General features: G+C 44.8%; 4 protein-coding genes and 1 long non-coding RNA gene across 7 annotated transcripts; 2 read left to right on the forward strand and 3 right to left on the reverse strand.

Annotated features, from left to right (window-relative positions):
* Window positions 1-13,263: 13,263 nt before the first annotated feature.
* On the reverse strand, window positions 13,264-16,909 carry SNAI1 (snail family transcriptional repressor 1). The gene is made up of 3 exons (XM_059733156.1): window positions 16,792-16,909; window positions 16,238-16,705; window positions 13,264-14,617 (listed from the first exon to the last, which is right to left on the reverse strand). Exons 1-3 carry the CDS (start codon window positions 16,868-16,870, stop codon window positions 14,436-14,438), a joined length of 729 nt encoding a protein of 242 aa, XP_059589139.1. The 5' UTR covers window positions 16,871-16,909; the 3' UTR covers window positions 13,264-14,435.
* A 3,602-nt stretch (window positions 16,910-20,511) lies between these two features.
* RNF114 (ring finger protein 114) lies at window positions 20,512-29,580 on the reverse strand. 2 transcript variants are annotated; one of them, XM_006267416.4, is made up of 6 exons: window positions 29,333-29,520; window positions 28,547-28,697; window positions 26,380-26,486; window positions 25,522-25,636; window positions 24,246-24,353; window positions 20,512-23,998 (listed from the first exon to the last, which is right to left on the reverse strand). In XM_006267416.4, the coding sequence occupies exons 1-6, from the start codon at window positions 29,494-29,496 to the stop codon at window positions 23,933-23,935; spliced, it is 711 nt and encodes a 236-aa protein (XP_006267478.2). In that variant the 5' UTR covers window positions 29,497-29,520; the 3' UTR covers window positions 20,512-23,932. The 2 variants fall into 2 exon arrangements, with proteins under 2 accessions (XP_006267478.2, XP_059589140.1); XM_059733157.1 differs by lacking the exon at window positions 28,547-28,697 and having other exon boundaries at window positions 29,333-29,580.
* A 6,700-nt stretch (window positions 29,581-36,280) lies between these two features.
* On the forward strand, window positions 36,281-46,889 carry SPATA2 (spermatogenesis associated 2). Its single transcript, XM_006267417.4, has 3 exons — window positions 36,281-36,515; window positions 39,396-39,818; window positions 43,158-46,889. Exons 2-3 carry the CDS (start codon window positions 39,504-39,506, stop codon window positions 44,412-44,414), a joined length of 1,572 nt encoding a protein of 523 aa, XP_006267479.1. The 5' UTR covers window positions 36,281-36,515; window positions 39,396-39,503; the 3' UTR covers window positions 44,415-46,889.
* Window positions 46,890-50,332: 3,443 nt separating this feature from the next.
* Window positions 50,333-77,285, reverse strand: LOC132252423 (uncharacterized). Of its 2 annotated transcripts, none has more exons than XR_009464316.1 (3): window positions 77,101-77,285; window positions 75,529-75,684; window positions 50,333-54,017 (listed from the first exon to the last, which is right to left on the reverse strand). It is a non-coding gene; the product is annotated as an uncharacterized LOC132252423 (long non-coding RNA). The 2 variants fall into 2 exon arrangements; XR_009464317.1 differs by lacking the exon at window positions 50,333-54,017 and adding an exon at window positions 68,009-73,469.
* Window positions 77,286-77,428: 143 nt separating this feature from the next.
* On the forward strand, window positions 77,429-120,688 carry LOC102567150 (opsin-5-like). The gene is made up of 6 exons (XM_059733158.1): window positions 77,429-77,511; window positions 93,739-93,826; window positions 100,761-100,923; window positions 102,014-102,141; window positions 109,029-109,357; window positions 114,381-120,688. The coding sequence occupies exons 2-6, from the start codon at window positions 93,739-93,741 to the stop codon at window positions 114,966-114,968; spliced, it is 1,296 nt and encodes a 431-aa protein (XP_059589141.1). The 5' UTR covers window positions 77,429-77,511; the 3' UTR covers window positions 114,969-120,688.
* The last annotated feature ends 8,031 nt before the right edge of the window (window positions 120,689-128,719 follow it).

Consider the following 128,719-nt stretch of genomic DNA (forward strand, 5'->3'; position numbering starts at 1 on the left):
CAAATGGAAACAGTGAAGGGGGAATTAGCCCATTTCACTGCTAACCTCAAGAACTGCACAAGAGGAGGGGCTAACGATTCCCAGTTTCTGGGCCTGAGCTGGAATGCTCCAACCTTTTTAAGATAGAGCAGATGTGCCCAGCTGTGCCTGGACTCAGAAGTGCAGAGGTGAAGCCTTCTGGGTTGGACTCTCACAAGCTCTCTCAAGTATGATGAAGATGGAGGGTGGCCCCAAGGGCTACCCCAAAGCTGCTTCCTTGCTGCATTCTAAGATTAGCACTTGGAAGGGGTGGGAGAGACAGATTCAGGACCAGCTCTCCCTGAGAGGGCAGGGGACATGGTGAGTCCTACTCATAAACCATAGCACCAGTGTGCTCGGTACTGTGCAAACACAGAGCAAAGAGGCTGCCCTCCCAAACAGCTTTGTGTGAAACAGAAGGTATCAGCCAGACAAAACCATGCAAGGAAATTATGACACCTCATTAGCCAGCGTGACAGGTGCGCAGCAGGACTCATCTGCAGCCTCAGCATTGTCCAGATTGTTATGGGCACCACAGCAGAGAGGAGGTTTCAGGCAGGACTGGACACAGGATGAGGAAGTCACCCTGTAGACATTTCCAGGGAGCTCTGCCCAGGTCTGAGGGCAGCATGGGAGGGAGCACAAAGGTGCTGATTTGAAAATCAGCACATGGGTGATGGAGGCAGAGGTCATGGAGTGATCGAGGCTGAGAAATGACCTTCTGGTACTGAAGTGATGGGGTGGGAAAGGCGAGGGGGGAAGGTGATGGGACTGTGAAGGGCTTTGGAAGTGGAGATGAGCATCTTAGGGTGGATGCACTGGACTACAAAAGCAGGAGACAGCTGGAGAAGCCGAGAGAAGGCTGCTACGACAGCTGGTTAGGAAAGCAGCATTTGCAGCTGTATTCTGAATGGAGAGAACCAGGGTATTTGTCAGGACCAGAGGAGAAATGACGTTCCTGGAAGCAGTAATGGAGATGATGGGAGTCTGGAGGCATCTGGGTTTTAGCTGTGTGGATGGATGTGTGGATCACAGCAGCAACCCTCCCCCGGCCCCAGTCTGGCACAGACTCCAAGGAGCCTGCTGTTCTGGAGGAAGGGATGGCCTGCAGGTTGGCATGCAGTGCTTTGGCCAGTTCGGAGCTGCAGGCTGCGCTACAGGCATCTGCAGTCACCGCGGGGCATGCTTCAGAGAGCAGCTGTTGTGCAAAGCTCTGTGGGCTGGGCTGCACATGTTGTTTGGCCTGCACTTTAACCAGCTCAGAATCAAAGCAAGCAACCTTATTTATAGATGCCTAATTGCTGTGTTTCATTTCCTGTCTGTCTAATCTATCAATCACCAGAAGGAAAGGGGAGTTCCCCATGTGATATGTTCACCATTTGAGTCCTTCCACCTATAAAGATGACATCCTTTCTTGACACGCATTGGTTTCCTGCTTGCAACTATAGTGCCCCTCTGCCTTCTTTCTATCTGTGCTTAATTTCCACCTAGCATTGCACTTCACAGAGAAATGGGTGCTTAGCTTTATGGCCTTTGCTTCCCCTTGGAGTGCTCCAAGAGCTGCCTAGAGCTGTTTGGCAGTGTAAAACTCCTGTTGTAGGAACACACAATGATCCAGGCAGTTTTCTGTGAAGGAAGACCTGCTTCAGCTGGGTTCTTTCTAAAGGTTTTGGGTGAAACTCAAACTTCCTGCATTAATTTAGCATTCAGTTTGAGTGTGCTGGACAGGAAGCTTTTTGCATAGTACACCTAGAGTTATCTCTAGTATCTGCTGTGTTTCAGGTCTCATGTGTCTTGACCCATACGGTCATAAAAAAAAATCAGAAAAAGACTTGCAGATAATTCCGGTTTGAAATTGTAGCAGCTACAGAAATTAGTCTCCTCACATGACAGGCTGTGCATGTTCCTAGAGAGTTAATGCCTCAGCTAAGGCACTTTTTGTAAGCATTTATCCTCCTTGTTCAGCTCATCAAACATTGTATCTTGAGTTGTGGTTTGTGTGCTTAAACACCTAAAGTGGCTGACTTATTTAGATAATAAAATACACATTCAGCTGCCTGACATCGGGCATCTGAGTCTATAGCTTTTGTGCCTATCATATTAAAGCTATAGGTCATATTTTCCTTGCAATCTGGGGCTTTCTCTGGGTTTGATCTGGGATGATGGAACAACTTATTTTCTGCCTAAATGGTTTAGGAAGTGTCCAAAAACAAAATTTCAGTATATTCAATAAAGCAAAGGAAGGTGATCAATGGCTATGGATCCTCTTTGGAAAGTGGATTATAGCCTGTGAATAGAACCTGTCTCTTTAATGAAGTGCTACTACCAACAGGCTAATTGAGTAATGACATAATGCAGGCCCTGGAAGCTCTTTATAACTCTATCCTGCTCCACACCACTGCTTCCTTGCCTTGCCCCGTTGTGCCTCCAGCACATTGTCAACAAGTGAGACTAATGTTCAACACCGTGGTCTTTATAGAAGCAACAGACAAAGTGTCGCCAGCATAACCCTGCGTGGAAAATCCGGAGGTGGAGGGGAACCCATATTAATTAGCTCAGGAGACGCCAATCTCTTCACATGTGAAATGTGAGCTTTTTTATTGAGAAAAGTAGAACAGGCCTCACATTGCTTTCAGTGAGCCCAGTAAAACAGAAGGTGATCCATAAATATGTATGTTATGCTGGATTTAAAATACTTTCTGATGATTTTCTAGGCAGATCTCCAATAAGTTACAGCACAGCATTGCTATTGTAAAGCTATAGTATCAGGCCGAGGAAACTTGTACTCATTATTGTATAGAGGATAATATTTTTTTAAGGCCAACTAGTTATTTCTTAAGTGAAGAAGTGGGTTTTATTTTTAATTGACCTGTTAAAAGGGCACTGAAAAAAGTTTTCAAGACACTGGTAAGACTATTTCTGCAGATACATTTTGGGCACGTCTACACGTTGTCGTATGGCAATGTTGCTATGGCTCAGTGCTTTAGTACTTCCCTTTGGAAGTACTAAAGCATGATGCAGTAACCACCCATACTGCGCTTGCATGCAGCGCACAATTAGATTTCACCACTACATCGCCACGGCAGCACACTAAAACGGGGGAGGGTGCTGCTATGGTGACATAGCTGCCAATCACGTGTAGACCTACGTGAACACTATGTTGCTGTAACGTGCCATGGTGACATAGGGCAATGTGTAGACGTGCCCTTCATGGCTGTCCCTTTATGTTCCTGTAGATTTACACATCTGTTTGTTGTCCACTGCAAACATTCACAGGCAAACAACAGCTCCCTAACATGCCCTGTCCGAGCCAACTCCAGCAGGAACAACAGACTGAACAACGGATAGACACAGATAGACACAGCACCGAATGCCATGACAATCACAGGGACCCACTGAAAATGAAACAAAAGTGACCAATTAAATGCTTAACAATATTGTGCTTGTTCTCTTCTCTGCAGTCTTTTAAAGTCTGCAAGTGCAACAAACTCAGGAAACCCCCCACACCTGAGCAGGTGACCTGCAAAGCAATATTTGCACAGGACGAATGGATGGTTGGAAGATTAGGTAGTTCTAGAAGGGTGTTTCTCAATCCTGACTCACCTATTTAGAGAGGCTTTGATCTCTTTGAGCAAAGGAATAATTCCAGTCCAGGGACAAGGATGACTTTTCTTTGTTGCTTATCACTGAAAAAACTGGAACGCCATTATGAAGCTTCAGTACCTGATGTTTATACAAATAAGGTGTATGCAATTGCACATCTAATGCCTGCATGAGGCTTTTGTGATTGCACACCTTCGTGTTCATTTGTGTAGGCAGTTATTTGATTTTCATGAGTAATCATGCTAACTGCACATGCCAACCATGCATGGCTTTTGCCTGCACGATCACACACCTCACATCTGGTGCAGCGAAGATAAAAATGACTGAGATGGCCTTTGAGTGAGAGTCAGAGACAGGGAGTAGATTGGCTTAGAATTTTCTTGGAGGCTGGAGGATGAGTACATAGAGGGCAATGGTATTGTCAAGACAAAGCCTGCCTGGAAATCAAAGAATAATTTTGACACTGGAATCAAAAGTGAATGTATCTATCTAATGAATCCATCCAGTTCCTTTTTAATTCTTCATCCCCTTCTCATTCCTTGTCTCTCTCATATACATACTCCATATATTTGTGAAGTTCTTTGTTCCAGTGAAAAGAATTGCACCTCCCAGCCCAAAATGACCCAATATTCCACTTTATCATCTGATTAACGATTAATTTAAGATTATTGTTCGTTTCAATAGCACAGAGTTAGAAAAACAATAGCTACACCTGCAGCATGTTTGTGAACTTGACTCTGTATGGCCAACTGTTAATGGATTGAGTCTCTCGCTATAAATGCATGTTGACACATAACTTACAATTATAAACCTAAACTAGTACCCGCACCTGCTGCCCATCTCAAAAAACAGAGAATAAATGCACAAATCTTTCAAGCCCTCCTATAATCACCATGTCAATGAAAAGGGAAACCTTTGGGTTGGTTTTGCTGTGGCTCACTGTTTAAGCCTGTCTGGCTTATTTTGCAAAACTCATGTCATTCCATTCCCCAAATCAAAGGCATTTGCCCACAGACTTGTTTTATTAATAGGTCTTTGCTTGGATCTTGCCCTGAGTCTCTTTGTTTTTTCAGGTTTTTCTCAGTAAGGTGAGAGCCAAGGGAAGATTAGGCAAATGCACTTTGTATTCTGGGTTGAGTCAGCTCTTCCATAGACAGGTTGTAGCCCAAAGGCCAAATCCTCAACTGGAGTGAACCCTTGTAGTTCAGATGCCCTGTGCTGCTTTATACCAGCAGAGGAGCTGACCCATTGTTACTGCCTGTTCTTTGTTTCACTATTCCCGGGGAACATATTGCTGCGAAAAAGTGCTCGGAGAAAGCCCTCAAATCTCCTCTTTGTACACCGAACTAGCACCACATAGCCAGTGCCCAAGCAAACTTCCCTCATGCTCTCCCACAACGTGCCTGAAGTCTAATTGTGGAAGGCTCAAGAGCTTACCGCCAGGGCTGACAGGCTTGCTGACCCGTAACTCCATGAGGCCCATTGCTACAGGGCCAGCCTCGGGTCCAAGTCCTTCCCAATCTGACTGTTCAGTGTGGAGGGGAAAGAAGAAGGAAATGATGAGGGGATGAGGCAGGGGATTAACAGTATGGTAGGAAGGATGCCAGACACCCACCATCCCAGCAGAAAACTTGATGTAGCTCCAGGGAAGAAAGGCTGAAAGTATCTTTGAAATCGCGCTCTCATGACTCAGCCAGCACCTCCACTGCCCCCTGTTCTCCTCTTGGGACCTGGCACGATCATGGAAGAAACAGATACATGGTGTAGGAGGCACAGCCCTCCATGGGAAGGAGTGGATGGCAGCATGGCTTCCATGCCCAGCCACCAGCAGAAACACCAGGAGTCATGTTCAGGGTCAGAGAGGAAAGGAGATGGGTTGAGCCACACATTTTGCGAAGGCTCAGGCTAGACAATAGAGTTGGGGTCCATTTGAAGGATGTTGTGGTGCTGAAGCAAGGGGAGCTCAGTCCCTCTTACTTATTCAACCCTCCACTTCAGGTGCAATAACCAAAACAGAGCCATTTAGCTGGTGAAACTAATGCAGTGGATGCACAGGCACTACCCAGACTGCCTGGGGCGCTTCACAAGGTCTCTATCTTCTCCTCCCTTTTTAAGGAGCCAGTTAGAAATGTTTCATCAACCTGTTTGTTGAGTAAAAAATACCATTTTTGGTCAAAACAAAAATGTTTTAAAAAGTCATTACATTTGTGGGAGGAGGGGAAGCCGGCGACCCTGAAATGATGTCTTGGTCCATCGTTTTTGGAGCTAAGAGTTTTGATTTTTTTTTTTTTTTTTTGCATCAAACTGAGTCAGAATTCATTGCTTTTCAAAGCTTCTGAAGGTCAAAATGAAAAAGAAAAGGGAATGTTTGGATTTTATTGAAATGTTTACATCAGCCTGGAACGACTTGAAGATTTTGAGCTGCAGAAAAATTTTAATTTTTTTTTTTTCCTTTTTGTTCCATTTTTAGACCAGGACATGTTTCAAAGCTGTAAATGCTTCAGAATGGTTGGAAGTGGAAATCCCATTCCTGCCCAGTCCTGCTTACCTACCTCTCCAGGCAGTGGGGAGACAGACAGCATTTTGAATGGCCATGCTGGAGGTCTTTCTCTCACAGTGCCCAGCCCTGGGGAAAGGAACAGTAGGCACTTTTCAACTTCTTGTTTGCATCTCACTTCTTTTACCTGGCATCCACTGCTAAAGCTAATCTGGATCCCTCCAGTTTAATAAACCCCCTTAGCATCTGTGCTTGAGAAGAGAAAATGCTCTGAATTTCCAAACTGCAGCATAAAGGGCCTTCATAAACTTTTCAAATGGGCTGTAAATTCTAATGAACTGTAATTCAAATGCAGTCCTGGCTCCTACTCCATGAGATGAACTCCACAAGGAACCCTGACGCTCAGCTAAGCATGAAAAGGCCTTGCCATGCTTCCGGTCTCCTTGGGTTTAAACACATTCCAGCTCTTCTGGTGTTTTTCTTTCCTTTTTATGTATCTAAAACTCCCATTGTGAGAACAAAGTCCTCAAGAATGAATGTATGAGGTCCCAAGCTGCGTTTTTCTGCACCTCAGTGCATCATAATGCCCTTGCTCTGCTGTTGGGAACCTGCTCCTCCAGCTTCGGCCCTCTACCCCACTGCACGGGCATCTACAGAAGTGAGGAGGTGGGGAATCATCTGCAAGTCCTGCGAGGATGAGGATAGTTCAAATGAAGATCCACCTTGTAAAACATTTGCTGCAACCTGTCCACCTCCCTTGTTATCTCATTGATAGCATGCAACAACAGGCCCAAAAGAAATTAGTTAGTTGCTTTCCTCAGGAGGCAGCGAGCTTCTCCGAACGTCACGCTAAAGAGATGTTCAAGAATATAACCTCAGATGTCTCCATGGCATCTTTCTTTATCATCTGAAATCAGCTATCATTATTTGTCATTATCATAGTTATCCGGTGCCTATGGATGGGTATGAGAGTGCCATCTTGGGCAAGTGACCATTCACCAACTGTAAAATGGGTATAATAGCCTTTGAATGTCTCATTTTTAGCCTTAGTTGTAAGCTTTTTGAGAATAGGACTGCCTCCCATTGTGGGTAAAATCCTGACACCATTGAAGCCAATAATGAAACTCCCATTGTCTTCACAGGATCCCTTGTGTCTGCACAGGCTAGCAAAGCAGGGTCTCAGTTGAGGAGGGTTGGAGTGGGGGGCTCTAGGTTTTTTTTTGATAGATTCAGAGATTGTAAGGCTGGAAGGGACCTCGGAAGATCATCAAGTCCAGCCCTCTGCATCAGGCAGGAAAGACAACTTCAAGGTGACCGTCCAGTCTCCTCTTGAAGACTTCCAGGGTAGGTGATTGCACCACCCATGGAGGGAGCTTATTCCACAGTCTGGACACCCTGACTGTGAAGAAGTTTTTTCCTAATGTTGAGCCTGAAACAATCTTCCAGGAGTTTATGGCCATTACTCCTGGTTTTCCCCAAGGGCGCCCTGGTGAACAGTTGTTCACTGAGCCCTTGATGTATGCCCCTGATGTAGCGGTAAGCCGCTACCAAGTCCCCTCTCTGCCTTCTCTTTTTCAGGCTGAAGAGTCCCAGGTCCCTCAGCCTTTCCTCATATGGCTTGCCATGCAAGTCTCTGATCATATGGGTGGTCCTTCATTGGACTCTCTCGAGCTTTACAGGTGCTAACCAAGAGAAGGCAGTAACCAAAAAAAATGGAACCAGAGAGATATATTTGGTCCAATAAACCCATCTCATAGTATTGATGCTTTTAAGAGTAACCAACCCTAATAATTCCCATGTAAATAACTTCAGGTCAGATGCTGACGGTCAGTTTTTATTCACTCCTTTCTCAGGCAATGCTCCCAGTGAAGGCACTGGAGGAGCTTGAATAAAAACTGATCAAGCCCTCAGGATTTTGGCTCCTTATCAGGTAAGGACCCCTCACTCTGCTGCTATGTAGCTGAATGTGATTCGTTAAGGAAACACGACCACCGCACCACTGGGCCCTGAATGCCCAACATGTTCACATGCAGGGAGTGGTGGTGGTGGGGTGCGGGCGTTAATTGGCTTCCCTGGGAGTTTTGCTTGAGTCAGGATGAATAAAAATAGGCTGTGATCCCTGAGGATTCATCCTAGCAGTCAGTACAGCAAGAAGCAGGGGGGATGCTTCCATAGGCAACTTTTCTTTGATGTGAAGGGGAATCCTAAAGCTTTTGTTTTGCTTAAAACTCTCCCATCTTGGACCCTGTATGGGGCATTATAATCTCGAGTAGCTTGGGGGCCCAGATGCTCCATGCCTGTTTCCAGTCACTGGGGTTAGCGCATCCTCCTCTTGTGACACAGAGACCTTCGTTGGACCTGCTTTCAAATAGCCCTTAATGCAGTGCTGGGCAGGTCAATGGGAGGGGAGGGGATCATCTCTGGGAAGAAAATGCACTTTGGGGCTTTCCCTTGAACTTTTGAATGGGCTCCAAGAGGCAAGAGGACGTACATGTTTGTTTAAAAGGTCCTTCGGAGTCCGTGGAAATTAAAAAGGGGAGTTCAAACACTTACTCTGTCAGCATAATATGAAGCAAAACAGCTCCGAGCTGAGGAGAATGCCGATGCTGAACCAGCCAGCCCCGCTCACTGGGGTTCGTGGTCTTCAACAATTGCAGCCCCCGGAGTGCAGGGGCCCCTTGCGGTACCTGGAGTTCAGTTGATTGAATCCCAGCTTTTATTAGCGCTGACAGTGTAATCTGTTGCAGATGGTCACACAAGGTGGTCGCCAAATGGCTCCTCCTGTTAATCACAGGTCCCCCCCTCGCTACCCCCTCACTTCAGCCACTGCAGCCTGCTCTACCTGGATAAAACGCGTGGGCTCAAGGGAGCAGCTTTACAGTGTGTTTATTTCCTGAAATCATAAAGCACGAGAATCACATACTTCAGCAGGAACCTCTGCCTTAGTCATCAAGTGTGTGTTTTACAGGCTCAGGCAGTGAGACAGCGATGAACACTTCATGCATGATGTGCTCTGGGGCTACTAAGGGTTTTGGACTGAGCTTCGCTTGTGAAGGCATCTTCTGGCCCTGGAGTTCATTCAGTAGTGCTTTTTGCTAGCTAGTGCTTTTCACTAGCAGATCTCCAAGTGCTTTACAGAGCAGTGTCTCCTCATCCCTGCTGTGCATGTAAGGAAACTGAGGCATGAGGAAGTGTTCAAGTGCATCTCACAGGACCTGGGAAGAGAACCTAGGGAGTGAGTCTCCTGGGCTAAGGACAGATAATCAAAAAGCCCGAGGCTGAATCAATTCAGTCTTTGCAGGTTAATCTAAACTGCAGAGATTAAATTGAGAAACAACTGGACACACGTTTATCTTTGATGCAGGAACTGCAGCCACATGCCTGCAGTGTCTCAGGCCAGAAGCCAGGGGCCACTAGAGCATGGCTCTCTGGCATGTAGCCAGCATGGGCTGTGTGTTTGTTTCCTCTTCCTGCTGCCCCAGAGGTGTCTGGGATTTGCAGTCCAGAATCACAACAACAGGACTCTGCAGGGTTGCTCCTCATGTCCTCTTCCTGCTTCCAGGTGCCTCTGGGATTTGTTGTCCACAGTTGCAGCCAGCAGTAAGTTTTTAGCAGGGCAAGGCAGCTCTGTACTCGAAGGAAGAGAAGTTTAACGCCCTGCCCTGGCCCCAAACACCAGCTGGGGTTTGCCTGGGATGGCAGTCCCTGTCTTACCCTCCTCCACCCCACTAGCCCTTCTCTGCTGGAGCAGAAAGCCCATCCCAGGGCTGGAAAGCATGCTGAGATGCTGGGACTGTGATTTAACTTGAACCAGGAAGGGGGCTGGGACAGAAGTTTCATAAACCAATTTGACCCAGATCAGTTAAGTCTGATACTACATTCAACCAGATTAATCTTAAACCAATTTCAGCTATTTTGAAACTGGTTTATGGGCACTGAGCTTCTGTTGTTACAGGTGTAAAACAGTTTCTGATAAGTTACACGTAAACTGGTTTAAGTAATGTCTGTAGCCCTAAGCCTTGGTACAGGGCTTTAGCTAGTCAGCTGCTCTGCCTCCCAACGAGGCAATTTATTAAATTCACTAGTTTAGTGAGTTATTGCCAGTGTGGGACATGGTACAAATAATGCCATATAAAATCTAAGAGGACTTGATCACACCTACAACTTGCCTGCCTGGCGGGGGGGGGGGGGGGGGGGGGGGGGGGGGGGCAAAGAGACTTGTTTGGAGGTTAGAAATGGCACCTGAAGAGTGGGGCACCTTAAGGAGGCCAACTGAGCTACATTCAGCATATTAGCCCAGGAAATGAAGGGAGGTGACTCTAAACAACTTCACACTGCTCAGGGTAAAGCATGGTCTAGTCCAGATCCACATGTAAAACTAAAAACAACCCAAGGGCTGCCTAAATAACCTCTAAATAACAGTAACAGTCTCATGGGGACACTGCCATTTCCTGGCAGCACTGTGCTGCAAGGTGCTTTGGTCACACTCTGGCCTGCCCCCCCGCCCCCACCCAGCAGACTGGACCCATGTCACCTGTTCCCAACATAAGGGGCAATGACCTGGCCTACTTGGATGCCAAACAGTCTGTACCTCTCCTTTCTACTTGTTTAATGTGGTGCTTGTTTAACATGAATTGGATTGATCTGTTGGAGCCTAGGCAGTCCCCTGTCCATTTTAAACCTTCACTGCAAAAGCCTTGTAGCCCCTGCTACCCTCCAGATAAACTAGAATGCAGCTTACCATGGCATTTTTGGGACATCAGGACTTGGTGGGTTTTCATACAAGGAACAAAGCCTTCTTGCCGCTATTACTATATTTTTTAATCCCACTAAACGGGGCACGCATAATTTAGCCCTGATGGACAGAAATGCAGGGAAGAACCATGAATCCCAATGGAATCCAGCAGGATTGCTAGGGACTAGCTCTGCCAAATCTCACTTTGACTCAGACCGTGTGCTAGATGCACCCCCCAGGGAAAACTTTTCCGGACAGCCTAAAACCAAGTGGTTGGGGCAGCCTAGCAGCCTCGTCTGCAGGATCAATACAAGCGGTTGCAAGAATGGCCCTTAAGATTTAATTAAGAGTCATAAGCCAGAAGCAATCTATATAACAGAGTAATCTTGTGCCAAAGGACAGAACAACTAGAAACCTTTAGTACCTTCCAAATGTGGCATTTTAAATGCATACAATACATACCTGTAAGTAAGCATGTCTATAGATAGTTACTCTCTCTATACATCAGCTCCTGGTACTGTACACCCGCTCCTGGCCTGAAGGTGGTCCATACCTGAAATCCTTCCTTTTAACAATTTAGTTACTTCTGAAAAATCCAGAATTTTATGGATGAAAAGCTGAAAGTAATTAGTGGAATGTACCTTTCCCCCCCTTTTTCCTCACCATTTCCTGTTGGGAAAAGGAGAAAAAAAACCCCCAAACCTTCCTGCCTTGTTCAGTCATAAAGACCGTAATGAGCTAAGCTCAGATGGGAAAGTTGGTTTGTACCAGGCAAGCGCTTAATTAAAGAATGAGCATGCAGCAGATCTGTTCCATTTTACAACCACACATCTTCCTGTTTTATAAAAATGCCTTTTGAAACCCAAAGGAAGTGGTGCAGTAGGTAGGAGAATGGGACCTGCTGGCCTGATGTTATCCATTTCCACCTTTAAAAGGTGACACAGAGCCACAGATTGCTGGGAGTGGAATGGCTGGCTTTTGTTCCTGACATTTAAAAACAATACCTACCTTTCTCTGCCCAAAGATCAGGATAATGAAAACCAGGGGAAGAGGGAAGAAATGAGACAAAAATGAAAGCTTTGCCTGTAGGGAAGTCATGGTAAATTTAGATGTGCCGTCTTAAGAAGCCAACACTGTACTTAAATATCCAACATCTTCACCCCTTTAGAAAAGCTTGTGTGTGAAGTGCAGGACTGGGCCCCTAAAATGGCTCTGTGAATGAATTTAACATAGAAGCCAGTCCAGAGGTAATCATGCTATCAGAGCCCCTCATTAACTACTTTACTTTGCAGAGTATTTCTAGACCCTATATGCTCAGCAAGGGAAAGGAATTGTTTAACAGTAGGACTTGGCCATTCTAGAGCAACCAAGGACTTCAAATGTTTTTCAAATACTCCAGAAGCCAAGTTCCATCTCCAGGATTGGGAGTATTATTATCCATTTTGTAGATCACGTAGCCGTCACAAAGTACCTTGCCTGCACCAGGGGCGTTAGAGGTAACTCCCACTGGTGCAACTCCAACAGAATTAGCAATTGTGGAACAAGCAGTGTAGACAAGACTTAAGCATTTTTCACCACCGTGGCATCTAGGGAAACTGAATTAATGGGTTTGTCCACAGAATTATTCAAGTAGCTATTGTGCCTTAAGAGTCTCATCCTACTTTATGCAAAGAAACTTTCAAGCTTCTAGCTAACAGTTTCAATGGTAAAAACACCCATAGGTCCCAGCTCACCTGCACCACAGTTCTATATTTGGCTTGTGACCAGCCACTACTTTCTGGTAGTACAAGATGTGGTATCAAAGAAACTGAGTTCTGGCATCAACCTGCTGCCTGAATAACATCCCAAAGGAAGCAGGGGGGTAGCAGGCTGCATCTAGAAGAGAGCATGAGAAAAGTATTCCGCAAGGAACAATGTTGCCTCAGTTGGGGGAAGGAATGGGATTTAAGGAACTAACAGGTGTTTTCCATTCCTCTGCTCTGTCACTCAGCTGGAAGAGTCTGGAGGGACTTAGCTGATTTCCATGACTCAGTCGTCCTGAACTTCCCCCAAAAAATATGCATAACTTTACCCCAACAAAGGCTCCTTGCATCTGCACCACAACTTTGTTTCACTTCCACTAACCCAGCAAACAGAACCTGGAGCATCAAGGATTCTCCTTCCAGCACCCCATTTAAAACCGATTACACCTATTAGTCCCAGATTTAACTCCACCGGCCAAGGACAGTCTTTTGGTCATTTAAAAGGCTGTCACTTTAAGCAGCTACTCACACACAATGCCAGAATGAGGCAACAGAGGGATTAAGTCACAATCTGGTCCCTTTTTCATGCTGCCAAGATCCAGCTGTGCATGCATTTAACTTAAAAAAACAAAACAAAACAAAAACAAAAAAACAACCATGAGAGCATATTATAAATTAACCATTTTATTGAATATCAATAAACTGTATATAATTATATAAAAAGTTTCATCAGTACAAAATGTGGCACAAAAATATAAATACCAGTGTACCTTTGAAATGTAAACATACTCTTTGTTATGAATCTGTGAAAACAATGTACAAAGAAAGATGCATTCAGTAGGCACCTGTCAATAACCATAAATAGTTCTTTTGGCACACACCTGTCAATGGCCAGGCCTTTGCATAGGGCACCATTGTATCATCTGACAAGTGCCTGCTATTAGTCACAGTTCTCTTGAAAAGCAGTTGTTAAGAGTCATATTAACAGGTGCTTGAGTGCATAGCTGCTCTGTAAACAGGATTCTTGTTTGAAATGGCTACCAATGCCTTTTACGGACATTGTTAATCTGGAAGGCATTGCAAATTGTCATTGTGCTGGGGAAGAAGCAGCTGCTTCAGAACTAATGTGATACTGTATTATTGCATAGTAACACCTTCTACAGGCGGCATATGTACAATCCAGGGAGAAGGGGGGGTGACAGTAACACTTTGCTTTTGTCCTTCATTTAAGGAAAAAAAAAAGTTGAAAAAACAAAACAAAACAAAACCATGCGCAGGAAAAAAAATAAAGTCTTAGTTCATAATCAGTTACCAAGTGGTTATGGTAAAAAACAAAAACCACACAACTGCCAAATACATTTCAGACCAGCTGTATGGTCATAATTCAAGGCCAGATCCTACATGGTGCTGAGTGCCTTCAGCAACTGACAGGCACCTGTTAAGGCTCTGGCAAGGCTCATATCGAATCCGGGGGCCCAATCCTGCACCCATAGACCTTGGCTAGTTCAGGTGATCCACTGGCTTTCCTTGAGACAGCCACAGTCAAGCATAGCAGAGTCCGATCCTGCACCCACAGGGCACTTACAGTTTTGCCACCGACTCCCGTGGAAGAAGGATCAGGTCTTCGGACTGTGCAAGAGGCACAAAACGGAAGGGGGTGGGGGGGGGAAAAAGGAGTCTTTTAAGGCCTGAAGCAGCTGGATATACAGGGCTTGATACACACTGTCATGGCAACATGAAGGAAACTATCTCCTACAGAAACTAAATTACAAAATATATGTATTTGCATGTAAAGAGTCCGGGGGGGGGGGGGGGGGGGAAGGAAGGGGTTTAGTGTCTTTCAGCGAGTTCCAGAGCAGCCCGTTTCCTCGTGCTTGTGAAGAAGTGACATTCTGGAGAAAGTCCGGGAGCAGGTTTTGCACTGATACTTCTTTACATCTGAATGGGTTTGCAGGTGGGCACGGAGATTAGAGCGGTCAGCAAAGGCCCTATTGCAGTGCGTACAGGAAAAAGGCTTTTCACCTAGAAGACAAAAGAGAATGCTTCACCATTAGCTCCCGGGGGTGGGGAAGGGGGCAGGAAATATCAAAGCATGTCCCATTTGTTAGTCCAAAACTCAGTTTAATCAAAAAAACCAAATAAACAAAAAAAGAGGCTGTGCATGCAAAAAAGGGCTGGGTGTTATACAGAGATCACCACACAGATCTTTTCCTATTGATCTTTTTTTTTTTTTTTTTAATGCAAGAGGCATGCACGTGATTCGCACACAGAAAATGCTCTGCTTAGGAATTTAGCATAAAAAGAAGAAAAAAAACTCCAGTTACTATATGAAACTACAAGAGTTTCCCCACTGGGGAAAGGTTAAAAAAAAATAAATAAATCAAGACAGTTTCACTAAGAAATTAGAAAGCAGAAGCATGTCAAGGTCTGGCTGCAAGCAACTGAAATGGTTTGCAGAGCTGCCACCCAGTGAAGCATCATGCTTCACGGTTATGAAGTGAACCGCGGCCAGGCTTCCTTGAAGGCAGCCAGCCCTAAACCTGGGAGTGGAGCGATTTCCTTTTCAGAGGCTCCCCTTCCCCCAGGCCCTGCTTAAAAGCCTGCAGCCAAGCAAATTCCTGCCCAAGAGGCTCTTTTGGAGGAAACAAATGTGTACGCTCAATTTGGAAAGCACAATTAAGTCTTTCCAGCTTCCTTCAGACCTCGGCTTTGGGCCTTGGAGAGGGTGTGAAATCAGCGCCAAGTGACAATGAAACGAGCCCCGTGGCCAGCACAAAGGCAGTGGAGGGGACGCATTGTAAATGGGATACTTCTTGGATTAAAAGCCAAAAGCTCAGCAAGGCTGGCAGCTGCAAGTCCGGTGCTGCCCCAGGCATTACAGTAACAGGTGCACCATGCTAGCAGCACTGGCACATTAAAGCACCTGCCGGCGCTGCCCAGGAGCCTCCAGGGGTGCCTCAATAGCAGCATTAGCCAAACAATGAGTCATCAGCAAGGCTGGCCAGGATGCATCTCAACTGCACCTTTTGTGCTGGCACTCAGCTCATCCCCCCTGGGATCAGAAGGGTTTCAAATGCTCGGGGTATAGGAGGCACCCACTGCCCTCAGCCCCAGGCTGGGGTGAAAGCAGAGAATGCCCCAGGCAGAGCCCAGCCCCTGGATACGGCACACAGGGACAATTTTCAGGGGCAAGGTTAGGAGATGCTGGAGGGGGTGGAGAAAGCCACCTGCTCTGCCCCTAGCACCATACCTAAACTCCTGGAGGCCCCAGGGAAACTTTTAGTATCAGGCCCCCCTTCGCCACAGATAATAACAATAATCATTATTTTTACTATTTTTGGACCCCGGACAGTTGCCTGGTCCATTCATGCCAGGGGCACATCCACTAGCTCTGCTGGGTCCCAGCGGGGCCAAAAGAGCAGGGGCATAATCCATGCAGCCCGCCGTCCCTTGGACAGTCCTGCCTTGCGCTAGGGCTAGTTTAGGGCACCCCATACCCCTACAACCTCTCGGCCAAGTGCTCGACCACCCGCCCGCTGCCAGGGGCAGCCCCACCGGGTCTCCTTAGGGCCACGTCCCCCCTGCCCAACCACGCAGGGTCCAGGCCCACTTCCCCACAACCCGCCCGGCGGGGCCACGTACCCGTGTGCGTGCGGATGTGGCCCTGCAGCAGCCAGGGCCGGGAGAAGGCCTTGCCACACATCTTGCAGACGCAGGGCAGCGTGTGGCTTCGGATGTGCATCTTGAGCGCGCCCAGGCTGACGTACTCCTTCTCGCAGTACTTGCAGCTGAAGGCCTTCCTGGGCTGCGCGTCGCAGTGCAGCTGGCGGTGCTTGGCCAGGCCGGCGAAGGTGGAGTAGGGCTTGCGGCACTGCCCGCACTGGAACTTCTCGGCCTCGGGGGCGGCGGGCGAGGCCGGGCTGGGCGGGTCCGACGTCTTGCTGCCCTCGTCCTCCTCGCTCGACAGCGACGTGAGGTCCAGCGGCTTGGGCTCGGCGCCGCCCGCGCCGCCCGCCGGCTCCTCGGGGAAGAAGGAGGACAGCAGCCCCGCGCCCCACGCCAGCGGCGGGCAGCAGCCGGGCAGCAGCGGGTACTTGTCGTACAGCAGCCCTGCGGGAGGGACACAGCGGCGTCAGCTCGGCCCGCGCCCAGCCCAGCCCAGCCCAGCCCGCCCCGCACACCCGCCCGCCACGCACCGGCCTGGCTCTCCAGCTCGCTGTAGTTGGGTTTCTTGCTGGCCGAGAAGTGCTTCTTCACCAGGAAGGAGCGCGGCATCTTGCCTCGCCCGCTCCAGCGCCCGCACCCGCGGCGCCCGCGCGCCGCTCATATGGGCCCGCGGGCGGGGCGGGGCGGGGCGCCCGGCCACGCCCCCGTGTCACCGCGCCGGCCAATGGGGCGGCGGGGGCGGGGCCGCGGGCGCGGCAGGTGCTCGGCGCTGCGCTTGGGGGGGCGCCCACGTGTCCGCGCGCGCACCTGCGCCTCCGCCGGCAGGTGCGGGCGAGGATGCCGGCCCGGCGGGGGGGCTCCCCGGGCCCGTCGTGGAAGCGGGAGCGCTCTGCCCCCCCGGAAAAGGCCTGGAAACAGACTTGTGAAGGTCACCTGGTTTATTAACCCGCTGCAGATGCTGGGCGGGCACGTGCCAGCTGCCCCCTCCCGTGGTCCTTCCCTTGTCCCAAGTTACCTTCTCCCCCGGAGGTCAGATCTGCCAGCCACCTGCCGGGAAGTCCTCGGTCCCTGTCGGGCAGCTGCTGGCCTTTGCCTTTTTGTGGGTGAGGAAGGCAGGGAAAGGGGGGCACCAGCCTCCCTCCCCTTCCCTAGAGAGGGTTTGCCAGGCAGAGCCGAGGAGCAGGGTGGCAGCGGTGGTCCTTCCCGTCATCCAGGTGCTTCTGCAAGCTCCAGCACTGAAAGCACCTCGCGTGTGGCAAGCGATCCGTCTCTTGGGGAGGGATGCAAAAGTAGGGAAGACTTCATTGCAGCTTTGGGATTTTGCTGGGCTTTGGGTGTCAGCACAGTCTTTCCTCACAACGCAAAGACCCAGAGAGATGCTTATTTGTGCCAGTGAGAGAGCTGGTGAGCAAGTGACCTGTGTTGCAAAATCATTCAAGTGATCCTTAATAATAGCAAAACTGCTGCTGACTTGAGGTGGTATCAGGCCTCAGGAATGGCTCCTAAGTGCCTGGATTCACTTTCCTGAAGTCAAACCGTTTTTGGATGGGACAGCTGTGGAGGAGCTGAGAGCAAGGAGGTTGGGCAGGCAGCACCCATTGCCTGCACTCAGCAGTGCACAGGTGTAAATGTTCTCTCATGGGGTGTAAAGGCAAAGCTGTTTTGGCATTTTTTAGAGCCCAAGACTTGTGCCAAAGGCTGGCCCAGTTACCCAGCTGCAAACTGGTACCTTATTACCCATATGGCTGGATATGATGCTAACCACAGCGCTCTCATGGCCTACAGAAACTGGTGTGCTGGGACTACCCTTTGCAGGCAGGTCTGCTGGACCTTTCTGGTGTATCCACTGGTGTTGGGCTTTTGCTGCTGTGTTCACCTCCAGCTGCCTACAGTTATTCCCTCATAGCTCAGTGTGACTGCAGTCTCCAGGGCATTGTAGCAAGGTGCACACTTAGAGAGCTTCCTTTTGCAGGGCAAGGGCCTCCTCTCCACCAGTTCTGAATGGATAACTAGGAGAGCACGGGGGGGAATCCTGCACTAGCAAGGGAATAAGCAAGATGATTTACTGGGGGTTTCCTGTTTCATCTTCCCTACATTTGACCATATGAGGGTATTTTAAACTTTCTGCTGTACAGGAAACAATCTCTCAGTAGAGGGGAGGGCAAAGCCATCAGTACAATTTTCCAGCAACACTTGTTTCAGCAGAGCAGCCTTCCTGTAATGATGATCCCTTTCCCTTGTCCTTCACAAGAATCATCTCTGCTCTATGAAATGCAGTCTAAACAAGGGCTGCTGAGGGGAGATGACAGTGAGGAGTTCCAGAAGTCAGGATGTGTAGGTGGCATGCAGACAGGCCAAACAGCTCTACTACACCTATTCTCTCTAAAATACATGTGCTCCCTCTGCCGGCCAAAGACCGTTATCGTTCCCTGTAATATGATTTTTCGATGTAACAAAAAAGGGCATTGTGAAGGAATGCAGAGACCCTCCATTCAAAGCATGGGGATTTAAGCATGAAATTGCAATTCATGTTAATTGGATTCACGGGGCTCAGACTCCAGACATGACCAGCTCTGTACAACATAAGCACTGTGGCAAAGAGGGGGCCTTTTTCCACACACACAAATCTTTGCAACAGTAAAATGTGGGAAAAAGAAGTAGGCATGCAGTGTGCTCAGTGCTAAGTGTTGAGGAGAGGGTAGCCATTCTATTACTTTGTACAGCAGAACTGGTTCATTTATAAAACCTAACTGTAACATATTAAATAGGAATGAATGGAATTGTTGTAAGTAGATAACCCTGTCAATAGGAAGGTTTTACAGCCTGTTAGCCAAGTGCTTTACCTCCAACTAGCTGCAAAGCGGTAGCCCCACCTATCTAGCTAAAGCCACATTTTTCTCCCTACCACCTCTGCATGACCAAGATATCTATAAACTCCATCTGCCAAAATGAAGGGTGCAGTCTGAACTGTCTACACCAGTGTGTAAGCAGTACCTTTATCTGAAAATAGGCAACATGCTTACAGGTCTATGGAACAGGAGACTACACCCAGACTTTAGGGGCTGGTACTTGCCCTTGGGATGTTGCTACAGTTCACTAACAATGTTTTTGCAGCTTCCTGCAGCTGGCTTTACTAGAACAGCTGGCTTCCAGCTGTTTATAAAACCAGAGGTGGCAGAATGGTTGAGGCAGGGGTGTCAACTCACCATGCTCCAAGCCAGATTCTGGCACAGCCCTTACCTTGCAGTCACAGATGGCTATGTCCAACAGGGCCCTGGATTTTACAGCAGGCCACCCCCATCGACCCCATTCCCCAAATTTCCCAGCTTGCTGCCAGATGGAGCAGCTCTGCAAGCCCTCCATTTGACTTCCCTGGTTCAGGAGTAGGTACAATGGCTACAGCTGAATTGGAGGAAAATGATCCAACTGCAAGGTGAAGATGATAGATTATGTTTGTCACCACTTCTAATACAAACAAGGTGTGCTCTACAGGGCTTTTGTGCCTTGGTAGAGATTGTTAAAATCCCAGCAATGCAACAGTTGGGGTGCAGTGTAAAAATGTCTTTGCAGCCACTACCTCCATCTGGAAGAGCCGTTCCCTTTATCACTCCCTCCCTGGAGTATGAAACATGCAATACAAAATGATACATGTAGGAGAGAGAGTGTGAGAGCACGTGCACATGTGTGCATGCAAGCACTACCGCCCCCGGTGTGATGCTGTTCCTTGCTGCTTTTTGCCACTGGACAGCTTTTGTACTGAAACTGAGCAGCTTGACCATCAGTCAATTTACCACTTCACATGTCAAACATCAGGACACATTTTCTTGGTGTTGTATTCTTTATTTTAAAAAGTTACCAATGGAATTCATTATTTTGATTCCAGGAGCAAAGTTGACTGTGTTTAGATGAGGACAGCTAGCATCCCCTCTCATCACTATTTTTTAAGGTAGAGCATGGTAAGGATCCCCAAACCTCATAAGGTTGATCTTTGACTTAAAAGGAGAGGAAGGGAGGGGAGGATAAGAGAGTTTAATTGTATGTTCCCTTGCTTCATGCTAACTCTCCTTTTAATCCCATTTCAGTGCAAGACCCTGGCATTTCACAGTTCCAGGGCAGGCCAGATTAAATTAACACCAAGAATGGGCATTTGACCACAAGGTCAACAACTGACAATGACTGAAAGGTGCCCTGGCAGAGTACTCAACCCTGCTGCAGAGATACTGGCCTTGATTTAGTAATGAAACTAAAGATGGTTGAACAATGAGGCTATATTTAATCCAAAGTTTCTCAACACAAAACCACCAGATGAACAAAGGTTACACAGAAAACCAACCCACTTGACAGTTAAGTACATACATAAGGGGTTGCATATTTTTATGAGCAGTCATAAGACACAAACATCACAATCTATTTTTTATATACTTTCTCTTTGTTCATCTGCTAAAGTAGCAGCCAAGGGCATGTTAAACACTTTTCTACAGTAAAATATCTATAAAGAACTGGAATTTGAGTTTTACAAACTCTCTCATACCGTTGCTCAATTTGTCACTATCTTTGAACAGTTGTATGAATACGTATCACACCAGGGAATGTATAACCTACAGTTGTCAGGTTAACAGGTGCAAAGATACAGTTGCATGCCCTCTTTACATGCTGAGAAGCCAAACTGAAGGAATGCTGCTCAATTTTTTTCCCCATAAGGATAGCTCAAACATTGTGGTTCTCAATTTATTTCTCACCTACAGCTAAATTTGCAACCCACACCCAAACCCTCAACAATACACTGATGAATTATTCAACCACTTAATCTCCTTTCAATTGAGGGATGATCTAATCAGAGCCACCATCTATATGGCTACTGTTAAATGTAAATGATTAAACTCAACTAGACATCAGAATTTGGTTCCTTTTTCTCCCTCCCCCTTTTTATCGTAAAGGGAAAATTCAAGCTTCTGTCCATCTACCTCTAGACTCAAAGCAGTGCAGCAGGGGTATGAACATTGTCCATGGCAGTCAAAAAAAGGCACAAATTCTGAAAGATAGGGAATCCAACAGAAGCCCATGGGAAAGTCAAATCTGATCAGCTGGGCTGGGGCTGCCCTAAGCATTTGGTCCATCATTTTAGCATCACCAGTTATGTGGTTTTAAACAGCAGTTGGAGATGTTTCCTCCAGCTTCTCTAAACTGATGATGGTACATGCCAAGGAATGTAATGAGCAGGGATAAAGCATTCCAGATACAGCCAGTTTAGTGCTCTCCTGGAGCATCCACTCCTGCAACTGTTGGAGAAGGGCTACTGAGCATTGGTTTGACCCAGTATAGCATTGTTTTGTGTGGTGGTGGATGCCAACCCCCTTTACAATTTAATTAAGATTTCATTCTAGCTAGGTTTGAATTATGCTCATCTCAAATGATGAGCTGCCTGGTCTACACTAGCACTTGAGCCACTTGGTTCTAATACTTGAGTGGTTCTAATGCTACAAGACTGCACACAAAAATACTTTAACATTGACTGAGCTGTAGCCTCAATTAGGCTTAGAGATGCATGATGGAGCCAGCCAGAGCCTCCCTTCAGGAAAGATGTGTAAGGAGAAAACAGGAAGGACTGCAGAGCATGATAAATCACAAAAGTTTCCATGAAGAGAAGGTTTTATAAATTATATGAAATTTATTGATATCTTGTCTTCAAAAAGTCAGAACAAGACAATTTAATTGCTTAGCTCTCAGAAACACTGTCAAGATGACATGGAAGTGCACTTAGAATACTAGAAGAAATGTGGAATAGTCAGGTGGTGACTTGGGCTCTAGCCAGAATTCACAAATTCCACAGCTTCTACCCAAACACTTCGAGAACATAATGCCAAAAAGCACATGGTACATGTTCAGAGCATTGCATAAAAAAAGTTTTCAGGATTTGACACACAATTCTCAAGTAGACTGCACCTTCTGATGGATCTAAACTGGTCCATACCAAATGAGTGAAAGCACGTTAAAAAAAACAACAAAAAAAGAAAACTAAGCCCAATATGAAATGGTTTATACTTAATTTGCCCAGCCAGTGTGGGCAAGCTCAAGCTTCAAACAAACCACTTTAAGCTGGAACTTTTTACTGTTCTAAAAAGCAATTTGAAGGTCTGGTCAAATTACAGAGCCCAGCACAGTGTGAAGATAATAGAGCTTCTTAGCAAGCTGTTTTAGCCTGCCTCGAGAACTCAAGCTAGCTCTGTATGCTACACTACACTGTAGTCTGCAGGCCCGCTGGATACAGAAGCCTTAGCTAGGACCTCACGAACCTGAAGTTCCTTGCTGTTAATTTGTGAATAAAAATATTCAGCCTCAATACCCAAAGTGATTTCTAGAAGGTAATACCAGCCTATCGTATTCATACACGTAGAAAGTACATTATCTTTGCATATCATTTTGAGTTATGTCTCTGCTTTCCTGTCTACTCTTCGGGTGTTCCTTTCAAAAACAATACCTATATAATAAACATTAAATGAACACTATATTCTAAATACAGAATCATCCACTTAAATATTTCACAATATAGCTGAATAATTTAAATGAAGCTCAGGGGTTCAAAATATTTTGCAGAATTTGTAAAAACACAAATAGTGCTTAGGAAATGCTAAAGATCATTAATCCATTTTACTATCAGACGATCTTGAGGGACAGAAGACTTGGAAGCTAATAACCACATTTTAGTTTAAAAAACAAATCGGATTCCTAGATGTTTTAGTGTTGAATCCCTCTATCAAGCGAAGGCTTGCATGTTATGCTTAGTAGCTTAAGTTCTAGAAAAGATCTTAAATTGTCAGTTCAGGACATGAGATAATTATTACAAGTGACAAGTACATCGTGGATTTTTAAACTAATTTTTGGATGCAGAATTTTACTTTCTAGACTAGAAATGTTTTAACCAAAGTATGATTATTTAAGCTGGTACATAACATGCGGGTACTGAACCAGGTATTATGAACAAGTTTCTTATGCAGATGAACAGAACTACAATGAAAATACAAGTTTTAAAGATTCATCATTGAGGCAATGTACTAGGTTTAGTTAAAAGACCAACTACCAGCATTAGAAACGCTGCTAAAGAATGTGTAAATCACAGACATTCCAGGCAGTCTCAAATGCAAACCAGTTTCTGACAGTTGCATCTAACAGACTAACAGCTTCCATAGACCAAAAATGCCAGGGTATCTGATCAACATTTAGGAAGCATAAAGATAAGATTTTTTATTTTTTTTTTTTTATAATCTTCACTTGCCAGTGTAGGCCGTTCCCTCTCAATAGCAGTTCCTCTGGTAGCACTTATGTTCTCATCAAGTAAGAATGGACATAATGAGCAGACAGACACAAGGGTGGGGAAAATGAAAAGAGGCAACAGAAATACAGAGGAGACAACTGGCTAAACTTAGCATGAAAGGAGCAGGAGTACTAGCCTCACATGGCTGAGCAGCCAAAAAAACCTGTCTTGATAGTGTTAAGCAATGACATGTAGAGTAAGATCAGGAGCTGAGGCCAGGAGACTGGGACTCTTCAAAAATCTTCCTTATTTATTTTTGGATGCCTGAGTTCATCTTGGACTGTGTAGGGAGAAGTGTGAGGGATGCTGGGAACTCCCCCTAATGGAAGCTTGGTATTACAGTTTTTCTCCTACTTAGTTCATTTATCCCTCAAGGACCGTAACAAAACCTGTGCCATCATATCATCTTCATCAGCATCATAATCCTAAGGACAGAAAAGGCAGAAGTCATTAGACTCTTCACTTGATTTCACTGTTTACCCATTACAAACATTTAACAAGTTTAGGAAGCATCAGACTTTCAACAGAAAGCAAGCAGAATTTTATCCAACTCCAGAAAGGGATACATTGCCCCTAATAGGATGGTATCTACATGAATGGCTAAATTACACTTTCATACAAACTCAGCAATCATTCTGCTATATTCTAAGAGTTTTATAAGGAATTACATACCACAAAAGTATCATAGGAAAACCGATGCCGCCTCTGAAGATGATCCATGAAATTGGCACTCCTGTAGTTGGGATCTCCCCATGGCATTGAGGCACAAATTGGGCAAACCTTTCAAAAAAGCCACAAAAGCCAATGTTGAATTCCCTTCATGTTCAGCTGGGAAGCACACCCTCAGAACTAGAGACCTCTTTAGAGGCCTTTCTTATTTCATGGCAATTTTTAGCACGCATATTTCCCTCCTGAAGTCCAGGGTCTTTGCCTCTAAGTAACCAATTTAAAAAACATTGAGAGAGGAAAGTGCCAAAGAAACAGAAAAAATGCTTCTATACGATTGTGAAGCTTATGAACACAGTTCATATAACCAGAATTTCACTTTGTATGCAAAATGAATTGAGAGTGTTTTGTCAAGCCACAGAACACTACATAAACCAATTGGTTCCTCAGATACTGAATTAACATAATTCAGAAGTTTGTGACTTTGAAGTAAGACTGGTAGTTTGAGCCTCCCTCTCGTGGAGGGCAAAATACTGAACTAAGTTTGCTTTCTAAAATACTTTTAGAAACCTTCATTTCTACAGATTATAAAATATCTGCACACCAACACTCCTGTAGAACATATTGATGTCTTCATAGAAAAAGAGACTGTGATTTTGTAAATTAAAACTAGAGAAGTTTTTCAAAACTACACCCCAATTATTAATTGTTAGAGCCAAATTCAAGTTTTGCTGTTTTTATTCTACTTACTGCCATATCTGTAGGTAAAGATCTGTGTAAATGCTTGTAACAATATTAAAAAGTTTACACATCAGACAGTGTTATATACTTTTGCTCAGGATTTAGGGAATGGTACATAAAAGGCTTGGATGTCAAAATTTCATTCCAACATTACTTGTAGCTTCAAGAGGTTAAGATGGCTAGTTTAGTGCACGTTTTTTTAAATGCGAGCATAGGCACTTAAAAGATGCTTTGATATCTTTCTGAAAACTTGTCTACCTCCCCACAGACTCCTCGAGAAGCGTGTTTTGAATTTGCCCAGATCTTCAAAACAAGAGTAATATCCAAACATTAACATTTTTGTATACACACAATTTTATTCACAAGGATAGTCCTATTTAACTCAAAAGGAATACCTGCAGTTTAAAATCAGGCATACACTTAAGTGTCTAAGGTCCCCGAGCAGAAATCACCGAGGGACCTAATGCTAAAACTAGCTTCAGGCTGCTGGCATATTTCTGCAACACCAGCATTATACTGAATCTGATACTGTAAGCATTACCACTTGTTTTGCATCCATGATGTGGTACTTTTTGCAATGTTCAACTAGTCCTTCCTGATCAAGGTTTCTCTCACTGCAGTAAGGACAAGGAAAGGTAAAGCGATTTGGAACATTCCTGGGGGAAAAAAAAAAAAAAAAGATTGTGTTTACATTTTAGAAAGTTAATACCTAATGAGAGACTGGCTACTCATGGTAATTTGAGAGAGAATATTTAAATAAAGAGCACTTAGGGTCACCACTTATTGTGTGATATATGAGCAAGCTGAATTTAAGAACTTGTTTTTTCTATCAGTGAAGAAATGACATCTCAAAGGGCAAAGTTAATACATCTGGCAATTACAGTTATTCCCTTACAAAAATATCAAGTTCAGCTTGCTTTCCTGGTCTGCACCATTTTTGTGAAGAATATGAAAGTTTGCCAGACAGTCTACAATATGGGTGACCAGTTCAATGTAGTCATTTCTCATTTCATTTCAGTAATTAATCAGAGACAGAATAACAAGTTTAAAACTAAAATAAAACGTAGATAGCCTTACCCAGGACCCTGATCTTGTAATAGTTTGTGCATGGGCAATTTAAGTCAGTAGAGCAGTGCACCTGGGCGATATCATTTCTGTATTAGAGCCTAGTTTAATTGTAATACAGCATTAAAAGAACTACTCCCCCTAGACTAAATGAAGATCTAACAGTCTTTGCTTGTACTTTCACATGCTGCACAAGAAAGTGCCTGCAACACACCAAATGCACCAAAACGTATAAAAACAAATCAGGAAAGCAAGTTTTGGCATTAACTAAAACTTCCACCATCAAAAATCTTTACCCAACCACCTCCCTGTAAATGACTGGAAACAGAAATACCTGGTGTTACAAGGTGGTTCTTTAGTTACAGCTTTCACACCTTCCATTATATAGTTCTGGTATTTTGAACAAGAAGCTGCATGACTGCGTAACTTTGAAAGGTACATCTACGCAAACAAGAGACAGAATGTGAAGGTTATTAAGGTTAAGTACAGGAACTACAAATCACAGGAATCAGAAAACATTCTGTTCAGAGAACATTAAAATAAGGAAAACTGAATGTTGTGGCACAAGGCAGTCTGTTCTGAACAGAAGCTACTCACTAGGTTAACATGCTACTTGTGATACATTATGATATAATATAATGTTTAGACTCCCTGTTCACCCGAGTACCATAATTCTTGCTTTTTTTCCCCTCTACATCAAAAGGAAAATAAACTAATTTCTACTTTGTACTAAACCAAGCCAACGTTCCAGCTCTGCCTGCCATTCTTCCCTGTTATGGGCTCAAATAGAGACAAGCTACTGAATCATTAGCCAATATATTGTATAAAAGTAAACACAACAGAGTATTAGGCCAGATGTAAATTAAGCGTGCTAGAAAAATACTTATGATCACAAGCTTACATTGTAACCATTTCTTCCTCTCATAGGGTACAATGATTCCTTGTTAAACAAAATGTTAGTATTGATATGTCCTACTAATCAGGGGTGCACCAATAAAGATTTTTGGGGGTGATACTGATGGCCAATTATTAATGAGCCATATTGGGCCAATGTTGATCCGACTGCTAATATGAAGCCCACCAACATGGAGAGCAGCGTCTGGCTGGTAAGTCTGCTCGGGGTGGGGGGGGGGAAGCAGGGAGGAAGGAAGGGGTGTGGTGGGGAGACAGTTGAGGTCTCTGCAGTAAGGGAGCCAATGCATCAGTGTACCTCTACTGCTAATGTTATTCTGATTAATTGCAAAGAGTATATAAGAAGATTTTATTAAATTTAGCAACTCGTTTCTCTATTCATTCTGATAAGACAAGTGTCAAACTGAGAAAGAAACCTAGTAAGAGGTCTATAACTAAATAAGAATTGAAGGTATTTGAATACTGATGCTTTCCAGAACTCTGACAAATGTGTGTGGCAGACTCTGGTAGAAAACAGTGGTAAATCTGGAGGGTTTATATTTTATTCAGACAGTAAAATATGGAGGCTACAGTTTTTTCTTTTATGACAAATCAACCTTTTTACAAATTTGAATACTTGCATTTTTTCTAGTACCCAAGAGTCAGAAAACAAAACTGCCTAGAAACGAAAGTGAAACTGGCTAGACCCAAGTTACAGGAAATGCAGCATGAAAGGCAAGCCATACAATTAAAAAAAAAAAAGTTTTAGTTGGTAGGAATTTGTATAAGGTATATCTAGAAGGAACCCTATCACGTTAAGGATTTTTAACTAATTAGCTTTAGCTTTATCTGGTGGAAGCTAGTTCTATGTTAGCTATTAAGCTATGCTGACTATCAAAAAGTCAATTGGTCACGTAGCAGAGTAATCAGGAGATAATCAATGTTTGTTATTTTTACAGCACTGCCATCGTAACAGCAGTGCTCTATAATTTCTACGCTGCAACGTCTGAAGTCTGGGCTCTGTATTAATAATATCATGGAAGGATAACATTTATGTCTACATTTTACATATTTCCACAGCATTAGACTCTTATCTGTACAGCAGAAGCTGGAGAAGACATGACTTTTACCAGATACCAGGCAGCACCACCATAGCAAACTACCCCAAATATACTGAATACAATTTCAAATAACTCTATCAGAAAGGTGCTTCTGTCAGTAATCAGTCCAACAGACTCTCCAGACAGGTTTCACTTGATTTCTCCCGGGACAAACGTTGCATTTATAAAACAGCATTCTCCCTGCAGAAATGTGCGCGCACAAGTTCCCATGACATCTTTACATTGCATGTTTGCTGCATACTTCAAATAAAGGGGCAAGTAATCAGCTAACAAACTGAAGTTCACCTCTCAAAGGAAGAAACAGAAGACACGGCTGGGGTGGGGAGGAGGAGAGGACATTGGTGTGCTACCAAGCATTATTTCTCTGCATTATTTAACAACATTAAAATCTTGATGGCTGACTCTCCAGAAGGCTGAAAAGAAAAATGTTATTTTCCAGGTGTGGCTAAATAGGGAATTGCGTACTGAAGTTTTTAAATGCTTTCATACTTTTTTATTGCAGCCACTGCAAGCAGTTTCTGTCATTTCAATTTGTTTTTCCAGATCCAGAGCTGTGCTGCCAGGAGACAGGGTACTACGGCAGACTCCACACACTGGCTTTTTCGGCTTAAGACATTCCTGCAGGCATGGAGCGCAAAAACTAATAGGGAAGAAATACAAGGTTTCTAAAAACGCATGCTGTAGAAAACGCCTGCACCGTTCCCAACGAGACCCTCACGGATATACCTTAAATTTGGCCAATAACGAAAGGGAAGTCACAAGGGACAACGCACATCAAAAACCTTCACCCTACCTATGTCACACTCAAAAGGGACAAACTGGTATCGAGGGCTACGTTTCAAGAACAAAACAGCTATCGTGAATGTTAGGTGCGGCCCCGTCCCTTGGTGCTCCGGCCAATTTATGGCCAAAGTGTTTCCTGCTGGAAGGTTTGGGGCTTCAGAAACATCCCACGCGAGCAACAAAAGCCGAGGACGGCAAAGGGCAGGGCGCGCTGCCGTGCAAACACAGGGGCTCTCTCATGACAGGAACCCGAAACTTAACTGGCAACAAAACCCACCCCTTCCTGCACCGGCACACCCCGCCGGGCTCGGGCAGGTCCTGCGGGGCAGGGGGGGGTACACCGCGGGGTAAACGGGCCCGGGGTGGGGGGGACACCCCTGGGCGACGGGTTTCACTGGACGAGAGGGCGCGACCGGCTCGCACAGGGCTGCCCGGCCCCCGCCCCGGTGGATCGCTCCCCCCGCCCGCTCGTACAGCGCCCGCCCCGCTCACACGTGTCCGCAGGGCGCCCGCACGGGGCTCTCGTAGACCTCCAGGCACACGGGGCAGAGAAAACGCGATAGCGGGTCTTGCGGCGCCGCCGCGGCCGGGTAGCGGGAGCCGTTGTCCGCCCCCGCCATGTTCCGCCGCCTGACTTCCGCGAAGCACTTCCGCATGCCACTCCCACCGCCGACGGTGGCCCGCAGGCGCCGGCGCGGCTACGCCCCCGTACAGGGCCACGCGCATGCGCGAAGTGTAGCTCCTCCCCACGCCTCTGGGCCTCGCGGGGGGGGGGAAGCAAAATAGTTGGCTCCGCCCAGCGCCGCTGGAGGGGGCGGGGCTTCCGTGTTGGAGGGCGGTGTGGAGCTGGCTGGGTTCAGCGACTGCTGCAGCCCCAGCCTCCTATCCTGTCTCTTTTGGGGGGGCTGAGATGGGCTGTTGGTGTTAAGTGGATGGTTTGTCATGAGTTTTATGCTTTTATGCACCGCCAATTGCTCCATAATTTCAACCCCCAGGTCCTTTTCTGTAGAGCCACTGCTTAGCCAGTCAGTCCCAAGCCTGTAGCGATGCATGGGATTGTTGTGTCCTATGTTACCTGTCAGCTCTGTGTTCCTGAGGGAGCCCTTGCACCCAGCTTGCTGGACTTACAAAGGACTTTTTGTATTCCCCCCCCCCACCCCTCATCTAACCAAAACTAAGCAGAAGAAAAGTTGAATAGGCATCTCTGGCCGTACATTCCCAGGTCCCAGTATGGGAGGTCTATTTAAACTTAATTGACTAAAACTTGGTTGCCGGGTTAGGGAATGCTGAGGCAAGAAACCGAGTCAGAGAGGGTACAGGCAACATTTGAACAATGGTTAAGGGTTCCTCACAGGGTCCAGCCCACTGGAGCCCTGAGCACAAATGCTGTCATACTTTTCCTGAGATGACTGGTGCAAGTCCTCCCCACAAAGTTTATAAACTCTCCAAGTAATCCCCTTAAGTACGTTAAAAGACTACAGTAAGATCTGAAAGTCATGTGAAGCTGAGGCTTATTCACAACAGGTAAAATACAAAACACTGATGCTGACTTCACAGTACAAGCATAGCTAGGCCATTTGAGAAGAAACAATGTGGTATCCCTTCCAGTATATCTTCTATATTCATAATAATTTCAAGCTGGCTCCTACGTGTCTGGTTACTCCTTAAAACTTTATGTTTTTCCTGGTTGTTAATCAGTTTCTGGAGATGTTCCAAACCAGATAATCCCTTGTCACTGAAAAAGGTAATTCATCTAAACTGAAACTGCTTATATAACAGGATTTTCCCTGTCAATGATGGCTTGGGACCCTCTTGATTTACACAATTAAACAAATGCTTTGAAGAAGCTGGACTATAAGGGTACAAGAAAGCTGTAAAGCAGCAGTGTGCTTCAAGAGAGAATAATCTCTCTGACACCATCCGCTATTGCTCTTGAGAAGCTGGGAGAAACAGATCATCTCTCGGTCGCCTGTTTAACTTTCAACTATTGTGCTAGGAACTTTGCCTGTCAACAAACCGCCCAAGTGCCTTGGAACGGTGAGATCCCAGCTCGCGCTCGCTCTCTCTTTCTTTTTCTCTCTAGGCATAGCTTTCTGAACCTGAATTTTATTAGTCAAGCTTGAGCTAGGTTTCCCCAAATACTCAATTAAAACAGGGTAATATTGTAATCATTTTTGTTCATTTTTCCTTGTATGTCTATTACTACTAGTACCGTCATAAATTTCATATACTTAGCAATAAATAACTTTTATAGTCAAACTAGTGGTAACTGGATGTATTTTTTCTTCTCTGCTTCCCCTTCCCCACTTGCTCTGCAGCAACACTGCTCATCAAGAGGCTATCAGTGCTAGGAAAGTAAGGGCAAAAGATTGGGATGTGCTGAGTTTAAGACACATAAGGGGATCAGCTTGTATAGGCTGATTGACCCAGTTTGGCTCAGATGTGCCCTAATGAACTGAATGCTGGCCCATGAGGGTGTCAGCTGGCCACCCAGCCGGATTCAGAGGTATTCTGTTCACCTGTGTGCTTGTGTCTGCCTGCACTTTATTGTTACCTTAATGAACTGATTCCTGGTATATGAGGGTGTCAGCTTGTACATGCTGATCAACCTGGCCGGGTCAGGCGTGTCACGTTAGTGTGTGTATTTGATGAATTTGGTGGCTGGAGGAACCCTTGAAACTGAGTCCTACAAGATAGCTCCATTGGGGGTGAGGACCTGCAGAAGGGAAAGATACAGCTCTGTATAGAAACACAAGTAACAGAAGCAGCATATTAATTAAATTACAAAGACCCTAGAAACGTATCCCTAATAAATGCGCACACCCCAAAGTGATGGGCAAATCTGGTAACACCGAAGTGCAGGACTTTGCATTTGTCCCTGTTGAACCTCATGAGATTTCTTTTGGCCCAGTCTTTCAATGTGTCTAGGTCACTCTAAATCCTAGACCTACCCTATTACTACCCCCAGCTTGGTGTCAGCTGTGAACTTGCTGAGGGTGTAATCCATTCCATCTTCCAGATCGTTAATGAAGATACTGAACAAGACTAGACCCAGGACCGACCCCTGGGGCACTCCACTTGATACTGACTTCTAACTAGACATTGAATCATTGATCACTACCTGTTAAGCCTGACGATCAAGCCAGCTTTCTATCTACCTTACAGTGCATTTATCCAGCTCATACTTCCTTAGCTTGCTTGCAAGAATGCTGTGTGAGATGGTATCAAAAGCCTTGCTGAAGTCAAGTTATATCATGCCAACTGCTTTCCCTGCATCCACAAATCATTGATAACTACTCTTTGAGAGCTCCTTTTCACCTAGCTGTGCATGTGTCTTACCACTAATAAATTGCTTTATTTTTCAGCAACAGGGACTGAAACTCTATCTTGATTTTACAAGCCAGAAAATATCTGTGGTGCTGCTAAAATATGAATCTCCAAATCTCATACCTCCTGGCTTAGTTGCCTAATTTCCCCATGCTGAATACTGACTGAGGTTTCATTTTCCCCTGAAATACTAGATATTGGCTACTATTCACAGCAAGTCACCTTATGCTTTAGGATTTGATTTTGTAAGTCCTTTTGCACTGTTCAGCAGGAAGCATAAGGTGCTGCACTCCAGGTGTGAGCAGAAGCTATATGTGGGTGCTAGTGCTAAGTATAGAAAGCTGACCTGAAAGCTAGTCTAAAGAGTCCCATTGTCTTCAATGAGATTTGAATCAGGTCCAAAGTAGTTCTGTTTCAAGGGCGAGAATAAGAGGCAAATCCTTTGCATACCTGCATCCTTATACAGTACAGGATAAAAAAAAAAAAAGAGGTAGTGGCACAGGGAACAATGAGTGTCCAAGGAGCTACACTGTGGCTGCCTTCATCCTACCAGGCAAGAGTCGGTCATGCAACAGCCCTGTTAATACTTTGAATGCCTTCAAGAGACATTTGAACGTTTATCTTGCTGGGATCCTATGATCCCTGCTGATTTCCTACTCCTGGGGCAAGGGGCTGGACTCGATGATCCTCCGGGGTCCCTTCCAGCCCTAGTGTCTATGAAATCTATGAATACAGAATCAGGTTCCCTTGTACTCCTGCCCATCAGTTATACACACACCATTTCAGCTCTGCCATGCAGGACTGACCAAAGTAATTCAGAAAACTTTGTGTACTGAAGAGAACTTTTTAGACTGAATGAATAGAAAAATTATATACCTTTCATCTAAGAAAGAAGCCTCTCTTCTTCCAAGAGTCACTGCAATACATGTTTTGCATTACAGAGCTATTTTCCCAGTTCTCTATTCCACTCTATGAGTTTTAACTTAACCTTTTTTTAACATTTGGTTGGGACGAAGTTAGAGAGAAGGGGGGTGGTGTGGAATGTAAATTAGGAAAAATAAAAGAAGAAAACATTCTGTATATGTGAAGCCAACTGCTTCCATTACTGTGCCAAGTGACAGTTGTCATGAAACTAGCTGTATTAGAAAATCAAAGCCATAAACGCACTGCCAATGACAGAAGAATTATTTTCTTTTATCACAATTGTGCTTGTCATACCCCTATTACACGTGTACACCCAAGGGGAGAGATGGTCTCCCATTTCAATTTGTAAACCAGCTGCAACAAGACTAAGTTGCAAAAGTTTAATATTTCCAATTCAGTATGAGCTTTTATCATGTCAAACATGGTTCCTGATACCTGGATCATGTAAGTTAGATTTCATTTCTGCATTGCTGCTGATGAAAATGATGCAGGCTTCCAGAATACCATGCTCGCTAAATGCTCTATCAGATGGGAGTCTCTTGCTGTATATGAAACAGTGCACTGAAGCTGCAGAGAGAACAACTGTGTTTCTGAGAAACACTCAGCATTGTTCTGGCAAAACACTCAGCTTTGATTCAGCCATAAAGCACACTCACCCACAGCTAAGAACTTAAAAAGTGATTGATTGCTGTAGAAGAACAAACCTATTATGGTTCATATAGTGGAAAAAGTGCAGACTTCTAGGTTAAAAATCAACTCCCTTCAGGCAGAATGTAAAGGAAATTGGAGTTGGTTAGACCCAGGCTGATTTTAAGAGGACCAAGAGGTAAATGTTCCCATGTTACTGAAAGCAAACAAATGCTTTTAAAAATAGCTAAAGCAGCAGAGTGTAAGTAATTGGTGTCGGCAAACAGAATCTATTTGGTTTCTGACATTAGCCCCAGGACTGAAGATTGTCCACATTTTATTCATTATGTTATTACTCACATATGTTTTGAGTGTCTTGTAGTAGCAAAATGTGATTCTATTTTCCCCTTCATTTACCTTCAAGACTGCTCTGGCTCTGGAATAAATATTGACCTTTTAGAAAGGGGTAATGCAGCTCTTATTCTGTGGTTTTCAAGATAAGTAGATATTAAATCAGTTTATAAAATAATTGTATAATGATTCAATAATTGCTTTCTGTTGTGACTGAGTAGCTACATCCTGCATTATTTAAAAGAGCACTTAATTTTTTGTCTTGCTTATGCTGGAATAAATTTCTTTTACCTTAGGAAGTAAATCATTAGCTCTAATCACAGATAAACCACAGGGCTAGATTCACAATAGATATTTAGGCAATTAAGTCTTGCATAGGTATCTAGCTCTCTCTGATTTGAATGGGAGCCTAAATATTTCTGTGGATTTGGGCTGATGTATTCACCACAACCCCTTCCTCCTAATCCAGTTTGATCTGGAACTCAACAGGGATTTAGATTTCTATGTGCTGAATTGACTCTCAGTGGAATTTGATGATCTTGCCAGACTGGACCAAAGTCTACATCTTGCCAAACTGGACCAAACTCAGCTGCTATGGAATTTAAACTTGCAGAAACACAGAAAATGCCCCACATGTTGCCAAACATGATCACTAATGGGCACACATTTAATTACCATCCGACAACATAAGTATCTCATTAATATGTTGCACCTTTACCCTTTTAATGTGCTATGGTATGGTTACCTCTCACTGTTCAAATAGGGTTGTGTTAGTACTTGAACAGAAGCCATGCAAGAACACCTAGCAGAGAGCAGGGTGTGATGCAATTTGTTATTTCTCATGAGTCAGCCCTGAACCAGGTGGAGAGAATGGAGGAAATTATGCAGCTGGAAGTGGCCTAATCTCTTTCAGATGAGAGTACAAAGACCTGACTATTTAGAGTCATTAAAAATCCCAGAGCGCTGAGAGTTCAAACCGGATTAGTAACCTAATGGCCCTAGTTAAACTTTTCTTTCCTACCACTCACGTGCAACATCCTTTGTCACCCCACAGGCAGATGCACTGAGGATCACTGCTGTACTGCATACACTGAAGTGCTATGGATGCCCCAAAAACAAATATCACCCCCCACTGTCAATTCTTGAGAGTTTTTTGACAACTCCCACATAATTTAATGTTTCTCCCAAAGCCTCAGCTGCCAGTCCTATAATGCCATGAGACTCACAGTTTCCATTAAAATACTTCCAACTTTTGTGGCTGCAGAACACATCAGGAATGAGACCAACGGGAACCTCCAAGGACTCAGAAGACAAATGAAAACAGAAGCTTCTTTAAAGGCATCGTGACTTTAGAACCATTAAGTATTTCCCACATTTCTGGGCTTCACTAGTCGCTCCCCCACCCCCTTCTGCTTCATGTGTCAGAGGGGTTTAAGACTTGGGCATTGGGTGTTGGCTACAGCCGAGCTTGGGGGGACTTTGGGGGGTGCATATGCTCCTGTTGGGACCAAAGCCAGAGGCTCTTGGCTAGAGGGTTTTTTGACCCTTTGCTCAGGGTCAGACTGATACTCAGGGTCAGGAAAAAATGTTACCCCATGGTCAGACTGGTACAGCCTGGGGGGTTTGCCTTCCTGTGTAGCAGGGGTGCGGCCCTCAGCCTAGGATCTCGAGCGTGTATCAATGACATCCTATAGAAGCAGGACACCGGCTGCCTGGTTCCCCTGCCTTACCCATGGCAGGTTGGGGTGTGAGGCTTGTGCTGTGTTGATAGTGACAGTAGCCTTATGCCAAGTTTAGTGGAGGTTTAGATAGGGTGGTTAGGACAGGGGTGATGCTACCTCAGGAGGGGCTGGGCAACACAACCTCTAGAGGCCTCTCTCAGCCCCACTCCCCTGACTGCAGGGAGCCTTGGCTCTGCCCCATGCAGGGGGATGCTGTCTCTTGCATGTGAAGGCACCTTTCCATGTCACAGAGACCACCATAGCAGGACAACACATCTTGCTACAGAGGTGGCAACCCCAAAACCCCTCCACAGGGGCAGAGCTCAAGTACTAGCCCAGACTGAAGAGAGCCAACAAAACCCTTCTCATAGGTGCCTACTCCTCTCGCCCTTTAAATCCTCTCGATGACATCACCCTCGGCGTGACGTCATCAAGGCGCATGCGCATAAAAAGAAGGCACGCTCCTTATGTCATCCCCCAACCATCTACTTCCGGGTTGTAGCTGTCACTCCCCTGTTTCCGGGCGGGGGCTCAACCCGGTGGGGGAAGGGGTTGCGGGATTTTTTTCTCTCTGGATTCGGAGAGAGAAGCGCGCATGCGCGAGCCGCTCTGCCGGGGTTCGCCGCTGGCGCAGCGCAGGGGTCACTTCCGGCTGTGGGGGGCGCTCGGGGTCTGCATCCGGGTCGCGGGTGACTTCCGGCTGGCGGTGGCTGCGGCTCCGCTCCGTGAGTGCGGGCGGCCGGGCGGGGCCCGGGGTGGGAGCCAGCGGGGGACGGAGCTCCCTGCGGAGCCGGGGGAGCGGGACTAGGGGCTGCGGGAGGGAGCAGGAGGCGACATCCCTGTCCGGCTCCGGCCGCGGTCCTTCTGGGCTCAAGCCGCCTGCGCTGGTGCGGGACTCGGGCTACTTCCCCCCCCCCCCGCGGGGCCGGGCCCGTTGCTGCGTCGGGACGAGCCGCGCGCGCCGGTTGGGGAGGACTGCGGGGCTGCCGGGCAGCGCTGGGTTTCCGTCTGGGCTTCCTCTGAAAAATGCCTCCTTAAAACAGCCCCAGAGCTGCCTGCGCCGGGGGCAGAAATGGCTGCAGGGAGGCTTTTCTGTGGAGTGGGGGATTTTTTTGCTGCCCGGCTGCTTTAGAGACGTTGTGTGCAAAATCAGACCTTGCAGACACATCCGAAACGGCAGCTTTTGTTGTGGGACAGAAGTGATTGCCTTCCTTAGACGCCGGCTTTCAGCGGCTGGCCTGCTGTAGCGAGAGCAGCTGAAGGAGGGATGCCACCGCTCTTGCCGAGGCAGAAAGCCATGAAGGTGGCACTCCTTGTAAGAAAAACAATCCGCACCCAAATACCCGCCAGCAAGGCTTCTTCAGATGTGTTTGGAACTGGGTTTTAATACTTTAGAGGAAATGGTTGTCGTTGAATAAGGGTTGCACGTGCATGTTTCTTGCTTTTTTTTTTTTTTTTTTCTTAGTCATTTTTCATCTGGGATTTCTTAACATTCCCAACCATTTTTTGTGGCTGAGTGTTTTCCTATGTTCAGTGCAATTCTGTAGCTGTTTTTAGTGTATGGCAAAATCTTTAGAGATGAAAATCCTTTTTATCTCGCATAAAGATGATGGCCTAAGTAGCCACACTGTACGTTTTCCTCATGTTGCTATGACCGTATGTTCGCTCCTGTCTTACCTTGGGGATAACTGAATCTCTCTGGCACATCTACCCTTTGACTTCCCTGCCACGACTTTTATTGAAGGGACCAGATTTAGATGTTTTTTCTTTATGTCCGTCCGCTAGACACTGGGCTAAGATCACCACCATTCACTAGGTCAGAGATCAGCCATAAGACATTAAAATCTTGTAAGTCACTTGCAGTGAAAGGGCTTTGTATTTTGATGAATTCTCTTGAGCTACCACTGTTCTTCCAGCTGTATTAATCAAGGGCAAGTTGTGTACAGTACTTACCAAGTACTCTAATCGGAGATGTCAAAAGTAAACTGTTTCCACCTAGCACCTATGGAAACCCACCCCATGATTAGTGAACTGGTTGAGATTAGAGTCTGAACTCCCAGAAATTGTAAATGTTAACAGGCAAAACAGATGCTCTCGAAAGCTGTCATCTGTTGTCGTCGTCTTTCATATTTTGATTTGCAGCCATGTTTTTAGTGAACCCTGGCACATCCACAAGTGGCAAGTTGTAATTGGAGCTGGAGGTGGCTATGAAAGTCGCAGTGCCTGAGGTCTTTATGAAGGATCCCCCTCACCCCCTTTTTTTTTTTTTCCTTCAGAGGATGTTTTGTCTTGCCAAACAAAGCTGCTTCTTCATACATCTCTCAAAAAAACAGAAGAGTTAAAGCATTCAGCTCCCTACCAGTTTCAGCTTGTTCCCCATCATAATCTAGTTTGCCCTGAATGACCTAAATGATTTTCCTTTGGAGTTGTGTCCTGTAGTCTAATTGTCATTGTTTTTAATCGAGTGACAGAATGCTGCTGCTTTTATTTCTGTAAAGATCAAGGTAGTTACTGTTGGCAGTAACTTTTAATATGTAGTGGAGAAGTTCACCTTTCTGAATTTTTCAGGCTGACTGCAAACCCAGGAAGACAACACTGTTAGTTTACATGTGCCACAGTTGGGAGATTGTGCTTGTAAAAGTAAAGATTAGACCTGTACATCAATTAAAAATGAAAGCTTATATTATGTCGGATCTGATGTCCAGACCACAAATACAGCAGGTGGTCCATGTCCACTTGGACATCTGTGCTTCAGGGATTTAGTTAAATAGCACTTTGTAAGTCGGGGAAAAGAGCTCTTTTGTGCAGGAGACCTTAATTCAGTGAAGCCAAAGTGCAAATGTCAATTCCTAGGTAAAAACCATAAATGACTGGTTTGCGCTATGTTAACATAATCTTTCAAAGAAAGCAGCGGCACCAACTTTTTGGCCTTTGGATATAAGTGCCAGTTGCAGACTAAAACCTTGGCTGTACCTATCAATGCCTGCTCTGTGTATTGAGCTGTATATGCACTGTTCCAGCATTGTGAGAGATGTTTAGGGTAGCTACAGCCTGGTGGCAGATTAGACTCTGTAGCTGGATGAGTTTGTATGAAAGGCATGGATAGAAGGGGTAAGGCAGATTGATGGTCTCTCCAGTGCATGGATCAGTGTCCTACAGCTAGAGAGAAACACGGGAGTGATCTGTAGTTAAGCAGAGAGACCCCCTCTGCATTCTGTCTTGCAACATTTCCTCTGATGCAGCCAAAGTAAAATGATTTTTCTCTTCATGCGACTTTACTAAGACTCAAGTCTCCAGTGTGTTCATGGTACCTAGGCCCTTTAGTCAGTAAACTGTTGTGTTCTGATGAGTAGGACTCTGAAGGCATCCCAGCTGCCTCTACAGGCTGAGGCTGCATCCATTTGGCTTGGGCACAATGGGGAACATCTGTATAATAGTTGGAAGGGTACTTCAGGGAGAACGAGGCTTGTGTCCACATTCACAGAAAGTTGAAGGGCCTGTGGTTGGACTCCTCTGCTATGTGAACTATTTCCTAGACTTTAAGGGTATGCTAAACTAGTATAGATGGTGTGACTTCTCTCTTGTGTTTTTGTTTTTTATTTCAGAAGAATTGCTGTTACTGAGGACTCCAAATGCCAGATAACCAGCCTGCTCCAGAGTAACCATGAAAGAGGCAAGGTAGCTGCCCAAGAGTGAACCACATTCCTATTTCGATGGATACAAAATACAAAGACGATTTATTTAGGAAATATGTACAGTTCCACGAATCCAAACTGAATGCCTCTGATAAGCAGCGTCCTATTAATGATGAATATCTGCGAGTGGCAGCGTCAGCCTTGCTATGCCTTCCCAAAATCGATCCCTATTATAGATTCCGGTTGATTAAATTTTATGAGATGGCTGAAAACTCCCTCAGATCTCTGAAATCTTCAAGTTTACATTCTCTCCATAGTGCATTCAGTATGCTGGAGACAGTTGGGATTAATCTCTTTCTTTATCCCTGGAAAAAGGAATTCAAAACTATTAAGGTAAGAACCTTCCTGGAGAGTAGCAATAGAAGAGAATGATTTGCCTTGTGAATAGCTAGACCTCTGATTTCACTCTCAAATAGGTGTATAAATAAATAATAAACAGAGGCATTAGAAAACTGTAGATTGAATGGAGTAGATTTTAATGACTTCCATGTAAGTAGGATAAGAGACGTTCTTAAAGAAATCCTTCTGTGGAAGCATGCCAGTTAGTATGAAACAAGTTCCTGGGGAACCAGGAGAGGAACAGCAGCAAGAGCTCTCCTTAATAACACAAAGCACACTTTACCATTAAAACTACATTGTGCCAGGTTAACAGCAAATGCAAACACCAAGTGCACGTACAAATCAACAACTCCCTCATCCTGGAGGAGGGTCTTCCAGGTCAAAGCCAGAACACATTGATAGGGCAGTGTGAGAACAGTGTCACAACAATTATGCCCATGTTGTAGCTGCAGTTTGGACACAGAGGCCTTCAGGCTCCATTGCTCCTCAACTTGCATTGTACAACATAGCCATTTAGTGTACTGTTGGAATACCAATGGAGACAAGCAATAGGACCTCCCATTTACATTCTTAGGAGAAGCTTGTCCAAAATAGTAAAGCATTCCATAGATCTTCTTCCACATTGTACTTCAATTATAACTTGTGAGCTCTTGGCTATTCCAATCCCAGGAATCTCTTTGAGATGTTATCTATAGTGATCCTTGTACGCAATGGGCACATCTACATGTGCAGCTAATGTGAAGCAACAAATTCTGGCACACATCACACCAGAACTTATTGCTCCCAGGCCCTGGAACTGCAGCACATTGAGCTGGTTCAGAGCAGCTCCAGCTGGCAGGGGACCTCGGGAGTCAGCCTGCCAGCCCAGGGCTGCTCTGACCTGGCTCACTGTGCTGTGGAGGGGCTGGCTGGGACATAAGGGTACTCCAGTGTGGGGCTTGCTGGCAGGCAGTTCCTACACTGAAGCACCCCTGTGCCCCACCCAGCCCCATCAGTATCTACATGCGTGTTGCAGCATAGTAAATAATGCTGCCAGAGGAAAGTACTTGTATTTACAAGTACTAACCTATGGGAGAGTTAATTAGTTTACAGTGGCCTGATAGGGCTGCAAATGTAGGTGCAGAGACTTTACTGCGGAGCTAGCTAGCTAGCTCCGCAGCAAACATCTTGTGTAGATGTACCCATAAGTACTGATTTATTCCTAGTTGTGCTCCAAGATAAGATTTTGAATGCTGGTCAGAATACACCTCTCAACTGTACTCGACTGCAAGGGACATTACTTACTGGAACCATATGTTCACTCATCCCACACAGACTTTGTGTTATCTCTGCTTTTTTCTACTGTAAATTTTTGACAGAAAAGATAACTGAGATTAAAGAGAATCTGGAAGCTGCTTGCCAAATCAAATGCTAAACTGAAGTTGAGGCTGCTATTGACAGTACTGAAAGTTGCTATTTGTTCTGCTCTGGTGGCCAGACTGTTAACCTACTATTACATCTTGGCTCAGAATGTATTTTTGGGTTTTGAAGGGTAGCTTTTGAAATGATCTAATTATGACTTCCTTAGCTCTGTGATGTGGTCTGATTTTTCAAACTATAGGCAAGCTTAAAGTTCTTGTGACTATTTTAGTTCCTGGCATTAAGCAGGAAGGCCAGTTGTCCCAAGCTAAGAGTTTTTGGAGCCAGTGTCTTACAGATCACGTTGACAATGGGTTGCCATGTCTTTTTATTCCTTAATTGTGGCACTACTGAAAGTAGACTAGGCAAAAAATGTGTTGAGTTTCTCAGACTGGGGAGTCCAATAGCCTTCCCTTCTCATCTGAGACCCATTATACCTGGGACAGCCAAGGTGTTGAATTATTGTTAGAGCTGCAACATGCACTCTTTCCTATAGAATTGCTCTCCAAATGTAAACGTTTATTTTATTTATTTCTTTTTAAATTCAGCAGCCTATAGTTGTGAAGAAAACTTTGGAAATGTAAGTGGCATAAGCCAGTTAAGGGTTCTCATCTTAAATCTCCAAACAGGGTGGAATACTAGCTGACAAGTTTTTTGGGTAGATGTGTGATATATTTTATTAAACTAACTAAATAGTTAGAAAAATTATTGTTTGCAAGCTTTTGGGAACAGGGAGAATCCGCTGGTGTGTTCTGGTGTAGAATAGAGGCCAATATGCAAAATTCAGATCTGTGAAAATGCAAATACATGACAGTGAGGATCAGAGGGAATGGGAGACAATAGGTATGAGACAGGTGGGTGGGGAAGGGGGAATGTTGAACTGGTGACAGAAAGTAGCTGGTAAAATGCAGACCGGTTACCTGGGGTTATTAGATGGGAGGCAGGTTATGTTGTGCCATAAATCCAATGTCTATGTTTAGTCCAGACCAGGTTCTTTGGGTAAATTCAATATCTTTTATTAGACCAACTATTTATACTTGGCCCATGATTTTTTATTTGTTTTGTACCCAGTAGATTTATTAAATGAAGTTTGTAGGCTCGTCTGAGAGAGGTGTTTTGTAAATTCCCTTTGAGGATTAGAAAGTGCACTGGATGAGATGCCTCTAATCCTCACTGCCACACACTTGCGTTTTCACAGACCTGCATTTTGCATATTGGCTTCTATTCTACCCAAGAGAGCAAACGAAACACCAGCAGATTTTCCCTATGCCTGAAGAAGGGTGTTTGTGCCAGAAAGCTTGCAAAGAACTATTTTTTCAACTATTTAGTTGGTCTAATAAAAGAGATCACATCTATCCAAAGAACCCTGTCTGTCTGTGTCCTTAGATCAACACGGCTATAATCAACAACCCTAAGCATGTAACACTGGCTGAAATATGTGTCAGCTCCATTAAGTTCGCTATCCTTCGATTTGAATTGTGATAAGAATTCAAATCATTTCATGGCTGATACCTTTAGCAGAAACCTTCAGTTAACTCCCAATCTTGTGTTCCCAGTTTTTGCACAGTGTCCTGAGTGCCAAATTTCTCAGCCATTTCCTACCCAGCTTTTGAAACCTCCATCTTTTCCCCTGATAACTTTTTACAGTGTAGTCCTTTGTTAACGCATGCACCACTTCTGCTCTGATAAAAATTGGAAACTTGGTGCTAGTTTAACTTAAACTGAAAGGGGAAGACACTGTATGGATGAAATTTCATCAAATCCCTCCCATTTTTGCTTTTTGGATTTGCCTGGTGTAAAGTATCATGTTTTATTATTGCTAGTGTTGATACAGCTTCCATCACTGGAGCATCTGCACATCTAGTTTACCATTGAATTGTTAACCTAATGTTTCTCCTTCTTCTTTTTTCTTCTTTTCTTTTTCCCCTTTGTCAGACCTACACAGGACCCTTTGTTTATTATGTAAAGTCAACATTAATTGAAGAGGATGTAAGACAGATTCTGAACTACATGGGGTATGTCCAAGAACTGGGAACAGCATATAAGCTCAGAGAGCAGGTTGATGCCATCCAGGTGAAAATGGTTTCATTTGAACTCTTTTTAGCTAAAGTAGAATGCGAACAGCTGCTCGAAATTCACTTGCAGGTGAAGGATAAAGGTTATTTGGAGCTTGACATCGTAAACGAGCGAAAAAATAGCAATGAAGATGTTAGAAGCTGCTCTGAAGCAATGAAACGGCGTGCAGAATGCAAAGAGAACTTGAATACTTCCATGGCGCGAATGGTACTTCAGAAATCGGCTAGTGAAAGGGCCTCCCCTAAAGATTATTTTAAGCCAAAAGTGACCAAGCCTTCTAAATCAGTGGACACATATGACAGTTACTGGGAAAGTAAGAAGCCACCTCTGATGAGTTCACTTAGTCTCAGAAAAGAACCAATTTTGGTGGATGCTGAAGATGACATTAAAGATGAAATAATTCGGCCATCTCCCTCTCTTCTTGCAATGTCAAGCTCACTGCATGGGTGTTCAGATGATTTCTTGACAACTTCATCTCATCCTAATGGCATGTTAAGAACAAACGTTGCATACAGCTCCTATTTTTCTCCTCAAGATGACTTGGATTTATATACTGATCCTGATGCCAGAAGCGTGTTAAATTTTAAAAGACAGGAAGCACCTAAACCTGATGTATGGGTAATAAGAAATGATGTCAACCCCATTTACCACAAACGTACCCATCTAGCCAAAGAGACAGCGCCCTTCAAGTGCCAAAATTGTGGCTTATCTTGCGGCAGTTCTGTGTGTCAAAAATGTGACAATCTGTTTAACACTAGGCAGGAATATCCAGCAGTGAAACAAAGCAGCTACTCGATCAAAGCAGTGCCAAGTGATGGCTTGTCTCCTGCATCTGCTTTAAGAGAGAAAACTCAGTACACACCACAGACTCAGAGTCAAGAGAGAGCTGCTCAACTAAGTTCAAAATCCAAATCTTCAGGCACCTTGCGCTGTGGTTTTTGTAACCGATTGGGAGCTGCAAACACATGCACATTCTGTTCAAAAGTCTCATGTGACGCTTGCCTCAATGCTTATTTTTATGATCCATGCTGTAGAAAAAGTGAGCTCCACAAATTCATGCCTAATAATCAGTTAACCTATAAATCAGCCCAGATGCCCCATCTTGTTTATAGATAGACTTGAACAACCTGTGTCTGGGGGGGAGGGGCAAAAGGGCTAACAATTAATTTTTCTGACTCTACAGTAAGAAACATTATACTGACCTCTCTCTTTAAAAAAATGTGCCCCAGTATCTGGAAATACATTTCAGTGATTATTGGTGCCAGGTTTTGTTTTTGTGGCTTCAGTGCTACAAAACCATTAGAGTTCATGCTGCTATCATTTATGTGACTCTTAACTAATTACTGCTTTACATCTTACATGGGGGAGAAGAGCACATTTTTCCTTTTAAATCTTGGCAGCTGTTGCACTTTAACAAAGTGACATTACACCTTTTGTATTACATTTGTAGTTGTCATTTTGCCCACATACAGTTGCATAAGGATAGACAAAAGGACTAAGGAATTAAGATCTGCATTTTAAATGGATTATGAATCTACTGCCTGTTTTGAGTACAAATTCAAAATGTTCCAGAAATATTTGCAAATGGCTTTGTATGCCAAAAGGGACTCTCATTTTTGGCTGCATTTCCTTAGCTCAAAAATGTAAACACCAGGACATCTCCTTTTGTCTTATTTCTTTCTTCTCCCCTCCTTCCCCAAGATGTTTATCTCAAGCTTATACAATCTGAATTTGAACAGTATGTGCTTTATTTTCTAGTGTTGCCAATACCATCCTGCTGGTTTTTACTGTGTGGTATTTTAAAAAGGTGAATCTGTATATGTGTCACTTAAATTATGCCTGGAGTGTTGTCTTTCTGGATGCAAACTGAGTTTATTCACTTTGTCACACATGTATTAAATCCTGTTCTTTGCACTGTACATAGGTGATTTGAAAACAGTTTATTTTTTAATAAATATATTCAATATGTTGAGTTCTTAAGTGGTAAAATCATTATATAACTATGAAGTCTCTGGGTTATTTGTTCAGGTGACTTTTTTACTTGTACTGTACTTCACCGCTTATTACAGTCACTGTGGCAGACTGCTGTTATTGACTCGGAAAGAGTTCACTGTTTTGTTTGCCTCTCTTTTTTTAGACCCGTAGTTCTTACTTGGGCAAGACTCCCACTAAGTTAACTGCAGTCTTGTCTAAGGGCTGAAGGATTTTGGCTCAGAGTACATATTCTCTTCCATTTATGCTTATGGGAGTTGAGTGGGTTAGAAAATACTTATACCTACCTCCAATGCAAAGTCTGTAGCCTGGCTCAGGAGGTGAGGGCGGTGACCCATTAAAAAAACAAAACAGAAGTAGCTTGGGTGATTTCCGTAAAAGTAAATCTGCACATGAATTGAATAGCTGAACTTATTTGAAGCACCAAAACTGCTCTAGTCTTGGATTGCACTTTCGTGTGTTAAGTATGGTTCAATATGACCCAAAGCCCATTTAAACTACACCTTTTCATGAACTGAATTTAGCCTAATGTTCAAAGGAAAGCTGCCAGATCCACTTAACTTATTCTTTTCCATAAAGACAAACTGATTAAGGCAAAACATTTGAGCTTTGTAGTTAAAAGTTGGAAATCCTCTAACGACAGTAAATTTAAATAATCCACTGTGCACTGAAATCATACACTTCATTTTTATTTTTTTGGACATTGTTAGAATCTGTGCTTTTACATTTGAATGTCCATGACCCCTTTATGTGATGGAAACATGCATGAATGATTGGTTGCAATTTTTAAAATATTGTTGTTATTGCTGTTAATTCTTTTTTACTGGCTGAGAGTGGGGGGTAGGGAGAGGGGCAAAGAATGTAAGAGCTAAAATACTTTAGCCATAACTGAGTGTCAAAAGCATGATGGAAATGAGGTAAACCCTGGGTTTCATGAAAAGCTGAGAACAAGCTACTGTATAGCCTGTGTTTAATTTAAAGAGAATGAATGGCACGTGATTAACTATCAGGAGACTTGTAGAAATTGAATGACTGCAACTAAACAATGCTACAGGCAAGTACTATCTTGCTGATTCTGAAGGTTAGGGTAAATACTGCTTAGGAGAATGATTTCAAGATTTTTTCAAAATCTTGTATGGTTTTTTTAATAAATATATAAATATATATATATGTGTATATATACTAGAACACATGTAGATATAGTATGTATATAATGCAAAATTTAAAATGGTTTTACTATTAAAATACCTTCTGTAAGGGTGGTGCCCATTTCAATAGTTATTTTGTTTCTAGACATCTTTCTGACCTGTCATGCCTGTTTGGCTGCTATCCGGTGTATCTCCTAACCCACTAGTTCTGTTTCCATATTGCTATTCGCACTACAGTAAATAACTAAAACTGTGATGCCACGTAACTTATACAGTGAACATAGCAGGGACTATATTTGCTTTGAAAAAGGAAAAGTCCTGTGTATATATGTCATGGAATACTGTAGTACAAAATTGTATTGAATTCAAATGATACCATGCTCTATTTTTTGTGTATCTTACTGTATGAGGTTGCTGTGATTGAGACAGTAAAATATATGCTAATTTAAAATGCAGGTGTTTTGCATCTGATTTCCGCTTTTAAAAAAGTCTTTGCTTCAGAGGAATTTAAAAATAGAGGCCTTTATGAAGACTCAGCCTTTTCTTAAAATTGAGCATATTTAAAATATCTTTCCCATCCAAAGTATCTTGTGGGCAAAATATGTGAGTGCATGTCAACGTTGAACTGCAACTTCATGGAATTCAGTGCCTTTCTCATGAAATATAGATTCCTCCATTTATTTATTTATTTATTTTTTTGTGCAAGTCCTAGCAGCACGACTTGATCCATGATGTGAGGTGGTTGTGTTAAGTTGCGGCAAAAAGTATGCAGTTATCAAAGTGATGTGGGACTCGCAGAGCAGATTTTGGTATGTACCGTAGAGGACTCTAACTGAAAAAACTTACCACCTTCACTCAAATTTCCCTCCAAAGGATTTAATACGCAGCTCTTTTAAATGAGCTACATGGTATAAGCATGTGTTACATCTCATTTGTAGAAGACATGCGGTACTATTAGTGTGCTTCTTGGCAGGCTCATTGAGCCTACTGGCTGTATCCTAGCTTCAGAGCAATGATTACTTGCCAAATTCCAGATGACTGACATTAGGCTTGCACACGTTTTAAAACTGTTAGAGGAATATTTAAACTATTGGAGGATCAAACCTGCAAGCCCTCTGTTCTCCAGATCCATTGGAGGTGGCTTGCTGTACCAGATATGGGCCTGGGAAAGGCAGGCCAAAGAAGCAGAGCTGCGATGATGCATTCCTGCTGAAGGGGAGGAAGGGACAGGGTCATCCTATCCTTTGCATTTTCAGTACCAATTTATTTCCAGTACAAATCTGTCACTAATTTATTATCTACACTTCTGGTTGTATTTCTCATGGTCACTGCTTCCTCCAGTGCCTGAATAAGTTTAAAGGGACGTGGCAGTTTGAATCAAATGTACTCTGAACTTCTAAGTTCTGTGGGAGATTGTTTTTGGATTTTAAGCACCTGCACTATTCATCAGTACCTCTTGAGAAGAGCAGACGGAGCTTTTCAGGAACTTTTTTTTCTTAAAAGGTACTGATCTGATCTCTGGTGCTCCTACTGTTGACAGTACGTTGAGCCTGCGTGGGTAAGACAGATGAGTGGGAGTGAAAAGAAATCAAGTCAACGTGCAAAATGTGATTCAGTTCTCCTTGATATCAGAAAGAGTTGGAGTAGGCCTTTAATATGTCCATTACTGCGGTAGCTAAGCTGCAAGAGAATCAGGCTAAGAATGCTCCAAGCCATTTTTGACAGTCCTTACTCGGTTCTGAAAGGTGGGATTTTGTTATCTTTCTTGCAAAGGTCACCTCAAGCTTAAAGTGAGGGTGAGGTTTAATTTTTAGAGAGATTTAAGTTGAACACATTGCTCATCTCTTCCTTGTTGCATACTGTCCATCTCCAGCTGGGCTGTAGCTAACCTGAAAACATTCTTTTCCTGCCAGTCTCTTCTATTTGAAAATATAGGAGGCAGAGGCAATTAATTTCTTATGCATCTGTGCTTCAGCATCATGGCAGCACATGTCCTGTTCTGAGCCAGCAGAGTAGTCTGATGCAGTACATGGGGACAAGAGGTCAAAAGGGTAAAATGGAAAACCTGGATGAGGCTTTGCAGATTGGTGAGGAGGAGACTAGTAAAAATAAGGAGTAGTTGCTTCGTTGGTTAGGCTTAAAACAGGTTTCCAAGCACACTCATGGAAAGCAATAGCAACATAATGTCTCCATGTTTTGTGCATGCACTGTGCCCAGCTCTGGGATCCTAATCCAGGTCGTCGGGGTTTGGATGCTGCTGTATTTACGCTCTTCTGTGAAGCATCTAAGGTAGGGGCAGGCAATTCTTTTGGGTGGATGGCCACTTACTGAGTTTTGGCAAGCCATCAAGGGCTGCATGACAGGCAGTCTAGGGCAGATTAATATTCATTTTCTAAATTTTTTAGGGGCTCTACAGGCTGGATAGAATGGCCTGGCAGGCCACATTTTGCCCACCCCTGATCTAAGGGTAACATATGGAGGTGCTGTGGAGCAACCAGGTAGCCTATGTACTAAAAGTCAGGGAAGCAACAAAAACAAAAAGGCCATCCATGAACAGCCACAGGAAGAAATCAAGTCTTGATGTGGAACGGTGGGCATGACACTCCTGTTCTCATCTTCCCAGCCTGCTTTCTAGTGATTTATATAAATTATTTTAGTTTCAGGAGGTTATATAACCTAGCAGAGGCATCTACTTGTGCACTTTCCTTTCTTGAAGTCTGTCTTATGCAAGGCAGGGAGGCTGATGTAAAGATGAAACAATCTACTTCAGTGCTGCTCTCATTTTTACCATAACAAAGGGCTTTGTTTTTGCATTTCACATGTTCAGAATCTGGAAGATGCCGAAGCCCACATCAGAGTTGGTTCAAGGTATGTAAGAGTATTACTGTATCTAGTCCAATGCTCCTTGGTTACTAACAGGGGCCTTTCCTGGCTGCAGAGAGTCCTAGTTTCATACTGGTGCCACTCTCGCAATCTCTACCTATAAAATGAATGTTTTCCATAGCTGGACTATCAATCAAAGCAAGTCTTGCTTTAAGATGGGGAGATGTCTTCTGAGTTAGGCTACTGTTCAGTTAAAAAAAAAAAAAAAAAAAAAAAAAAAATCATTGCATCCGGTTCTTGGTTGGTGTCATGCTTGAAGGCAGTGTCAAAATCCCCTTAGTTTCAGTGCTGAAGATCAAGCCTGTAGTAGGTGGTGTAACAGCTTGAGTGTTGCAGCTGCTGCTGCTCTTGTGAACGGTGGGAGCTGATCTGTTCAGTGCTTTAGAAATCAAAGTGTGACAGTTGTTCTAACCAGAGGAGTCTCTTTCCTTTAAAGAATCCTCTCCTTTCCTTTCCCCCAGCTCAGGATGAAACATTACCCTCCCCTCTGCTATCTTGTTCACATTCCTTTATATGCAGCAAGCATCAATTCAACTACTCTACCCAAGATTTCCATTATAACACCAACATTATTTTGTTGAGTAATTCCCGAGGTGCTACCTTTCCGAGCAGGGACGAGATTGCACGTTTTACCATTGTTCCACATGACACAAATGCTACCTTCTGGTTTACTTTCAAATTAAGCAAAACTATGAGCTTCAGTAGTGACCTAAGTGTGAATTATTGCCAATGGTATGTGTAAACCAAAGCTCTCTAATTAACTGTTAATCAAAACAGTTGCTACCAAGCAGCATGTCTAAAAGTGACAGTCTGTTTGCATGACTCACTGTAATTACAGTAACATGTAGTCAGGGTGATTGTTCAGTGTAAATGTGTGACAGGAGAGAATCGACCTCCATTAAAACTCTCTGCTCCCTACTCATGCGGTCTGACACTAATGTATCTTCCAGCCCCTCCCAAGAGTGGTGCTATCGGCTCACCTCTGGAAGAGAGCACGCTCCATGTAGGATGCCGTGTTATGAAAAAACATTCATTCTAACAAATAAAATGAAGATTAGTATAAGTTTTCAGAGCATGTAATAGGAAAAGTACATGCCAAAGGTAGGGTAGACTATATACAGCAAGCACAACTTTTTGTGGGTTAAAGCTCACTTTATCAGAGGCACAATTGTACATACCAGCATTTAGGTTTAGTCCACATTCAAAGATACCAGTGTGTTATCTGGCTGCCCCAGGAGGAAGCAGCAGCCTTAGAGCCAGAAATCCTTCAATATTTGACTGCTAAAATGTATGGAAAATCTCCAACTCCCATGTATGTTGTGTGTGCGTAAGGGTCTGTACACACACAATATAGATGCTGCTGAAGGGAAAGGGAGCATAAGGAACTGCGGGCTACTATAAACTTTATGCTTCATGAGACTTTTATGACCTATCTAAAACCACTCCTATAATCAGCTGTTAAATGAATACTTGTTTAAAACAGGATGCAGCACTCTTCAGGAGTAGTGATGTACATGAAATGCAGAAAGTGAGAGAGCTTTCCCTAATATACCCCTGCTCTGCTATTGGCAATGTGTGCTCTCCTCCCCAGCACTAAGGGGACAGCTGTATCATCACCATGGCTACAGAGCCAGGACCAGCCAGTTGCCCCCTAATAGAGATCCAGTGAACACTACTGTGAATTCTGTGCAATTTTGCCAAACACTCAGTTTCACCACTTCCTCTTGGAAACCTGCCATCGCAGCAGCCTGGGAATGTTGCCCACATGCTTGTGTTGCTCATTCAATCCAGCACTCGACATTGAGATTTGCTATCAAAAGGAAAGTGCCACTTCCAGTTCTTTTTATGCTATAGGTTCCATCAAAAGACAAGATACTGTTGGAATATCTTTTTTACTACACTGTACAAGAAGAAATGGGGCTCTGTGGCCTCAGGCATTTGGCCCAAAGGCCTTGGCTGCCTTTCAGCCATCTTGGCAGAAAGCAGGGAAATGAAAGGACTATGGAGATCGATTTAACCTCTGGTTTTTAGAGGGCTGCTGCAGATCAGGTTTGAAGCATCTTTGCTCTTACCTGCTCTGAATTATAAGGATCTACCGGGTGCTGTGAATATGACATCTTATATCAGGACTCTATTCACTTGCTTTCTTTTTTCTCCACTGGTTTCCAAGCCTGGGCTGGCAGCCACACCACGCATGCAAGCTTCTGCATATGTATTTCCTCCTCTGCTCTCTTGTGAAGTCATGTGAAGTAGCTATAGATGGCACTCTGGTATCAGCTATTATTTGTGTTCAGCACTTTTCCCGCTGAAGCTATACAACACTGATCTGGGGGAGTAGATTTAATTTTGGCCAGTTTCTGAAAGATCCATTTACCTACAGCTTCTGAAGTGAAGTCAGTGTCACATGGACCATGCCTTAAGGCTGGGAAGCAGAGAAATGGATAAAAATGATAGCACAGGCAAACAAATTAAAGGGGAGGGAAAGGAAAAACACCTTTTAAAGTCTGTATCTAATTACACAGAGGGATTTTTTTTTCACTCAGGAGGATTCTGAGATACCCAAGACACTGGTTCTATAGGTTGATGCTAGAGGGATCCTCATCTCCTGTCCTCAGTGCTTAAGGTTCCAGTCCATCCCTGGGGTACTTCTGGGCAGATTTAGGAAGCAATAGTAACCCGACCCACTGGGTTCAGTAACTGGGGTCCTTCTGCTCCCCAACCCTTCTAAGATCCCCACTGAGGATTTCCAGCCTACATTTGCAAAAGGTATTAGTGTAACTTAGGCAGCTAAACAATAGAATAGCCTCCAAGTCTGTGGTGTTTAATATGAAGATTTCTCTAATTTAAAGACTATTTCATTTTATTAACACAGAGAGCATGACAAATTCACTGAGGTGTGTTGTACAGTGAGCATTCTGGGCTGTTAATTAAGACACTGGTGTCCCCTATTAACTAACTTTGCTTGTAAGGGGGAGAGGGAGATTGCAGATGCCCTGATACAAGTACTTGGGCTCTAACATCTTTGCAGTAAGTTTGTTCCCAGTGTAATTCTATTGTCTCAACCAGGTGAAATTCCCTCTTGGAGCCATAGAAAAGTAGGGCTGGAAGGAACCTTTGGGGGTCATGTAGTCCAATCCCCTGCCTGAGGTAGGATCATCCCTATTGAAACCACTCTTTGTCTAACTGATTACAAAACTAGACAGTCAAACAACACAAGCACAAGCCCTAGCACACTAATCTGCCACAGGTCACACAGTGGGACAGGGTCCTGCTGCTGCAAGAATTGTCAAAATACACTCAAGAGATCCAAAGAGAGCCATTACCCCTGCCAGAAAGGAAGGCAAACCCCCCAGAGATGCTACTAGTCTTAACTGTGGGGCAAAATTCCTACCTTACCCCAAATGTGGTAATCAGTCTGACCCTGAGTGGAGAGGGAAAACCGTTTTGTAGCTATTGTGTAAAGGATAAGCATCTACAGTAGCCTACCTATCCTTGTAGTCTCGTTTGTTGGTGTGTGTCTGTCCCCCCCGCAACCCGGTGAATCCAACAAGCAACGGTGTGTCCATCACTGCATCCTGACAACAACATCGCTCCACGCACAGAACTACTGTATGTAAATGGTAGCAAAAGAGCACATTTACTCACCCTGTCCAGCAGTTCTCCTCTCAGGTACCTTTTTAAGTCAAGTGACCCATTCTTCCACAGACTTGCTAGACTACCTTGGGCAAATCACTTTAACTATGCGCTTCAGTTTCCCCATCTATACATCAAGCCTCATATACTGTATCTGTAGCAATCTGAAATCCTTGAATTAAAATATTGTAATACAGGACAATTTTCACCTCCATTGACCAGGTGGGCGCTCTTCACAGCAGAGTGGGAGTTTAATAGTGATGCTGTAGGAGGTGTCATGTAGATTTGAGTGTTTCTTTGCACGTTCAGTAAGGCTATGTTCCGCAGGTGCTTGGCTTAAATGTGAAAAATGGAGATTCTTCTTCTATTATATATTATACTGAAGCAGCCAACCAACACAGTAGCCCCTGCCTTGTGTGTATTATAATGATATTCAATTTTATTTGATGCTGCCTCTCCCATTTTTAGCTTTCAGCATGCTACAAATTTTAGAAAGAGTAGAAGGCAGTTCAGGATTGTGGGTAGCCCCATAACCCCATTTTCTGGCAGGTTCTGCAAAAATCATTAATGATGAAATACTTCATGCTGATGCCTCAGATGATTATGGTTATTTACATTTCAGAGCTATTGTTGCAGGCTATCTGTGAGCCCAGAGACCACTGTTGACAGTAGTTTCCAAGGCTTCTCAGACAACTGAGGGCTAGAGATGTGCTTTTTAAAGTAATAAATGGAGATTCTGGTACACATCTTTTCAGCTGCAGAATGCACGTGGTCGTAACCACGACTTAATGACAACTTGAATTATTATATATAAGCAAAACTCAATGACATTTGCTACAGTAAATGAGCACTGTGCATCTCTTGTTGCAGTGTGCCTTTTGCACTCTGCCTGAAGGTCTGGTCTGGACTCTGAGGATCTCTGCAGAGGTACAGGTTTCTACCGCCTCAGGCCTGAAATAACTTTCACAGCAGATGTGTATCGTGTCCAGGAGTTTTAGGAAGGAGAAGGCTGCAGACTGTCTGACTCCTACTTGTGGTTCCATGGAGGCCTGGCCCTCCAGACCTGCGGAAGAGGGAACAGGTTTTAGGGTCTCTTTGCTAGTTCAGAAAACACAGCAATTCCTAGAGTGATTGAAAAGGCAGCAATTCCTAGAGTGATTTACTGTCCAGGCATCCCATGTATAGTTTGAGACTTTGCATTAAGTTTGATGCCAAAGGAACTCTTCCCTTTACCACTTCTAAACTTAGCCTTTTTTATTGTGGACACACACATGCTCCCTCAGCCTGGTCTTCCAGTTTTCACTATGAAAGAAAGGCTTTTGCAAAGAGGCATGATTTAGAGTCATGCTCTAAAAACAGCATGACCGTGGTTTCTTCTAATGTCTTGCAGGAAGATGTTTCACTGAGAGGGTTCCCAGCATAGAAAACCCCTGTTCCAGAAGGCCCTGAACTGACCCTGGCTCCTCCAGCTTCAGCTGTCCCGGTGAGGACAGTGGCCTGAGTGGTTCTAGTGCCTCATTAAAAAGTACATGTGACCTCTGCCTCGTTTTGCTATCCGTCTGTGGCCTGGGAAGCAAGAAAGAATCTGGCCATATAAACTCTCCCTCAGCAGGCTATCTTGGCAATGTGTGTCTCTGTCTTTTAGGCACAACCTTTCTGAGAGAAGGGAGAGACCCTTTGGGTCCCAGTCTCTCCTTAGTCTGCTGACACTTCGCCAGTTAGCTTTGGTGATGGCTTTTGTGATGGGAGATATTTGTCCCCCTGGAACTGGGCTGAAACACACCAAAATAATGACTTGCCACTGAGCAAATAAAGATAAATATAAATATAAATAAAAGGTAAATAAAAATATTTAAGAGATATTCCCATTGGGGATATTCCCACTGGGAATATCTTTTAAAAGCACCGATGTGAAGCCCAGAGGGCTGATCTTGCTCCCTGTATACTCACAGGTCCTACAGAAATAATTCTGGTACTCGCCAGCATATCTCTACTAATTGCAGTAGAGATTGCAGTAGAGATGCTCTTATTTTACGCTGAGGTGTGTGAGAGCACATTAACACTAGACTAGGCATGAAAGGATCATTTAAAAAAAATATCAAGCTGCAGTTCAGAAAACATGAGAAAAAAATATCATTTAGCTTTTGCCTTCAGGGAAGAATTCATGTTATATAACACCAAGGCCATGTAGTACTACGAATACGGAGATAAAATGAGGAAGGTATTGGCCTGGCAGTTTTTCAAAGGGAAGGAGGAGAAATTGATTTAAAAAACTGAGCAAGATAATGAAGTGATATCTAATGAGGCCACACGCATAAGTGAATCTTTCCTGAAATACAATAGTTGTAGGTTCTAATTTGGAGGAGCACAGTATGCACAAAGGGAGTTGACAGATTTCCGAGGGAATATGAATTAGAAACAAATAGAACAGACAAGCAAATATCTATTTAAACCAGTGTATGTCCAAAGGGAATTAACTGCAGACATACATTTTCTAAAAATTAGAGACTGTGCCAAGACTGGTTATGTTCAGGGTAAAGAATATGGGGTGTAGGTTGTAGCCGTGTTGGTCTAAGGACATAGGCAGACAAGGTTATATTCATTCAAAGGTGCTCACCAGCTTTGGTTTGAAATGTTCAGTGAACTTCAGTGTTGCTGGGCAGTTAAGGGGGCCATGGGGACAGGACTCACTCTCCTCCTTAGTTTGCATAATAGTGTCCAGAGTGCTGTATGCAAGTGGTGTTTGACCTTTCAACCTGTGGGCTAGATGAGGGGTGCAGGGCTGGTCGACAGACTAGACTGGACCCCCATGCCAGGCTCAGGCCCCATGCTGCGTTCACCTGGCATGGCCTTACCTGGCCCCTGAATGCACAGATCAGACCCTGAAGCTCTGTATCACATCAGCTTGCCCCCCATGCATTGGGATTGGGCCCTGGGGCTCTGTGCCACCTGTGCCTAGCCCCCACATCCTGGGATTGGGCCCTAGAGCTCTGTGTCCAGCCCTGCACACCAGAATTGGCACGCACGCTGCCCTGCAGAGGCACATGAGGCTTCCTGTGGGTCCAGAAATTTGACAGCAGGGAAGTGATGCCACCATTCCCCCACTGCCAAGTTTTTATGGGGACACCCCCAGGTCGGATGACATAGTGCAGGGGGATGAGTCTGGCCCATGGGCCAGGAGTTGAGTATCTCTGCTTTTTTCTCATTCTTAGATGGGGAAACAGGCTGGGAGGGGCTAGTGCAAGATCTCTTCTTTTTTTTTTTTTTTTTTTTGCATGTTTTTGCCATCCAGACCCTCATACTTTCCCATCATTGGTGACTGAGGAAGCGGCAGCTGTCAGAGCCAGGGAGAAGAGCACCATCTTCTTTGGAAGGTCCTGGAGGGGGCTGAGATAGGGAGCTGGGTCCTGTGATTCTGGGTCCTATTTCAAACTAAGAGGATAAAGTATCTATGTGTGTCAGTGGTAGATCTGGACAAATCAGGTCATGGTAGCAAGTGGCACCCAAGGCCTGACCCATTTCACTGGAAGACTGCTCGTCCAAGAAGGGGAAAAGCAGGAGGAAGTCCAAAGGGGCTGTGGCTATAACCTACTAGATGGTTTCCCAGCCTCCCCAGCCCAAGATTCTTGCTTTAAGATCCCCATCTGGCTTGTTTGTCCCCCTCTCAGCCACACCTGGAAATCCCTTAGGAAATACCAGAGAAGCAGTCCAAGAGAGGAGGATGTACAGGCTTTGTGCTCTGTAGCTTTGATGAACCAAAGAGCTAACTTCTGCTCAAGTGGGGTATGCCAGATATGTCCACAGTTTGCTATGTCACAATAAGGCATCTGCTGATCTGCAAACAGCTTCCTAATCACCTGGACCCACACTCACCAGGTGAGACCCTGCCAGACTGTGAGAGTGTCACAAGCGTTGAGAGAGCCAACAAATAGAGACCAGACAGCCCTGGGAGCTGGACAGGGAGAATAGAATAGAAAGTTATTGTAGAATAACTTAGTAAATTAACAGACTGAAACATTTTGAAATCCTACTTCTTCCCTCTGTAGAGCTAAAGCAAAGTGCCTCTACAACCCATGCATGCTTCTGCATACAGGACTCTATACTTGTCTGTACAAATAGGTCCTTGACTATGTAGTTCAGGAAATTAGACATGCCTCTATGTACCCAGCCTGGTTGCACAGATTCCTGTTTGCAGTGCAATGGCAAGATGTTGTGAACTTTAACGGCTGCACCAAGGGGCAGTTGCAGAGGCCTTGAACCAGCTTTAAGTTCTAGTGAGGAGAATTTTTCAGTAATTTCCCCTGTTAGAAACCATTCCAGGAGAGGGAACAGCACAGCCATTCAGCCTGCATCTGCCCCCTCTCCCCTGCTCTCTGCTGGTGATCAGTCTGGGGAAGGCATGGGGAGCAGATAGCTCCACTCCTCCCAGTCCTGGGGGACTGGAGTAGTGGAGAAAAGCCTCCCCCTTTCCCAGACTGGGGAAGGGCACAGGCTTTGAAGGTGGTGTAAGTGAGGTGCTTCCTATGTGGGGCACTAGGACATGGATTGTGGGTGTGGGGCTCTTAAAGGTGCTGTGCAGGAGGGAAGTTCATGCCCATGCCCACACTCCCCCCAGGGCAGGGAGAACAGCAGGACAAAGCCCCCCACCTCTTCCCCTAACGGCGCACTGTCCAGTTTGGGGAAGAGGCAGGAACAATGGTTGCTGCTCCCCTCCCCTCCCAGCCAGGAGGTGACCGTACAAGCATTTACCCTTGCATGAGAGTTTCTCTGACAAGGGAGATCCTTCAGGTTGACAGAGTTTCTGCTGAAAATGAAGCAGGAAATTAAGCTTTGACTGCCCAAATACCTTTAATAAAGCACAGAATGGGACAACCGTTCCACAGTTCTGCCTGGAAAAGCATGCTGGGGTGGCTAACAAGGAGACATCCCAGACAGAGGACACAAGGACTCGCTGTGTCAGTGAATGATGTTTCATCACAGCAGGTCTGCTCCCTTTGAGATAACTCCATAAAAAAAAAAAACTATGAAAGCAACACCCAGACCTTTTACTCCATCCCCCAGCTCAGTCCATCTCTGCTATAAATTAGGAGAGTGTTGAAAGTAATTACATGTAAATCAGACAGCCAGACCCCCCCTCCCCGCCTTTGTGCTTCACAGTGCACCTGAATTTCTGCATCACCCAGAGCCCTCTACATGCTGATAAGCATGGAGTGAGGGACGTTGCCCTTTGTTGACTGGGCCACAGTGAGGAAAAAAGGTTTTGTTACCTTTTAAAGCTCAGGAAATTGTCCTTTTACCTCAAGGACAAACATTTTACATCCAGCTTCATCTGTGCATGATGATTTTTCAATAGAGCTGCTTGAAAAAGTTCTGATAGAACATTTTCCATCCAAAACTTTCCATGCAAATGTGTTGGTTTTATTGAAATTTCACTTTGAAAAATATGTGGAAAGTCAGAGACACTGGTTTTGGTAAGATGTTTGACACAGTGAAGCAAACTGAACTAATATATAAGATGAGTAGGCACTGAATGTGCCTGTGAGACACAGAGAGAAATTAAGGGTTTCAATGAGATTAAAACATTCCACTGCTGCTTTGTTTGAAAGGAACATTTCAATGAATTGTTTTGAAAAAGGAGTCGTGTTTTAAAATTTATAACAAATGACAAATAACATAAAATTAAAAGTTGACATTTCAATCTACTCAAGCTGATTGTTTTTCCTCCAAAAAATAATTTTGTGGGAAATTTGTTTTCCTTCCAATGGGATATGGGGAACTAGAAACATATTTCAAAACCACTGCATGCGTTTTATCCCATACCCTAACCCAGCATGTGCACCCAGGTTCAGCACATGCAGAAGCACGTCTGGTGAATGGAGGGTAGGAAGAGGTCGGAGGTTGGTTGTGCAATGCACAGCTGTACCCTGCACTGTTACCCATGCATCATTCCTCTCCAACCTCTTCCCACTTCACACCACAAAGATGTCTGGCTGCCTCTTCAGCATTGGTAAGCTCAGGAAATTATAGACCAGCATGTCTGACCTCAGTGATAGCTAGGATCCTAGTGACAGTAATAAGGGATGAGATCACAAAAACATTAGGAGAAATCCAAGTTGATAAAGACCAGCTAGCAGGCTTCACTACACCTAAATCTTGTGCAGCAGATGTGGTGGGAATCTTTTTATAACGCAATAATACACTGAGCAGAGAGGCAAGTTGGAAGCGACAGACACTGATTTCTGTCAGACATTTGACACAGTGAAGCACAGTAAACTAATATACAAGATGAGTAGGTACAGAATGTGCCTGGGAGACAGTGAGAAATATATTACTTTGCTGGGTTGTAAAACTAATTCTGCCAAGATCTAAGAGCAATGCACAAACATTTAATTATGGGAACCTCATATAACCTTGAGTAGTAATTAAATGTGACTGTCCTCATTTACAGAAGGGGAAACTGAGTCACAGGGAGGCTGTGATTTGTCAAAGGCTACACAGCAGAACTTGAAATAAATCTTCCAGGATCATTCCATTCCGGGATTTTGCAGAACATACCAAAAATCAGCTAGTTTTTCAGAACAATCCCTTGTAAAACAGGGATGCCAGGCATCAACAGAAGGCCTTGCTACATGTAGTCTTCCAATTTCTTTTTCTTAGGAAATGAGCAAATATCCAGTCTTCGGTTAGTCAAGATTCTAGCTAGAGGGGCCTGCATAAGCAACAGCAGTTACTTCTTTTCTTTGGTTTCTGATTAATATCAAAACATGTCCTGAGAACTGGATATTAGTATTGGATTTGGTTTTCTTAAAGAGGGGATTCCCTGAGTGCTATTTGGGGCCACCTCTATTCCAGGATTTGTACATTTATATCAATAGAACAAGTTATAGTTAGGATAGACTTAGACTCCTCTGGTGTGTACAGAAATGCTCCGTGCACATTTTATACCGCTGTAACTTAGAACACTTTTTATAGCACTATAAATGTACAGTACTCTTAAACATGACAGGGGAAACTGTAATTTTTCCCCTGAAGTGCAGTTTTTTTTGGGGGGGGGAGGCAGCGGGGGGCTCTGATCCTCACTGCACTCTCCAGGCTAGGAGGCAGGGGGCACTCCACAGAGAAGTGGCTTTGGGCAGGCTCCAGTATACAGAAGTTATTTAAAGTGCTGTAAAATACACCACTTCAAATTTAATATCTCAGTTAACAAGGGTTAATTTAAAGTGCTATAGCCATTTTAAAGTGCTGTAAAGCCATGCATCTCTGTTAAGTCACTGCAATAAAGCCCCTTAAATGGTGAAAAAGTAACTCCTGTACACACCCATCATTGCTGAATTCTTTTCCATGGGGAGTTCTGGTTCACCTGAAGGTGCAGACAGAAGTGACAATTTTTGCCCAATCTGGCCCTTGAAAGCACTCTACCACTGTGACCAAACACAAGTGCATGGATGCAGAGTGCTTTAAAAAGGCACAATCGCATGACAATCTGAACACTCATTACATGAGGATTCAGATGAAGGTGCTCCAAAGCGAAGCACCTTCATTAACCTGTGTCTGCAGGCAATGGGAGCAGGGCAGGGCTGATGTAGTCCAACACTGCTCCCAGTGCTGTTTTCAGAATGGGAGTGGGGGGAAGGTAGCAGAGGGAGCTCATTCTGGGGGTTGCCCAGCCAGCACTGGGGGGTGGGGTTGGTGGATTGGAGTCCCCCTGAGGTGGGGGACTCCAATCCACCTGTACCCCAACTCCAGTGCAGCTGGGGAAACCCCAGAATTGACCTACCTCCCCTGTCTTGTCCCTGCAGAGGCTACAGAGACTCTTCCTGGGTCGCTTCCAAATTGAAGCTCAGTCCCCCACCCTGCCAACCCAACAGCTAACATCTGTTATGTCAGAAGGATCTGTCTAACTCATGACAATTTCTGTGAAGTGCCATGAGTTAAGCCAGGGAGCTGCACTTCTATCTGCATCTTTAAATGTTTGCAACTCTAATGAATACAAATGGAGCTATGGCAATTTATACCGTCTTAGGATCTGTTCCCAGTACTCCTGATTCACAGGTTACTTCTTGAACCTCTAGAAAAAAATCCTCCCCAGAGTCAGAAATGGAAAATTGGGGATTTCTAGGTTCTATCGTCTCATCCTCCCGGCTCGATTCTCCGTTACTTTGCACGTTGTATTATCATTAAGGGCATGTCTAGTTAAAAAAAAAAAAAAGGTTGGTTGCTTTGATTGAGATAGCTAATTTACTTGAATTAAAAACCTATTTAATTTTAGATTACATTGGTATTAAGTGAGGTTTTAATTTGAGTTACACTTATCTAATCAAGCTTTTTGCACTGAAACCCTCCCCTCTCTGCTAGTCTGGAAAAACCTTGTGGAGCATACAGCAAAATACAGCAAAATAACTATTTTGAATGGGTAGCATTTTACATCTGTTTTGTACTCTCTTTTAGCTGATTCAAAACCATGGGGAGTAAAGCCTACTTCCTCCCACAAACAGGCCAGGAGGTGACAGAGGGTAGATAGAGGCAAGAGACCAAGAAGGAAACAGACTACAAACAGTCCAGTGCCATTGCAATTATTATGGGCTAGTTTATTAACAAATCACACATGTACACACACTCACAAAGTATTTGGATCCTGAAGAGCAAACATTAAAACATGCAATAAATTCAATCAAATGAAACAGCTGGCAAAATGTTTCCCTTTATAAAGATGAGGTTCATTCCCCACTCAAGTTATTGGGAGTTTATCTTCAGCAGAGACAACTAAATCACTGTATTTGCCTGACTATTGATGATTAGCTGTTACCAGTATAAAGATGCAGCAACTGCTCTGTATTTCTCTGCTCTGCTCAAATTATGTTACACACAGAGAAGAGCTGGAGCTTCGTAGCACAGTTCCAACCCCAGACCTTCAGAGGCCTGAGATTTGTTTAGATCCAAGGTTTTGGTTTGAACCTTGTCTGTGGGAACAGTTGAGATTTTCCCATCCCTAAGAATCCAACCTCTCTCATCAGAGAGGACTTAGAGTTCAATTTTGCCAATGAAATAAATATTAAAGGAGCAAGCCCTTAAATGCCACCTAGTTTATCTTTAGCTGTATAAAACTACTGACCCTTGAAGACCACTGAAACTCTTGTTCTCCACTCTTCACACGCTGTCTAAAAGGAAATGGTTCAGTGATCTGAATGTTAGTTAAATATGCCCTGATCTGACACAAACTCTGTTAACTTCTAGCCAGTCTCTGCCAAATTCTCCAAATGGAGAAGGGGACCCTCCCCCAGAGCATAGTCAGTGTTTGTGGTATTCCTTGAAGATGGGAAATACTTTAAAAAAGCAGTGTGGTAAGGGTGACCACAATCTGGAATGAGCTCCCAAGGGAGGTGGTGCTCTTCCCTACCTTGGAGATCTTTAAGAGGAGACTGGACAAGCACCTAGCAAAGGTCATCTGACCCCAGCACTCTTTCCTGCCCAGGGCAAGGGATCAGACCCGATGATCTACTGAGGTCCCTTCTGACCCTAAAACTCTATGAAATCTATGAAATCTACCATCTTTCTTCCAGCTGTAAAGACACACATAAAACAGCCACCTAACTACCTGGCAAACCCCTGCACCCTACCTTCAATTCCAAGCTTTTTTTTTTTAATTTAATGAACCAATTCTCTATTTTCCATTGTATTTACTGCTATTGTGTATTTGCACGTTTTATTTTTATTTTTAAATGCTTACCAGCTTGGCACCCTGGGGCTTTTTTTTCTTCACTAATTATCCTTTTCATCCATGACTGCTTACTTTTTATAGATCATTCCTCATAAAAGACTCGATATTTTTAAAAGCCATCAGCCCATGGCTTACTCTGATCTACACCTCACTGCAGAACCACACTGGCTACCGAAGCTTTTTCCATTGATTAATCTGAATGAATGTCAGTGGGACAACAGCCAGTATTTCTTTAATATTTAACACTGGCTTGTGGCAGACCCAATTCAAAAATCACAGGGCTGTGGGTGGGGGAGGTCCAAGACATGCTAACAGTCAGAGAAAGCAGAGGAGTCTACATATGACCCGATTCAAATGTATTAGCTAATTGGGATTGGGTCAGTTGGATAGAGTGGGTTAGCCTTATAGCCCTTGCAGGAGGTAGCAAAGTGCTATCACTATTTTACAATTAGAGAAACCAAGGCAGAAAGAGGTTAAGTCACTTGCCAGAAGTCACAGAGAAATTTAAGGGCAAAGCTTGAGCCAGAACCCAGCAGTCCTAATTCACAATCCTCCTGCTCAAGCCACTATTGTTGTATATAAAGATCTCTGTAGCCTGCTGCATAGTATCAGCACAACACAGGTATTTGCAGAAGGCTCTCTTTCAAAGGGCAGGAAGAAATGACTTTGTCAAATGAAAATGAATGATCAGCACAGGCTGAGGTGCACAAGGAAAAAGGATTCATCAAATAGTTCTACAGATGCGATAAACATTAGAGGGAAGCCTAATGGAGTGGAACTTTTAAGTGAAAAACTATGAAAGAGAGAAACCAATTTCAAGGTAATGCTTTTTATATTTACATAGCTCCTGAAATGAAACCTCCATTTTAGTTTTGGTTGATGGGTATTGTTGCCCACCTCGACTACTCTCTGTGGACTTTTGTGCTTGGAAAAATAAGAAGGATATTTTGATGTTCAGAAAGGGAGCATGTTTGCTGGAGGGAAACTGTGTTGTCTAGAGGTTACAGAAGGAGACTGGTAGCTAGAAACACCTGCTGCCTCTCCCAAAAGTCAAGATGTGAGACAGTGGCACAGTCATTAACCTATTTGCTGCCTAGATTTTCAGTGCACAGAGTTGCATGTATAATTTGTGCAGCAATTTATTGACTTTACATGCAAAAATTGCTAGTGAATGACTGCATATTCGGTTGCACTCATAACATGTGCAATCACATAGATATTTTTGCACATGTAAAACACTAGCAAAGTGTGTGCAGTGTCTTCTAGCACCTGTTCCACCTTAGGATAATGGTTTACTACTGCTCTCAACTAAAAGTTTTACTCCATTAACTTAAATAGCAAAGAGTTGTGCTACAATGCTGAAGGTTTTGCTTTCAAAACTGTGCTGATGACCCTTGCAGATTATACTGAAAATCCTTAAAATGGGGTAAGTAGCCCTTATCAATCTCTTGAGATTTTATTTATTAAAGTTGATACAGTATAGTGACGCACTATGTACGTGCTAAGCTTTATTACTACTGATCAGGCAGGTAAGTGTTTATCTATCCATCTACGGTTTTATATCACACCCATTGCTTTTTTGTCCGTGCCCCCAACATTCAATTATTCCAATGAGCAGTCTAAATATAGGCTGGCTCTTTAGTAAGCTCCCCTGCCCCAGTACGCCAACATCGGCCTGCAGGGAGGAGATAGTGTGCTGCATCTGGTACCGAGCCTTTTGCTGCCTGCAGATATCCCCAGTATCAGACAGAGCTGTTTGGACAGCACTCTGAGCCATTAATCCTGGCTAGTATGGAAATAGTTCCCTTCTGATTGTCTCCGTGTTCCCTTGTACAATGAATACACCCATTAACTAATTTTTCATTTGACTGAAGGACAAACCTCCTTTCAGCTCACTGACAATACAGGCCAGGTAGCATACAGCTCTGAACACACAGCACTGCTGACTGGTGTTCTTCATGACTCCCCATTGCTGCTCTTGGCAGCTTTCAGGACGTGCTGCTATTTCTAGTTGCTTTTCAGATTCATGACCGTGTTCTCTTTTGTGTAGCAGGAGCTGAATTTCCATCTCCTACTGACGTAACATAATGGCCTCTGCTGCATCATATGTTTCCTCGCACATGCCTTCTATCTCCCTGAGTCTCTTGATTCGCAGGAGAGTGATTGTATGGAATAATAGCTCTAATTCTTTCCCTCCACCCTGGGCTGCCCACTGCTGAAGGAACTCCGGTCTGGAGTGCTGGGAAGGGTAAGACCAGCCCTCAGAGTCTCCATATTCCTCTCCCACCGACACAGAACAATTAGACAGATTCATCTTTAAATGAGCAGCTTGAAGATCACATTCTTTTGAGTGGAAAATCCCCAGACCAATTTTACACAGGAGACCTGGGTCCCTCCACTTTGTCACATTATTTTGCTTCTCCCATTTTGATTATTGATGAGAACAATTTGCTGTACGTGATGGTTTATTCAGCAGGAACAAACTAGGTGTACACAAGAGAGAGGAGTAAGTATCCCTGTCCTCTTCACGTGAGATTGGGTAATACATTTCCTAGTCTCTGTACACATGTCCTGTCATTGATTCATGTTTCTGTGAACAACTCTCTCATTTGCATATAAACAAATTTGGTTCTTTCAGGCTTCACTACCTCCTCAGCTTGCAATTTGGTTTCCTGCTCATGTCTGGAACATGTTCCCAATCTGTATCTGTCAATGATACTTAATGTAAAACCTAAACATTGCTTCTCTAGTAGGGTCTCCTGATGGCTCATTTTGAATGTGCCACTAGGTATTTTTTATGTAGTATGATAAAATAAATAATAATAGCAGCTTTCTACCTAGGGATCTTCACACACTTTACAAGCAGTAAATTAAGCTTCACAACTCCTCTGTCATACAGGTTTTCCTTGTCACAAATGATGATAATGAGGCACTCAAGGCAAATCCCCTTACATCTCCTCCTGCATTTTCTGTCAATGCAGGGTTGTTCTTTACAGGACATTAGCTAGTGGTCTGTCCAGTTTAGTTTTAAGCATCTATTCCTTTTACAATCCTAGCTGTGCTTTTATGCAGCATACTGGGGGCTCTGCTAATTTACAGTGGCCCACCCCAAGCTGCCAATAGGCTGATCTGCATCCCACAGTCTCCACTGGATGACCACATCCTTTCCATCCCCAACATGTCCTGGCATCTCTCTGCCTCTGGACCACTCTACAAATTGATACAAACCACTGTGTATGCAGACTTCATTAGGATCAGTGTAGGCACTGCTCCAGGACCAAGGGGTTTCTTCACCTACTTTCTGTGGCTCATTTTTATTCTCTCTGTGCCAGAGAGACTAAAAACAAAAACCAGATTTATTCCCTTGTACCTTTAATCTTTCTTCATTGCTGAGTTCTTCCAGTCCCCAGTGCATTTTTAGGTTAACTTGCTCAAAGGTTCACTATGAATCAGAAGCAAAGTCAGGAATAGACACCAGAGCTCTGGCTTCTGTGCTAACTACTCAACTTCACGTTCTCAAAATAAAAAACTGCCAGCACAATTATTTTCACTAGAGTACCACCTAAATTATCCACTGTCATAATATTTGAGAGGTAAATTGATAATATTTATGGTAAAGTGTCTCTTTTTAAAAATCCTTCTTACTGAGCCTTTAATATTTGAAACACCATTGGGATATTTTTGTATATTATTACAAGTTTATAGCAGGTGTGAATTTGCATAAGAGAAATCCCATGCTTTCTGTAATCAGATTCCTGCAGCTAGCTGAGAGATTCCTTTTGATAGATAAGTTCTTAATAAAAAAAAATTCTTCCAGAGTCCCCCAACTCCGATCTGCATTGTTTTCCCTGGAACTCAGATTTTTGATCAACACTCCTGGTGCAGCAGTATTTTGTGCTGAGTAGGGATTAGCACTTAGCCTTGATTAATCAGGCAGACTTTTTCTCTTTATTCAAGTTTCGTAGTACACTATTGTGTACTATACTTCTTGTTGCCATTCTCTTCATATACTTGTCCTCAGCACTCAATGTGTTTAAGAGGAGGCTCTTGCTTAGATGCCAAGAGTAACATGAAGAATTTTCAGCCCTGAGAGTTTATTTAGAAGGCAACAACTTCACATTTTTTAATCTCTCTGCAATGACTAATCCTCCAAACTTCCCCCGAAGTAGAGAAGTATCATACTCATTTTAGAGTGGCGAAGTGAGGTAGAGGCTTAGTATTTTATCCATGGACATGAGTCCGTGGTACAGGCAGAATTAGACCCCAGGGGTTCCCAGTTCCCAGATGCATGTTTACTCCCGTAGCTGCTTTCCATTTTTTGTAGGTGCTAAAGTATTGTTTAATGTTTTACAGTGAGCATTTCACTCCTAAAATCATAGAGACAGTGGAGATAGGGGAATAGATTATGTACACACAGGTGCACTCAAATCTTTGGATTGCCTGGAAGGCACCAGGCAGGCTAAGAGTTAAATTTCAAGATATGTCACATATGAAAAAACATGTTTTCTTTTGACAATTTTTTCTAATGGAAATAAATTACTTTCCTTTTTTGAACTAAGACATCTGATCAGATGAGTCTAGTTATGCCAAGATCTGAGCTTCATTCATTCATTCATTCATTCATTCATTCACTCACTCTTCATTTGCAGAACTGTACAGGTATTCTTGGATCTTTGGATCCAAGTTACCTTGTAGCGTGCAAAACTTAATTGACGTGACCAGCAAAGCTGTGTTCTGACAGCCACACTCTGAGCACATCCACACTCACAGCTCCTCTGCAGCAGCAGAGCCCTCCTCTCTGCCAGTCTCTGTCTCTGCCAAGTAGAATAAGGCTTCTGCACCAAACTCAAACTACGTGCTCACACTCCTTCTGGCTGCTGCAGGGCCCTTCCTCTGTTAGCACAGCCCCTGCATGGAGCTACCAGAAGCACATGGGTAGTTTGGCAGGGGTGCCTGCTACTTACTGCCAAGACTTCTGCAGGGTAAGTACAGACATAGGCCAACACTGGATGTTTTTATCATCATCAATTTGTTACAAAGAAATTATTCAAATACACATGGCTTATCCTAAACTGTAAGTACCTCAGGGCCTGGGCTACATCTTTCATTTTTCTCTCTAATGTACTGTACAGATTTACTGCACTGTATAACTTGCAATGGCAGTCTATAAGGAATGCTGTCAGGAAAGACACAGGATTTCTTTGCATCTTTGCTTTAATTTTTGTTTTATATGTATTGAGAATCTCAGCTAACATTTGGAGATCACATCAGCATGTGTATGCAGGTGCAAAGTATATCCATGATTTCATACATTAAGACCATGTAAAACTGCAAGTTAATTCTTATGACAGGAAATAGGGATTCAAAATTTGTGGGGGGGTTTTCCTACCCTTCATTAATCCTTTGTTCCTGACTTTCTCCAGTACCAAAATTTGAAGGACAGTGAAGATTAGTTTGTTGTTTGTGTAGGTGCTAGATATTGCCATTCATGTAACTCAACCATCCTTATCACATCTATGTAGCTTTCTACAAACTTCAATCAATCATCTCTCCTATACATAGCATTGTCCTCTTGCTATAGACCAAGGAAACTGCTTCTAGGACTGTGGTAGGGCGTGGGAAAGAATGCCACAAACAGCAGAACAGTAAAGCAAAAAAGTTTCTTTTCTGTACACATTTACCTAGCTATTGTATCAGAAAATACGTTAAAAAAGGTGAGTGTACAGGACTATTTACAGGATAAAATACAAGCAGCCACTTTTACAACATTATATTTTCCTAAATTTAACACAAAGTGCTTACCATATGGGATAACATTTTTAAAAATTTTACATTTTTACTTAAAATTTAAAGTAAGTAAAACTTGAGACATTGTGTAAACCAGGATATTCCCTTCATGTTCACACTGCAACACATTGCCACAAGTAAATAAACAGATGTAGTTTAGAAAATATAATGGCAATTTGGGCTGTGTGTAGGCTATATTAACACCTTTGGCTAATTGAGATATTCTGATAAAGCCCAATTAAATTCACAGCACTAACAAGCATACTAACAAGCCCTCAACAGTCAAAGAAGGGGGCCAAATACATCAGTAGTGATTAATCAAATACCATTACCAATCACTAACAAGCCAAGACACAGGAGATCTATAGATTTCAATCTAATCTCAGCCTAACAGATCAGCCATAATGTACAACCTTTTCTGACTTGAAGTGAATCAATGCTTTTAAGAATGACTAAAGTACTCACAGAGGAGTACTAGCTAACCTCATCTAATTTAGAAATAAAACATGTGTACAACTAAACCACTGAAATCCAATAAATTCACAAATTACCTTTTAGCTATAACACTATAAAATCCCTTAATGCAATTCTGGACTCCTTCACCTTTTCCCTTCTTAAAATAAAATTCTAAATCCAGTAATAAACTGAGGGAGGCAAGAGATGTATGTAATAGAGCTGGAACTAGCCATCTCAAAGAGGGGTCATAGCACACAGAACCTAACAGCATTTTTATACAGCTGGAGTGACTTGTGGTTGTGTGTGGTGCATTCACAGATCTCTCAGTTCAAGATAAAGAAGCCAGAAACATTGCTTCAGTCACTTAAGCAGCCCTGGTGGATTGAAATGGTTGGTTAATTCACTCACTGAATGACAAAACTCATGAAGAGCTAGTTAGGGCTGTAATTCACGCTATACCCTGTTGTCACAAGGCTGCTAACATGATTGTTTTATGAGGAAATAAAGCTTGCAAGAAAGGGTCAGCCCCAGAAATCTAGATCTTGACTCTACCCATTAGAAAATGTTTCATCGGAGAGACTGGCTGGGTCCAAGAAATTGATAATGGCTTATGGACCACCAGTACAAGTCAGTCTGGCTCAGACATCATCCTCTGTTGGTGCTCTGTATACACATATCACAAAATATATCTTTATAAATGGCAATAGGTGGCCATTTAAACAGAAAGACTGAGATCGCTTTCTCCCCAGGATAGTTCCCTTTGGAGAACAGGCAGGGACACTTGTACTGCTGCTGTGGTGGGAATGAATAGGGGCCTTCGATCTCCAGGCCTGTCAAGCCAGTTTTTTCAGATGTCTGGCTTTGATCTCTAGGACCTTTTAACAGCATCAAGTATCATTGGCCAAAGTCATTGGTTTCTGGAGATGCAATTTTACTTCAGGCAAAGCAGCTGCATCATTTGTACCTGGTCTGCATTTGGCCAGAGTTTAAAGGAACACTATGGGGAATGATCTGTGAAAGTGAATTAATCAAGTAAACCTCAACCACTTCACAGGGGAGACCAGGATTTCAGCTAGTAGAGGTCAGTACAACTGCATATCTTTAGGGGAGCTATGCCAAATGCACCAGCAAAGAATCTAGCCCATAGTATCCCTGCTGTGCATGCTTAGGAAAAAAATATTTTTTGCCACTTTAGCATTGTCATTGTCATGTAGGATCAGAGATGGATGTAGAAGGTAAAGCACAGGAACCGGGGCTTAAAGCCTGGCATATGCTTCCGACTCAGGAGCTTTCACCTGTGCCTTTACTGACAAAGCCAGGGCTGTAGCTGTCACCCATGTATTTATGAGCACTGCACTTCATTGCAAACGCCTCACTCTCGGTTTGTTTAGTGGACACGTTCCTTGGCTTTACTTATACCCAGAAGCTGGTCAAACGTCGACACTCCAAGTGATTTGACTGCACAATTGTGAGGAACGTATTCTGCAGGCATGTCCCATGACAAATAACATGAAGTCAGGCTTTGATCCCTTCCCTCCCTGTGCTGGGCAGCACACTACACTACTCCAATACTTCGCAAGAGCCCCCACTTATTTCAGGAGGAACATTTACAAAGTTTGGTACTATTCAACATGACAAAGTGACAGAAACAGTCCTACTGGGGCAAGAAAGGCAACTGGAAATATTCTCCCTTCAGTGATCTTTGTGCAGATGGACTTTGAGGGCAGACATCGGTGTGAAGCATCAAAAGAGAAGCCAGCCAGCCAGCTGTAGCATGCGAGTCAGGCAAATATTTACTAATATCTATTTATAAAATTATTTTAGAAGTATCTGCTCCTGTTTCAGTATCTCTAATATTAAAAACGATCCCTCACTGTCTCAGTAGAAGCTGCCCTTATATGGATGCTCCTCAGAAACAGGTCCAGCTTGATAATGCAAAACAGGACTCCAAAAACAGCTCTGATTTGAACGCCTGGGAAAGGCCAGGGATATTGCAAGTTCTTGGGAGGCTAAGTCTATTTTAAAAACCAAGAAGCCCATGTACATTCTTGGTTAAAGGGAAACTGTCAGTTTAAAAGCCCTTAGCCAGATCCTGAGGTGGTGTGAATTAGCACCCTTCCAATTAACTTCATAGAATTATGCCAATTTATATCCAGTCAGATCCCATAGCTTGTTAATGTCCATATTTCTCTGTGAAAGGACACATAATACTTTTTATTTTTAAGCACCCAAGAATTTTAAACATCCAGGTCACTTGTAAGGAATATACTTCTTGCATTTGTTTTCAGCTACCTAAGTTAGGTTGCTGAACACCCAACTCACTTTTTAATAGTCATTTTTATTGTCAGGTCACAGTGCTTTAAAGACACAAGCTTATTTGTTCTTAAAAAGATGATTTCATTGGAATTTTCTAAAGAAATAAGAAAATATTCCTATTGGTCTTCAAATTTATAAAATGTATTTTTTTACCATATGTTTTAGTGTGAATCCAATTTAAGTTGACATTGTCCCTTTATGATAACATTTAGCAAATTAGGGGATCTTTACAACTTTAAAAGCTTCTCTGTTTTTTTTCTTTTTGTACACGGCATCGCTAGTCCATGTAGATGGATGGCTGCTCTCTGTTTGATTGTCAATTATCTGTTTATATTCTATCAGATGCACAGTTTTGCTCATAGCAATTTACTCTTCTTCCTAATTAGATGTAGCAATTAGGATATCTTGTCTATTACACTGGAGTTTTCCTTTAATGAGTCTGCCTGCACTTGAATTGTCTCTCAGACACCTGTTTCACCATAGAGCTAAAATCTGAATTAACTCCCTGTCACACCAATTAGAGCTCTGCTTCTGTCATCTTTTTCCTGAATTGTCTTCTGCCATTGGGGAGCTCCCCATGTTTGACAGAGGGCATCCTGCCCCTAATCAATATTCATTATTTTCTCAACTGTCAGCTGGTAGCAAGTCCTGTATGAATCTCTGGGACTTGTTAACAGCCAGCTTGCCATCCCTCTGTGAGTAGCAAGAATCTGTATACCTCTCAACAGGCAACTCTGGCCATTCAGAGCATTCCCTGCCTTTATTCAGAGCATCTCAGTGACCTGAGCTGTGGCCATTCAATACTTTGTTTTTATACAAGCCTTACATGACCTTCTTAGTAATAGTATCAGAGCATCTCAAAATCACTTAGGGGGTTTTACTCACAATGCTCTTGTAATATAGGGGAAAAGGCTCTTCTTTTTCCAGGTGGGGAACTGATGGTGAAGAGCAAACCAGGGTAGCACAAGGAATGAATGGCAGAGCCAGGAACCGAGCCCTGATTTCCTGAAGCCAGTCAATATTCTAGCCAGCCGATCACCTTTCCTACATGCCCAAATGTGTACTTGCTATTCTCTTTCTAGCTACCTTTGTTTGCAAATAGTTGCTGTCTGATTCTGCAAATGTTGTCTGTATCTAAAGAAATGGAGAATCCAGAAAGAAACCTATTAACACCTATACAAGTGCCACTCAGGCCGATCAATTCCTTTCAGTCTCATCTTTGTCTTTCACTAAATTCCATTATTCTAGCCTGGAGTCCCTTGGTCAGAGCCAACATGCTGTAGCTACAAGTAATCCAAGATGCATTTAAAAATAGCCAAAGAGTATTTGACTAAGTCAGTTTAATACACACTTCAAACGTGGGGGAATTTGACAACATAAGGGGAGACCCAGTATTTTATCTCTTTTCTGCTAGTTACCTTTGTGCATATTACTAGTTTGATCTTAGCGTCATTCTCAGATCTGTCTTTCACCCAATTAATACTTGGTCTCCACTTCACAGGCATGCACTAACAAGACTGAAGTCTGAGCAGCTCCTTTCTCTGGCTCTCCCCAAGTTTCAGCTCTTCAAAAGGTATCCTGTACATCTGCTGCCTTCTCGGTGCCCCCATTATCAGACAGTTTTATTGGCTTAGCAGGTGTTTCAGGATTGAGATCAAAACTGACACCCATCCATACAACAGTGTCACAGAAAAACGCAACAGAAAAACCAAAAACAGATCTCAGGAATCTTAATTCCTAGGCTCTGATCTAAATGGTAATAATAATGATTAGTATGCCTAATTTGCCCTCAAAATTACTGCATAGATCAGTTAACTGGGAACAAAGATCCTTATAATTAATTTTTTGTAAACAGAGTTACCTAGTTTCCTTGGATATTTATATTAGTTGTGCATACAATTTAGGTACACAGTTATATAGGCATTTAACATACACAGTTGTCCATTTACTTTGTTTAAAATTCTTGCCCTCTTTGTCTTGCAGCATAACTAAAAGGAGGTAAGTCCTTGATACTCAACAAAGACAAAATCCCGGGAACACCGTGTACCTTTCTATCCCCAAAATCTCCCATGGCTGCCAGTCTATCAGTGATGTGCTGCCAACATTTTAACAAGAGCCTTCTCAAAAACATCATGTGTCAGGTCCCTTCTGGTACTGAGTTGGGAGTCCTCTTTGTTCTTGAGCTAAACAGGCTTCCCAGAAGCACTGGCTTCTCCCAGAGCAAAGGTGATCGGTTAGCTGGGGATAAAATTAACGCCTTTTACTGGGGATTAGGGGAAAATGAAGACCAATACTCCTAGAACTAGGGCTTCAAACTCTGAGCAATGCAAGGCTGTAAAATTACAGGGGTGTTTTTTTTATTAATATATTTCATGTTCCAGGTCAAAAAAGCCCCATCAGTTCCAAATCATATCGACTGAGCAGAATTCGATCATTCCAAAAACCACATCAATTGAGCAGGCAGACTTCACTCATTCTAAACACCAGGTATGGTGCTACAACTGGCAAGCATCCTCTGTCTCAGGCTCTCACCAGGGGCTTCAGATACTCCCAAATCCATTGGCAGGCATCCTACGCACAGGCCCAAGCCCAGAGGTCTTGGGATTCAGATGCCTCCACTTGATAGTGGCTCATTTGATCTGAGTTGCTGCTGGAGATATAAAGATGAGAGTCTATGTACTTCTAGCAGTGCTGGTGGTGGATGCAGGGTGTGTTCCCCTTGCAAACACTCCTGTTTCACACTAGTTTCCTCAGGTCACCTAAGCAGAGGGCCACCTAAGCAGAGGGCTACAAAATGTAACAAACAGTCCCAAATGTAGCAATTTGTGGATGGCCCTGGAAAACAGCACAACATCCCTGCCCCCCACTCATCTTGCATGAAACAGACCTAAGGGTTTCTGGAGAGGTGTGCAAGATGATTTGGTGGGATGCACTATACTTTAAATGACTTCTTCAGGCAGCTACTAGGTGGGGTGGGCACATAAGAGTGATCAAAGTTCCCTGCAAAAGCAGAGTCTGGATGCTTATTCCTTTTAACCCCCACAATTGCTATTCAGCTGTTTATTCTGTGCGGCTTTTCAAGATATTTGCTAGGAAGAGGATTATGAACTTATTTTTTTTTAAAGATGCGAGATAGGATGCCTGCTTATAAATCCCTGAGGCTGGCTCTGTTAATGAGCCCTTGAACAGAAGAGTTTCTGTGCTATCAGTAGATCATCATCACCACAGTTTACTGCAATTATGCTGCCAGTTCCCCATTCATCTGTTTAGGCTAAAAACACAAAGTCTTCTTAATCACATGGTGATAAATGCTTGTCTGAGCTGATTAATGGAAACTTACAAAATATGGAGAGAGAATATTTTCTAGCAGGAAAGAGTTATTTCATTTTGACAGAAGAATATGAATAATTAGGAATAGGGAGCCAAATCCTGGCTCCTCTTTTGGAAATGCTTAGCTGGAATAAGGTAGACAAGGTTATTTGGGCAAATACAATATCTTTTATTAGACCAACTAAAATAGTTGGAAAAATTATTCTTTGCAAGCTTTCAGGTGCAAGCACCTTTCTTTAGGCTGAGGAAGCTTGTAGTTGGTCTGTGCTTGTCCAGGATGGATGCAAAGAAGAATTTTTCCAACTATTTTAGTTGGTTTAATAAAATATACTTGATTTACCCAAAGAACCTTGTCTGCCTATGTCCTTAGACCAACATGGCTATGACCTATACCCCTGACATAGCTGGAATAAAAATGCTTTAGCTGGTTCTGTTTGCTGGGGGGGTATTAGAAATCTGGCAGGATTGCCTTGTACTGAGGTGAACCTGGGCAATTACAATGCCATCTACAGGGCTATTCCAGTTGACTCTGGGACTATTCAAGCTTGTGCTCAGGAGCAAAATTAACCTTAGACTTCTTCCTAGGCTTGGGCAACATTAAGATAGTGAAAAGCCTTTTACACCACAGCTGAGCTGCACTTGCAAAGTGTGCTCGGGTGCACTTGGGGTCTAGCTAGAAAGCAATGTCTGCAGGATATGGGAATGGTATAAAACTTCACACATGGGGAAAAACAAGCCTAACTTTTTGTAAAATATTTAAAATTTGATCCTGCTTCAGTAGACTTGACAAAGATTTTGCTGCTAACTTCAAAAAGTTAGCATTGCTTAATAGGGGTAAGGTTAGCAACTGTATTGAAGGGGGAAAAGGGGTCTTTGTATTATGTTCCCAGTCTTAGGCTATAACCTGTACCACAAGTTTCTTCAAGTTTAAACTCTCCCTGTTGGCACCCATAAACACACAGTTTACCTGGTGTTGATTTGACGTGCTGTGTTTTGTGCAGTCTCTTCTAGTATTATTTCTATAACATTTCCAGGATCCTACGATAGTTTTCTGTCAACAGGGTATTGTCTCTTCTGGGATTTGGAGTTGCAAACATCAAATCATCTTTTGTTGTCTTCGAGTCTGAAGAAGGAGAAAAAAATACTTTAGTGCATGAGCCAACATAAGCAATACCTGAATCTCTGCAATGTCTCTCTTTGGTGGGGCTTTGGATCTGGTGCTCGACTAATCTCCTAAATAAAAGTCATCATAAAAAGTTCCAAATATTTTTCTTGTTCTCTCTCACAAAAGCAATTTTGATTAAAGTCTTCTTTGATCTAAACAGGTCAAAAATATTCAAATAAAGCAGTGTATCACTACCTGCCTACATTTTTTGCCAAAAAACAAATATGCGATTTTCTGCGTACACACAGTCACATATTGAAAGGAAACAGTTCTTGAAAAAATCCTCTCTATACTTTAGAATCAGTACCTTAGTAAGGCCATGTGGATAATGCACTAAACTGGGACTTGTGTTTCCACCTCTGCTCTAAACTTTCCTTGCAGCCCCTAATCTCTCTGCACCTCAGTTCTTCTCCTGTAAAATGGGGATAACATTTCTTTTTGTCCTATGTTTTCTCTTGTTAGTTTGCAGGCTCTGTGGTTTACTCTGCCTAAAGTGATCAGCAAAATGGGGCCCCAAACTTGACTGGAAATTTAGAAATACTGTATTTATTTACTTGATTCTAGGATGAGGGGAACCCCCCCCCTCATTTTAGAATGGAGTATGGGGGTGGTGGGGGTAGCTCCAGCCTCTAGTCAAGGGTCAGAGCCATAGCCCCAGCTGCTGCTTGTCCCCCTCACCCCACCATCTCCCCCCTGCAGCCTCTTCCCCCATCTCTCCCTTGCATGCAGCCTCTGCTGCCCTGCCTGCCCCTCTCCCTCCCTTCCCATTACCCTTGCTCTGCACTGTCTCTGCTCTTGCCTGGGGTGCTGAGCACCCCAGCCCAGCCCTGTAGCAGCAGTGTGCAGCCCACTGCTCAGTGCCCCAGGCTAGAAGTGGGGCTGAACCTGCTGGCCCCGAGCAGGGGCTGGCAGAGGAAGTGGGTAGGAGGCAGAGGTGGCATGCACAACTGAGCTACTTGCCCTCCCCACAGCACCAGCCTTCTCCCCTGCAGCAGTGGGGGGAAAAGGGCTGAATTCAAGGTGACCGGCCAATAATTAGGTTCTAGACCTGGAAAACCATCGTGCCTATAAATATTCCAGGCCTAGAATCTAATGATGGGGGACGGTGGTCATCTTAAATTCAGGGTCGTCTTAGATTTGGTACGTTCGGCTGCTTTTGCCCGTGCGCAGCTGTTTCTGGTCATGTTGTGGATGGATGCCTTCTCCGGAGAGAGGGGATCCCCTGCGCCTCTGCTGATTCCCGGGTTTCTGGGGGAGCCCAGGCTGGGAAGGGAGGTGGCCATGGCGGGGCTGCTCCCACCAAGCTGCAGGTTTCTGTTTTCTGGCTTGCAATAGTTGCCGTTTCCTTCGCGCTGCGCACACGTGTGTGCCCACCCCGTGCTCGCACGGTGCCACACGCGGCCCTGCCTAAGCGGGGCAGGGGCAGCTAGAGCTAGGCAAGCCCCCGGGCTTGGAGAACATGAGGCCCAGACTCCCCCTGCCTCAGTTTCCCGCCAGCACCAAAGGGACAGCTCCGGGCTTTGGGCTCCGCTGGCCGCCGCCTCCCAGGAGCCCCCCGGCCCGCGCCGCCCCCTCGCTTCTCTCCTCCCCTCTCTCCTCCCCCTGCCGAGCCGCCCGAGCCGCACTGGCCGGGGCTCCCCGGCGGCGGCGGAGCAGAGGCTCGCGGGCGCCGCGCGGAGCCGCCGGGCGCTGCGCGCTGCCATGGGCGCCGCGGGGCCGGGCGCGACTTGGCGGCTGCGGAGCACGGGGCGGCCCGGCTGAGGGCGCGGAGGGCGCGCGGGAAAGGTACGGGGCGGCGCGGGGCTGCGCCACAGGTGCGCACACACGGCGGCACGCGCACAGGCACCCACCTGCACCGGTGCACACGCACCTGCCTGCACATGTGCACACGCACCCACCCGCACACGCGTGCACCCACCCGCACAAATGCACATGCACCTGCGTTCACATATGCATGCACATGCATATATGCACACGCATGCACACCCGCCCTCACATACAGGCGTATGCGCGCACACGCATGACTCAAGGGCCCTGTGGGTGCCACCCCAGCACTTCTCTGCCCCAGGATGCGAGGCAGCCCCCAGCCCCAGCTCAGGCTGTCCGGGGCGGGGAGTGGGGGCGAGTGTTCAGCCGTGGCCTGTGTCTGTGCGAGCCCCCCAGCAATGAGGCTGCAAGCGTGTGAGGGCCCCCTCATGTGAAGCTGTGTGTGCCAGAGATGAGTGCCCCCCCCCCCGACACGCACAGAGCCTGGGTGTGTAAGGGCAGGGAAGCCCCCTGCAGGCGAGGGTGCCTGGGGCAGGGGCAGGGGCTGTGTGTGTTTGGGACCCCTGGGCAGGGAGGTGGGGGCGGAGGCTGCAGGGGTCCTGTAGCTTTGGAGACCAGCCTGGCCCTATTCCTTTGTGGGGGAGCCCCAAGATAGGAAACCAGTCTTGTCTGAAGAGCTCACAGTGGTGGGGACCCCCCGCCCCCTTACCACCCCGGTTCTCTTCACTAAATGCTCATTCGTCCCCCAGCTGGAGGGGGGGGGTGGCATTTGGGAAGATATCGTCCTTCTCTGCATTTCTCTGATTTGCCGTATTTATTAAGCATGTGGACAGGTTTCCTGGCGCTTTGGCTCCTGTGCTATCTGGTTGCTTTCCCATGCGCTGGGAACCGCGCAGATCAGTTGCTGCTGTTTGGTGGGGCAGGTTGAACTGGAGGTCTGTAGGGGCTCGGATCCAGCGGGTTCCCGACCCCCAGCAGGAGAAGCTGTGGGCCAGCTGGAACGGGGAAGAGACTGGGAAAGTGCAGAGAGGACTAGCTCAGACCTGACAGTAATTCACAATTAAACCAGGGGTATGGGAATGGACAAAGAGGGTGCCGCAGGGCAAGCTCTGAATTCCAGTCCAGCCGTTGTCTGTGTTTCTGTCTTGGATATGATTTGGGGTCAGTGAGTTGTTGCTCTTCTGAAGGCAATGAAAGGGTCTGTAATGTGGGACGCAGGGGTTTCTGGTACTGCTGCTGCAGCTGCTAGGAAAACTTCATCTCATTTTGAAATCTGATTAAACTGAGCAGAAAGGAGCTTTTACAGCCCTCCTCTTATCAGAAGAGACCTTGAGCAATGGAGCTTAAATCGAATTCAGCCGCAGCTTTGGGCCCCTGAAGAGTATGGCTAAGCAGTCAGCTAGGACAGGTGGAGGGGATTCTCCTTCCCCTCCCTTACAGGACATTTATGGTTGCTCAAGTAGAGTTTATCATTTTTTTTTTTTTCATTTTGAGGAGGGACAAAACTGCAGCAGTCACTGCTGTCAAAAAAAAAAAGTGCATTTAGCATTTGTGATGGACACTCCCGCAGCTTGAAGTCTTTTTCTCTACTACAGAGCAAAAGGTGTGTAAGCTTCCCTTTTACCGCCTTGCTCCCATATTTTCAGCCCTTACCTGGTGGAGTACCTCTAGGGAGAGATGCTTGCTGTGTTCATCTTTTCCTTAGATTTCCAGCAATGTAACTGGTGCTGGGGTTGATTTTTTTTTTTTCATGTTAACATATGCATAGGAAGGGGATGGAAACCCACTACCTCCTTTCACACAGTCACAAGACAGTAATGACTTTTGTTCAGTACATCCTCAGGCCAGATTTGGACCCCTAGATGAGAGGAAAAGGTCTGTAGAACCCGGGATAAATCCCTCTACAGCCGTCTGATCCCATCTACTTAATGAGATAAAACAAATTAACTCCTTTCTGATTTATCTGTTATGGGGAGAGATTTCCTGAACCCAGAAAGAAAACAGCGTATGAAAGATATGGATTTTTTTTTATGATGATATCCTCACTGATTCTAATTTACTTTGCCCAGGCTCACCAGCAAGGTAAGTAGACAGGATTTAGTGTCGTCTTGACTATCTTGAGACGCAAACCTGACAAATCTCCACATTTCTCCACAATGATTTGCAGTCAGCCTAGCTTAGTGTCAATGATCTCAGCACATCTATCAATGTAATACATATACATTCCTCATTGTAATAGAGGAATTGATAAAAGTATGTTTACAAATGGCTCAAGCACTCCAATAAAAACAGGCTGTATTCTACCTAATATATTAGAAATAGAAGCACATCTCATGGATTATTTTCTTGACATCCTGATTTCATATGATGACACCTGCACCTTAATGTATTAGAGGATGGATCACTGACAGGTTTCTGCTTATAACTGAAGGAAATAATGAAGTCTTGCAAACTTTGCCAAGTTCTTATTCCTTGTGCATGCTAAGAAAACAGCTCACTTCCACAGCTGATCTGACCTTTTTTTGCTGTTTTACCAGGTTTTGTTTCTGTTTCAGAGCTATAATGAAGTTCCCTCCTTTTTCACTTCATATTTCAATAGGCTCCATAATGCCTACTTCAATAAGCTCTTCACTGGAATTTTCTTAATTCTTGTGCACCCCATAGGAGAGTTTCAGCCATGCAGTTACGTGCTGGAGACGGCATGTCTCCCATTCCAGCACTCCCAAGGAAGAATGAAATATGGCCTCAAAGGAGAATCGTGCATAATTAGAGGCTCAGAAATGACTTGCATAGCACTAAATAAAGGTGGTTTCCAATTAGGTTAATGAAGCTACATAAGGGCTCTATGGGACAGATTCACTGGAGCTGGTACAAGGAGGTATAAATTATACTCCCTGTGCTGCTGAAGCTCCTCAATCTCCAGAGGCATTCACTCCAGGGGGGGTTCTGAATTCCCCGGAGCGCTCCAGTGCCATGCCTTCATCCTCACCTTGGGACAAGGGAGGCTGCAGGTGCCAAGTACTGTAGCAACCTCCTTGTCTGCTAGATTCATTGTCGCCTGCACCAAACTTCATCCTGTGGCATTAGCTCAGTCCACCATGGTTCAGTCTTATGCAGCGGGGATTTGGAAATGCGTCAACAGCATCCTGTTTTTTCTCATCAAACTTCCTAGTTGGCCTGGTGAAACAGTAGTGGTCCAACTGGCTCTTCCCTAGCAGTATGCTACTCTGGTATCTTTTTTGCTAGGGCTCACCAAAAGTTGTGTGTTTTTTTCAGATTCTGGAAAGAACATACGTTTATTGGGTGCTTGAAGGTTGCTTTGGTCGGGAGTTAAGCCATGCTAACTGAAGGCTATAAACAAGACCAGATGTTCCCAACTGTACATGCACAATTGCACCAACGAAACAGAATATGCATTTGTCTGAACAAGTGGTGTAATGTAATGAGTGGCCAATTACACGTCTAACTGCTTATTTATGTAGTCATTCACCCCAGTGCATAAATGCACCAGTTTCAATTTTGGGTTTAGATGTTCTAGACGTTTTCTGTTATGTTCTTGAGGAAGGGGGGGCATGTACCCCACATCAGATTCTCAAAAAATTCTGAAGAGAAATTTAAAATAAGATTTAAAACGATTAATATGTAATTAGTCAAAATAATACAGCTTCCCCCCCCTCCGCCCCATCATTACTTTTCTTATTTCTCCACACTGGCACTTTGGATCTAATAACTTGGTGGTTGTCTAATAACTTTAACCTTAGCATTAGTTAAAATGCTTAAATGCAAAAGAGTAGTAAGAGGTGAGCTCTTGGGGACATTCATCATACAAAATTGGATTTTTGTTAGCTGTGAAATTAAACACTGTGAAGCAGCTTTTTTGCTCTGGCAATGATGAAAGCACCTTCCCATCCTGCTTCTTGTGCTCCTTTCTATGTGCTCAGGTAAGGAGGAGAGCCCAGTTGTGCTGTAGAGAAACTCCTGCATTGCAGAAACTCATTAAATGTGAGCAGAAAAGGGAGGGTGTCTGCCCTTTTATGATGGGGAAAGTTTTTTTGTTTTGTTTTTTTTTTGTGGAGAAGCCTTTTGCATCCTTTTTCCCCCAAGGAAAAAATAGATAATATTTTTTAAAAAGCTTTTTTCCCCTCTATCACAAAGAAACAAATTGAGTGCAAACCCTATTGGTTTAACAGTTCTTTACACAGATCTGTTGTGCATGTTTGGGATCTACACAGAGCAGAGGGGAAAAAACTTGGGAAACATTTCCCTTCCTCAGCAGAGGGGGCTGTCCTATATTCATCCTCATGGTTTCATTGCTTCTTTATGGAAACTCCGTGAAAAACAAACCAAGAGGACACTCAATAAAAGGCAAAATTCAGCTGAAATTGAATCTCTTAAGTGAAGGAAACGGTGCAAAAGCAGTTGCTGTGTTTGCAAGTAGCTCACGTCTCAAAGTCAATACCATGTCTGTGTTAAAATGAAATTTCATTTTTAAAAACAACAGAGCTGTGAATGCAGGTTAAATACAATGAGCTATATTCCCTTGTGTTGGGCTGCTGCCACTCCATTCATGGAGGAGTACACAGGTATAGCTAAGAGGAGGATTGGCCTCGTGGTGCTAAACAAGTTTTGCCAACTCTCCTAGGCCCTTTCCAGTGGCCAACAAAGGGCACATGGTAAAGTGAAGGGGGCATGGCTGAGGTATGGGTCCCTGTGGCAACTGGCTGCCTGAGTGGTTTTTAGTTGCTTTAACTTATGCTGGAAGCCAGGTCTACTTCAGCTTGGCCCAGCCCGGTCCAGGATCATGGGTGCATAAGCCCAGTTTAAAGCCACCATTGTACCCAGTCTCTTTCTCTATGCTGTGTGCTTTTTCACTAGAACTCATGCTGGGGGATATAGGCTTCAAATAAATATTTCCACCCATTCGATTCTCAGGAGGTTTTAAACCCTGCAAAGGGCTAAAAAGCCTTTAGGGTTAGAAAGCCACAGGGCATTCTCATCTTTCTGGAGTGGGGAAGCTTGCTAGGATCCATCAAGTATTCAGAGGGCTCAGAGAGGGGACAGTCAACCTCAGTATACATCTGAGAGCCAAAGGCTTCGAGCTGGGCAAACTAGGTTCTCCAAGACGCACTTAGCATGGTGTGCATGTGGAAAGTGGGCAGCACATTAGTTTCCTCAGTGATTTAGTGTGTGTTAATAGATTCATAGATGCTAGGGGCTGGAAGGGACCTCACGAGATCACTGGGTCCAGCCTCCCTGCACTTGAGAAGGAAAGACTGCTGGGGTCAGATGACCGCTGCAAGGTGTGCATCCAGTCATTTTTTAAAGATCTCCAGGGCAGGTGATTGTACCACCCCTGGGGGAGCCTGTTCCAGACTGTAGGCACTTGAATCCTAAAGAAGTTTCTCCTTATGTCCAATCTGAAATGATCTTCAAGCAGTTTGTGTCCATTGTTTCTTGTCTTCCCCTGGGGGGCCTTGGTGAACAGATGCTCCCTGTTGTACGCCCCTAATATACTTACAGGCTGCCACCAAGTCCCTGCTAAATCTTCTTTTCTCCAGGCTGAACAGTCCCAAGTCTTTCAGCCTCTCCTCGTATGACCTGGTGTCTAGACCTCTTAATCATGTGTGTGGCCCTCCTTTGGACTCCCTCAAGCTCCTCCACATCCTTCCTGAAGTGCAGTGCCCTGAACTGGACACAGTACTCCAACTGTGGCCTCACCAAGACCGAGCAGAGCAGGAGGATGACATCCTTAGTCTTGCTCGAGATGCACTGGTAGATGCATACCAGTGTTTGATTAGCTCTGCCAGCTACGGCATCGCATTGGTGGCTCATGTTCATTGTGGTCTATCACGATGACCCCCGGGTCTCTTTCAGTTGTGGTGCTGGCAAGTGTAGCACAGCCGAGCCTGTAAGTGTGTTGCAGATTATTTCTCCCCAGAGGGAACACTTTGGATTTCTCTGTTTTAAAAAACGTCACATTTTGATCTGCTCACCTTGCAAGTCTGTCCAGGTCAGCCTGTATTGCCAGCCTGTCCTCCAGCATGACCACACTCCCCCATAATTTGGTGTCATCCACAAACTTTGCCAGTACGCTAATCCAAATAATTGAACATGCTGAAAAGCACTGGTCTGAGTACTGAATCATGAAGGATGCTACTGGTCCTGTCTCGGAGCCAGTTACCTAGCCACCGGATCGTAAAAGTAGTTGAGGCTGCAGTTTCCCAATTTTACCATGAGGACATTGTGGGAGACTAAGTCAAAAGCCTTTTTGAAATCCAAGTATATGACTTCAACTTCATTTCCCTTATCTAGGTGGCAAGTTACCTGATCGTAGAAGGAAATGGGGTTGGTCAGGCATGCCCTGTCCACAATGAAGCCGTGTTGGCTGTCCTTTAGAATACTGCCTCCAGTTAGCCTAGCAATAATAGATTCTTTGATTTTTTTTTCCCCCAGGATTTTTCCAGGGGTTGAGGTCAAACTGATTGGCCTGTAATTCCCTGGATCTTCCTTTCTTGAAGATAGGCACCACACTGGCCCTCTTCCAGTCTTCTGGGACCTCTCCTGAGTGCCATGAATCCTCAAATAGATTTGCCAAGGTAAAGATGAATGTGAAGTCCCATGAAGTTGACATAGGAAATTATCACATCTCAATCCTGTTCTTCAATTTAGTGAATTTAGCTCTTGGCAGGTTTTTGCACCTTGTTCCACAAGTTGGACTCTTACTTTACCCTGGTAATTATATTACATTAAAATTACCAAAGGAGAGCTGAGGAGTTCCCTTTCTTCCTGCAAAGCTATAAAGCTGAAGTGAGTGGGCGGAGGCTGCATAGACTTACAATAACCTTCTTATGAATGTATTCTGCTGTTGTTGAGACAGTGGTGACAGACACATTTTCTTCTGCATTACAAACAGTTAGAAAAGCCCCAGCAAAGCAGGTGGGGGGGGGGGCGGGGGTCTGAAAATGGGATAAAACAAACATTTGAAAATTACAACTGGTCTAAAAATCAATGCAGCTAAATCACCCTGTAAATTAGGCTATTCAAATATAGGAGGCTGGAGCAAGACTTAATATAATGCCAAAATAACCACTGCAAAGCAAACTGAACAACACCTATAAAACAGAAAGAGACAAGAAAAACTGGATAATATTAGCTATGAGCCCATGAAACTGAAAAGCAATTTCCTTATCAGTAAGTAAAAACTAATGGGTATTTGGGTTGCTTCTCTGATATCAGCTCTGTGTTCTTTATAGTGGAAAATCTCCAAGGTGCAGATTTTAACTTCAGTTTTTTTCCTGTATATTTTTAGTACTGTCGGATATACTACTGTATATTTTTACTACACAGACTGAGATTTTAAGCCTGAGTGTCAAAACTGCATATGTAAATGGAGGTCAAAAAGTGTACATGGTCACGTGTATGCTTTGTATATGCAATTAGTGACAAAATAGGGTTATTTTTCACATGCAGATGGGTAAGTAGGTGTTTAGCTAGCAATCTGCATGTATAATCACATTAATTTGTGTCTTTTCCTATGCACAGCTGTATATTCATGGTCCTAAAAATCAATGCCTAGTTGACTGTAGTTAGAACAGTAGTCTTGGATAATACTAGCAGAAGCCTAAAGTTTCTCTCTAAAATGCAGTGGATGTTACAATGGTCCATTGCTTCTGTCTCAGGCTTCCTCTTAATTATCTACACTTTGTTATGTGCACACTGGTGTTTCTATCTTAAAGCAACCATGAACCTTTATTGTACATACAAACAGATAGTCACCTCAAACTGTTCAGCCAGGCAGCATTTTTGCCTGCTTGACAAATGTAGGTTTTTGGGTGCAGAAAATCAAAGCCTAGCTTAAGGATGGATTAAAAGCTTGTCTCAACATAAACCAGACATGCATCAGCTAGCTGCAGCGTTTGTGTGACTCTGAACTTAGCCAGGATCACTTTATTTAACAGATCTTTGGTGCCAGCAGACATGGCCCTGATCTGGAAAGCAGGAGACCCACACTGATGTTGGCTTCTGGCTGCCTCTTTCCATTACAGCATTAAAACAGCCTCACCCTCCTGTAGTGATTTATTTTTCCTTTTACAATGGAAATCTTGTTCCACTGAAGCTTTTTAAAAATAATTCTCCGAGACAATCAGATGGTATTTTGCAGAAATAGAGTAATCTGACTGGAGAGCTCTTTTGTACTGGGAAACATGAACAAATAAGCTAAGACCCGTATCTTACAGATGATCACAAGTGGCCCAAGAACAACTTTTAATCAGACACACCATACCACTCAAGCCCATTCAGGAAGATGCAACAGTCCTTAATACAACACACAATTCTCTTCCTTTCTCCCTATCAAGGAGGTCAAGGAGGGGGAATGAAGGAAAGTGCGTGTGACAGGATTACAAGACTCTCAGTAGGATGAACATCAAGGAGTTTCGACTTAAGATCACATTCACACCTGAGCTGCCGATCCAAAAGCGGGGATGAAGTAGGTCCTGAGGAACTGAAGGCTTGCCAATAGCACAAGAGTTGTCTTGTGTGTGCAGAAGCAGCCAAAATCTGGCTTGTTGTTGCTCCCTATGTTTTAGATTGTGTTGTACATGTTCTTTGGAACATGACCAAGTATGATGGCCAAAATTGTGTGGCTCAGTTCGACTGTTCCCTGCTCTTCTTTGTTCATTAGAAATCGTTAACCTTAAGCAGTATTCTGTGCAGAAATGGCAGCTCCATAGGGGATTTGGGTTGGAAATGCTTTGGATGAAAGGTAAGAGGAAAGAATTTTTGCTTCTTTTATTAACATTTACAGTTGAAGCAGGAATATGGCAGGAAGCAGAGCTCCACTCGGTACAGGACCTGGTGTGGAGGTAGAAAGGTCTTTACCTTACTCTGTAGGCTACCTTGGGGCCAAGCAGTCCCAGGGTAACTTGCAGCACCTTAAGATTATGTTCTGGTTTCGTCACCACTGACATGGGTGCTCTGCATCTTGGAGGGGGACAGGTGGCTTACAGATGGCTACACTAGTTCATGCAACCCAGGGATTCCCTCTGCAGTTTTCCCCTTGGCACTGCTGAAGGTGTTTTCCTCCTCTGTGACCAGGGAGCAGACAACTGCTAGGGTCTGTTGCACAAGAAGGAGGAGGAGGGAACCTGGCAAAGCTGCACCCTATGGAGTCCAGTTTTATAGGGAATCCTGAGATGCAGGGAATGGGGATTGCATGCTTTAGATACCTATGGGTATTTTGCCAGTTAATCTGGTGAGGCCTCTCTGCCTGTGGTCTACCTATAAATGCAACCCAGCATCAAAACCAACATGGTGAGTATTCAGCAAAAAGGAACGGAGGGGTAAAATTTCCCTTTATCCATCACTGCTTTTGACCTTCTATGAGTCAAAGCACAGCCTGTAAGCAAATTTGAATCTTCAAATTTGAATTTGAAAGCTGGATCTCAGTGCAAGATTTAAGCCATGGCACCCTGGTGAGCCTTGAGATCCTTTCAAGGGTGGCGTAGGGTGCACTGTTATGTGGGACAACATGATTCAGAAGATAAACCCAGAGATTTCAAATAGAAATCCATAGTATCCAAAATATTTTGATATATGGTCTTTCTTGAGTTCTTTGCAACAGAAGAATTGCTGGCATTTTTGAGGGGTTCCTCACATCTGAAAAGGTTGAGAACCACTACTCTAAGCCTTAATCTCAGCCTAATGTAGAGCTAGAAACTGTCTTCATGATTCAGCGACTTAATGCACATTGGTGCCCTTCAAATACCATATGGCCCCCACGTAATTCCTGCAGTGTGGTCAATTTATCTGCCACGGAGGGATGAAAGGCTCCAAGATATGAACCCATGTTTCCTTAGAGAGTCCAGCTGCTTGGTAGATGGGATCTAGATTCCTAAACCAGCAGTGTAGAAGGGCACTCACAACAACTAACTTGATGCTTCTCCCGTCTAATCTCTTGAGGCTGCGCTCTGATGCTTGGACAGCAAACCATTGGGAGCAGTATGATCACTGAAGCACTTATATAGCTTGGCTCCCCCTTAATCCTCACTTCCACCAGCAATACCTTTGAAATGTTCCTACAGGATGCCCCTCAATCACTGGTAGGTAAAGCTACCCAAAACCAACACCCAGTGACTTGTGCAGAGAACCACCCAGTGTCTTGAGAGTGTCATGAACCAGGCCAACCTGGTCCAGGGAACAGCGGTGCTCAGGAGGAAGTAATTGGGGAATTAAGATCTATTGGCAGGCTGTATTGGCAGTTTAACACCAATTAGTGTCTTAAAATACATTTACACTCAAAGCCAATTTAGTTGCTACTTGAAGTAATTAGCTCCATCTGTCTGAGTGCTGTTTTTGGAGGCCTGTCTGGCATTTTTACCTATGTATAGATACTAGTTTGTGGTTGCTCCATTTGTGAGAGCCAGTCATCAGTATTCATGGAAAGAAATACTATATCCCCCAAAGCTATTAGCTCATTAGATATCCACTAAGTAGTCTCATGTCTTGATTGAGATGCTGCAGTTAAAGGTCTGTTAGTAATTCAATAACATTTTGCGATTAACTGTGTGGTCTAGTGGGCTAAGCACAGGCCTGGGAGCCAGGAACCTGAGAACTTGAACTCCAGGCTGACACTGACTCCTTCAGTAATCCTGGGCAAATCACTTCACTGCTCAGGTTCTCCATCTGCAAAAAGGAGGTGGGAATAACACTTCCCTCGCTCAGTAATTCACAGAAATTGGAGGTGGTAAAAATTCAGCTAAGGTCTCTGAGAGCAGGGTAGGATATTTCTCCACAGCATGTTAATGATCCCTTTGTGCATTTTAGCTTTAAAATTCTAAATACTGGGGCTTCCACCCTTGTTGATGAGAGACAGTCTTGCACTTGATACACTCTGTCAACTTCTTGATATCCTACCCACATCTTTCCCTTCTCACAACCATCATGTTCCTTCTGGTTATACCCCCTCAGGGCCTGTTAAATCATTCAAGATCCAAAGAGAGAAGGAGCCAAATTGTTATCACTTGGCCCCTAACTAAAGCATTCAGATCCTGCACATGCCTCAAGCTCTGTATTCAAACACTGTATTTGGTGGCTCATGTCTTGGAAAAGACCTTCCTGCTAGTGGGCAAGGCAAACTGTTCCCAAACTGGTGGGAACTGCAGAGAAGGTAGTGCTAGCCTACCTCTGCTCCTCTCACTTCCTCTGTGCATGGCTAGGTCTGTATAGTTAATCCCTTTCATGACTGTATCCAAATTAGGGACAAACTGTTCCTGCATCTAGAGTAGCAGCATCTGTCAAAATGGCTCACTCACCTGCTTTCTCAGCTCTTAGATTATGATTGTAGCTGTTCCCTGGGTCTAGCAATCTTCAACAACTTACTATCCTGAATGGCTCCTACAACCACTTACCAAGCAGATCCTCAGAGCAGGTACTGAGCACACCCTACCTGTCTTCCCACTTCATCACTGAGTGGGATCTGTCCTCTCCATTGACATCTGTCCTGTTGGTCTCGGTCTTCCTTAGAGCATGGTGACAATTCTTACACAGTGCCTTCACCTGTGTTCCTTTTGCAATGCCTGCTGTTTTATTATTCAGTGCCCTGCATCTTACTTATTAAATTGCCCACATGATGCTCAGGTGGAAGAAAAAGAAGAGAAATAATGCAGGCATTAAATATCCCAGAAGCAGGCTAACAGCTATTAAAACATATAATTATCCCATTATTTTCTCTCCCCCTCTTTGTTTTTAAATGGAGCAAAATATTTTTCCATTTATTTGTTATCAGTTGAAGAAGTGAATATTCTGAAAGCCCTCAAATGTTCCACTCCACTACCCCCTATTAACTTTCTAAGCACCCAGGAACCTTTGGCCCAGCTTCATGAAATAGCAAGGAAACTAATTAGACCAATAAAGCACAGTGATTTAGTCGGGCACCCTGAGAAAGTGAACATAACTTTTTAAATTCTTTTTTAATATACAGACATTAGCAAGCTAGTTTCTTGCTATCTACCCTGGCAGAAAATTTAATGAGGAATTACTGGAGTAAACAAACAAACAAATTACCTATGAGAAACAGCAATGCAATGTTGGAAGGGGATGACAATTCGCTATTCTTTTCAGCGATGGCATCTCCTGGGTGTCCCCTCCAGAATGGGATTCAGCAGTTTCTCAAAAAACGGTGTGTCTGTATCTTTGTTCTTCTTGTGCCGTTTCATATTTTACCTGGCAATGGAAATCAGAAGAGCTCTCAAGGGTTATGCAGATGAGTTTCAGGAGCTTCACATTGTAGCACAGAATGAAGAACTGAGTTCAGGTTTTCAGATGATGGCAACTTGGTGTCACACTGACTCCAGTGCAGCAACAGTGAGGATCTTGCCCCTGGTTTATAAGGAGAAAAGACATCACAAGACTTCGAAAATGGTGTCCAATAACATAAAGTAGACCATTCCAGTCAATGAATACACTGTGGTTATAAAATCCAAGTCCCGCTACATATAGCAGGAGTGGCTGTGATACTTTTTGTGTAGCCATTTCACAACTCCCCCTTTCATACACATCTACAGCTGGAATTTAGGTGACAAAGAGAAAATCTAGCAGTCTGCCGTAGCCTGGGAATTTGCTGTTACTGCAGTATAACAATGGGATGACTTGCATAGGAAAGGACATCATTATAAAAGAAAACACCATGAGACAGATGCACCAGTGTTGGCACTTAGTGTATCTTTGAGATGCAGCCATACACTGTTGGTTCCAGCAGGTTTTTTAATGGCATAAAGCATCACATGCCTCCAAAAATGTTTTGTGGAAACACTGTGCTGGCTCTCTAGCCTCTTTGAACTTCAGGGCCTGCATGTCGTACAAGAAATACTACATGACAGAGTGCCTATGGGTTGTGTACACCCCTTGTGTCGACGGTGAGATTTGAAGCCACGTGGGTAGTTTCTTTAGCAGCTTGAATCAGATAGCTTGGCTACAAACTTGGTGGTGTGACCAACCTGGTGAGAGCAGTTTTTAGCAAATGCTTCCTGCTTTTAAAACCTTTACAGGGTCTAACTGGCCGTTATCTATCCCACTTTTGAGTCCAGTGTCCCTGCTTCAGGGAGGCAAGGAGGAGTCTTGCCCTTACAGCCCCAGCAGTGGGAGGCAGAATGTCCCATCAAACTTCATAGCATGCATGAATGTCTCAGCGCTTGCACATTTTGAAGGGCTGCTTAGTACCAGCCCCAGCCTGCTGGTTGTACTGTGAGGGCTGGGGAGGAAGGGGAAGGTGGGACTACATGGATGCTTTGTAAGGGAGGGAGGAGGGTATGCTCCTGGAGTTCCTCTCAATCACGGCACTGCAGTTATGCCTGGGTAATGCGCTATGAAATGTGTGGGGGGGACCCCTTACATCTTCTTCCTGCCTCATAATGTATCTCTGGAAAAGGACAGGCACAGTCTGGCCCTGCTTGTTGTTGAACCCGTGTGTTGGTTTTTTTGTCCAACACTTGGAAGACAAACATAGAGCCCCATATGTGCTAAGTTAGGGGCACGCCTATATGCAGTTGGGCAGGCATGTAGCAGGAGTGCTTCCCTTCATCTGCACTGATCATTGAGAATCCGGCTCACCGTGATTGCAGCACTGCAGCTGCAAATGCTCAGGGGTCTGCAGCCGGGTGTTCAGTGGTGATGATGAGCACCCACAGCTGCTAGCCGTGGTAGCTGCACCTTTGGGAGTTCACTCATTCTGTACCTCACAGCCTGTCCCCACTTCTCTTTCCTACTCACCGGGGTGACCAGAGGCCAATCAGTTTCTTTAAAAAACAAACAAACCAGGGAGAATTGTGTGAGATTAAAACAGCATCATTTATTTAGTAATACAGCAGGTAATTTGGGGACAGAAACAGATGGAAGCAGGACAGGAGGGCAATGCCAGAGGGTTAACTTAATAAAGTGAGTTTTTAAGAGGGGCTTAAGAGGAGAAAATGGTTGTGAGCCACGGGGAGGGATTGTGGAAGGGTGGGGGTGAATGAAGATGCAAAAGGTTTACATAACTTATTGGCATGTTACTGTCCCAAATGAACGCAAAAATAAGAGCTGTTTGCTGGAGAGAGAATGAACCCAGCTTGTCCTCTGGAGTAAAAATATTTGGAGGAGAGGTTGGTTCTGGCTGGTGTGAAATAGCCTACTTTCATGGATATGCATGAAGCTAAACAGATTGAGAGGGAGCTGGGGAGCTGGCCCAGCTTAAAAATAAGCTGAGTTCACGAACAAGCAGCAGCATGGATGGGACAGAAAGTTGTTTTCCAGGTTGGTTCTTGTAGTGAGCTCACCGTGGAAGTACTTGAGAAGACATTCACCAAACAATATCATCAACAGAAGACGTTTTATATAGTAGTGATCACTTGGACTCAAGACCAGCTGCTGTTCATTTGCCTTCAGCCTGTTGGCTTTTTGGCCTTTTGATCCAGGAGGTACTCTCACATTGAATAAGGAATTGATTGGTTGGTTGAAGGGCATGTCTGGGTAAGGAGAAACACCATGTAAATTGTCTTTTTTCCCCCGCTTCCTTCCAGCAGGCCAACAAACTTGGACCTGTTAGTTTACTTAATTAAAGAGAACAACCCTTCTGCTCATCTATGCCTCTGAAAGGGTGCGATCCATATCCCATTGGAGATGGAGTCTCAGTGGAAGGACTCCATATGGATCAAAACTTAAACCAACTTCTTCCTCTGAGTAGTCCCCTTAAGCATCTTGGGTGAAAGCTTTTGATCCCAGTGAAGTCATTTATTCAAGTCACCAATCCTTGGTTTCAATGTAGATCGTGAACTCCTTGGGCAGGGATGGTTTTTGGTTTGGGGGAGAATTTCAGGTCACAGTCCTCTTTGCAGGCATGATTTTGTCCTTGTAAAATGTGTGGGCTTAACATTTGCACCAGTTGCATAACTAGGGGTGGGTGAGTGAGGCACTAGCCCAGGGAGCTGATGTAGAGGGGCCTGCAAGATTGGCAGCAGCTGCTGGCAGCCCCACCACCGCTGCTGCCCAGGATGCAAACGCTGCCTGTCATGCATCTGATTTATGCCAATCTATGAGTCTAGCTTTAGTGAGCCTGCAGTTGGCTGCCTGCAACTTTTATTTGTTTTTGCAGGTGGAAGTCATGTCAACCCAAAGGGCAGCTGGGCTCACAGATAGTCTTGAGAGGGAAGGCACAGAATTTTAGGTTTGCTGCTCTTTCTGAAAGAGTTTTATATGGAAAACTGCTGCCTTTTCAGCTTATCTTTCTCAGAAAGGATGGAGAGCTGTAAAATCAACTGAAAAATTTATTTAAATAGCAAATAAACTGCTCAAGTGCATAGCTTGATTTCTTATGGAATTCCTGAAATATAAATGGACAGGAGAGTGAAGAGCCAAAGGAGGCAGAGCAGAGTTTTCTTCTACCCAGGTTTGAGGTGATATATTTCTCCTCCCCTTTCAAAGACATGCATTGGTATTTGTATTTATTACAACAAGCAATCATTGACTGGTCTGACTTTTGCCAGCAAATCAGGGACACGTTTTCAGCCTGCCCGCTTCTGTGAGTGGAACCGACTGGCCCAGGAGAGGTGCTTACAATTGTTTTTTGTACACAAATGGTTATTGATGAGCACAAATCAGGCAGAAGGATGGAAATGCAAACTGAATGCGGATGCCTTGAGCTTGACTGAAAACCCAGTCCCCAGAAATTAGGTTTAACTGGTGTGAGCCCACCCTCTCCGTGAGCGTGCATCTTCCACAGGCAGAAGGGAATGGTCAGCAAAATCCTCCATGCAGCCCCCACCTTTAACTCAAATGGGGCTAGGATGTCATTCATAGTGAGAAACATGGGACAGCTGGATCGGCAAGTGGCCTTTTACTCATGTAAAGTACACAAGCTGGAAGGTTTAAAAAGCATTACCATGCAGCTAATCAGTGTAATCTGTAATTAAATACACCATACTGTAATTGAGTGAGATTACCAGCAGCTATGCAGTCCAGCCTGATCCTATTATCAGCCCAGCGCACAATCTGTTAGCTCATTGCCACATTCTGTATTAACTGTGTCGCTTCCTTTATTCACAGCGCCAATGATGTGTGTGCGGTTCTGGCAGCTGGCTTTGTTCTAGCCGCAGCCTGAGGGAGGCATTGGGCCAAAAATGCGTCTTCCAAGAGCAGTCCTCCCTTGGGAAGTTGAACATTCTTTAATTAACCAAAAATCAGTCTCACTTATATTTGCATCCTGTGTTGCAGATGGGAAATGCCTCCAACTCCTCAGCATTCATTTCCACCTTAACAGAGCAAGAAGACCTCATTTTTGGAACCCTTTATTCACTCTTTGGTAAGGAAAGACTGCCTGTTGTACAGTCACATGCCCACCTTCATCAAGGACAGCACAGACTACTGAAATGCCTGTTGCAGTTTTTTGGATTCCTTGCATTCACTCTCACTACCATTTAAAAGTGATGGCATTATATTTGCATTCACGTTGCAATACCACATTGAAGTTATTAGATGAGATTTAGCTACAAAATATTTGCAACATCACAAAAGGAACTTATATCAACATTTAATTACTAAACAAAGACTTACACCATTAGGAAACATGACTTAGCTAGAACTAACCAACTGTAGGACATTTTCTAACCGTAAATGGTTTTCTTAAACTTTAAAGAATGAAGATTTTTAGAGTGCTCATGGAAGATGTTATTTGTAAAAGGAAAAAATCTAGCACCTTTTGAGTAGGTTTAAATTACAGGCTTGTTCTTGTACAGGAAGGGAGCAAAGGAGAACTTACTTTCAGAGCTTACTTTGAGGTCCGAGAACATGCTCTCCATTCCTATTAGTTCCTAAATAAAGCATTCTTTAAGACATTTAAGCCTCTTTTTAAAACCTAAATATGTTTTGAAGTCTGTTGCTTAGGATAAAACCATGCCTAGTCCATGTGATATCTTATGCCAGACTGCTGTGTCCTGGTTTTTGATAAAAACAATCCTTTTGAATTAAGGCTCCTTAGATTTGTAGTCTACCATTTATAGCATTAAAAACTTCCAATTAAAAACTTCTGTTGAACATTTTAAACAAGACACAGATCACACTATCAAAAGCTTATATACATCTTTCAAAACGCAACTTAAAGAAAAATTTCATAGAAAGGTTTTAAAGCAAAATCAAAATTACATGTTCAGACTTTCAAAGTTGTTTTATGGCTTGGTGTGGGGTATTAGTGTAGACACACAGCTCACCAAGTACATCTACACCAGGGGTGGGCAAAATGCGGCCTGGGGGCCGGATGTGGCCTGCTGGGCCATCCTATCTGGCCTGGGGGACCCCTAAAACATTTAGAAAATTGATATTAATCTGCCCTGGGCTGCCTGTCATGTGGACCTCGATGGCTTGCTGAAACTCAGTAAGCGGCCCTCTGTCCAAAATAATTGCCCGCCCCTGGTCTACACGTTGCCATATAGCGATAATGCTACGGTGCCGTGCTTTTATACTTCCTTTTGGAAGTACTAAAAGCATGGTGCAGTATGGGTGGTTACTGTGCTGCGCGCACGGATACATTTTGCCGCTACATTGCTGTAACGGCGCACTATACCTGAGGAGTGCGCCACTATGGCGATGTAGCTGATCATGTGTAGACACAATTGATATGTTGCCATAGGGTGATGTATAGACTCACCCACTGTGTCTGGGGCCAGGGACCTCAGGGTTTTCAGGACCTGTGGCTTCAGTGAACTGGCCCACAGCCAGGACTTTGTTCTTTTCAATAAGGAATTTTGAATGTCTTTTTTTCCCCCAATTGAAACCAAATGAAGTTGTAAACATTTCAGATTTTGGAGATGGTCAGCCTTTTTCTGCTCAGCTCCAATAAAAAGTGTGAGCTGAGAGAGGAGTCCTATGGTAGACACTAAGGTATATAGAGAGATGAGTAAGTCCGAGGAAAAAAAAAAGCGAAGGACTCTTTACAAAGAGCACCAGGGCTACCCAGTATTCACAGGGTCACATCCTGCTCTGTGACACTGGTGTAAATCTAGAGCAACTTGTTTGCAGTCATAATACTTACTGGTTTAACCGAGCACAGACTTTTGGTGCACAGTCCCATGCAGCTGTCTGTCTAACATGTGACTTGTCTCCTGTGGGTTTCAATAGGGAGCAAAGGAAATTAATCCGTGTCAGTTCTGTCAACTAAAAGGCAGGGTAGATATTGCCAGAAGATGCTTAAAGTTGCTTGGAACAGAAGGATGTCTCCTGGCAGACACAGAAGGCAATCACTTGATTGTCTCTGGAAAAAAGTTGCTTGTTGAATAAAGGGATCACCCGAGTCATCTGATCAGGCCTGGGCTCCTGAACTAGATACAACTCACCCAATATCTCTAAGACCATCTCCAAAACCTGCAAACCAGGGAGCCTGCCCTGTCCTCTGAACTCACCTTCATAGCTGAAAGCCAGGCTGGTCACATCCTTAGAGTTTCATTCTATGCTCTTCTAGTAAACTGGGACTGTGCGCGACAGGTCACTGTAATGTTGAAAGGTTCGCAGTAGCTGTGCTGGCAGCTCTTATGATTTTATTATGAATCTTATGTTTCTCGTGAAACCACAACTCCTGCAGACACATAAATAAAGGAGCATCTCAGCATTCAATGACTGAAGTCTTTACCTCTTACACTTCTGAGCTTTTACTCCACAGATATAACCTAACAGCTTCTTAAAGACTCTAGGGCCATGAGACAAAAGTAGAGAACCCAGGCTGTTATAATTAAATATCATGATTTTCAAAATCAGCATTGTGATTTTCAAGGGGTCTGATTGCTAATGATCTGCATTTTGCATACTTACTTTCCTCTTATCCAAGTCTGATGAGCTTTCTCTTCTGGAGGTAAGTCAGCCCAGGAACAGCACACCCAGCAGCACCCATCACAAACCCAGGAGCACAGAAAATCTTGTTCCTGTACTTGTCTTGTTCTGATTCTTGGTTGGAGACTCCCTTCTGTGCGGGATGAAGGGATCCATCTGCCAGCCTGACCTGTTGTCCCAGGAGGTCTGCTACGTACCTGGAGCACAGATTGGAGATGTCACAAGGATTACTGAGACTTATCCAACCATCTGACTACTACCCCATGTTGCTCATACATGTGGGCACCGATGATACTTCCAGGGGTAACCCTGAGCAGATCAAGAGTGACTACAGGGCTCTGGCTGCAAGGGTGAAGGGGACAGGGGCACAGGTCGTGTTCTTCTCAATCCTTCTGGTCAAGGGGAAGGGCCCTGGCAGGAGTGGATGGATCCTGCAGATCAATACATAGCTGCGCAGGTGGGGTTGCCAGCAGGGATTCGGCATCTTTGACCATGGGATGTTCCAAGAAGAAGGCTTACTAGGAAGAGGTAGGTTCCATGTGACAAAGAGAAGGAAGAGCATTTTTGCAGACAGGCTCACTAACCTAGTGAAGAGGAGGGCTTTAACTAGGTTTGCCAGGGGATGGAGAACAAAGCCCTGAGGTAAGTGGGGGATCTGGAGGAAGCAGAAGCAGGAGAAGGCAGCAGGGGAGGCCTCATTCCTGAGAAAGCAGGGCAATTGACTGGTTACTTTAGGTGCCTGCACACAAATACACGGAGCCTGGGAAACAAGCAGGAAGAACTGGAAGTCTGCACAGTCAAAGAACTATGACATGATTGGAATAACAGAGTCTTGGTGGGAGCTCACATGACTGGAGCACTGTCGTGGATGGGCACAAACTGTTCAGGAAGGACAGGGAGGGGAAAAGAGACGGAGGACTTGCACCTTATGTATGATTGCTCAGAGCTCCAGTATGGCAGCCAGTATCAAGTGGAGTGCCCCAGGGGTCGGTCCTGGGCCCGGCTTTGTTCGATATCTTCATTAATGATCTGGAAGATGGGATGGATTGCACCATCAGCAAGTTTTCTGATGACACCAAGCTGGATGGAGTAGTAGATACACTGGAGAGTAGGGCTAGGATTCAGAGTGACCTAGACAAATTGGAGGATTAGACCAAAAGAAATCTCATGAGGTTCAATAAGGACAAGTGCAAAGCCCTGCACTTAGGACAGAACAATCCCATGCACCAGTACAGGCTGGGGACTGACTGGCTAAGCAGCAGCTCTGCAGAAAAGGACCTGGGGATTATGGGGGACAATAAGATTGATATGAGTCAGCAGCATGCCCTTGTTGCCAAGAAGAACAGCATACTGGGCTGCATTAGTAGGAGCATTGCTATCAGATTCAGGGAAGTAATTATTCTGCTCTATTCTGTACTGGTGAGGCCACATCTGGAATAGCGTGTCCAGTTTTGGGCCCCCCACTACAGAAAGGATGTGGACAAGTTGGGGAGAGTCCAGTGGAGAGAAACAAAAATGGCTAGGGGACTGGAGCACATGACTTATGAAGAGAGGTGGAGGGATCTGGATTTATTTAGCTTGCAGAAGAGAAAACTATGGGAGGGATTCAATAGCAGTCTTTAACTATCTGAAGGGTGGTTCCAAAGAGGATGGAGCTAGACCGTTTTCAGTGGTGGCAGATGACAGAACAAGGAGCAATGGTCTCAAGTTGTAGCAAGGGAAGTTTAGGTTAGATATTAGGAAAAACCTTCTCACTAGGAGGGTGGTATAGCACTGGGATGGGTTACCTAGAGAGGTGTTGGAATTTCCATCCTTGGAGGTTAAGGCCTGGCTTGACAAATGATCTGGAATTGTGACCTGACTTGACAAATGATCATTCCCTGGCTGGAATGATTTAGCTGGGGATGGTCTTGGTTTGAGGAGGGGGTTGGACTACATGACCTCCTGAGGTCTCTTATAACCCTAATTTTCTATGATTCTATGACACTTAAGACAAGGATATTACATTGTTTTATACAGCTTGAGCTCGTATGTTAATTAGGAACGTTGGTCCACTTTTATGTCCCACATAAGGGTCTTTGCAACCTGGAAGGTGTGCAAGTACTACAAATGCTGGGTTGCACATCCAGCCAATCTATGAATGCATGTCCACACAGTCCCAGAAATGCACACAAAGAATACACACTTGCTTGCAAAAACATACAGAACTGGATTTGTTGGCAGAAATTTGAGTGGCTGGTGGGTTGGCAGCAGTGGCTGCTAAGTGTGTACACATCCATGGTTCCACTGCATCTGTGCTGCTGGAGCACAAAGTGCACCCTTGAAAGTGCATGGGAGTGTCTACTTACACCTTCCTGCTGCTGTGCATCAACAGAAGCCTACTTTAGCTCAGGAGAGTGGATGTAACTGCTGGCAGAAAGGGAAGCATGTGTGCTGCTACAGAGGAACCTGAGGTAGACACACTCAAAGATCTGCTGGAAGAATGTAGTACAGAGTAGACCACAGACCTGGGTACATATGCACCCCTGGTCATACATGTATGAAAGAGTGCACAGAAGCACCCATATAGAGCAGAATCATAGAAAATGAGGGTTGGAAGGGATGTCAGTTGGGGATGGTCCTGCTTTGAGACTAAATGACCTCCTATCTCATCCCAGCCAAGAGATCGGCACAACAGCAGACATGGAAAGAAACAGGTCTGCACTCCACTCACAACTATGGTGGAGATAGTAAAGGTGAGAATGCCAGGTCCTTCTAGATGGCTACTAAAGATCCTAGAAGATGCTAAAGCTGGCAAAATGAGATGTGAGGGAAGGAGCCAAGAGATTTACAGAGCTCTAACTGGGCTGGAAACAAGAACAAATGTTTCCAAACCTTTTCCCATTAAGTGACCCTGACAGCATTGGCCAGCAGTTTACTCAGAAGCAAGCCCCGCTGCTAATGTATTGAGGAAAAGATCTTTGTATTAGCCATTATACAGCTTATGTATGCAAATTGTAATCACAATATTTAATTTACAGCCTAATCCATTAGGAAGTAATTCCAGTACCATGTAACCTGCCCCTGGAGTAGCTGGGGACCCCTTGGTGGATACATAAAAACACACTTTAAATGAACCTAATGTTGCTTAGTAGCATGAGAAAACCCTGGGCATAACAATTTAATTACTGCTGGGTTTTTTTAATACGTTGAAAAGAAAACACCAGCTTTTCCCTGTCGTTTATGCTAGATTTTCCCTTAATCTTCATGATATCCTCCTCCTTGTTTACTTTGTAAGCCCAACATTGTACAGCACAGACTCACACTAGGGAGATTTTTTAATTTCTTCCTGGCAAACAAACATGCCTAATTACTTGGCATCATATTGCAACAGCAGCAGCAAAATACACATCATGTATCTACATGGAAATGGCCGGGCTTGTCTCTTCTTCAGTCATCAGAAGCAAGTTTTGTATTGGACTCTGTGCCCTGCATGCGCCTACCTGGTGATCAACCTGCTGCCCTGGGCCCTTGTGTTCTGAAGCATTTCTAGCAGCAATTGGAAGTAATGACATTTAAAGTTGCTCTCAACACCCTCAGAGCCTGATGCCATAGTTTCATGGATGTTCTGCGCTGAACTATTTAAAGCCACTTTTTTTACCAGCATGTCCAAGAAATATGTCACGTGTTGGGGTGCAACAGACCTTGAACAGTCTGAAGACACTGCTGTCCTTGAAACACTTCAGATGATGCATCCAAGACAGCTTCAAGTTCCCTGGCTCTGGCTGGTTACTTGGTGCTCCTTAAAGCACGGTGTAGGGGAGCTAATATGAGAACAGATGCAACTCTACAAGATAATGTAGCGATGGTAGTACAAAGGACTCCTGCCCTAGCACACCCAGTATTAACTATTTTGTTCCAAGAGGCTGAGCAGACAGACTGAACTGAATTCTAGTGCAGTCCCATATCTTGTCTCCAACCAGTCTGATTTCTGAGTACTCATTAACCAATGCATAAGGTACTGAGATGAAGGAGAGGTACGTAGTTAGGAGCTTTGCCGATCATGCCTGTCTTGGAGGAGCATCCCCAAAGTACTCACTATACTCTCAAATTTCCCTGTTTCTCAGTTCCCCCTTGATTAAGAATTAAGAAGATATGTTATTCAGAGCATTACACCAATCCTAAGGCCAGTCCCAAGGTCTGTGCATGTGAGGTGCATCTGTTCTCCCCTCATCACATTCAGACGGGCAGGGAAGAGTTGACCTCTGGGTACACATAGAGGATTGGTTAAGTGAACACAACCCCGCAGTGAGATGGCCTGTGACCAGCAAGACTCATACCTACCTATAGGGATGCATCCCACTCCCAGTCATTCACTGATCCTGCAGCTGGCAAGCTGGGCTAGCATTTACTGGTTGGTTTCTCTCTAACTTTCTCAGGCATCATCTCTCTCTTTGGGAACTCCCTGCTCCTGCTGGTGGCCTATCGGAAGAGATCCATGCTGAAGCCTGCCGAATTCTTCATCGTGAATCTGGCCGTCAGTGACCTGGGCATGACACTGACGCTCTTCCCTCTGGCCACCCCCTCCTTCTTTGCACACAGGTAGTTCAGCTGAAAGTCGTTGCACTTCAAGTGGGTTTCTCTGGATGCCAATCTGAAGGGCCTACCTTGACCTGATGAATTCTCAGGGGGACCAAATTCAGAGCACAGTTGCATGGGGTTGTTTGGAGTAAATCTCATGGAATTAATCCAGTGTGAATGGGGAGAAAATATGGTGTTAATTCTTCTACAATAGGAAGTTATGCCCAGGGCCAGGCCTAAGCACTATCCTCAACAGAGTGAGCTAAATGTAATGTGATATGGCCCCAGCTGTGGGAGTAGTCATTGCTTGTCCCCTCCTCTTCCCTAGCCAATACTCACCTGAACAAGTAGCTGCTGCTGGCCCTGCTATGGGCACTATATGTGTGCTCTTCTCTGGCCATAGCTCCCTTCTCATTCCCTCTGCTGACTCACACTGCTCCCCTTGCCAATCCTGGTTTGGCCATCAGGCTTGCTGCTGCCAGCATATCATTTGCAGGTTGCACATTGTCTTTCTACTACCCAACAAGGGGTGGACCTGTAGGGCTTTGAGAGTGACAGTCCAAATCCCTGTGACACTGTAGGGCACCACTGAGGCAGTAGAAAAAGCCAGAGTTGTCCCAAAGGAGCCATTTACAGGTCATAAACTGTAGATGCCTTGCCTTTTGCTGTAGCAGGATGTTATGCCAGCAGGATTTGTAACTTGAAGTATTGTGTATCTCCAAACTAAGCTTTAATACAGATAGTTTAGCTACATGCACTGTCCTTCCAAAACAGACCTGTTACATTCTTATTCCTAGCTCTGGCACTGACTTGCTGCACAGCTTTGGGCAAATATCTTCACTTCTTTGTGCCCCAAAGAAAGTTTCCCCATCTATAAAATGGGGACAATGATCCTTACTGACCTTTGTAAAAGAGCTTTGGGATCTGGATGAGAAGTACTAAGGACATGACAGCTGTTTTTATTACTTCCCTACAACTGATACACGGTCACAAGCCTGCCAGAAGAGCAAGACTGCATCAATGAAATGCAGAGAAGGAGCTGGAGGCCTCAGCTTAACATGCTATATGAACACAAAGGGCTTGGTTTGACCTGATGATTTTTTCCTTCCAGGTGGCTGTTTGACCATGCAATGTGCACATTTTATGCCTTCTGTGGAGTGTTCTTTGGCCTGTGCAGTCTAACCAGTCTCACAGTGCTAAGCACAGTTTGCTGCCTGAAGGTCTGTTACCCAACATATGGTAAGTGCCGAGATATGTTACCCTCTCCCTCCCTACGTGCCCTCAGCTCCCCTCAGTCTTTCACATTTTGTCAGTCGCTCACAAATCCCTTGGCAATTCCCTGCTCTAAGAGCTTTCTATTAGGGAACGGATTCATCAAACATTTTAAAGATTACAATAATTACCACAAACAGTGCTCCTGAAGCTAGTTGCTTTCCTTTTGTAAGATGCAAAATGTAAATGTATCATTATCCCAGCAACTAGTTCATGCAATGCAATCAATCCAGCATGTCCTTGGAAGCATGGGTGCGAGCTAGTTACTTACATGTTTTATTTCACAATCCCAAATTAGATGGAGCAATGAGTTAGGACACCGGGCCCATACTGTGTACAACTGAACACACGAGTGTGTCTTCTAGCAATCCAGAGATTGATAGGCTCTGTGAATCAGAAGTTACTTCCCAAAAACAACTCCCTAGGTGTGCTGGGGCATTTGCACTAATTATACTTACTTCATGCAGCTTCAGTGTGTAATGATCAGGCTGGGAAGGATTTCACGGCTGGTCTCAGAGGTAGGCGAGAATTTTACACCAGTTTGAGAGTCACTGGGTGCATCTACATGAGATGTTTTACTGTGCAGTAAGTATATGTGTACCTGCAAATGCAAATAGCAAATTTATTTGAGATTACTTACTGCGTAGTAGCACACATGTGGACACCTGACTGGTAGCAAATGTGCTGCTGGGCAGCAGGAGACAGGAGATTGCTCTCTGCCCCCAGGAGCTGCCTGCTGCTGAGGACCCTTATCTCCCACAGTTGCAGGGCCTGGGCTGGGAGATCCTTCTCTCCTAGTGCCAGCTCTACAGTCATGGGGCCAGTGCCAGGAGATCCTTCTGCGATCGCGGAGTGGGAGCTAGGAGCTCCATGGTGTTGGGGCAGAGGGACCCTGTCCCCACCCACGCTCTGGTGGTGGAGCCCACCCCAGCAGCAGGCAGCTCCCAGGGGTAGGGAGCAATATCCCAGCCCCTGCCAGGAGACAGCTTTCTCCTGGCCCCTGGGCTAGTACCCAAGGAGAGCCTAGAGCTCCCCCAGCTGCTGCAGGGGCCCATTGTAGGGCTGCAGGGAGCAGGAGCAGTCTGCTGCTCAGAGCAGCAAATCTCCTCCTGCATCTCTGCACATGTAGACATGTGCCTCAAGAGTAAACTGTTCCCAGATTATTTGCACGTGTAGATGCACCTGCTCTGGCAGCTGAAGGAAGTTATTTAACATGGGCTTATGACACAGCTATCACTTGCTCTGCCTTGACCCAGTGGCCATATTGCCTGTGTCCAGTTTGGGAAGTTTCTTGTTTTATGGCTGCAAGTCTGCATTCAGATGCAAGTATCATCTTATCATCAACATCAGCCTTATGCTTAGTGTTGTACAAGACTGAAAGAAAAGCCAGTTGCAGCCGCTGGTAAGTAGAGCTTGTCTAGTCCAACCTACTGCACAGTAGCAAATCAGAAATGTGAGTCAGGGCCAGCTTTCCTAAGATTGTATGTGCAAAAATATTAATGCAGTTTCTGTTTATGCACATACTTAACAAGGCTGGACCTGCACTACTGTCAGCTTATAGGCATTTGGAGGATAATCGCAGACTCAACTTAGGCTCAAGCAGCACGCACAGATGTAGACTCAGTTCTGAATGTCTGGGCTTTTATCTTCATCCTCACTGATGCATCTATAACATATATGCAAGAAGGTCATATGCACTGTGGAAATTTCTTAGAGAAAACATGCATGTTCCTTGAGAGCCGAGGCAGTACAGCATGTTGTCAATAGATGTGGTCCAGCTGAGTCACTCTTGTATTAAAAGGAAGCATTGTTGGCACTGTATTATCTTCAAGAGTCCTTCAAACTTCAGAATCCACCAAAATTCCTGATCTCTGAAGTGACCCAGGTCACAGTACAAGGTGTGTCTTTACTGAGAGAGGCCCATCCCAACACCCCAAGCAGTCTTGATGAAACTACTGGGAGCTTTGGGACAGAAGCAGGCCCTACAGTTTGCTAGGAGGTAGAGGTTTGTTAGGAGCTGAGCTGGTGCAGGGCAGGAAGTACCAGGGGTGCAAAGTTTTGTTGAGCTGCAAGGTCAGTTGTTTCATAGACGCTCCAAAAGACAGGGCTTGTAGGACAAAAGCTCCACCTCAGTGCCATGGCAGGGAGAGCTCCATGTGTGCAGCTTCTTAAAACAGGAGAAATGGAGCTGCCATGGTTTGCACGTGTCTTATTCAGACGTGCAAACCTCCTGATCTTTTATGTTGATGCACCATAAACAGTATTTATTGGACTCTATTTAAATCATCAATACTCTAGGATCAGGTTGGCAATAGGAAGAGTTATTTTCCTAGAGACAGACCACATTTTTACCTGAAAACAAACTTAGCAGAAAACACAGGGTACAAACTGCACCCACAAAAGAGGGAGCTTCTGAAATTGCAACCAAAGTGTTCAGCTCTCCTCCTGCAGGAATTGCTCTTTTTTTGTCTTATTTAGGCAGCTGGACTTGCCCGCCTGCATATATCTTCACAGTGGCTTTTGGCTTACAGGCTGAAATATAAATATCATAAAAATGAAAGATATTAACTTGATTTGCAGACAAATTTTCCGAGATATATTCTCCCATAAATTCCTTTTGCTGTAGCCCAGAATGGATGCTGAGTGAGTATGGTAAGACCCAAAATAGCAGGATTTCAGTCACCCCTTACACAGGCATCCATCTTGTGACGGTGTCTGACAGACTAGTGATTTAAACATGCTCAGAACACAGTAATGCATTTCTAATACAGTGGGCCAGGGAAGGGACACCCAGGCTAGTTTACACAGCAGTTTCTCAAAGGGTAATTGAGTCCTGATCCTGAACTATTGTGTTCTGTTCATGACTTCGGCGAGAGCAGGATTGAGCTCTCTGGGAGGCTGTACCTTCAGGTGGGAGAGCTCAAACCCCTGTTTTGCCACGTTTAACCCTGCAGCTGCATATTCAAGAAGACAATTTTGCTGGGACATAAGGATTTGCCTGCAAACTTTTGCAGGAATCTGAGTGGTGGCCACCTCAACATTCACTTGACCCTGGCTAATGACAGTCCAGTTTGTAGCTGGCATTGGAACGGAGTCATCTCAGCTGCAGCCAGCACCAGGCTCTTGGGATTCCTTTTTATGGCTGCAAAAAATACCACAAAAGGTGGAAGGAAAGATAAAGAATAATATTGGACATGAAAAGGCAGCCAGGTACTAGCACCATCTCCCTCTGCAATTTCTGGTTCCACTCTTGAGATTTTTCCAGTGCTGCCTGCATGGCATCTTGAGCTTATCTGCCTGGCATGCACTTGTGCATCCTCCTCTAGGAAATGACTAATCTCAGCATATTTTTAATTGCATAGATTCAAAATAAAAGTTATTCTTACATATGTCTGAAGATTTAGCTCTTTACAATTAAGCTCTTGGCAGAACAGAGGATGTAGGATTTAAGGGAGGGAGGGAAGAATTGAGAGACAGCGAGAAAAAGCCCAACCCACCCTTGTGCAGAACAATCTGGCTTTTATGAAAGCAGTTCTGATTATGATGCTGATTTGAATTGAAATAAAAAGGCCCAATCTTCCTCTGCTCCCCTCTCCCCGTTCCCAGATGCAATAACACTCTGCCTGCTTCCCTAATCCCTCTTTCCAGCCATGTTTAGGGGCTCTCAGCATCTTTCATCCTATAAACGCCTGAATAGCCCAACATTTTAGGAACTGGAAAGAGTTCAAGCCATCATCCCATGGGCCAATGAGGGCCTGAATAGAAAGGGCTTCACTTCAACACGTTCTCCATATCATTATCAGCATCATCTATAGTGAAGATAGTATTTGGTATATCAATAATTGGTGCCGCATGGACAAAGGAAGTCACAGTTCTGACTTCAAAGGCTGCCCTGACTCCAAAGACAGTCCCTCTAACGGACAAAGGGTAGGCAAGAGTTTGGCCCAGTGTTAAATAATCCAAATGCTGATGCCTGTAAGACTATTATAAGTCAAGTATTAGTATAGCTCATTCTTGGGGTGCCTCCATTTTGCACAATACAGACCCCAGGCTGAACAGGCCCATTTTCGCAGTCACTGGGGTAATTGGGCATTGATTTACATGGACTCTGGGAGTGAAGAGGAAGCCAGGGCTATCCAGCCATTGCAGAAGTCTGGAACTGGCTGTGGCATTTGTTGTGCATGTCAGTTAGCCTTCCTCTCTGCCCTGCTTCTCAGCTCTGTCAATTGGGAACAGCAGTACGTGTGTGCACATCTCCCAGGAGCCTCACAGAGTTTTATTAATTAATGCTCACGCAACTCTCTGGGCTCCTCTGAGGAACATCAGGCCCTGTTCTTTTCCAGCATTTCCCTTCTGAGCTAAAGCCAGCTGCTTTTGCTTTTGCTCTTGCTGAGGAAGGCCGTGCCGTGCGTGTTTGCTGCAGCATCCTCCTGGCTGGACACAAGTCACGGGTGAATGGCAGGCAGCTCTGGCTGTTTGCCCAAAATCTGACACTTCAGCAGGGCTGCCTGTAGCCTTGCAGTTTCCATCATCCCATTTCACTGGGAGTTGCCTATAGTGAAGTGGAAAGAGTTCAGTTCTCAGCAGCTAACTGCCTGAAAGCTTGTTCTGTCCCATTTTGACTCACTGTGTCATGTGTAACAGGCACCTAAACAGCAAGGAAAGATGCTCAATTGGTACAAGACCACTCTGAAATGACTCTAGTCCTGGATGTTTGCAGAAAATAGTGAGGGGCAACTGTTGCTCTCTGTCTAGACTGCTCACCCATGGATTCTCTCTCCCAAAGCTCACTCCCACCACGTGGAGATGCTGAGGAGAGCTTCGAGATGCCGTGGCCTCAGCAGCCAACGTGCAGAGGGTATTGTCATTAGGGACCTACTTCACTTGCAGCAAGGTGAAGCCATATTCATGGCTTGCTTACAGCAGGAAGGGCCAATTTCACTGGCATTTTCTGGCAGCCCTGCCCCTCGCTGCAGATTGGCGGAGTGGCCCCGCCATCACTGCAGACAGTCAGTAAGTCTCAAGCACATGAATGGCTGCAGGGATTGCGGTGTTGTCTAAGTATCAGGGTAAGGATTGGGAGTTTCTAAAACAGCGCATTATATGAATAATACGCTGTTTTTTGGGAGGGGGTTGACTTCATAGAATCACAGAAAATGAGGGTTGTATTCCCGCACTGATCTGCAGGAATTTTCATGGGAAATCACAGCTGATGGACTATTTCCTGGTGATCGCACATACTGCCATTTTTTGTGGTTTCTGTGAAAACTGTCGATTAAGTAGGTCACTAATCATCACCATTTCTTCTGATGAGAAAAACTCCATCTCCCTCTGCCCACATGAGACAAACACCTTTATGAAGATGAAACTAGCCAAAGTAAAAGTGATGTTAGAGTGATGAACTTTCTAAGTGAGAAGATGGAAATACTTTAGAAACCTAGCTGCCACTAACACTGTGCCCTGAATTAAAGGAGGCTGCTAATACAGAGTTCCCGCAGAGCCCTCACTGGAACTGAACACGTACATCACAATGAGTGTGAAAACTGTTCTCTTTCATTTATAAGTAGTGAGAAGACTGAGACCCACCTTAACAAGCAGGCCTGATCATACTGTCCTGTGCCTCCCGGTGGGGTGTCTGCCCCTCGCTGGGTTTGCGAATGAGCTGTGCAACATCACAAGAGCTTTGGTAATGCCAGAACACAGCACTGTTCTCTGAATAGCTGCCAGGAGCACCTTGCCTTCCAAATTTTCAGAGACTGCCCAAGATACCTCCAAGCATGCCTCTGTAACAATGACCCTCCCTCCATAGCTGTACTCCTCCCTGAACTAGGAAGTTTTCAGACTTCAGGGTGAGGCTGGCAATAGGGCCAAGGCTATGGAACTCCTTACTGGAGAATGTGAAGATGCCCACAGATTTCATGCTAAGAACCTAGAGGTACTACCACACGACCAAGATAGTGTATATGTTCATGTTGATTTCATGCCAATTAGGTGTGCAACCACGTGCATTTTTTTTGAAAATATGGGCCTCATATCTACAAATCTGTGTTTTGTACCAGTCTTGAACAAACAGTGATGATCGCTAGTCAGCTGGGAAAAAGACTCAAATTAAAAAAACACATTAAATAATGTCCTGCATACAGAAAACCCCAGAAAACAATCTGTTGCAGGTACACATAGTATCAGCCTTCAGGGCATGCACATTTGATTTCTATTCTGAATTCCATTCATTGTTCATGGCAGATATCCAAGAGTCACATTATTTTCTTACTACAATCAATATTGCTATAGTATTACTTTGGAAGTATGCGTGGGGGGCATAATCAGCGTATGGATGAATCAACAGCAGATTAAAACTGAAACATGCAGATCCAGCCCTCCAGGCTGGAGCTTTCCACTGACGTTGCCCTTAAGGGACTCCTACTAAAGGGCTTCCGAAAGAGATTTGCAGCTGTTTGCATTAAACCCTACGTACGTACATACCCAAAGAGCCCGCTGTGTGCAGACCATTTACTGCCTGCATATGTGCTCCTCAAAGGAACTGCATGCACAAAAACCTGCATTTCCAGAAGCCCTTTGAAAACCTGAACCAGAAACCACAACTTTTAGGAACCTGAACCCCAAACTCACACTTTTGTCTGAACCCTTAGCACATTTACCACATTTTCTCAAATCAGTTCCTTTGCAAATGAAAACTGAAAACGTTAGAGAGGGGGTAGCTGGGTCTTTTAAAACAACAGTCAAGAGCGCATTCACTGCCTGGAGGGAAAGCAACCTGCATCAAAGAGCACAGAATGAGGGTGCAAGAAATATGTTGCCTCTCCTTATCTCAGCTGTATCTCCCTCTTTTGCAGGCAATAAATTCTCTCCCACCCATGCTGGCATCCTGTTACTGTGCATCTGGGCCTATGCACTTGCCTTTGCTATAGCACCGTTAGCTGACTGGGGCAGTTATGGACCAGAGCCCTATGGAACAGCCTGCTGCATTACGTGGAAAGCTTCAACCAGAGAGGCAATGGTCTATGTCGTGGCTCTCTTCATCTTCTGTTACATCATCCCCTGTCTCCTGATTGTCATCTCCTACTCACTCATCCTTTGGACTGTGAAAGTGTCCAGAAGAGCAGTGAAGCAACATATGTCTGCACAGAGCAAAAACAACAGTGTGCACAGTCTGATTGTAAAGGTAGGAAAGTGGGGCAGGGCAGGGGGCATTGCTGGGAGAGGTCTCACCACACGTGGGAAGACTCTTATCTGAGGAGATGCAGAGAGGCTCACTGGCCTGGGATGCAGGATGCTTGGGTTCTGCTCCGAGCTCAGCCATAGATTTCCTCTGACCTGAGGGAGGCCCCTATCCTTCTCATTGCCTTAAGTTCTTCAATTGAAAATGGGGACCAGGATGCTTCTTTTCTTTTGTGAAGCCCCTTGAGATCTGTGTGTAAAGCACAAAGTTTGATCAAATATAAAAAAGCAGCTGGGGGTAGCTGTGAATTTGGACAAGCCGAGTTTCTGGGGAGGTTCACATTTCAAGCCAGGTGGGAACAGAATTCTGCAGCTGAAGCACAACTTCTAGTACAAGCAGGGACATAGGTGAGGAGCTTGTTTCCTTGGTATTGCAGCAACACCAGAAAGCATCATGCACTTTGTATCTTCCTTCCCCTGTTTGTTGATCACCCACTAGTTTAATGCTCAATACATCCCTTCTGGGCTTGGGGTCCTGGTAGGTGATCTAAGAGGTGATCTAAGAGGCCATCTCTCACTATTGTGATCTCCAAGAAGAGCTGAACTCCCAACCCCAGTCACTAACTAGAGATGACACGGGATTAGTTGCCTTAGTGCATCAGGTCACTGCCACTTCAAGTCTAGCATTCTTCTTTTGACAGCAGGCAGTATCTGATGCTACACCCAGTTCTGTACATGCCCAGTTAAGCAACACGCACAAAGGCAATTCCTTCCAAACTTCACCAGCGATTGCCAAAAATATGAGGTTTCATTACCCTCCTCTTATCAATGCCAGGCGCCATCAGGTGATACGCCTCCACCACTGCTGAGGGAGAGTGCGAGGGACAAGTTAAATGTACAAATGCATGCCAAATTTTCATGTGCAATTACATATGCAGATGGCTGATTGATTCTGTCAGGCACATAATTACCAGGTTAAGGTGCACACGTGCAGTGAATGCACACATATTTACAAATGACGCAGTATCTACAGGCACAGAATCTCATCTTAGAACATCCCCAAAAACTCAACAGAAAAGCTGTAGAAGGCTACAAAGCTGAAACTGATTGCTCCTCACTAGTACCGGGCCCAAAGCCAAAGCTGAAGATGCCACATTCCAAATTTTTGTTAAAACTGGATTTGCACTTGAATCCAGATTTTGCAGCTCTGTCCCATCTCTTTCATTTCCAAATGGGGAAAAAAATACATATATCAGTATCCAAACGCCCCCAAAATGCTTTGGCAGCTGAGAAGGACGCCTGAGGATTTGGAAAGTGCAACTAATAAATAATTGAGAATGTGAAAATAGGAAAGGGAGAGAGACAGATAGTGCCGTTTCCCTGCACAGTGACACGTGACTGAAACATGCAGAATCAGGACAAGTACAAATCTCTCATTATATGTATAACAAATAATCTTGTTTGAGGCTATTCACCTCTCCTCTGATATTAACCAGGCACAAGACATGATGCGGGGAAAGCATATTATATATAAAAATAAAAGGAAAGTACAAGTCAAAGGTTGGGAAGCCCAGCTTATCTTGTGACAGGCTCCTCCCAGAGCTGCCTTGATTTTCAAGAAGAGCATTGTCCTTTATTTAGGAGAAACTTGGAGTCAGGCTGGCAAAGCCACCATCACTAGTGACAGATGGAGGCTGCTTCCTGGGGGTGATACTTGCACACACTAAGGTCTTGCTCGCTGACTCAAATGCTGACTTGTTTGAAGCACCGAGCCAGGCACCTGTTTGAAGCTGCATCTGTGATCGACAGTCCCTTGATTGGAGGATGATCTCTGTGGCGGGCCAGTAGGGGGTGCTCCTGCATTGAGCCACCCACCTCACTGCACCCGACCACCTTCCAGGCTCCGAGTGCCTCCTAGGGGGCGCCTCACATCCAGCTGACCCCCTTCCTGGAGCACACCCGCGAGCCTGGAGATAATGCCGCCACCACCCAGGGTCTGAACTGATCTTGGCTCTGTACTCCCTGGGAAATACAGGCCTAGTAGTCCTTGAGGGGTACTCGACCCACTGCAAGAACTTGGCGTGCTTCTCTCAGTCTGAGGCACAAATAGTGGTCTCCCTTAGTCAGCCGAACCAAGGGGACCCAAAGGCATAATCTAGACCCTCTCCCAATAAGTCTCCCATGCTAGGTACAGAGGAGAACTTTCTTGGTTACAAGGAGTAGGTTTGGAATAGGGTACAGGGTAGACCAGTATCAGAGAAATACCTTAGAGCAAACAGTGGCATGGCAGCCTTTGATCATGCATCTGAGTTACTGCAAACTATATATCTAGTTAGATCTCAAGTAGCTTACTCACAAGTACCACCCAGAGGCAGGTGGAGATTCCCTCTGGAGGAAAGCAGATCTTTGAACACGAGTTTCAAGATAGAGAGCAAGTTTCAGATGGTCCAGCTTCTCTCACAGTTTTTATCATGGCTGCTGCCCCATCTCCTAGGTAGTCCTTAACTTATATAGACCTCATGGCCTCATTTACCTGATCCAATGAAGGCCAGCAGCTGTTGGCTGCCAGTCAACCAATTTGAAATGCATCACTGGTTGCCAGGTAGACTGGCAGGATCTCTAGCCCCCTCCCAGTCATGAGGACATTGCTTAGAACAATAGGGAGTTTAAACCCCCACCCAGGTGTGTGAGGCCAGTCATATAGGCAGAAGGAGCAGGTTTCTCCCTCCCTCAGGAATGTATCCAGCTCAGGCTACAACTCAGGGTTACCTGAAGCTAATGGGGCCAGAGCTATCTGCCCTCTGCAGTGACCATGGTAACCAAATTGTCAGATTGGTCATCCGCCTAATAGCAGAGTTTGGGGAGATACAGAGATGGCATTCTGCCACAATCTCTATCACAGCTCACCGATGTCTCCTGAGATGATTTAAGAGGCCAGTCTGGATCCACAGATCCATCCACAGAAGTTGCAGGCCTTTCTGCAGGGGAGAGTAGGTTGCAGGCTGGGATTCCTTTCCTTCTTCTTCCTCCACTCTTTTCTGTGCTTTGAGGGCAGGATGCTGTCTCAAAATGGGCTGCCACTTGGTCGAGGTAGCAGCACTATTGAGGTCAGTTGGCAGCCAGCTCCCCCAACTCTTGATGCCAATGTCCATTTTCTTGAGGTACTCCTTCAGTGTGCCCTTGTAGCATTCCCTTTTGCCACTGAGAGACCTCAGGCTGTTCAGATGGTCACCTCGCTGGGGTCACCTGACCCCAGTTGTCTTTCCTTCCTAGTGCAGCGGGGCTGGACCCAATGATCTTGCAAGGTCCCTTCTAGCCTCTAACAATCTATGAATCTGTAAGCAGAAGCACTTGTTTTGGGAGTCAAGAGTCAGGCATCCATGCACAATGTGCAGGCCAGTAGAGCTGGTGCTTGAGGATCACTGACTCAATGCTGGTAACATTGGCTTCTGTGAGGCTGCTGGCATTGTGTGGCAGTCTTCCCACTTGATGTGGAAGATTTTCCAGATGCATCCTTGGCCATACCTCTCTAGGCTCTTGAGATGGTGGATAGTAGGTCCACGTTTCACATCCGTAGCAGAGAGTGGGGTTGATGATGTAGACCTGGATTTTGAACCTGCATCAATATATTTGTAGCATTTATGACGAGCATTTGTAGCAAAGGATGAGACTGTTTTAAGGCTTCTGGAAGGGGGGAGAGGGGGTGTTTACCAAGCTGGATTAATTCTCCAGGTGTTTACACTTGGGCTGCTAATAATACGTCTCTCCTCCTTATTTAAAGCCATCAGATGAACGTGCTTGTGTTTCAGATTACACTGGAAATAATAAAAGCTGCCTTCATGACTCATTGTTCCCCAGACTGAGAGCCAATATTGTAATTTAACAAAAATCTGTCAAAAGTAGAGAAGATATAGATTAGCATAGATATACTTCCAGCATAAACTCAGAACAAGTGTATGCGCATTTGTGCATCAGTGAAGAAAGATGGAGGTGGAATCCCAAGACTGGCATGCTGCAGGCTCTTTGGGGAAGGGGCTGTCTCTCCCTGTGCCCAAAGGGGCCCTGAGCTCAGACAGGGCTTCTTGGTGCTTCCATTATATGATTAACAGCTAATCATCCCTGTCTGAACCCACTCATCACATGCATTCCCCCAGTGCTTTTTGTCTTTATAGCTCAAAACACCAAGGAAAGTCTCAAGCTTTTTAACCTTTCCCCACTGCGTTTTCAGCATGGTGTAGGACGGGACATGGCTGAAGCAACTGAAAGCTTCATGCAACTGAGCTAGAACATAATTTTTCCTGTGTCTGACCACCAGTTTAACCATGTAAAAGCTGCATTGTACCCCTATCCAAGCATCCTACAGCTTTCCAAACCACAAACCATGGGGGTCAGGCACACCATTTCAGGGTGTTTGTATTCCAAGTTCCAAGTGTCACCAAGACCTCACAGTCAGCTGGAGCGAACAGGGAATCTTTCACCCATTGAAACACCACACTTTATTTTCAGACACACAGTCTTTCTCAGGAACTATTTTTTCTTTAGTGATGTGTCCTGAACCCACAAAAATATTTAGGAGTGGCATGTCACTCAAATCTGTGGCTGGCCTGGTAGGGTTAGAGCAGGAATACTGATGAAGACGTACCTACCTAACTTTGCTGCCAGGGGTCTTGACTCACTATTGGCTCATTTCCCCCAGCCCCTTCCCTATTAACTATGTTGCTGCAGGAAGGAAAGCACCCAAAATGCTCAGTGCAGAATGCAGATCTATAAGCTTTATTCCTTATGATTGTGTTTTGGGCACGTGCAAGAGTTCCTGGTGCTGAACTTGGATGATTTGAATGAGGTTCCAGCTCAGCTCATAAAGTGCTGGGGCTGGAGTTGGTTTTGGGTCCAGGTTCAAACTGCAAGCCCCACCTCCTCCGTAGCATTTCCATGCGCTCAGGCGGTGGTTTGACTGTAACTTGTGTGTACAACTGGCTTGGGCACACTGCAGTGCACGGCCATGCCATGTCATTTTTCTTTCCCAGCTAAGCATTGCTGTATGCACTGGATTCCTGACTGCCTGGACCCCTTATGCCATCGTTGCCATGTGGGCAGCCTTCGGAGATGCCAGCCAGGTCCCGGTTCTTGCCTTTGTGATCTGTGCTGTGTTTGCCAAGTCCTCCACACTCTACAACCCTCTGGTGTATCTGCTCTTCAAACCTAACTTCCAGAAATTTCTCTCCAAAGACCTGTCGCTGCTGCAGGCCATCCGCGCTATCCTCTGCTGCAGCCGCCAAAGCATCGTCACACTCCAGTCCTTCCCCACCAGAGAAGGCAGGACATCCGTCCGGTTCTCCACAGCCTTCGCCGACCGCCAAGGGCCCTGCAGGAACTGCAGTGACACCTTTGAATGTTTCCGTAACTACCCCAGGTGCTACCAATTCACCCAGAGCCCCAATGCCATGCCCAGACACCATCCTCTGAGCTTCCTGACAGATGGGGGTACTTGCCAGCCAGCTCTGAAAAGGACCATGCAGGTCATGGTTCTGGTTACAAGGAAGAAGTCAGGCATGGGGACAATGAATGTAGCAGGAGAAGTCCTGCCTTCAGATATTGTGAAAGATCTTCTCTGAGCATTCAGAGAGCCCTACAGCTCCTGGGCTTGGCTAGGTCTCCAGGCACTAGCCATCTGGGAACAGTTCAGGAATCTCTATTGTGTTCATCTGATGGGTCTCAAAGCATGTTTTGCAGATGAGGTGATACAGCAAACTCGAAAGCAGCCTTACCTCGCCTTCCATTTTTGCTGTTGCAACTTGTGCTCACAACTTGCACTAGTAAAAATGGATGCCAGTGTCTGAAGAATCTGGCCCTGGTAGAATTACATGCTGCATTTTCCAAGAAATATGCTCTCAGGGCACTAGATTCCCTCCACCCCATATTATGGTGCTTTTACGACCAAGCCTGACCTTGGTTCTCTTGAGAAGCATTGTCCAGCACAAAGGTCTAGGAGCTAGGAAGTCTTGAACTATGATCCTAGCTCCAACACTGACGCCTGTAGCCTTAGGCAAGTCAGTTTTCCCATCTGTAAATGGGAAATAACACCACTTACCTACCTCACTGAGGGTTGTAAGATTAACAAGTCTGTGTTGGTGAAGGGTTATAAATCTGAAAAGCCCTAAGCATTATAGATCTCTCAAGAGACGCTACCCTGCACTTAGCTGTATTACCCCATTCCCTCAGTGCTACTGCAAATAACCACCACTCTATAATATAGAACAGAGGCCTGTCCTTAGAAGCAGGATTTGGATCTAAAATAATCTCAGTGCAAGGTTCCAGGTGCTGCTCCCTTGGAGCAGTGACCATGGCTCCACAGCATCCTTTTTTGGTGGGTTTATAGTGACAAAAACATCTGGGGTGTATTTGTCAACTGAGCTTTTAGTTTTCATTTAAAGAATACTGTGTGGGCAGCACATCCCTAGGGGAAGCAACTGGGCTGGGGAGAGCAAAAAAGTCATTAAAAACCCTGCTCCTAAGCTTAGTAAAATCAATGGAAAGATTTTCCCTCAATTCTCCATCCCTATTTCTAACTAGATGCAGGGCCCTGTCATAGGGCGATATATTAGGCAGAAGGCAATGGAAGCCAGGGGGGTATTGGCCAATGCATTCAGCCTGGTCACCCTGCACTGTCCTATTGTTTTCTGTTCCCAAAACTCCACTTTCTCTGGAAGATGAGGATGGGCATCAGAGGCACAAAGAGACACTACAAATTTATAACAACTCTAAAAAGCCCCGGAAGGCAAACAATTTGCTATAATATCTGGATATATACAGTAGGGCTGTGCGATATCTGTTCCATTTCAACTTGAGTTTCAAGGTTTGAATGGAACAGCATTCTGTTTCAAATTTCATTTCGAGTTGAAACGGTTGTTCTGTTTCGCTTCATTGAAACGGTGAGGCTGTTTCGACGCTGTTTCGATGTTTCGTCTGACCATCGCACTAGGGAAAGGAACTCAGCCCAGCTGGGCTGAGTTCCCATCCCCCATGCTAGATCGGGCTGGGGATGGGAAGCTAGGCCATTTGGGCTGACTTCCCATCCCCAGCCTGATCATAGCGCTTGGGAGGGGAACTGAGCCCAGACTCAGTTCCCTTCCCCTGTGCTGTGATCGACTTCCTGCAGCCCGGCGGCAGAAGATGGGGACAGCCAGGGCTGTGCTCCCGGCTGCTGCTGGGAGTGCAGCCCTGGTTCTCCCATCTCCCACCACCTCGCTGCTGGCTTCAAAACTCGAAACGTTTAGAAAGTTTCAAAACATTTCAACTAGCCTCATTTTATTTCAAGGCTGTTTTGAAGCCCTTTGTTTCGATTCGATTTCACTGTTTTGAGCTCAAAATGAGTCAAAACAGTGTTGATTCAAAACAGCCGGCGAAATTCTGCACAGCCCTAATGTACAGGACCTCCTAAACAAAATGCACACCAAGGCAGAGAAAAAAAATCCTGCCCCTTTGAGGAAATTCACAATAAAAAATGAAACTCTGCACGTACCATTCTGGCAGTGCCATGTCCAAGAAAATCCAGACTAGAGAAGAGTGAAGAGCTAGAAGACAATCAATGCCCCACTGGCAACTGGAGTTACATATCCCACCACATAAAATAAACCATACAAAGGAAATGCCCCAGGATGCACAGGAGCAACATGTTGGACACTAGATGCAGTGTGATAGGATACGGAAAACATTTTTAAGACCCCATAGAGACATACTGGTTCCCAAGAAGGCTAAACAAATGAGCAAGAGAGAACAATACACGCTGGAGCTGCACCAGACCATGAGGGGACTACACACACACATTCTGGCTGCACTGAAAGCAATACTTTTTGGAAGATCCCCCCCTCGATACTGGAAGATAGACAACAAATATACTCTGTTTAGGAGACAGAGAAAGGAAGAATGGAAAAAGATACAATATGTTTAACAGGTAAGGGCCAGATTTGATACCCGGCTCACACTGAATAGTAACAGCATAGCCACTCGTTTTAGCAGGGCTTTGCATGGCATAAGGTTCTACTTAATGTGAGCGAGAGGGGGCAAGATTTGGCCCCGGTAAACAAATTGTCACATCTACTGGAGTGCCAGAGCATCTCTGATGTGACGAGAATTGCTCACAGTATCTGCACTGATATGCAGGCAATCATATGCCTAAGAAACCCCCATGAAATATGGAAGCTGCTTCTAGAATCATTAACCAAGTGCAATTAAATGAGATTAAAACATTCTCTCCCCTCTCATGCCTTTTAACATAGAGCACAGTACTGGGAGTCCCCTTTGCAGCTTCTATTTCCAGCCCTTGCATCATCTTGGGAGAGTCACAAAACTGCGCTGTGCCAGAGTTTCTTTATTTGTAGGGCAGCGATGGATGCAATCACTGTTTCTGAAGCTGTTTTAGATGCTCAGATGTCAGCGTGAAGCCAGTCTCAAGGTCAGGGAGCTGCGCTGCTCAGAATCCAGCCCCCTTTGCTTTCACACTGTGTTTATCCACAATGGAAATCACGATGGGAGGAACAACACAGCTCCTTTCCTCACAGATTTCACGCTGCTTTGCAATCAGTCAGTCTTTAAGTGAGTCTCAGCACACCCTGTGAGGTCAGCGAGGATTGTGACACCCATCCACAGATGTGCAGAGAGGTGAGGGGACAGGCTTAACGTCATGGAGAGAGCAGTAGAAGAGAGAGTAATAAACCCCAGTTCCCTGGAGCAGAGTTGGAGCATGTTTTTCCCCGTTATAGGTAATGAGATAAGCATAACAGTAGTTTTCCACATCCATGTTTCAATATCTTTCATAAACTACACGGCTCCGCAGTCTGTTCAGCAGCATGGCGGAGGGAGGGGCGTTCAACCACTGAAGCGCTTAACCAGAATGGTAAACTATTTTCTCTCTTGAGCTACTGGAAAAGAGCATCTCATATAGACAGTGCCACTGTGTTAGCATATTGCTCTGTATTCCTTCCACAGTGCACAATAAATGACTTGTCTTCTGTATTCTGCAATCAGATTCTTATCTTGTTCTTCTGGATTCGACTCTCCACATACAGATATTACTATTCTTAGTAGGCACTTTGTGAGCAGTGAAATATTGTTGTCTTTACTTAAAACTCATATAGCAGTATCTTCTACTCAAAGAGCACAAAGCACTTTAAAATTATTTAATTTGCTGAGACTCCCTTAAGAAAGAACAGTATTCTCCCCAATTTACAGACAACTGAGGCACAAGAAGCAGAAGTGACTCATCCAAGATCACACAGCAGGGCTGGGAATACAAGTCCGGCCGCCCAATTCCATGCTCTGTGCATTGACCATATTTCTGTTCAAGTTCAAAATACTGATCCAAAGGTGCCTTAAATCTCTAAGGCTAAGAATGGCCATGGGATCGAAGAGGAAACCACGTCAAACATCCCCACTGAGAGGGAATTACTTTGTGTGTGGAAAACAGGAAGGAGGCAATGTTAACATAAAATACCATCCAGAAGTGTCTTTAATTTCATATTGGATGTGGGTCTCGCACAAGAGAAATCTGTGGGTGCAAAATTTCCACTAAATAATCTCACCCACTTCAACAGTGCTTCTTGCATCAGTGCAATATCATCCCAAGGAAAGCAACATCCAAAGGCGGCAAGATGAAGAGACCTCTGGAAATAGCTGGTTAAATGAAAACTGGTATCAGAAATTCAGCTGTGAAAGTTACACCTGTTGATCTAGATGGCTGCAGAGGGTAACCTCTGATCCTCCCATGCCTAGGAGAGAAAAGGGGGTTCAGGCGACTGCCCTGCCCCTGACTGAGCTGCAATCAGTTTGTTTTTCCTCACCCCACCAAGCAGATCGTCATGATCTGCAACGGCCTCCAGGGCCCAAACATCTTCACGTCTTCTGTGAGTTCTTCACTTGTCATTTCAATCCTTGACAGAACTGACACACCTTCCCGCCCCCTTTTCAATGAATATAGAACAAGGCACTATGCAAATGCACAAGCGACTTATACAGAAAAATCCAGAGCGATAACACTTTAGATGTGTCAACCAGATACTGTACAAGCTGTAAACATTCCCAGAAGGGACAGAGGGCTGGAGCCAAGAAGAACAGATAATGTGCAAGGGAATAGGATCACAGGGGGGATGGATAGAAGACACCTACTCCTCATCACCTAGGGTAGCACCTTGGCCCTACTGAAACAAATAGCAGAACTCCCATTACTTTGATGGGGTTGGGATTTTGACCCCATACCTCCCACTCTAAAACCCATAAACAACAGTTCCCTACTGTGTATCTTCTAGAGGCTGTGTCTCCTCGAGGCTTGAAGAGGATGACATAGGCAGGCACTATTTGAGAGTCAGGGTGTTAGCCCCAGTGGTGTGGCCCCATTCCAGCTTGGGTCATTATATTCTTCGTACCTTTATTCCCTTGGCAACTCCCAGTAAATATAGTACCCTTCATGTCCTTTCCTTAGACTATTGTGTAGTGTTGCTATGGATTGTTGAAGAGTTGCTGCACTTTAACCCAGAGGTGACTGCACTTCTGCGGCAGGCAAAATGACGACTGTATATCCAGTCAATCTAGTCAGCAAGGCTTGTAAAAGCACTTTGGGATCCAGCTAGACTGAAGGTGCTTTCTACATGTATGATCATTATCAGCTACTGCTGCGTAAATATAACTAGCATGTGATAGCATGACTGTCATGTAAAAGGTAGCTCATGCTTTTGTCCGTTAGTGGTCTCTACTTAGCCACTTCTAGCAATTTCCCCATGATGTGAGTGGGTCTATGAGCCGGAACGGGTCTCAGATTTTCAGAACTGGCTGCACTGTTATACCCCAGACACTGTGATATCATGTATGTGCACAGGATGTGTATGTGCAAATGATCAGTTAGAGAACAGGATTTATGCACTGTGGAACAGCAATAACTGAAGTCAAGTTAGGTGCAAAATTTTTGGAAGTCTGGGCTTTGTTTTCTAACTTATTCTATGCAAAAATAAAAAAACCTTGCAATATTTGCAAAAGCTGCAAAAACAAAATCAGAGCAGCAAGTGAAAGAAACAAAACCAACAAAACAAAGAGAACAAGTTTCAAATGTTTGCAAACATTTATAAGTGTTAGACACTTTGACCAGTCAAGACTGAAAATCCCATTCAAGCCAGGTCAAGACATAGTCACCAATTTCCACACAAATATGTAGGGCTACCACTGTGAATGCCCACACTACAATCGTACCCCTGGCACATGAGGAAATAAATACTCTACTTCTCTGTTAAATATTCATTGTCTTGCAGAAATTGTACATTTTTAAAATAAATTTGCTCATGAAAAACTTGCATTAAACTCACTTCAATTAAGTGTCAGCCTGGTAGTAGCCAATATAAGAGAGAGCTCTCCATCTTTTGCTAAACTAATATAGCTGCTAATGCGCATCCCCCCAGGCATGTGAATATGGAAACATTTCAGACTTGTGGGTTAATACTGATGTATCAGCAAGATGGTAGGAACGGTGCATTTGTCAACGGTACAAGGAATTGTGGGAGAGGAATTCAATTCTTCTCTAAAATCTCAGTCCCACAGAAAGGCCAGATCCCCAGTCAGGTCATTAGAAGGGAGTTTCACCCTTCACCGCATCCCCATAGACCCTTTGCCAGATTCTCCCATCGGTGTAACTGAGACAAAACTGCAGTGAAGTCAAGGGGTGCCACCAGTATAGTGAATCAGGTCCATTAACATAAAACTGCATTGTACGCTTCAGACAATGGAGCGCTTAAGCTACCAAATGCTTCAGTTTGGCCTGAATTCTGGTGGACCAATACAGGATCGTTCCCTGTATTTTATTCTTCAGGGCCCTGTCTAACCCATTTCCCTTGAGAGAGACTACTCCACTGTCCAATCGATCTCTCCAGTAGGAAATAGCTCCTCATATTCAGACTAAAATAGCAACACGGAAGCAAGTCTGGGCTCCCTCCCTGGGAGCAGAGACAGGCTGAGAATGAGCCAAGCATGCTCATTTTGAATGCAGCGATGCCAGCGAGATGAGGACTCTGAAACGAGGGGAGGGGTAGTTGCATATGTTACTCTTAATAGCTCCATCTATTAAAGTTGCACCTAAAGATCACAAGTAAGACCTGGGCCTCGGTTGATGGGATTCTGCACAACACAGTGAGACACCCCCTGCCTCAAAGAGCTTATGAGGGGAGGGAGAGGCAACAGAAACAGAGGTGAACCCCAAGCAGGTCAGTAGAGCTGGGAGCAGAGTTCTGCCCTCCCTAGTCTCAGCCTGGGGTCTCACCGCTAGGCTACAGCAACTCTATGCCACCCTGTCTTAAAATAAAGCAGCTTCACTGTTGGAAAAAGAGCTCCTTTTCTAGGCCACCCCTGTGTGATCAGTCGCATCTGGCTACACCGGACCTTTCACAGCTGCTGTTGCAAGTACCCCTGATCAACGATGTGTATATGTTTGAGGACACCCGCTCGCCTTCCAGGCAGGGGAAAAACAATCCTGAGCTGACAACTCATTTTTGTTTTGGGGCAAGACACAAGCATTTCCTACCGTCTTCTGAACCAGCAAGCAGAACAGGCCATCTGGTGTGATGGGCCTGAATGGGAGATCATTTGCTACCACTGACCCCAGGCCTACTGCAGTGCACACTTGGTGTAGCTCTGTGAACACTCCCATGGGTGGCTCTGTTGCCGTTTCCAAAAGGTAGAGGAGATGGGGAATGTGAGTTGTCCCATAGCCTTTCACCTCCTCACCATGTGCTTTGATATGCACAGCTCCCAGGACATGATGCTATTCACACAAACACATGCTGAATTCACCCGAGTTCTGCTCTCAGAGAGGTTACTTGTTGGTCCTACCTATGAAGCAGGCTCTTGGAAGCAGCCTGGGAAGGAAGACATGACCCAGCTCTCAGCACAAGGGCACAGAGCTGAGGAGGGATGCTGGCAGGGCACCAGATCCCACAGGGACCGTAACAGGATTTCATTTCCCACAGGCTTGTTCCAGTTTACCTCACCTCTTTCCTTCTGGGCTCTGTTCTGGCCAGACAATTAACTAAACTTCATTTGAGATAAATGCACAGCAGCTGCAGAGTGCCTGGTACCGGCTGCCTGCTGCTCTTCTCCCAGATGCTGGTAATTAAGGCTAATTACAGAAGACCAGGACCTTGGAACAAATCCCTTTTCCTTCCAAGCCCTGGGTTGTTTCTTACCTCCTAGCACTAAGTTCTTTGCTTGGTGCCCCCTTCCTAGTCTATGACTCAACTTGTCACTATTTTCTCAGTCATGGTCCCCAGCAGTAAATGAATCCGGGCCTCTGTGGCCCTTGCATCTGAAGAGAGCAGTTTTTGGGTCCAGTAGACCCGGAGTTATACAAGTCCAAACCCATAGGGTGAGAGGGGTTAGTTGAGTTTCCCGTGCAGAGCTGCAGAATTGGCTGCCTGGCAGGAGGGTTCAGCCCCTTGCTGGGACCGGCCACTGCTACTTCTCTCTGCTTGACTGCCTATTTTACACAGCCCTTTTGGAGCAAACCGTGGTGCCTACCTGCTGTCTCTTCCCTCTGCCCCCCATGCTGCCTGCTCGCTCACTCTGCCACCGAACACAAACCATAGTGGGAACTTTGCTCTTAAAATACTGCTGCGGTGGTGATAGCTCCATAGCTGATGGTCTCTCCTCATGATTTTCTCCCCACTGCCCGATTCTCACCTCATTTGATTTCTCCCAGCCAGTGCACTTGGCCACCTTGTTACTTTGGACAGTGTTGATCTAGCTATGAGCCAACATTTCTGCTCTCAAGGAAACAACTGATCTGCTCTCCCCATTTTGACCAAGGCAGATGGGACGACAGAAGCCACATTTTCAGGTCTGCAATTAGAGAGCTAATGGACATGGCATATGCTGCTCATTTTGAGGTATGCAACATTAATCAGGACTCCTAAAGTATGTCAGGCCCTTTTCACCCCAGGGAAGCAACTCGGGAGCATTTCAGCTTCTCACCTGAGCTAGTCGAAGTTTATACCTGGAAAGGAAACCAGGCCTGAAGTTGCTTCTGAACAACTGATCCTCCTGGTTGCCTGGACAGGAGTTTGTCCCTCCAGATAGTTATTATCTGTTCTACTCCGACCTGCAGGGCTTTATTTCAAAACTTAGCATGTTTTGGATTAACCCTGAGGAAAAGGGCTGTGGTTCTGGACCAACTGAAAGACACTAGCTTGTCTCTAGAGCCAGTAGGCTGCATCCCAGGAGCAGGACAACTTTTTCCTAAAATTAAATGATTAAATTTTTCCTCTTGAGCCTAGTGAAACTCCTCTGAAAACCCTCTCCACCTTGAAGCTGCCTACATGAATTACAGCTGCCGTCTTTACTGCCTCAGGCACATTGCAACCGGCTTTATTTCCTTGCCTTGACTACTGTCAGATTGTTGCAAAAATCAAGACATAAAACATGCAGAGAGGCCTGTCTTGTTCTGTCAGCACCCACGCACACACATACGTACACACACCCTTCCTCCTCTCCTACCGCTCTTGTCATGCCAGAAGATCCCAAAGTACACACAGTGACAAGACAACTCGTTAGACACCTTGAGCACCTCCTTTCCTCCTTCAAGTGAGATTAAATCTTGGGTTATTTGCTTAGAGCATTTAGCTTAGGTGCTGTTCGTGTCCCCCAGAGGAACAATACTTTATGCAGGTACATTCAACCTCTCAAGGATATTGACAATCTTAATCCATCTCCTGCCATCTCAAGGGAATCGGTGTCATTTGTGTGTCATTTATCTCCTGCCACTCGGTGCCAAAAACAGACTGCTACTTTAGGAGGCTGGATTCCCAGCATATGGCATCAGAGAAGTCTCATCTTGAAATGAGACTAGCCCTTCAATAGGTTTCACTCTGTAATCCAGGGTGTCTTTATTGTCTCATATCAACATCCGCATAAGGGCACGTGGTCTGTCGTGCCCTAGATGCTCACATGAGACAGTGATGCACTTACAGATAAGCAGAGGAGGAAAAGGGGCCAGTATTGCACTTGGCCAATTTGGGGGAGTGTAACAGGGAACCCTAGCCCTGTTACCAGAAAGCAGGCCAGTCCCTTTAAGACCACAACTTTCTGGGCACAGCCTGCTGGCAGGGTAGGGGTTAAAAGCTGAGCCTGGCTGGCTAGTCAGGTGACCGGAAGGGGGCAGGCCAGAGCTATAAAAACCCTGGGCTTGGGGGCAGCTGGAGGCAGTGGCTAAAGGGGAAGGAGATTGTACATAGGTGGTCTACAGAAAGGCTTAGCTGCCAGTCTGGCTGTTGTGACAGAGAAGCTCCTGGTGACTCAGAGAAGTAGTGGCAGTGCCACAATGAGATAGTGCTTCTCCTTCCCCCAGTCTGTGATCCAAGCCATGAAAAAATGTAAGTTGGCATACTGCCTTCTTTAATTTCTATATCTTTTTTTTGTGGCTATAGCCCATGGACTTACTGTTTACATATTTTTTTGATTGATTAAACTGGTGGCTTGTGGATCAGGCTGTAGGGGAGGAGGAGGAGGAGGAGGCCTCATTAGCACCTTGGGGTACAGTCCTAAAGGGTCTAAAGCACTAATGGATGCAGCCATGTAGTGCTAATAGTCCAGAGCTGGCTGCAGGACTTTGAAGCTGGGTCCCAGTGGGAGGATCTTGGCTAGTAAAAGAGGCAGCAGAAGACCCAATAACTTGGTGCCCAGGGGGTGCAGGGTGAAAAGGGACCTGAAGGCCTGGCTCCACTGCTTTGCACTCTCTTTCTTGGTTTTAAGAGGACCACAGGCCCAGAGATGAGTAAGGAGCCAGAGTCTCCAAGTCAAACCCTACCCAGTGGGTTTAGACTGGTAGGCCTAGCTAGAGAGAAACTTGGGGGGGGTTAGTGCTGTGGTGGCTGAGAACGCCAACATAAAAATACAATAGACAGTCTCCTGCTTGTAAGAACACCTCAATAATATGTACATAAAGACATGGCAGATCCTTAAAAGCAGGATAAGGATAGATCTGAAACATTAAGGGACTTCAAGGGTGCCTCTTATAGGCTACAACCCCCCCTTGCTGGGAAGCCTAACCTGTTACAGGGAGCCAGCAGTTTTACTACTGTTTCTGATCCTGACTTCTTTTTTGCAGGAGATGAATTGTAAGGCCTGAAGACCTGCTATGTCACTTAATCCATCTATCTAGTGATACTGGTCTGTCACCTGGAGAACTTTCCAGGGTTCAGTCTGGTACAGTCTGTGTCCTGAAAAATGGTATCCATTTCCCTAGTATATTTTGCTGCCAGGAAGTCATGTTTTTTGCTTAAATTCATCCTGTTAATCCAAGTTATCCCCCTGTCCCTCTGCCTGACAGTCTTTTTTTTCCTCCTTGCTGTTTTTATCTTCAAACATTAATAAAATTGCCCCCTGCCCTTAGTCACCTCTTTGCCACAGCTCTTCCATCAGGTCTACCTCAAACTTCCTTTGTATCTCCAAACTACTCGATTTTCACTTATCCTAAACACTTCAGTAGCAATATGTGCTGTTAAACAGATCTGGAGTTCCACTTCAGAAGTTGCTTCATTTTAACAGTGGCCAAAGCATCGCGTGCGCTGCCGTGTTGTGATGCTTGTTAATAGGTTAACGATAGAGTTCCTGCACTACTGGCACTTAGATGTGTGTGCAGATTTCTCACACAAATGGGTCTTCAGGGTGGAGTTTCTCCCAGGTGTGCATAAGTGCTCATAGTACCATAGCCTCATGCAGCAGTTAAAGATCTCCAAGAACAAGTTGGGAGGGATCTTGCTCACTGAGAGACCACAGCTCTGGAGCTGTGATACTCCCAGGAGTGGAGGACAGGCTTTGTGCAGTGCCTCCAAAGCATCCTCTAGATGTGGGATTTTGGTGACCATGCTAATTCATCAGATCCACTGGGGAAAGTCACATGTGCCCTTGGCATGGGAGGCTAGATGCAGCCCTGCTTCAGATGGGTGCAATTCCATTGACTTCACTGGACTCGGGCCAGGAAGGAATTTGACCCCCGCCCTGTGTTCAGCCACAGTTCCCACACTGATGCATTTTTAAAGCGATGAAGCTTTAAATAAAAAGCAGTGAAGGTTAAAGGGGATGTTTCCAGATGGAGCCAAGGAGGGAGAGCCCAAGACACCTAATCCTGCAGACAAAGAGAATGGCAGATTCCAATAGGAGATGAAGAAAAAAATCAAGTCACATTGAGGAAGGTCCCAACTCCACTTCAATGCCACCCAGCAGCCATGACTCAGAGACAGGAAAATGGCTATCATGGAGCTCACCCACGTTACATCTGACTCCGGAGCAAGCCCTCTTACTCAGGCAGTTTGAGACCTGCCCCAGTGCTGGTCAGGATGCGACAGCCTCATGTCCCTTTAAGTGCTACTCCCCTGTCCTTCTTCCGTCCTTTCCAGCAGGGGTGATTAGGCCTCTGCTGTTAGTGTCCTGCAATTAGTTTAACTGCTTTCTTATCATTATTCTTTGATGTTTTAATTTACCAGGAATCTTAATTTAAATACTAATCTGATGCTGCACAGCAAACCAACATGATTAATCAGTGCTTCCCCCTGCAGAGGAAAGTGCCTGGGGGTCAATGGTTCAGTCTGAAGGGAGGGTTGTATTGCTCAAGGTCCCAAAGCTCTTTTCAGACACAGGCCCACTAGATTTTGCAGCAAAAAAGGGGGTCAACACTCCTTTGTGTTTATAGCACAGGCTCCAGAGTTGGGTAGAGGTTGCTGGCCCAAGGTAGGTAGGAGTATACTTGCCTCCCCCAGACAGCATCACTCTGCTCTCAGCATTGCCCTGATGCTTCCCACCTTCAACGCCTGATGCTCTGTACATTCCTCCTAGGAGCTAAAAGGTTAAATACAGCTGTCTTTTTCCAAGCAGAGGCTCCAGGAGTAGCTGGGTATAAGAATCTGGTAATAGTCCAATGATTTTTGCAGCTAATATACTAGTACTCATCTGCTTCCTGGAGAGAGAGCTTGAAAAAGAGCAGCTAATGCTGCTAGTCAGATTGCTTTCCCCCCCCATAGAATCACTCTACACTGATGACAGAAATCCTAGTGCAGGTTTTGCAACTCCTCCATACAACATAGCTTTGCCTGAACTCTTGCTTGAGGAAAGGCACAAGGGCTGACCTCTGGCAGACAGTCCACTAGATCCACTGTGGGGCCCGCTCAATCGTGCAAACTTTGAACAAGATCATTCCAAAATGAGAACTTCCAGGGAAAGCCAAGTTGTGCCTAGCTCACCTGTCTCCTATGCCACATCCATCCAGCGCACTCTCTCCCACAGCCGGGTCCCAGCCGCGTGTAGCCTGAGAGGTTCTAAATAACAACAATAAAAAAGGCACAGCTTGGATGTGGGTTGCATTCCAAGAAATCCCCTGGCATAACCTCCTCCTGCAGCGAGCGCCAGCCAGTGATACCGTTTACATCAAGCAGTTTTTAGCTGGAGCAATTAACCCCCATAAGGAAGGCTAGTGTTGCATGTTCAGAGCTTAATAGCTTTAAATAAGCGAAGTTTAAACAAATTAAAAAGCCACCTCTTAAAAATGTGCTGCCACAGCAGAGCTGCTCAAATGGCAATTTCTTTGCATGCCTGGAGCACTTCCATTCATGCTGAGATTGAACATCAAATATGTATTGAGCTCCCTTCCCCCCCTTTGCTCAATGCCAGTTCCTCGTGCTGTGCCCCTCAAGCTGGTGCACAGACTTGCTTTCTGATAACCAAACATGCCTGCTTTTGCCAGCCTACTTCATGGTGCCCAGCAAGGAAAAGCAGCAGAGAATATTATCAAGGCCCTCTGGAGATCTAGTCCTTTGCCAGGGCTAAGTTCCAGGAGCTCTTGGGGTTGCAGTTAAATTGCATTAGCTGCTCTGGAATCCAACACTGATCATGAGTGTGACGGCAGTTTGGGGTATGAGAGCAGGCTGCCTTCTTTCTGTGTCCCTGGAACAGCTCTTTGCTCTCTCAAAGCCCCTTGCACGCTGAAACTGTGAACGTGCTTTTCATGTGTAGAGCTACAAATCTGTGATGCCTTGTGCTCATTCCTTTGCTCTAACATCTGTTCTCATTCCATGCACCAATGCAAACCAAGAGGAAGAAAGTCTAAAGGCAGCAACTGCAGAAGAAATGATGTGACAGTGATACAGTGGTTTCAGAAGCATCTATGCAGAAGGTGTCCTTTCATTTGTTGTACTCATGTGAAAAAGCCAATGCTCCTGAAACCAAAGTGGGCCAAGAACAGGGATGTGGGCAAAGATGTTGCTAACTCCTGTTTTATGTGCTTCATCAGGAAAACACCTTCTCCCTTTGCTTGTGCACTTTTGTGCTAAATCAAAAATGAAAC

Source organism: Alligator mississippiensis, chromosome 9 (assembly GCF_030867095.1).
Source record: "Alligator mississippiensis isolate rAllMis1 chromosome 9, rAllMis1, whole genome shotgun sequence".
Classification (NCBI taxonomy): domain Eukaryota; kingdom Metazoa; phylum Chordata; order Crocodylia; family Alligatoridae; genus Alligator; species Alligator mississippiensis.

What these genes read in the sequence shown, in the direction of transcription:
- SNAI1 (XM_059733156.1), bottom strand. Translation starts at nt 16,870, where the DNA reads ATGCCGCGCTCCTTCCTGGTGAAGAAGCACTTCTCGGCCAGCAAGAAA. An exon ending in CGAGCTGGAGAGCCAGGCCG is followed by an intron (nt 16,706 to 16,791) that starts GTGCGTGGCGGG and finishes TCCCTCCCGCAG; the next exon opens with GGCTGCTGTACGACAAGTAC. An exon ending in CCACATCCGCACGCACACGG is followed by an intron (nt 14,618 to 16,237) that starts GTACGTGGCCCC and finishes TTTGTCTTCTAG; the next exon opens with GTGAAAAGCCTTTTTCCTGT.
- RNF114 (XM_006267416.4), bottom strand. Translation starts at nt 29,496, where the DNA reads ATGCGGAAGTGCTTCGCGGAAGTCAGGCGGCGGAACATGGCGGGGGCG. An exon ending in CGGGCGCCCTGCGGACACGT is followed by an intron (nt 28,698 to 29,332) that starts GTGAGCGGGGCG and finishes CTTCCCTATTAG; the next exon opens with TTTTTGCGCTCCATGCCTGC. An exon ending in GCAGTGGCTGCAATAAAAAA is followed by an intron (nt 26,487 to 28,546) that starts GTATGAAAGCAT and finishes TTGTTTGCGTAG; the next exon opens with ATGTACCTTTCAAAGTTACG.
- SPATA2 (XM_006267417.4), top strand. Translation starts at nt 39,504, where the DNA reads ATGGATACAAAATACAAAGACGATTTATTTAGGAAATATGTACAGTTC. An exon ending in AGGAATTCAAAACTATTAAG is followed by an intron (nt 39,819 to 43,157) that starts GTAAGAACCTTC and finishes CCCCTTTGTCAG; the next exon opens with ACCTACACAGGACCCTTTGT.
- LOC102567150 (XM_059733158.1), top strand. Translation starts at nt 93,739, where the DNA reads ATGGGAAATGCCTCCAACTCCTCAGCATTCATTTCCACCTTAACAGAG. An exon ending in CCCTCCTTCTTTGCACACAG is followed by an intron (nt 100,924 to 102,013) that starts GTAGTTCAGCTG and finishes TTTTCCTTCCAG; the next exon opens with GTGGCTGTTTGACCATGCAA. An exon ending in GGTCTGTTACCCAACATATG is followed by an intron (nt 102,142 to 109,028) that starts GTAAGTGCCGAG and finishes CCTCTTTTGCAG; the next exon opens with GCAATAAATTCTCTCCCACC.